This window comes from Cibotium barometz, chromosome 47, assembly GCF_041138505.1.
Source record: "Cibotium barometz isolate CiBa-2024 chromosome 47, ASM4113850v1, whole genome shotgun sequence".
In the NCBI taxonomy this organism is placed as follows: Eukaryota; Viridiplantae; Streptophyta; class Polypodiopsida; order Cyatheales; family Cibotiaceae; genus Cibotium; species Cibotium barometz.
In genome coordinates, this window is record NC_141092.1 from 35,343,867 (window position 1) to 35,488,045 (window position 144,179).

At 41.0% G+C, this 144,179-nt stretch overlaps 2 protein-coding genes and 1 pseudogene across 4 annotated transcripts; all 3 read right to left on the reverse strand.

Moving 5' to 3' along the window:
• Positions 1-23,204: 23,204 nt before the first annotated feature.
• Positions 23,205-85,505, reverse strand: LOC147611626 (uncharacterized). 2 transcript variants are annotated; one of them, XM_086784697.1, is made up of 8 exons: positions 85,353-85,505; positions 77,817-77,894; positions 38,200-38,409; positions 24,946-25,077; positions 24,722-24,779; positions 23,793-23,866; positions 23,600-23,691; positions 23,205-23,498 (listed from the first exon to the last, which is right to left on the reverse strand). In XM_086784697.1, the coding sequence occupies exons 1-8, from the start codon at positions 85,413-85,415 to the stop codon at positions 23,423-23,425; spliced, it is 783 nt and encodes a 260-aa protein (XP_086640823.1). In that variant the 5' UTR covers positions 85,416-85,505; the 3' UTR covers positions 23,205-23,422. The 2 variants fall into 2 exon arrangements, with proteins under 2 accessions (XP_086640823.1, XP_086640824.1); XM_086784698.1 differs by lacking the exon at positions 38,200-38,409.
• Positions 85,506-117,531: 32,026 nt separating this feature from the next.
• LOC147611627 (wall-associated receptor kinase 3-like) lies at positions 117,532-120,578 on the reverse strand (annotated as a pseudogene). Its single transcript, XR_015263809.1, has 3 exons — positions 119,558-120,578; positions 119,083-119,265; positions 117,532-118,801 (listed from the first exon to the last, which is right to left on the reverse strand). The product of XR_015263809.1 is annotated as a wall-associated receptor kinase 3-like (transcript).
• Positions 120,579-122,609: 2,031 nt separating this feature from the next.
• On the reverse strand, positions 122,610-125,695 carry LOC147611628 (wall-associated receptor kinase-like 8). The gene is made up of 3 exons (XM_086784699.1): positions 124,686-125,695; positions 124,220-124,402; positions 122,610-123,936 (listed from the first exon to the last, which is right to left on the reverse strand). Exons 1-3 carry the CDS (start codon positions 125,653-125,655, stop codon positions 122,699-122,701), a joined length of 2,391 nt encoding a protein of 796 aa, XP_086640825.1. The 5' UTR covers positions 125,656-125,695; the 3' UTR covers positions 122,610-122,698.
• Positions 125,696-144,179: the final 18,484 nt, after the last annotated feature.

Below are 144,179 nucleotides of genomic sequence, written 5' to 3' on the forward strand. Positions count from 1 at the left end.
TTGCAGATACAAACACTTGCAACCTAGGCACGAGCAGTGACCAATTGGATTGACCAATTGGATTGTGCCTCGGGGACAATTGGAATGCAATCCCATCAGCACAAACCCCTTTTCTTGCTGGTCATTTGCACATAAGAAAATGGTTGATGCTACAAATGATGCACAAGATTTTAACGCTACAGCAGATGTTGATGTGCAAGCTTTTGATGCGAGGGCAGATGCTGCCACAGCAAGGAAGATGGCTGATGATATTTTCCTTGATCAAGTGGATGATGCGCAAAATTGTGGGGCAGATGCTGATAACGCAAGGAACTGCCATGTTGGGGATGCTACTAATGCTCATGCAACTGCCAATGTTGAGGCTCCCACTTGTGGAGCTATGAATGATAAAATTATCAGTGAGGTTGCTACAATGGCTGATACAAATGCTGAGGTTAAAGATGATGCAGCTGAAATAGTACACCATGTGATGCCTTTTTAGGTTATTGCGTCGCCTGTATCCTCACAAAGGATAATTTTTTTATTCTTGACCTCAATGGGATTTTGCTAAAAAGATCTAAAATTACCTATGTTCCAGTAATGGGAAAGAATCCAGTAAAAAACTTAAAATCATAGCTATAAAAGACACAAACAAAATCATTAAAAATACCACACAAATTTACTCACAGGTATGAATTGTAGAAAGATAACTATCCATGTATATAAAGCATAAGAAGACACATATAACTATATACCACAGACTGTGCTTTTTATAGCGGCGATAGAGTAAGCTAGACATATTTAAATTTTTATACACTAATTATATAGCACAGATAGAGTAAGATTAAAATATTAATAGCTAGCTATATAGCATAGCAAATACATATGCATGCGATATTTTTAATGTGCACTAATTATATAGCACAGACAGAGTAAGATAAAAATATTAATAGCTATATAGCATAGCAAATACATATGCATGCTATATTTTTTTATGTGTAGTTCATAGCACACATAACTATAAGTAAATGTGCTATTTTGTTTATTCATATGCTATATAGCAAAGGGACATGTAAGTCTTTATGGACTAGCTATATAGCATACACATAGGTATGTAGAAGAGACAAAGCTATATAGCATAGATAAGGTATTATTAAATATTAATAGCAGAGAGAAATGTAAGTCCTTGTGGAATAGCTATATAACATACACATAGCTATATAGCAGAGACCGAGATATATAGCATTGACGAGGTATTATTAAATATTAATAGCTATATATCACATACATATGCATGCTATATTTTTGAGGTGTATAATTTCATAGCACATATAATTATCTATGGTTGTCTTATTAATATATACAGTTGTGCACTATAGCACAAATAATTCCGTAAAACGCAGACTAAGTTATTGTGCTATTAATATATACAGTTGTGCAATATAGCATAGACTGAGTTACTGTGCTATTAATATATACAGTTGTTCTATATAGCACAAATAATGCCATATAGCACAGACTAAGTTATTAGCTCATTGGAAGTAATTATAACACCTATATATTCAAATTCAATATGCTATATATCTAGTTTGTTACTGTATAGCCCAGAGAGCTTCAACAACATACTTATATATAGGAGAGTGTCTCTACTATATATCACAAGGACATATACACTGTAAACGTTGTGTAATGAAGCAAATATGTATGATATATGTATTCATAGCACATATTAGCAAACGTTTGTGTGCTATATATAGCACAAAGACATGCACAATAGAGCTATTCCTCAATGTTTGTGCACTAGCTATGTAGGACCGACAATGCTATGTATGAAAGATAGATCTAGATAGCATAAGAAGAGCTTGATAGCTCACAGGCAATACCATGTGGTATGTACAGTATTGTGTGTGCAATGAATAACACTGAACATATGGTATGAGATATGTTTATACCTGAGATTCATTAAGTGCACCAAATGTTTGATGTATTGTTTGTAGCCAAGTTGTTGCCTATAGATGTCTTTCTTATTTGGAGACACCCTGGTGTGCTCTATCTAGAATCTAATAACTATCTCCTTCACTTCATGAGATAAACCACCATAAAAGGACTTTCTTTTACATAAGTCCCCAATGCCAACATGCTTGAAGATGTAGCATCACTCTAAGCTCTATGCAAAGTAGAATAAAAATTCCTTGGATGAATATTAAGAAGTCTTGTAGCTTGAGAAAGACTAAGTTCTCTCCCAGGGGTCTCATTACCATGCATTAACCTATTGACAAGTATGCTTGTGCGCTGCATTTCAAGAAAATCTCATCATCATTAGATTTTGGATTCTTCAACACCTGTAAGGACCTTCTAAATGCAGAAATAAGGCCCATACACTAGAAAAGTATATCGTCTGTGCATTGCAAAATGCGCTCTATCATTTAGAATTTCTTGCATTATTTCATTCTTATCATCTTTCCCATAATGACTCAACTTTGTCAAAATGTGCTCAATAGTATGCCTCTTCCTTTCTTCAATGTCTTCTCCTTCAATGTGTTTATCTTAAGTGCTTTTGATTTCTACTTGCTTCCATCTGCCACATCGCTACTATCGATACTCTCGCTTGACATGTGATTCATACTTCCTCATTGAGCTAACTTCGTCCTCGTTAAGATATTTCTTTATTTCGAAATTCACATGTGACTGCACAAGGGTTGCCTCAAAGACCTATGTTCCATGTAGCTCAATAGAACATCCTTCCCTGACCAATGGGTGGCTAATCTGGAAAGTCTCCAAGAAGGTGTCCTTGTTGTGAAGAATTGTCTAATTCTTGTTCCAATAATGAAGTCGCTTCACTAGCATGGATATGTTGTGAATAATAAACTTCCATAATGTGCGTACCTTGTTGTGAGTTTCTATCTTCCATTGAATGTAGTCCTTAAATAGATGAAACTCAATGTGTGTGTGTGTGTGAGAGAGAGAGAGAGAGAGAGAGAGAGAGAGAGAGAGAGAGAGAGAGAGGCCCGTAATCACTTCTCAGAGTGGTGGAATCATGAGACCGTATTAGTTTGTTTGTTTTTTCCATTTTCCTTTACTTTTTCAAGTCCTTTTTGACACACTAATATTTTAACTATGTTTCGAGGGATAGCCCAATAGTTGGTGTCCATGGACACCAACTATTGAGCCACCATTCCATGCTTTCACCCTAAAAGAGACACATTTAATATAGCTATTTGTCTCTACTATTTTAGCTAAATCACTTTGATTAAGAAAGTTGATTTAATCCTCACACGACCCTTTTTTTCATTTTTGGCCTTAATGGTATGGTTTTCTCTAGCACAAGGTTTTTATCCAATGTGCACCTGCAAGATGTCAGAGCTACATACGATGTGCACAACATTACTATAAGAACAATGGTATGGTTTTCTCTAGCACTAGGTTTTTATCCAATGTGCACATGTAAGATGTCAAAGCTACATACGATGTGCACAATATTACTATAAGAACAATGGATTTGGGAAAAATAGATGTTTGTGGAGTTTGTTTGCTTCCTAGAGAGGCATCTTGTTTTTGGACATGCCTCCTCATGCACATTGTGGACAAGGGTGTCAAGATGATCATGTATGTCTATTTGGGGATGACATTGCAAAGGCGGACCAATATATATTGCCATGGATTCTCTTGCCCTGCATATTGTGATGAATAATGTTTGCTACTAGCATAATGGATTTGGGCAGAATAGATGTTTATGGAGTTTGTTTGCTTCCTAGAGAGGCACCTTGCATTCAGACATAAGTTTAAATTGTAATTCAAGGATTGAATTCTTTAGCTATATTTCAAGTTCAAAATTTTGGTTTCTTGATTTCCTCTGAGTGGGCAATATGAGATTACGCTAGTATGTTTTAAGAGCTTTATTTTATTTTATGTTGCATGTATGAGTGTGTGTGAGATAGATGGATAGATTAATTTATTGGTTGACTTTAATGTCGAGGGAGGCCAAATAAATAAAAAGATAAAGGAAGAGAGGAAGTTAGCGATACTTCTTCCTAGATTGGGTCATTTTTACTTTTATTGTGAAAGTTCTTTTAAATGGAAACATGTTCTATACTAGGAATATCTTAGTGTCATCTTTGATTTAAGTTCCTAATCACTCATGGTGATTAGATAATGAATTGTTGTGCATAAGCTTATCTTGACACACAAACACAAAATTATCATACTCGGACACCTTATGGTGGTGTTTCACTAGCTATATTATATGTTTCAACCTTGTGTTTCTCATAACTCCCTACCATAATAACTTTAAGTTTTTAGTTCCATTTTATAGATTGAGTGATCTTGTGGATATTTGGTATCTTTCATTGCATGTGAAGTGTCTGCATAAGCATCATCACACCTGTCATACATGTCCAATTTGTAAAAACCATGGTTTAGAGTTCCATAAGCACAATTTGCATGTCTTGTTCTACAACATTAAGACCCTCCCTTGCTAGAGTGCACAATGAAAGAAGATTCTTCTTTATACTTGGAATAAAAAGTACATTTTGAAGACAATTCTCACTAATAACTTTCACTGGATAGGAGCCATTGTTGACACACATAACAATGTGGCTATCTTGCATAATTCTATATTCTTGACTAAACTTATTTAAGAAGTACTGTGCTTGGAAGCATCACTTCAAGAAGATACCAACTGTTTGTAATGTGCAACTCCAATTTGGCTCTAGCTTCAGCTCTCCAACTCCAACTCTATGTCCATATACAACCTCCTTCTCAATGTCCTCTCTAAGCCACAGTAATTATCACTCTACTAGATAGCCACAAGTTCTATTTTTTTCAAATAGCATCATACAATTTATATCTCACTAAATAAAAGTGGGATAACAAATATATATATATATATATATATATATATATATATATATATATATACTATGATTGATTATTTTATATAAATATCTTCTCACCATGAAATCCTTTCTTTAGAATGGGCATGTTATTTTTCTAGAAGGTTGATCATGCACGATGCCAATACTCAAAAGTATAAAGAAAAACCAACTTACCATTATGATTTAAGCCTTTTTTGCTCCCATTGAGCATGCACTTTTGCTTCTAAAAGAGCAATTACCCAATAGGGTCACTGAAAAATGCATAAGACAACATGTGAGTTCCGAACTGGTTCAAAATAATAGGTTCTAGTCTTATGTGTAATTACAGAAATAAGGGATTTTCCAATTTAAAATGTGGAAATTTTGATACTAGAGGTTCTTTTATCATCATAAAATTTACAGAAGGGGGTTATCTAGATTTTAAAAATATGTAAATATTTCAAAAATATTTACACATTTATAGAAGGGGTGTATCTAGGTTTTAAAAATATGTAAATATGGGGTTTTCTAATTACAACTTGAACTCACGTGCTACATGGGTTTTTACATAGTGGCCACCCCAAGATCCATTATTATCACACTACTACTATTGAACGTTTTTCTAAACACAAAAGATTGCTAATAGATTGTATGGTTTTCTCTAGCACTATTTTTGTATCTAATGTGAATGTTGTAAGACATCAGAGCTAGATACGATGTGCATATAACATTACTAATAACAATGGATCCAGGAAAACTAGATGTTTATGAAGTTTGTTTTCTTCCTAGAGAGGCTCCTTAGGTTTGCTTCCTAGAGAGGCACCTTAGGTTTGGACATGCCTCCTCGTGCACATTACGGTGAGGGTATCAAGACAATCATGCATGTCTATTTGGGGCCATGGATTCTCTTGCCACATATTTATGACGAATAATGTTTGCTACTAGCGTAATGGATTTGGACAACCTAGATGTTTATAAAGTTTGTTAGCTTCCTAGAGATGCACATTGGGTTTTGACATAATTTTAAATTGTCACTCAAGCATTTAACTCTTTTGGCTACATTTAAAGTTCAAAGTTTTGGTTTCTTGATTTCATCTTTGAGTGGGCAATCTGAGATTATGCTAGTATTCTTCATGAAGGTTTATGAGTTTTATTTTATTTTATTATTTTGCATCTATGTGAGCGTGTGAGAGATAGATATTTTATTTTATTTTATTTATTTTGCATCTATGTGAGTGTGTGAGAGATAGATAGATTAATTTATTGGTTGATTTTAAAGTCTATAGGAGGCCAAATAAATAAAAAGATAAACACAGAGAGGAAGTAAGCAATACTTTTTCCTAGATTGGGGCATTTTTACTTTTGTTGTTGTAAAAGTTCTTGTGTAAATGGAAACATGTTCTATACTAGGAATACCTCAATGTCATCTTTGATTTAAGTTCCTAATAACTCAGGGTGGTGATTATATTATGAATTGTTGTGCATAGGCTTATCTTCACACACAAACACAAAATTATCATATACTTGAGCACCTTATGGTGGTGTTTCACTAGCTATATTATTTGTTTCGACCTAGTGTTTCTCATAACCCCCTACCATGATAACTTGAAATTTTTGGAACCATTTTATAGATTGAGTGATCTTCTGGATATTGTTGTCCATGCTTGGCGTGACTCTTGGTATACTTTAGGAACATTTTGAGGACTCAACATATTCATAATAACTTTAAGTAAAGGGTTCTTATTACTTAAGACAATGTTTTGTAGAGTTTCATCTACCACCTACAACCCTTGTTTAGTAAGGAAACTACTTCCATGATTTCCCTTTAACATTGACCATTCATGAACGGATATTTGTTGGCAATTCACACAAAAGCCAATGTTGGCATGAAGTTAGAGCTAGCAATAGTTAAAGTGCATTGATACATTGTGGCCATTATGGTATTCGCCCTTCTTACAAATTCATTGCCTCCTCAAGATTGTGTGAAAGGAGGTTTTGTTGTTAGCTGATGCCACCATTATGATCTATTAGCTAGCCATTTGTTGTCTTAGTTATGAGCCTAGTTATTTTGTAGAGATTCAGTTACCCACCCTCAAACCCCCTTGCTTAGCTAAAGGACACAACTTCCATGTTGTCCCTTTAAAGTTGATGATTCGAGGGATACGGGTTGGTGCTCCATGCAAAAGCCAATGATAACATAAAGTTAGAGTAATAGTTACTAGTGTAACAATTAAATTTTGATAGTACATTATTAGGAAGATACTTCGTTGTTGCCTACTCCATTGCTTATTTAATGGCATGTGAAGGAGGTTTTATTGTTAGCCAATACCACCATTGTGATTTATTGGCTAGATATTTGTTGTGTCCATTTATGAACATGGACTAATCAGCTGCATGCACTAAGCTTACAAAGTGTTTTCATACCACCACCTAGCAGGTGAGTTCCCTTCAAGACTTAGAGGCCTAAAATATATCTACCCATATGCTCCTCCTTTTACACTTTCTAGTAACTTTGGTTTATCACGTGCGACAATAATATGACAATATAAGGCCTACTTATGCCATGCTTATGACACACATAACCTCTCTAATATGTTCCTCCTTTGTTGTGGCCTTTCACTCAAAAAAGCCCTTATTGGATGCCCACAATGAAGACAACAAACTCAACAATGCTACCCACTTGCATAAAATATTATTCTTGTTGGTCCTTACCCTCTACTGTGGCAAGGTTTCCATCAGTAGGGACCTTGATCAAGCACCCTTTAAAGAAGAAATATTATGCATTATCTCTCATCCCAAGTATCGAGAGCCCTATGAGTTGGTCAACCCTCCAACCTTCCTCTAACTTATTTAGGTGTTCCTTTCTTTTTGCATTTTGGCAATCCCTTGAGCTATGGTTTTCAATGCCTTTTATTATTTGTTTAGAAATTGACGTTGCATTTAAAAGACTATATTAACATTTTTTTTGGTATTCCAATATGGCTAGGAAGTTATTAGAGGTATTATATGTTTTTTCTCTTATGCTTATGCTTTAATTCCATGTGCTTGACATAATCAAGTTGAGGCAAGAGATAATATTGGGTCTTTTGTTTGACATATTCGACTCGGGGGAAAGAGATGATATTGGATATTTTGCATACATATACATACTTTATGTCATGTGCATGCAGTTAAACATGATTAATTATTGTCCTTTCCATTTGAGTATCTCTAGATAGCAAGGGTTTAACCTTAAATTGTATTCCAACACCATATTAGTGAATTTGGAAATTTTTCAATTCCCATTTTTGAATACTTAAAAAAGGGGACATGGATAACATGTTTGTAAGTTTCTCAAAACCCTGTCATATGACCTATCGTTGGAAAGCGCTTGAAAAATGGAATCTAAAGAGCTATAAAGCGCTCATTTTGGATTAGTGGTGTTCAAGTTATGGTAAATCCAAACTTTTGACCATGTGTCCCAAACTTGTGGAAAATTCCCATATTTCCCAATATGGTATTTTTCTTACTTTTGGATTACTTTATCTATTAACATGCTAAACTCTACTATTGACTTAATGTCTTCTTTCTTGTACAAAGCTTACTTTTGTAGTAGGTTATATTGAGACCTTTAATGTAAAGAAATTAATAAGATTTTGGTATGTCTCCACGACATAAGTTCCTTTTCTTTTTTAGGCATGGAAAACATAAAAAGATTTCAAATGGCTTCTAAACTATACTTGGTTTTTTAAAGCTAAGTTGTTGATGTATATTGAACTCTTTTCCCTTTATTTAGTTACTTAAAAGACTAAAATTAAAACGACATTTTTTTCTTGTTCATTAAGACACAACATCTACAGACTCAAAACTGCATTCCTCTAGCTTTTGGACCTTCAAAAAATGTTAATTTTAATGATGTTATATCATGCGAAATATATAACATTCTTTTGGGGACATAAGGACACTACCACTATAAAAACTTCATGAGGCAATACTTACAACCTTCCTTATCACTCCTAGTTGGAATTATGACTTCCTGGTGTTAAGATATTGACGACCATGTGATAGGATATTAACCATTGCAACCCTATGTTGGAATAGCTATAATATGACTAACATTGATTAGAGACTGAGAGTCAAGTTGGGGGTAAAAATTTCTTGCATGATCACTCTTCCATTTCAAAGCACTTCTCTGCCTTGCAAGCATTCTAACCTTGGCTAACTTCTCTGAATCCTTGGATGCTAACTAAACATGACTTCATAGTAGCGAGGGAGTTCCAAATAAGTACAAACCGAAGAATTTAGGATCATGATACCACACATACATACATACATATATACATATATATATATATGTATGTATGTTTACATGGTTGTATATATATATGTATGTATGTATGTATAACATATAGAGAGAAATATGTACATACATACATATCTCTCTCTATATGTTATATATATATATGTGTGTGTACATATACATATATATATGTATGTGTATATACATATACATACATATGTATATGTATATACATATACATATATATGTATATGTATATGTGTGTGTACACATACATATATATATGTATGTGTATATACATATACATACATATGCATACATACATATAGATATATATATGTATGTATGTATATACATATGCATACATACATATAGATATGTGTGTGTGTGTGTATGTACATGTACATGTACATGTGTATATATATATGTGTGTGTGTGTGTGTATATATATACATATACATGTACATGTACATGTACATATATGTATATATATGTATGTATATGCATATACATATACATGTATATGTATATACATACATATATATGTGTGTTATGTATATGTATATGTATATACATATACATGTACATGTACATACATACATACATATATATATATTATGTATATGTATATGTATATACATATACATAACACATATATATATGTATGTATATACATATACATAACATATACATAACATATACATAATATATATATATATATATTATGTATATACATATACATATACATAATATATATATATATATATATATGTATGTATGTATGTATATACATGTACATATACACATGTATATGTATATGTATGTATGTATATGTACATATATACATATATATACATACATACATATATATATATATATATATATATATATATATCTATATATATATAGAGAGAGAGAGAGAGAGTGTATGTTAATGTAACATACCTCTAAGTTTAACCAAGTTATGATTTTAGATAATCCTAAGTTTTAGATGTTATAGATTTCAGTAATAAATTTCAACATATTTTTAGCAGTTTTTCAGAGCATGCAAAAATTTTAAGTGTTGAAATTAAGTGAAAATTCAAGATTGAGTTTTCAATTAGTTAGTGTGCGCAAAGGAAGCCTTTAAGTGTATAGATGGACATGCAAACTGAAATTTGATAAAAAAGTAAAACGTGACCTAGTTTTGAAGTCGACTTTTACATAAAGCTGATTTTGGCGATTCCACGCGATGGATTGTAGACCGCATGTGTTTTGGTAACTTTAAGTACCCATATGACTTTTACATAAAGCTGATTTTGGCGATTCCGTGCGATGGATTGTAGCATGTGTTTTGGTAACTTTAAGTACCCATATGACTAGTTTCTGATAACTGTGCGCGAAGTTATACATGTTGTAGGTTGCAACCTTGACAGCAAATCTGAGAGGCTTACCAAATCTACAAACAGCTCTTCCATAACTTCTGGAAAGTAGACATGGATTCTCAATCAATCAAGACATTAGCAAATATATCGAGAAAGTACACACTTTCTATTTTTTACTTTAAATTCTTTTGAGATTAAATAAATATATCGATAAGCGTGTATATGAGAGAATCTGAGTTAATGTACGGCATGCTTAACCATGGCAACGATAAGAGAACACCGCAAGAAGAGAAGAGAGAGGGTTTCCCGCCAAGAGTTGTTGTTGTTGATTGCCTTAGTCCAACTCATAGAATAAACACTTTTGGAGTTAAAGAATTAGACGATAGAATATTTGACTAATTTGTGACTAGATTTTAGGTATAACCTTCATTAGGGACTGTTTTGCGAAGCATTTATCTTTCCATATGTTTAGAATCAGATTTTGACATAAAGAAAGAATTTTTAGACAACAAAAAACTCTACAAGAGTGTATGAGACATTAGAAAGTCAAATCCCTTTCGTTTTTTTAGTTATTCGAGTACAAAGGACACTTGACTGTTTTTGATAATTTTATGCTGAAAACACAACTTTGACTGTTTTGAATGCTCTTAAAGAGACTTCAGAACTCATTTTTAGAGAATCATCACTAAGACATGATTTATAAAGCATTAGAAGTCCTAAACTTTACAGTTTTGATCTTTCTATAATTCTACATAAATTGAAAGATATTACTCTCCCAAAGAGACCAGTTGTTAGACTTTGCCTTAGAAATTGCTATCAAGATTGACTACCTTGTCTATATAGACCAGATGGACTAATGCACAAGCATAGTTAAGACTTAGCTATAGTGACTAAGATGACCTCTCTCGTTAGAACATGAAAATTGATTATGTTAAAAATAAGGATTCCCATGTGACTTAAAAGATAAAGAGAAGTTAAAGATAGTTTAAATTAAAAGCTTATTTTATACTTGAAACTGATTGTGATTGATTTGAATACGCATGCCTTGAAAGATTATGGACTAAAGATGAGTGTGAGATGATATGTATTAGTTATGATTACTTTGTTTTGAGATGAATGATTGATATGTACACGTATGACGGATTGATATACTGAGACGGTCCGGGGCGGGCAACAAGAAGAGCGGCCTCTAAGCACTCCTCAAGGCTCCCGTGTTGCTCAATGGGCTTGGGGCACAACGCCACACAAACATAAGAACCCCAAAACCACACACCCAACAAGAAAAGGGGCACCACCTAGTTATGTGTGTGAACTAGGACACCAAAAATCTTTCCTTGTAGCAAATCAATACAAGCTAACCATATACATCAATCAAAAAGGCACACACACTCTCAACAACACTCATAACATATGATATTGTGTGTGGAGGAGACTAGCATAATACAAATGGATGCACACCAAACTTGGAGAAGAACTTGGAGAGACAATATAAGCTTGATTTTGTTGTCGCTATGCACTTGATCTTAAGGTTACGGGAGCCCTCTCACCATATAACCCTCTTACCATGAATTGAAAAGCAACAAATCAAAAACAAGCCCTCAAGCCTCCAAGCATAAAATCACACCACAAAATACAAGGATCGAGTTTACCTTAAATCAAACATCGTACCGCTTTGGTAAAATAACTTTGGAGTTGGAGGAGTCCAAGATTTTGTACACAATTGCACCCAAACTACTAATCTTATTTATGCACAAAGGCAAGATACAATTATGATAGGGAGTATGGCATCACTCAAGCTCTCACAATGACATAACTAGCTTCAAGCTTCAAGCTTCACTATCTCCTTACACACTAGAGTTAGGAGTGGTATACAATGTGTGTAATCTCCCTCTTTTACAAGGAATGGAGGGGGCTCTATTTATAGGTTTGAGAAGCCCCAATTAGGATTAAGCCTAATCAATCTTATTATGGAAAATCATAGATTATGGATTTTTTATTTTGAAATGAGAGTGGGTCTCTTCTTATCCCTTGAGTCACATGGATGTGGGCTCAAGGTGAGAGAATTATTGAAGATGAGAGGAGAGTGTGATGTAGAGGTTTGAGCAAATAACTTGTAGTAATGCCTACTCTAAAAGTAGTAGAGTGGGTGCTTATTTACAAATGTTAGTGGTTAGTAGTTAGTAATCACTATAAAAGGTTAGTAATACAATATACAAAATGGGTGAGAGGAGTAAATATTTGGAAAGATCCTTTGTGTGGTTGAAAGCTCGAAGAAGCTTGGATTCTCCCATGTGTAGATCTTTAAGTTAACCGCCGATCTTCTTCTTGCATTTGACGCCACAAAAGTTGATTGAGGTGAAGAACATGGGGATTTTTGTAGATGGAAACCCCATATTTGCAGAGGTTAATATGGTACATTCATGCTGAATTTTTATGTATTTTTTGAGATTGGGAAAATAATTTAGTAATATGGGAGTAGTAGGGAGAGAAATGGAGATGAGGTATGGGTGTAGAGTAGATATGAGAGCAAATGGAGAGGAAAGGAGAGGGCAAAGGTGGAGAGGGTGAGAGAGGACATGAAGTTTGCAGGTTTGATGGAGTGAGAAAGGTATGTAGGTGATGAATGTGTAAGGGAGGTGAGAAGAGACTAGGTGTACCTTGCCAAAAAGTGGGCAGACTGGGGTCCAATAAAAAATTCATATCTCACCGCCATTAGCTTTAAAAATTCTCAAAAAAATTGAGCATATTCCTGAGCTCCCGAGCTAACTTTTGTCTTTTGATGACCAGTCCAAATTCGGAGTGGAGGAGGGCGCAAAAAACTCAGCAGAATCATGCATTTTCTGCATTTTTAAAATCTTTGTGTGGATCCCCATTGGTGGAATTTCTTGATAGCTCCAAGAGTGAGCCCCCCAATACATCATACCCTGACCTTAGAGACTCAAGTGTATGTGGACACTTGCATGGAGGAGATTTTTTCCATTTTATAAAGGATTTACATAATAAGAAAAAACAAACTAGTATTTAACTAGTCAACATATCATGACAATATGGTTATTATGATAGGAAAATAAATAAAGAGATCTAATTGTGAATAAAATATACAAAAATAATTGATATATAAAAAAGTATTTAATAAAAATATATAAAATATTTAATAGTAAAAAATATATACAAAAATACTAAACTATGGAAGTTAAAAGGGAGGGAGACCCTCATTATTTTAGGGTAGATGAGAGAATAAAAGATGAAATAGTCTAAGGGAAAAAGTGATTTGGGTAGTAGGCTTTCTACATGGTGTGGATAGAGATGTGAGGACATAGGATTTACTTATGTATGGTGAAGTTGAAGCATATGTACAATGATGGTCCAAAAGTATTATGAAGAAATAATAATAATAATAATAATAATAATAATAATAATAAATAAATAAATAAATTAAATATACTTAAGTTTTGTAATACACACACCTAATGAAGTATTTACATATTTGAGAAAATAGAGACCCCCATATTTAGGCCCTTATATGAAATGAAATATTTACACAAAATGGGCCGTAATAATTTTATTTATTTTTGATGAGTAGCTAGCGAATTTTTTTTATATAATAAAAAAATATATAGAAGATATGGGTAAAGTCCCTAACGCACACACGCCTATTTACAGAGTGAAAAGGTATTTATGACAAAGAGTTTATGTGATTTTCCTTGGCCGAGGTAGCTCCTTATGGTAATGTGGATAGCCGAAAAAATGGCTATCATTTAGCCCTCCCCCTAGATGATGGTATATTCATGTACCATCATAATGTAGGCCTTCTAAAGCAAGTGGTGTAATGTGGTTTTCTTGTCCATCTTTCTTCTGTTCCTTGTGTTTTGCACCACATCCATTACTCAAACCACATAACTTACATGCCCTTTTATCTCCTTTTTGTGATTGCTTTTGTAAGTCTGTCGGTAGAATGCGACTCAAGTATGGCTTGAGTCTGTAGCCATTAACCTTCTTAGAATGTTCTTTGCCATCCAAATCCATGAGCTGATAATAGCTAGAGTTGAAAACCTTCTTGACAATGTATGGTCCCTGCCATCTAGTTTCAAACTTGGCATCAAATCGATTATCAAGTCGATTGTCATACCTTAGCACAAGATCTCCTTCTTTGATGCCCTTGTCTTTCAAAGTTGCATTGAACTTCTCCGCTGCTTGCATGGCTTTTCTTCTATAACACTCATATGCAGCTTCTCTTTTCCACTCTAGCTCAACTAAAGTGAGAAGTTGATCTACCCATGCATCTTGATCTCCTAGTCCACCTTTTCCATGTAGCCGCATTGTTGGAATGTTGAGCTCAATAGGCTGCAATGCTTCTTGACCATAAACCAAGTGAAAGGGCGTAAACCCCGTTGCTTCTCGGTAGGTGATCCGGTATGCCCATAGTGCTCCATCAAGGAACTCATCCCAAAGCTTCGTCTTGTTCTCCACCATCTTCCTTATGATTCCTGCAATAACACCATTAGCCTTCTCTACTAACCCATTTGATTGGGGATAGTAGGGTGTGCTATGATGATGTGAAATATGAAGCTCTTCACAAACTTCAGTGAGCAAACCTTTTCTAAAACCTGGACCATTGTCAGAAACAATCTCCAAGGGGGTGCCAAATCTGCAACATATATGAGTGTAAACAAATCTGCTTACAATCTTTTCATTCACCCTTGCTACACTTTGAGCCTCCACCCACCTAGTCATGTAGTCTATGGCCACTAAGATGTACAATTTTCCATTTTTAGTTCTAGGTAGTGGACCCATAGCATCAATGCCCCATCTTTCAAATGGACCACTTGCAATGACTAATTGGCGTGGACCATGTAGCAACCTCTTATTACCATTGACTTGGCAGTTATGACAGCTCCTACACCAATGTTGGACATCCACATGTAAGCTTGGCCAAACATACCCAGCAAGCAAAATCTTTTTCACAGTTAATTCTTGAGCAAAATGGCCACCACATGCTTCTTCATGCAAACCCTCTAAAATGGCTGGAATCTCCTTGGTTGTTGGTACTCTTCTGCACACTTGATCTTTTCCTTTTTGGTAGAGGGCACCTTCTAAGAACAAGAAAGACTTACCCTCTTCATGAGCCTCCTCTTTTGTGCCTTCGTGAAGTCTTGTGGGAATTCACCTTCCAAGATGTAGCTCACTATGGGAGCCAGTGCCTCCATTCCTTGGTACTGTGGTTGCTTAATAGCCGCTGCAGCCAAGACTACTATTTGCATTTCCTTCTTAACACATGCAACAGCTTGTTGTGCAAGTAAATCAGCATCCTCATTTTGTTTCCTAGGAATATGATACAATTGCACCTCCTCAAATTGATTAAATAGCCTACGGATAGCATGAACCTTTTGCCTTAATCTTTCATTCTTGCATGCCCAAATGCCTAAAATTTGCCTTACAATAAGAAGTGCATCCCCTTTTACCAGGAGACGTTGTATCCCTTGATTGATGCACACCTTCAAGCCACGAAGTAGTATGTCGTACTCTGCTTCATTGTTGCTAGTAGAACTTGGCAAGTTGACCTTCTCCTTCATAACCACCTCTCCATTTGGGTTGAGCAGCACCAGCCTCCCCCTTCTTTACCTGTGGCTTTTCTAAAAGCTCCATCAAAGAACAAGGTGAATGCATTAGGTATAGTTTTAGGTGGTGGCAATGGTGGGGTCTTTACTTCAGGCACCTTAATCTCCTTTTCATGCACTCTATAAGTGAGAATCCCTGCCAATTGTGCATGCACACTATCTTCTACCTTGAAAGAGTATTGGAATTCTTGTAATTCCATAACCCACTTTGTGATTCTAGCACTGATAGTCATTTGAGAAGACACCCAAGGAAACAAATTTTGTGTAGTGAGAATTACAAAAGGTTTTGGTAACAAGTAGGATCTAAATTTTCTCACCGCAAAGATGAGAGCAAGCATCATGAGTTCTGCTTCCGTGTAGCCTTTCTCCAAGACATTCATGACCCTACTAACAAAGTAGATGGGCCGCATCCTAGTACTATGGGGATCTTGCTGTAACAAAACTGCACCCACTGTTTCCTTTCCAACACTAGAGCTAACAAAGAAAGTGTACTCCCAACAAGGAGGCATGAGTGTTGGTAGCTCTGACAAAATGACTTTAATGTTACAAAAGTACTCCTCAAGCTCATCAGACCATGCAAACTCTACTTGTTGAGTCAATTTTTGCAAGGGGTGAAGTAACTCTGAGGCTAAGTGAATGAAGCGTGACATGTACTTCACCTTTTGAATGAATGAGATGGCCTCCTTGAGACTCTTTGGAGATGGTAGGTCGATAAGAGCCTTTGCCTTTGTAGGATCCACCTCAATGCCTTTGGAAGAAACCTTATGACCCAGCAAGATTACTTTATTCTCACCAATATGACATTTGTCGGGATTGAGTTGGTCCCCCATGTCGTAGAGTTTCTTCAAGCCTTCTTCCACCCTCTGCACATGCAATGACTTAGAGCTATAGATGCAAAAATCATCTATGAACACTCTAATGGATTTCCCAAAGAATGCCTGAAACACCATGTTCATGAAACGTTGAAATGTCGCTGGAGCATTGGTTAAACCAAACGGCATGACTCTGAAAGCATAACAACCCCAAGGAGTGATGAAGGTTGTTTTCAATTGATCCTCCAATGCAATCCCAATTTGAAAGTAACCCGAGTAGCCATCACATATTGTATATTTCTCATGACCTGCTACCTCATTTAGGATCTCATCTTGAAATGGGAGAGGAAAGTGGTCCCTTTTTGTTGCCTCGTTGAGTGGACGATAGTCCACACACACCCTCCATTTGCCGTTCTTCTTGGGAGTGATCACGACGGGAGAGACCCACTCTGAATTTTCTACAGGATATATGAACCCTGCTGCTAGAAGCTTCCTCACCTCTTTGAGTAGTGCTTGCTCCTTGATGACTCCTAGTCTTCGTAGCTTTTGTGCCTTAGGTTTGGCTTCTGGCTTTAGCTCGATCTTGTGTTGAATGGCCTCTACGCCACGCACATCTGTGTAATCTTTAGTAAAAAACCTGGGAAATTTCCTTAGTACACATTTAAACTCCTCTCCTTCCTCCGATGTAAGCGTTTTTGAGAGCATAGCATCAAACATTTCTTCATCATGCACAATTTGGTCTTCTTGAGAGCCTACCTCCTCCAAACCTTGACAGGGTGTCTCTTTGTCTTTTGCTCTGAATCTTACCCCCATGACTTCAATGGAAGACTCCTCGTCCATAGTGCTACTGCTGCTTTCTTCCTCTGAGGCGTCATCGGTCCAATCCTCCTCTGTTTCGCCTTGAGAAGATTCTTCATTTATCTCCTCTTGTCGTTGCTCCTTCATGTCAAAGATAATCTTCTTACGATTTTCATTCCTGCAAATTAACTTTCCATTTTTCCAATCCTGCAAAGCTCGCATTCTCATTAGCCATGGTCTACCTAGGATAAATGGATAACCACTTCCCTTGGTAGACATAACATAAAAATCAACAACCTTCTTAATGCCAAAAACTTCCACAGAAACATTCTTACAAATCCCAAGACACTTTGCTTTGCTATTGTTTGCCATTTTCACCTTAATTTCAGGTGTTTCATGAATATGCATGCCTAGTTTTTGCATAAGGTCCTCTGTCATGATGCAAATTTGTGCACCCCCATCTACTAGACCCTTCTTAACTAGCCTTCCCTTGATGTAGCAATCTAATATAGGTGTAATGTCCTCATCCATCTCGGCTTGTGAAGTTTTTACAACAGGCACATTCTCTTTTGTTTTTCTCCTAGTGCTCACGACCTTTGTTAATTCCCTGGCTCCCCACGAGGCCAAGGACAATTATACATCCCATGCCCTGACTCTTCGCAATTCCAACATTGCAAGAGTCGCCTAGGTCGTTGCTCTCGTTCTTCAACCCTTTTAGCTTGGCCCTTTTGTTCCACAGCTTGTGCAAAGTGGATAGACAAGTTATTTAAAGACTCATTTAACTTTCCTATCACCTCGACTGTGACCTCAGGTAATTCTCTACGAGTGCAAGACTGTACCTCTTCCCTAGGCTTTGAGTCATCAAAGATAAAGCCCCCCCCAAGCATACACCTCATCTTTCGGAGTTTCTTGGTAGCCCTAGCCTCAGCAGCATCAAATGTTGTGGGCTCTCCTAACTCTACTTGCAGTTTTAGTGATGGGTACATCCCTGCAATAAATCTCTCCTTCTTCAAGAATTCAGCACCATCTCCAGGGTTAGGAAGACTATGCAACCAAAGAGTCCAAAGACGTAAGAATTCTTGCTTATAACTCAAGTAGTCCTCTAGATCCTTTTGCTTATGAGCAACTATTTCTTGCCATAGCTTTTGTGTGTTCAAAGGAGTGAAGTAATTGTCTCTAAAAAGTTGCATGACCCCCTTGTAATCTACTCGTGCAAGTGCAGGTAGAGATTGAAACCAAGTGGAAGCATCTCTTCGTAGGACCAACTCAAACATGTCTAAGCATTCTTGGTCTCCTACCACTCTCTTTATGTGGAGTGCCATTCTAAAGTTTGATAAGAATAACTCGGCATCCTCACCGAGCTCTCCAAAGAATAAGGGATAGCCACTCATTTGCCTAGTGGTATCCATGCTTGAGAAGAAGGAAGCACAAATATGATTGCACAAAGGTCTTCCTTCACTCTCTTTCTCTCTCACTCGTTTTTTCTTTTTTTTTTTTTTCTTTTTTTTTCTTTTTCAAAGTAGAATGAAAATGTAGACGTCAAAGCTTATATCATAACGAATCAAAGGCAAAATAAATGGATTAACTGAGGCATTAATGGCTGCTACTTGCCTAGGTCCAAACATACGACGAATGACACGCTGAAATTGTAACTTACTACCAACAACTATGTGTATTTCTTGCCTAGCATAAGAGATTGGCCTACGGTATAAGTCTTCTTGATTCATAAAACTAAGCTAAAACAAGATGAAAATATGCACATCAAAGGAAATGGTGTAATCTAAAATGGGAAGTATGATAGGATTAGGTGATGCTAAAATCTCACTTAGTCTTTCCGAACCAAAAAGAAGAACCATGCGTTGTTGGTAGAAAATCTTTCTATCAATGCAAACATTCACTCTAATGGAGTGCACCCAATGAAACTGGTTGAATTGAATCCCAAGAGGATTAGGAGGAGGTGGATTGTTCATGAAAGATCACACAAAAGTATCACTTTCCTTCTTAAAATATGATACCCAACAAGCAAACAAGGAAATTTATGTGTTAGAGAGATCGATGTACCTCAAATACCCATTCAAAAACTGCTCGTTCCTCAGTGGGGGCACCAAAATTGAGGCGGTCCGGGGCGGGCAACAAGAAGAGCGGCCTCTAAGCACTCCTCAAGGCTCCCGTGTTGCTCAATGGGCTTGGGGCACAACGCCACACAAACATAAGAACCCCAAAACCACACACCCAACAAGAAAAGGGGCACCACCTAATTATGTGTGTGAACTAGGACACCAAAAATCTTTCCTTGTAGCAAATCAATACAAGCTAACCATATATATCAATCAAAAAGGCACACACACTCTCAACAACACTCATAACATATGATATTGTGTGTGGAGGAGACTAGCATAACACAAATGGATGCACACCAAACTTGGAGAAGAACTTGGAGAGACAATATAAGCTTGATTTTGTTGTCGCTATGCACTTGGTCTTAAGGTTACGGGAGCCCTCTCACCATATAACCCTCTTACCATGAATTAAAAAGCAACAAATCAAAAACAAGCCCTCAAGCCTCCAAGCATAAAATCACACCACAAAATACAAGGATCGAGTTTACCTTAAATCAAACATCGTACCGCTTTGGTAAAATAACTTTGGAGTTGGAGGAGTCCAAGATTTTGTACACAATTGCACCCAAACTACTAATCTTATTTATGCACAAAGGCAAGATACAATTATGATAGGGAGTATGGCATCACTCAAGCTCTCACAATGACATAACTAGCTTCAAGCTTCAAGCTTCACTATCTCCTTACACACTAGAGTTAGGAGTGGTATACAATGTGTGTAATCTCCCTCTTTTACAAGGAATGGAGGGGGCTCTATTTATAGGTTTGAGAAGCCCCAATTAGGATTAAGCCTAATCAATCTTATTATGGAAAATCATAGATTATGGATTTTTTATTTTGAAATGAGAGTGGGTCTCTTCTTATCCCTTGAGTCACATGGATGTGGGCTCAAGGTGAGAGAATTATTGAAGATGAGAGGAGAGTGTGATGTAGAGGTTTGAGCAAATAACTTGTAGTAATGCCTACTCTAAAAGTAGTAGAGTGGGTGCTTATTTACAAATGTTAGTGGTTAGTAGTTAGTAATCACTATAAAAGGTTAGTAATACAATATACAAAATGGGTGAGAGGAGTAAATATTTGGAAAGATCCTTTGTGTGGTTGAAAGCTCGAAGAAGCTTGGATTCTCCCATGTGTAGATCTTTAAGTTAACCGCCGATCTCCTTCTTGCATTTGACGCCACAAAAGTTGATTGAGGTGAAGAACATGGGAATTTTTGTAGATGAAAACCCCATATTTGCAGAGGTTAATATGGTACATTCATGCTGAATTTTTATGTATTTTTTGAGATTGGAAAAATAATTTAGTAATATGAGAGTAGTAGGGAGAGAAATGGAGATGAGGTATGGGTGTAGAGTAGATATGAGAGCAAATGGAGAGGAAAGGAGAGGGCAAAGGTGGAGAGGGTGAGAGAGGACATGAAGTTTGCAGGTTTGATGGAGTGAGAAAGGTATGTAGGTGATGAATGTGTAAGGGAGGTGAGAAGAGACTAGGTGTACCTTGCCAAAAAGTGGGCAGACTGGGGTCCAATAAAAAATTCATATCTCACCGCCATTAGCTCCAAAAATTCTCAAAAAAATTGAGCATATTCCTGAGCTCCCGAGCTAACTTTTGTCTTTTGATGACCAGTCCAAATTCGGAGTGGAGGAGGGCGCAAAAAATTCAGCAGAATCATGTATTTTCTGAGTTTTTAAAGTCTTTGTGTAGGTCCCCATTGGTGGAATTTCTTGATAGCTCCAAGAGTGAGCCCCCCAATACATCATACCCTGACCGTAGAGACTCAAGTGTATGTGGACACTTGCATGGAGGAGATTTTTTCCATTTTATAAAAGATTTACATAATAAGAAAAAACAAACTAGTATTTAACTAGTCAACATATCATGACAATATGGTTATTATGATAGGTAAATAAATAAAGAGATCTAATTGTGAATAAAATATACAAAAATAATTGATATATAAAAAAGTATTTAATAAAAATATATAAAATATTTAATAGTAAAAAATATATACAAAAATACTAAACTATGGAAGTTAAAAGAGAGGGAGACCCTCATTATTTTAGGATAGATGAGAGAATAAAAGATGAAATAGTCTAAGAGAAAAAGTGATTTGAGTAGTAGGCTTTCTACATGGTGTGGATAGAGATGTGAGGGCATAGGATTTACTTATGTATGGTGAAGTTGAAGCATATGTACAATGATGGTCCAAAAGTATTATGAAGAAATAATAATAATAATAATAATAAATAAAATATACTTAAGTTTTGTAATACACACACCTAATGAAGTATTTACATATTTGAGAAAATAGAGACCCCCATATTTAGGCCCTTATATGAAATGAAATATTTACACAAAATGGACCGTAATAATTTTATTTATTTTTGATGAGTAGCTAGCGAATTTTTTTTATATAATAAAAAAATATATAGAAGATATGGATAAAGTCCCTAACGCACACACGCCTATTTACAGAGTGAAAAGGTATTTATGACAAAGAGTTTATGTGATTTTCCTTGGCCGAGGTAGCTCCTTATGGTAATGTGGATAGCCGAAAAAATGGCTATCAATACATGTGCATGATGAGACTCAACATGAGATTTTGAGATTCGGACCAACCGTCCTTAGCCAAGGAACGCCGGATAGAGAACGAGATTTATACCCTCTGGGAGCCATGTGGTAGAACCAAGAGAGGACGAGATTCAAAAAGAGACATATCCGAGATAGCCGCGATGTCCAATATAGAGGTTGGATAGACGGACATTAAAAAAAACCCTAGATTGATTAGATTTTGATCATTATGACTAACCATGTTGTCGAGCATGGTGATGATGATAGAATCTTGAGATACACATACATTGTGATTGACTGAAATGTTATGACATAATTGATAGAGATTTATATATATAAATGTTTGTTTGAGATTACATGATTCTTTGCTTATGTGTGAAGAATTTTGGATACGATATTGTATACTATTTGAGAAGATTGATCTGATTGTATTACTATATAAAAATAGTAAAATTAAGTGAGTTCAATGTTTTCTTAGATTAAGTTGTACGATTAAGATATGGTTAGATTCACGACCGTCACAATTAAGATGAAGATAGGAGACTAATTTAGGTTTGCTTGAAAGACCTAGACAAGTTGTAGAATATAAATGGTCATTAAATCTTTCACAATCATTACCAAGCCCATTATAAGACTTCCACACACACACACACACAAACCAAAGAAGTTTTAAGATTCTACCTCACTTTAGGAGGGTAAAAGCATCATTTTAAAACAAAAAAAAAAACTTTTGGATAGGATGAAAGATAATCTAACTACTCAAGCAATAGCAACAAGACAAGCCATCATTCACAATTTAAAAATAAATAATTTTGAATAATTTATTAATTATATTTTTTCCTTATCATATATTTGTAATAGCACTTAAAAAGGCATGGCAAATGCTATAAACTAATCCTTTGGACTCTGAAAATTGAGGCCACTTAGTATATACAACCCCTCTCACCCACAAAGATTTCAGTTTTTTTTACTTGTGCAGAAGCCACCTACACTGCAACTCTGTAGTCCTGTGCTTTTTGCGAGAAAAATTATTCTGTGTTTAACTTCTGACGTGCTTTTGATTTCTGAATCCTCTTCATTTTCATGTGGTTCTTGCTCAAATCTCTGCATCCACATAAAAAAGAGCATTACCATGCAGGCACAGTATATTATACCCCCTAATTGATCAAAGAATAAGCAAAGGATTTTTGCTATGGCCATTTTACCTTCTGTGGGCATAAAATCCTCCATAGAACAGCAACAATAGCAGGCACACAAAAACAAACAAGGCAATGTATAAAGCCTCTTCTCCATATCTCTGCAAATAAAATAAAGATGGCACCAGTGAGGTATAGTTGGTGGTCTGCTGTTTGACATAGCCTTCTTACTATAGATTTTTTATGGACATAACCAACTTACCCCATTTCCACGTCCGAATGGCTTGACTCCTTTCTTACATTTGTGAGCGTCACAAAATTGTCGAAGAAAGAAATCTATGTAAAACAGAAAACTAACATTGTTTAGAGATCAAACATCCTCCCAAAGGTAATAGGAGTAATAGGATCATAAGACATTACGAGAACCGACGATCGTTCTCTATTAAAATCATTCTCAACTACTATCCACAGTCTTAACACATCTAAGACATGCATGAACTCACCAGTTGTAAGATTTTTCCCCTCCTGGGATGCAATTAGGGGGGTTCACATTATAGAAACCCCTTACCGCATCTACCTCTAAGGCATATTTGAACCCCTTTCTATGGATCTTGAGATTCTTAAGACATCCTAGTAAAAGGGGGTGGGGAAGGACCCACTCATGGGTGTGTGCATAAGTAAGGGTTGAAATACCTAGGGTCGACGCACTGAGTCTGGGTTTCCTAATAGAAACCCCATATAGCACCTGCATTCAAGTAGTTCAACTTTTTCTATGGGTTTCAGATTTTAAAGACACCCCTACTAGGTTATAAAAGTACCCCTTTGTACAAATTAGTTGTAAACCCCGTTACGTATGTATGTTATTGAATACATGAAAAAATAAAAACCTTCTATGCTGAATTCTCATGATATCTTACATAATTAAAAGTGGCTCCTCAGACTATCCCACAAGATTTCCTCGATTGAACAATTTGGTCTTCGCAACATAGCAAACCATTGTGTGATGACATGTCGCAATGCAATGGTTTCCTCCCACAAAAAGCGAATTGATCTTAATGTTACCACACACACACATGCACACGTGTGCACCTACGTGTGCACGCACACAAAACACATGTAGCAAGTATGCTTGCTACTGTTGTGAAAGGTATGTAGCAGCCATTCAACACCAGGCTAGTGTGATGCACATACCGTTTAGCCGTCTTGATGCAGCACTCTCTTGAGGAGGGAAGCAACTCTTTGCTAAACTCTGCCAAGACAAATCTTCTCCTCAGCATTTTTTCACATCATCAAAACATAAATGCAGCATGTTCAAGCTCTTCAAATCTGACTAAAATCTAGGAAATAACCCTAAACTTTTATAGTTCATAAATTCAACTCACAGTTTGGCAAGAATATGTTCAAATGGTTCAGACCTCACATAGGTGCAGGTTTCTGTCAGATGCAAGAGCGTTGCATTTTCTTTTCTTGTTCTTTGATTGGATTAAGGCATCATAATAATCACAGTGAAGAGCTCCACACATGTCAGCCAAACAATGCTCTCGTGTCTGCAAAACAACAAGAAGGCTGATAAGTAACTAACCACCTCTCTCTTTTTTTTTCGTAATGATTGGTTGATTAGATTACGAAAATGCAATACAAAGCAAAGGTCACATGACCAGCTATACAAACATGTACATAGAGGCCGTCAGACCGCACACACTAAAAGGCCACATAAGGCATGCCCACCGTACGAAGAGCAGGGGTCAGGTTGCGCCCTTGTGATAACATGTGCATCCACTCTCTCTCTCTCTCTCTTTCTCTCTCTCTCTTTCATACAGGAGGACACCATACAGTGGATCTTGTGGACCCACCTCAGGCTGCTCCAGACCCACCTCGCCCGAGAGGCCGGGCCTCTGCATTCCAGTGTGCCTGACACCCCCGGCCCCTTGGACGTCGGCCACAATTCCCTCATCCACTCCAGATCAAGGACATGCTCCATCACCATCGAGCTACCTTCCCACGTGACGTAGCTCAGGGAGACCTCTCGGCCACTCATTAGCCCCATGCTTGATATTTGGAGAGTGGTATACCATCTAATGGGGGCTGATCATAGTTGCCAAGCGTTTCATGAAACGTGTTTCATAAACGTTTCAGAAACATTTCATTCATTTTCCAGAAGTTTCAAAAACGTTTCATACAAAAAGGGGGGGTACAAGCCTCAAAATTTATATACAGGTTTATAATATGCTAAAAATATGTTGCCTTCCTTGCAAAACAATATTAAACATGCATCATTTACACATTAAAACGTGTTTACGAGCTAAAACTAAAGAATATGGGTGACCCAGTTACAGTAGGCACCCAACTGAGTCACTGACAAATTGGCATAAATAAACTGGCAACATCAAGAATCAAGATCTGGATTTCATCATCAATAATGGCACTCAAAGTGATCACAAAAAGTTTGAATCTTGAGTTGATACAAAAAAAGTAAACTGAAGTCTGAAATACACAAAGTAAATCGTGCTAAAACCTGATAGATGCAATCATGCATGAATGATGACAAATAGTAAACTAGAGCTGATTTGTGCAAGGCAGGAGCTCCTTCAATCAGTTTCCCAGTTGCCTGTAGACGTTTTTGAAAAACATAGGTTTTCCCAGGCAGCATGAAAGAAACGCGTTTAATTCCAATGAAACATTTCGTTTCATTCAGATGGAATGAAACACGTTTCATTGCAACTATGGGGCTGATGCTCCTCTCATGTTTCCATGATGTGATTTCCATGGACATTTTTGTATCACTCCAATGAGATAGTTTTGTTTAGTTTCTATTTTATTTTCCGTTCCATGATGAGATATGCCATGGACATTATTGTATCACTTTGGTCTCATAGGCCCATTGTTGAGTCTTTAGTAGACATTTAATACATCTTTCTTTCTTTCTCCCTCCCCGCTAACTAGAAGGTCATGGCATCGTACGAGTCCCTGAATGGTTGGGTATGAGCAGCAATGGGCTTCTACAGAGAGATTGGCAGCACTATGGGGGTCAAACATGTCGTCCTCTCTCTCCAAATAATTTCATGCTATACATTGATGAGATTTCAGATTTTGTTGAAAGGATGGGAGGAAGCAAGGCCGGCAGAAGCAAGGCTGGTTGCCTGTGAAGACTTAGGAAGCTTTGGATGGAACCATGACGGGCTGTCATGGCTACCTGAGTATGCATACCGTGTGATCAGCTGCACACATACATGAATACTCTTAGAATTCGTGACGAACTGCCGTCGGAATTCCTTGGACTACTCTGCTTTTGTATCTTGGATTTACTTGGAAATCTGGTGTGCAAGGGTTGAGGATTCTCCTAGGCACCCGCATCTTGTACGAGTACATTCTCCTTTTGGTAATACAAATACCTTAAACGTTGTTGTTGTTGTTGTTGTTTTTTTTTAAGGGGTGGGGGGTCGACTCATCTTGAACCCCTAGTGTGGTATGTCATACAAGGGGGAAACAACCACACAGGTGGTCTATAGTGCCAAGTAGGGGCTCACCACCACTGTCAGTGAGAAAGGGACCAGGCCGCCAGATCCTCAGGAAGGCCTCACGACACTTCTGCATGTGGTCTGAACCATGCTAAAGCTTCCCCACTGTCCACGGAGAGTACAATGATATCGAGCCAAATGCTCTGGATGGACTCTGCTGGTGGAGTGAGGGTGCATTCGATGGCTTCGCTGCATCGAGCTCACCAAATATCCCATGTGGTAATACTGCTACGAATCTCCCATCTCTAACAAGAACTTGGAGTCCAATGACCAGTAGATGGAGCTGGGACTGGCACTGCAGAAATATGAAGGTGAGAGACGTGAAGGGCTAGTCCCCAACCCTCCTCCTCATATGACATGATGGCCTCGGCCTCAGTGGCCCAAGCAACAATGTCTCCACATAACGGGTCCATAGTAAAGATGCAGAGGATCTACTGCTAAACTTGCTCAGCCTTCGGGCGATCCCAAAGACAATGACACTGGGACTCCTGGGGATGGCCACACCTTGGACAAACTGATGGCCTACCTCCAGTGGCCAGCCAAGTGCCAACTACCAAGCTTCTTTGTGCCAATTGCCACAAAAAAGAGAGTGATCTTCTGTGGCCGAAAACTATCCCACAACTGCTTCAAGAAATTTGAGAGGACCTGTGGCAAGAGGCCTTGGGACTCTCGGTGTCTTGCTGCTACTGAAGTGCCCTCAACCTCTGGCATATGGCTCCTACAGCTCAACGGTGAGGTGTATGCAAAAAAGGGGTACCAAGAGTCTCCCCCATCATCTGGATCATGCCATGTCCACTCTCCCGGGTCCCACTAGAGGCCTATGAGAGGGAGGCCCTCCCAAATCCACAAACGCTAGAGTCTCTCTTTGGTCACCTTGGCTAGTGGAGGGTCAATGTGCCACTCATGCACATGGAAACCAATCACCCTCATCCTCTGCAAGGTGCATCCCTTGAAATCCTCCATGGGGGAACTTGCTCTCTCAAATTTGCCATGAGGTCCAATAGAGAAGGCGAGTAAGGTGGAGAACTCATCCGTGCCATGGACTACCAAGGGTATATCATGCCTGGTGACACTCCTTGCCATTGCCCGGGGTCGGGAGGGTCTACGATCGGGGGCAGCCACTCCGAAGGGATGGAAGAGTCGATGTCGAGGCTGAGTCTGTCCCTACCCCAGATCCCAATGAGGTTCCTCTACAGGGCCTCTAGGGGTAGCTATTTGAACGTAAGCCAATCTCCAAGTGACCTAAGGACCCATGCTTGGAGCCTCCCGGGCCACCATCCCCTTTTGAAGCTGACCATGCCTACCTCTCTTTCACTCTTACCTGCACACCACCCTTCCCTCCACCACCATCCCCCATCTCACATAACACTTAGGTCCTTTTTTATCACGAGCTTGACCTTGTTTACTCCAACCACATCTACCGCCAACTCCAGGATGTGGAACCTATTGTCCCCCTATCCACCCTCACATCACAACTCACCACCATACTCCACACATCCACCACTTCTTTCATCTGCACGCGGCGGTCTACCGCCAAGCCACCTTGCGGTTCCATGCCCTAGAACTGTTGGTATGATGACCAATGCCGGGCCACACGCTCCCGTCTTAAGCATGAGGTACGGATTGGGCAAATCACGAAGTACGGATTGGGCAAATCACGAAGCGCCAAGCGCAAGGCTGCACAACGGACTTCTCAACGGCTCACCCAACGCAAGAAACAAGAGTTCTATGCTTGGAAAGAGGATGAGTTATGCCGACTTTTCTTAGGGCCGAACTACAAAGAGGCCTGGAGGAAACTCCGAGAACATCAACCTCCCACACCTATCACCTACCCGGACACATGGCACTCCTATGCACGCTCCCTCTATCATATCCCCCATCAGCCACCCCTACCCCCACCACCAGATCCCCGTCCCACCACCTCCACCTTCTTCACAAAGGGCATGGTCCTCAAGGCCATTCGTAGACTACGCAATGGGCGAGCCCAAGATCATGAGGGACTCACTGCTCAGTACATCTCGTATGCCGATGATACCCTGGCGCCCCTACTAGCCTACATGTTCAATAGAGCCCTTTGTGAAGGATTTCCACCCACTTAGTCCACCAACACCATCACCCCCATCCTCAAAGCCGGAGATCCACTTGATCCTAATAATTACATGATGATCATGATTGGCCACACATTGGCCAAACTCTATGGATTAGTGCTAGAGGCGGAGCTCAATTCATTTGTAGAGAGCTAGGGATGCACAGCCTCGGGCTTTCGGAGGAGCTATTCTACACTTGACCACATCTTCACTCTCCGTGCCATCATCGAGGAGGGTAGAGCACGACATCAGAGGATTTACTACTACTTTGTAGATTTCCGCAAAGCTTTTGATATTGTACCCCGAGCTCGCCTCCTACACCGTCTACAGGAGATTGGAGTCCCATCTGACATGGTTTGGAGCATCATCGCCCTCTATGAGTCCGTCACCGGGGACGAGTGGGAGCCCCAGGAGGTACATCACAGGAGATTTCCAGCACTATTGGGGTGAAACAGGGCTGCCCTCTATCACCCACTCTTTTCAGCCTCTACATTGATGAGATCTCGAGCTTCACCATGGTTCCTGCAGCACATGCCAGAGTGACACGGGGATATGCAGCCTTGAGCTTACTTGAGCAGCAGTGCTTCCAGACACATTTCCAGGAGCCCAGGACAAAGGGCTGGCTTTTTGACACCCTCGTCACACCAGCCTTGATGTATGAAGCAACCTTCTAGGGCCAGATTTATCCGATGAGGATTGGCAGCGAGTTGAGAGGCCTCAAGTCATGATGTTCTTCCGTATGATCCGCAGCAAACCATCAATCCCACACCAGATTATCCAGGTGGAGTTTGCTGCAGCCCCAATGGTAGTGGATGCACTCTTCCAGACAGTCACATACCTCCATCGCATCAGTCACATGGATCCCCACAGGTACCCGAGGCTTGCCCTGGAGTCCTCAAGACAACTAGCACTTGAGGGCCACTCTAGAGTATGGTATGCACTAGTTTCCACTTGGTTCTCAGTATATGGGCTCCGCATGGACCGCCTACCCCCCCCTTCAGTATAGTTTTGAAGGCAATGAAGTGTTAGGGTTAGGGTTTACAGAAGCCTCAAGCAGGCGTGGAAACCAAGAGAGAGAGAGAACACGATTTTGTATAATGCTTGATGATAGAAGTGAAGTACAATAGCCACATAATAGTGACCCTAAAGATAAGTGTTCACATGTCCGGCCATAAAATGTGCCGGGTGAACCAAAACACCTATAAACTGAATATAAGTGAAACTAGGCTAAACTGGGAGAAAAACCTCCACTAACTGAAGTAAAAAGTGCCCCAGTAATCTACTGATGATCACTAGCACTCCTCTGGATGCATACACAGCGTAAAACCCAACAAACTCCCCTGGAATGATATGTGATCACTGTACATCATCCACCAAAAGGAAACAAATTGAAAGCACTGCGGAATGCTTCAAATTTCGGACGTGGTAATGCTTTCGTGAAGATGTCTGCCACATTCTGATCTGTAGGACAGTAGATCAGACTGATATCTCCTGCCTGGAGTCTCTCCCGAACAAAATGATAGTGAATCTCAATGTGTTTCGTGTGAGTATGAAACACAGGATTCCTGGCCACAGCAATGGCACTCTGACTATCAGTATAGATAGGTGTAGGCTCCTCCACTGAAATATCCATATCAGTGATGAGACGACGCAGCCAAACACACTCAACAGTAGTAGTGTAGGCTGCTCTGTACTCTGCCTCACAAGACGAAGTGGCCACTGTGGTCTGTTTCTTGCTTAGCCAAGAAATGCATGAAGAGCCAAGAAAGAAACAATTTCCACTAGTGGAATGTCTGGTATCAAAATCACCAGCCCAATCTAAATCACTGTAAGCGTATAACTGCATGTCACCCCCCTCATGATAAAGCAATCCAAGAGACAAGGTACCCTGCAAATAACGGAATACACGCTTCACAGCTTGCCAATGTGACAACCGCGGGCTGTGCATAAATCTGCTCAACTGAGAGACTGCATACTGAATATCTGGCCTTGTATTACACAAGTAAATAAGGCACCCAACAGCCTGAGCATATGTAGTGGCATCAAAGGAAACACTGTCATCTTGTAGTGACAGTTTCATCCCAGGCTCCATAGGAGTACTAATAGGCTTGCAATCCTGAAATTTAAACTTCTCCAGAAGTTTAGCAACATAACGTGATTGCAACAACCCAATGCCTCTGTTATCCTGCACAAACTGTATGCCCAAATAGTAATGTACAAGCCCCAAGTCAAACATGTCAAATGTCTGTTACAGTATCTCCTTAAAAGCTGCAATTTTGTCATCATTTGATCCCATGAGCAAGAGATCATCCACATAAAGACTGATGACCAGCAGATCTGTCTCTTCTTTCTTTACATACAGAGTGGCTTCTGATGGACTGTTCACAAATCCCTGAGTGAGTAGAAAAGCATCTATTTTTGCATACCAAGCTCGTGGAGCTTGTTTCAAACCATACAAGGCCTTTTTCAGCCTGCAAACTTTCCCCTCATGACCATGTTCTGCAAGTCCCATGGGCTGAAATACATAAACTTCCTCCTCGAGGTCCCCATGTAAGAATGCAGTCTTTATGTCCAACTGGTGAACAACCCAACCACAATGTGCAGCCAATGCAATGATACACCTAAGTGTCGACATACGCGATGTAGGAGCAAATGTCTCCTCATAATCAATGCCCTTCTTCTGTGCATAGCCCTTTGCAACTAGACGGGCTTTGTACCTGTCAATGGATCCATCTGCATGTCTTTTCAACTTATAGACCCATTTAGTACCAATTGCTTTCTTGCCTTTGGGCAGATCAACCAAATCCCATGTTTGATTCCTTTTAATAGAATCAAGCTCATCCTGCATGGCTTTGTTCCAATGCACATTATCTCGTGCATCCACAAATGAATCAGGCTCTTCATCATCCTGTAAACTGGCTGCCATAACCAGATTCAAATCCATGATGTGTGCATGCTCATTGGTCCTTGTTTCCCTACGAGTACGACCAGCAAGAGGACCCTCTAAATGGCTGTCCTGTAATGTCCTCAAATACCATCTAGGTATGTGTCTGACCTGTGGTGCCTGCTGCCCCATATGTGGTTCAGCTTCTGGCTCATTTTGCTGCTGAATTTCTGCACCACCTACATCATTTGCTGGCTGTCCTGTACCCTCATTAGTTGGATCACCAACTGTGGAATGAGATTCCATAGGTAGTAGACCTTCAAACACATCATTTTCAGCCTGATTTGCCTCATAACCAGCCATGGATATTTCTGATTTTTCATCAAAAATCACATCCCGACTAGTGAATATCTTCTTGGATAGTGGGTCATATAACCTGTAGCCCTTGCTCTCACGGCTATACCCAACAAAAATGCATTTTGTGGCTTTATCATCCAGCTTCCTCCTCAACTCTTTGGGTATGTGTGCATATGCAAGACACCCAAAGATACGAAAATGCGATACAGAAGGCTTGCGGCCATGCCAAGCCTCAAAAGGAGTAATAGAAACCAATGCCTTTGTGGGACATCGATTCAAATATGACAAGCACACATGACTGCTTCCACCCAAAAGATATGTGGTAGCCTTTTTGCCTTTAGCATACATCTGGCCATCTCCATGAGTGACCGATTCTTCCTTTCTGCAACCCCATTCTGCTGTGGAGTGTAAGGAGTAGTATACTGATGTTTTATACCTCTACTCCCAAGAAAGGAATTCAGCATATGTGACATATATTCCCCCCCTCGGTCAGAACGGAGAGTCTTGACCTTGCATCCTGACTCTGTCTCAGCAAGTGCTACAAAGGCCAAAAATGCATCATATACCTGTGATTTCTGTGTCAAAGGATAGACCCAGCATATACGAGAGAAGTCATCAATAAATGTTGCAAAATAGAAGCAACCACCTAATGACTTCGTTTGCATGGGACCACAAAGATCACTGTGTATAAGTTGCAACTTTGCAGTTGCTCTTAGAGCCTGATCACGTGGGAAGGAAAACCTGTGCATTTTTCCCAAAATACATCCTTCACAAATGTGATCAGGAGGCTTCTCCATGAGAGGTAGATCTGTAAACATGTTATGTCGCTGCATAAGCATAAGACTACCAAAATTTACATGCCCCATGCGAGCATGCCATAACTCCGCATCAACCATAGCTGGAGTAAGAGTGAATGCATGATAAGCAGACTGATCCACTGGCTGAAATGCATCCAACTGATAAAGTCCATGACATAATGTACCAGTAAGCATCAAGGTCAAGGCATTAGCTTTGTCTCTGACCATGCATTTATCATCATCAAAGTGGACTTGCATACCACAATGTGCTAAAGAAGAAATGGACAACAAATTCTTCTTTATCCCTGGTACATATAAGGCATCTGTAAGGCGGAGAATGGAGCCATCAATGGCTGTGAGCTAAATCTCCCCAATGCCACGAACTGGATATGAAGCATTGTTGGCACACTGAACAGTTTTGCCAACAGGGGCAGGGCCAACATGACTAAACAAATCCCTGCGAGATGTGATATGCTTTGAGGCACCACTATCAAAATACCAAGTACATGCATGCTCTGTCAAACTGAGTGCCTGTGAAGACCAAGAGGCATCATAGCGGCATGTATAAAAACAGTAATCCCTGTCCTCAACAAAAGAAGCAGTCTCTGGAGGAGCTTTAGAAGCATCATTAACAAACATCCCAGCTTCCTTTGCCTTTTCTTTGGCAATCCTCTTCCTACATTCCGTGATGTAGTGACCTGGCTTCTTACAGTAATGACATTTGCCCTTCTTCTTGGGCTGTCCATCACCTTTCTTGGTATCCTGTGAAGAACCACCATCACCTGAATTTTGATTTGAACTCTTTGGCTGAGTTTTTCCTTTCCCCTTTTGACCTGTAGTAAATGCTTGTTCAGCATTTGTGTTCATATTCATATTCTTCCTCATTTGCTCCTCTTGTAGTAAGAGAGCAACAAGTTCCTGATACTTGAGGGGTTCAACAGCATTCCTCATGCTGAGGTTCAAAGAGGTATGAAAAGCCAAGTAAGATCTTGGCAAAGAGTGCAAGATGGTGGACACAAGCTGTGTCTCAGGAATAATCTCATCCACATTGATGAGTTGCTCTCTCAAATCCTACAGCTTGTTTAAGTGGCTAGACATATCATCTCCTTCATTCATTTTCTGATTTTCCAGCTCTCTTTTCAAAAATGAGATCCTAGCCTCATTACGAGCAGCATACATCTGCTCCAAAGTCACCCATGCATTCTGTGAAGAGCCAGCTGAACGAATATGAGGTATAATGGACCTCTGTACTGACAATGCAATGAGTGACAAAGCTTGTGCATCCCTGGCATCCCATGTCTTTTGAGCATTTGTTCTTTGAACAGGCAATGGCTGTCCTGGAGCTTGTACCTGTTGTCCTCGTCCACGAGCACCCCCTTGGGGAGGAGTCTCTGGAGCCAATGGACCTGGACGTGGTTCATCACCACTAACAAAATCCCAAAGACCTTTTGCCACAAGCACATTTTTCAGCATAAAACTCCACAAGGAGTAGTTCGTGCCATCCAATTTGTCTTCCTTAGACAAATATGTGAATACATCACTTTGCTGTTGATTTGCCATTATGCTTACGCACAATGTTGTACCTGTTTATCAAAAAACCCAATAGCAGAAACCCTGAAAATAACTGTACTCCACTGAATACAGTTCACCCAAATATGCCTGCACTCTCAATCCTCTGAATGTGCAGCTCAATGCACCAATGACTGAGTAGAGCAGCAAATGGCGTACACAATGCCAAAATGCCCCAAAAATGCCCAAATTTACTGCACCCAAACTGTGCAAGAAAACCTGTATAGTTCTTTGCTAGAAAATCTGCCTGTTGTGCCTGTAAAATTTCACAGAGAGAATAAAAATGCCCAATATTCAAAACTTGCAATGCTTACCACAGTGTGATGTTAGCAGGTACAAGTTGACTTCAATGCGAATGATTGTTGTACTTTGCAGGTACAGTTTACTGTACTGAGCAGACTGCAGGTACAGTTGAAGTACAGTGGATGTACTCTCACGAAGCACTGTATTGAACAATGCGAACAGGTACTCTGCAGGTCTGGAAGTCATATTGGGCACAGCAAGTACAGTCGAAGCAGGTACAGTACTGAAAACTGGTACTGAACAGGTACAGAACACCAAATACTGCAGGTCGCCTGTACTGACAGCTGTACGGCTTGTCTGCGCAGGTGTAAACAGAAGCGCTGTCTGTGTACGGAGCAGGCAGTGCTGTACGGCTGCTGGGCGAGCAGGTACACGTCAGCTGCTGTCGACTGTATGCAGGTACAGTACGGGTACTGAAGGCAGCGCTGACTTGTACTGAAACAGCAGTAAGGTGCACAGATGTACGAGCAGCAACAGTAATGTACGGCGCACAGGTGTACGGGCTGTGATGTACGGGTGCTGTACGGGCAGCAGAAACAAAAACTTGGTTGTGTACGGGCAGGGCAATGCAAGCCTTCAATGCTCTGATACCAAATGAAGGCAATGAAGTGTTAGGGTTAGGGTTTACAGAAGCCTCAAGCAGGCGTGGAAACCAAGAGAGAGAGAGAACACGATTTTGTATAATGCTTGATGATAGAAGTGAAGTACAATAGCCACATAATAGTGACCCTAAAGATAAGTGTTCACATGTCCGGCCATAAAATGTGCCGGGTAGACCAAAACACCTATAAACTGAATATAAGTGAAACTAGGCTAAACTGGGGGAAAAAACCTCCACTAACTGAAGTAAAAAGTGCCCCAATAATCTACTGATGATCACTAGCACTCCTCTGGGTGCATACACAGCGTAAAACCCAACAAGTTTGAACTCCCTTTTTCTCCGGCTATCTCACGAGGATACCAACTGGGTTATCCGGTTAGATCTTCTCAGCCTCTACACCCATTGCACATGGATCACACCTCCGGAGCTCTCCACGAAGATGCACTTCTACAAAGATCACTTCCTCACACTCACTAAGGATGGATTCATCGGATCATTGACTTCCAGGGCCAGTGTTGCCTAGGCCTCTTCCTGCTTGAGCTCCGCAGGCACACGGACACCTTCTTGAGAGAGCTTTGGCCCCAGCCACCCCTCCCTCGCCAACTAACCATCACCAATTTCTTCCAGACACAAGAGGTGGAGGACACCGACATAGTGGATCTTGTGGACCCTCCACAAGCTGCTCTGGACCTACCTCGCCCGAGAGGAGTTACCTCGGATTGAGCCTCTGCACTCCAGTGTGCCCGATGCCCCCCCCCCCCCCTTTCTCTGGGTCGGCCACGATCACCTCATCAGCTTCAGATCTAGGACATGCTCCACCGCTATCGAGCTAAGGGAGACCTCTCGACCATACTCATTAGCCCCATGCTTGATATTTTGGAGAGTGGTATACCATCTACTCAGAGCTGATGTTGCTCTCATGTTTCTATATTCTTAGTATTCCATGATGAGTTTCCATGGACAGTTTTGTATCACCCCAGTGAGATAGCTATGTTTATGTTTTCTTTCTGTTTTATTTTCCATTCCATGATGAGATATGCCATGGACATTATTGTATCACTTTGGTCTCATAGTCCCATTGGGTCTTTAGTAGACGCTTAATCTCTCTCTCTCTCTCTCTCTCTCTCTCTCTCTCTCTCTCTCTCTCTCTCTCTCTCTCTCCCCACAACAGTTCCTCTACTACGACATCAAAGCCCACCACCCGTACCCACGCTCCAGCTCCACGCCCTAGAGGAGTTCTTAGTGAGAGAGCTCGATCCATTCTGCGAGCCAATCGTCCCTGACCCATCAGTACCCTCCACCACACACAGATGGATTCGTGAGGTTCTCCGCCGACATGTCACGCTCCCATCACAAAGGCCTGACATTCACTCCACCATCAGATCGGTTCTGGCCAAGGCGGGTATCGACGTTAGCTGATCACAGCATATCTCACTCTACACAGGATCATCTGTTGATCACATGTATTGTCAGATGTTTTCATTTTACTTTTTCTTTCAGTTTTCCATGGCTTAGTATATCCATGGTACCATTGTATTACTTTTGGTCTCATATGCCCTTGGGGTCTTCCGTAGACGTTAATATAACTTTCTTTCTTCTTTCTTTCTCTCTTGATGCCCCAGACTCCCTGGACCTCGCTAGCAACACAGACATCAGCCCCAGCTTGAGGAGATCTTGAAGAGGCACAGAGCCACCTTCTCACACCCGGCAGATCTGGAGAGCCTTCTACAGGCTAACCCCATACTCGATATCCTTGACGGCCCCCGTCCTCCTACCAGGGGGTCCATAGGTTGTATGATGATGGTGGTCCCACTTTGTATCATATGGCTCGGATTTGACATTCTCAGCTCATAGCTCCATCAGCCCCAGCTTGAGGAGATCTTGGAGAGGCACAGAGCCACCTTCCCACGCCCAGCGATATCCTTGACGGTCCCCTGCTCCTACCGGGGGGTTAGCTCCATAGGTTGTATGATGATGATGGCCCCACTTTTTATCATATGGCTCGGATTTGACATTCTCAGCTCATAGCTCTAGTCTTTGTTTTCTTTTGTACCATGATGAGATTACATGGACACTATTGTATCAATTTTGGTCTCATAGACCCACTAGGTCGTTTGAAGACATTTAATATAACTTTCTTTCTTTCTCTCTCTCCCCTTTTTGTTATGTTGTCCTTTTTTTCCATGCTGACATTCCATGGACACATAGAGCCATTGGGTCTTTTGCAAGATGTTAATATATCTTCTTCTTCTTCTCCTCTCTCTCCAGCCACCTTGTTTCGGGATTCTCAGTACATGTACATGGGAGGCCCACATAGTACACCGGTCTTCTTTTCATTTCATTTTCAGCACTTTTTGTTTCCATGTTCAAAGTGTACACATGGAACTTTTGTAACACATGTTGGTCTAATAGACCCATTGGATCTTTTGTAGACGTTAATAAAAACTCTCTCTCTCTCTCTCTCTCTCTCTCTCTCTCTCTCTCTCTCTACAATCCACCATAAAAGAATTATATCTCACACATGCGTGATATGCATCATTACTACATACGCACATAATTGATCAGATCAACATGCCGATTGTCAAAGTGTTGATCCAAAAACTTCTCTGATCGAAACATTTTCTTGCAATAAATGCACTGCCATTGATTTGCTGTAATATGCTCTTTCTTTGACTCTTGCTCCCTGAACATATCATTGTTTGGATGAAGTCTGCAAGCTTCAGAAAGATTGTATCGCTCTTGTTCAACAAATGGAAGCAGGTACTGCACACATTTCAGAAATTTGTAAGAGCATGGGTTCTAGAACTAAATCAAAACCAGTTGATGGTGATCATTTTCATTAAAGAAGCTATCTTATGGTCCCACAGATTTTACAGTAAAGCATGCACTTGCAGCATAAGACATGGCACGCCTATAAAAACTCATCCACATGTCCATTCTACAAAGATAATCGCTCCATCTTATTATAACTATTAGAAATAAACCATTCTCAATAGCAATGCAAATGTTTCATAAGACCTAGAACAAAAGTTTGGCATGGAGAGGAGGGATGCGGAGGGGGGGGGGGGGGGGGGGGGTGGTGGGGGAGGGTTGGTATATGTGCATAGAAAGAAAGAAAGAAAGTTCAATAACGTCTTCAAAAGACCCAAAGGGTCTATGACACCAAAATGATGTGTACATAGTGTCCATGAAATCTTGTCATGGATGAAATAAGAGTAAACAACAATAAACTAAAACTGAAAACTGAAAGCTAAGATCTCAGACTCTGAGATTATACAAGATGAAAAATCTAGATCCTACTATGCCAAGTATAGGGTACAATAACTGATGGGATATGGAAGAGGTGAATAAAAACAATCAATCAACCCTGTATGTCAAGCAAGGGCCATTTTTTACCATTTTTTACGCATTTTATAGCATTTCATGCTACTCAACAGCTGTCAGCCCACCCACTCTCTAGAGGGATATATAAGGGTTCTCACCATTCCCCTCATTTTTCATCTCATTCTTGCATATCTGCTGGAGGTCATTGGCTGTTGCAACAGTCTCTTATGCTTGTAAGCACCTACGGGCTTCCCTCGTGCTCATTTTCAACAATAATCAACTGTTTCCAGCCTTCTACAGTTTGTGCTTTGGGCCTACAACCTGTGATGCTCTTTCTTTCATGGTATCAGCGCCAAACGCTGATCTACAGGTTTAAAAATGTTGCGTTTTTTTTATTCGAGAAGATGCTTCATCATTGTGCTGCGTTTTCTGCATCTGTATTGCTGAACTGCTGCGTTTTTGCTGTTGGAGGCTGAAGCTCTCTTCTAGGTGTTGAGGACAGGCCATGAAGCTTACAGCAACCAACTATCATACATGGTCTTTCTACACTCAGTTATTGCTGGAAGAAGCCGGTGTGTAGATGGCTATCTCCACACCTCGCTTGGTGGACCCTGCTTTGAGAAGCATATTGGATGCTCGGGCTCGTCTTATCATCATCCATTGCATGACTCCATCTATACAGGCACAGTTTGTCTCTACCCGGAGTAATGCTCATCAAATGTGGACAAAGATTCAGAGGACGTATGGGAGAGTTTCGACCATAGTAACAGGGAATGGGCATTTTTAGACTCCGCAAAGTTGGGGATGGCAGCATCTTCCCGTTCCCATTCCCATCCCACGTCACTCTATAGTCACAAGGAATGGCCATTCTCAATCTTTTCCATCCCCGTTCCCCGTCCCCATTTCGCGTCCCATGTGACTATGGTTTCGACAATGAAGATTGCCAAATTGGAGTCAGATTTGGAGAAGCTTACAATCAATGAGTCAGATAACTTGATTGAGAAGACTGGAGAGTTCACCCATATCAAGTGCAACTTGAGGAGTACGGGAGCACCATCAACAATCCCATCCATAAACTTCTTGGTAGATTGCCTGCTGCCTTTGATTCTTTTAGGGATAATATTTATTTCCATGATCCTCTCCCCCCTTTTGAGGAAGTCGTGAGTTATCTCCACGACAAGTGCATGCTTCGCGGAAAAGGCAAGTCAGAGTTTGCTTTTGTTGCCTCTGACAAGGACAAAGGCAAAGGCAGAAAAGGGACCTCCAACAACAACAACAACAAAAGCAAAGGCAAAGGCAAAGGCAAGGGTAAACAGGATTCAAAGGAGTCCAAGGACAAAAGCAATTAATGTGCTTACTGTGGCAAGGCAGGTCATACTGAGACTTGCTGCTTTGCTCGTCGTGATGACTCTTGAGCATCCAAAGCCAAGTATAAAGTCCAAGATGCTTCCAAAGCATCTGACAAGGACAACACCAAAGACAAGCGCAAGTACAAATTTTCAGAGGAGGGATCTGCCGAAGTTGCATACATGGCAGTCACAAATTCATCCACTTCTTCACAAGATTCACTCCTTGTGATCACAGCAATGACATCTCCAAAGAGGTCAGTGACACACCTGAAGCGGTGGAATGGGTTGGTGATAGTGGTGCTTTTGGGGGGGTTGGGAGGGGGGGGGGGTGTTGTATATGTGCATAGAAAGAAAGAAAGAAAGTTCATTAACGTCTTCAAAAGACCCAAAGGGTCTATGACACCAAAATGATGTGTACATAGTGTCCATGAAATCTCGTCATGGATGAAATAAGAGTAAACAACAATAAACTAAAACTGAAAACTGAAAGCTAAGATCTCAGACTCTCAGATTATACAAGATGAAAAATCTAGATCCTACTATGACAAGTATAGGGTACAATAACTGATGGGATATGGAAGAAGTGAATAAAAACAATCAATCAACCCTCCATGTCAAGCAAGGGCCATTTTTAACCATTTTTTACGCATTTTATAGCATTTCATGCTACTCAACAGCTGTCGGCCAACCTACTCTCTAGAGGGATATATAAGGGTTCTCACCCTTCCCCTCATTTTTCATCTCATTCTTGCATATCTGCTGGAGGTCATTGGCTGTTGCAACAGTCTCTTATGCTTGTAAGCACCTACGGGCTTCCCTCGTGCTCATTTTCAACAATAATGAACTGTTTCCAGCCTTCTACAGTTTGTGCTTTGGGCCTACAACCTGTGATGCTCTTTCTTTCCTGGTATCAGCGCCAAACGCTGATCTACAGGTTTAAAAATGTTGCGTTTTTTTTATTCGAGAAGATGCTTCATCATTGTGCTGCGTTTTCTGCATCTGTATTGCTGAACTGCTGCGTTTTTGCTGTTGGAGGCTGAAGCTCTCTTCTAGGTGTTGAGGACAGGCCATGAAGCTTACAGCAACCAACTATCATACATGGTCTTTCTACACTCAGTTATTGCTGGAAGAAGCCGGTGTGTAGATGGCTATCTCCACACCTCGCTTGGTGGACCCTGCTTTGAGAAGCATATTGGATGCTTGGGCTCGTCTTATCATCATCCATTGCATGACTCCATCTATACAGGCACAGTTTGTCTCTACCCGGAGTAATGCTCATCACATGTGGACAAAGATTCAGAGGACGTATGGGAGAGTTTCGACCATAGTAACAGGGAATGGGCATTTTTAGACTCCGCAAAGTTGGGGATGGCAGCATCTTCCCGTTCCCATTCCCATCCCACGTCACTCTATAGTCACAAGGAATGGCCATTCTCAATCTTTTCCATCCCCGTTCCCCGTCCCCATTTCGCGTCCCATGTGACTATGGTTTCGACAATGAAGATTGCCAAATTGGAGTCAGATTTGGAGAAGCTTACAATCAATGAGTCAGATAACTTGATTGAGAAGACTGGAGAGTTCACCCATATCAAGTGCAACTTGAGGAGTACGGGAGCACCATCAACAATCCCATCCATAAACTTCTTGGTAGATTGCCTGCTGCCTTTGATTCTTTTAGGGATAATATTTATTTCCATGATCCTCTCCCCCCTTTTGAGGAAGTCGTGAGTTATCTCCACGACAAGTGCATGCTTCGCGGAAAAGGCAAGTCAGAGTTTGCTTTTGTTGCCTCTGACAAGGACAAAGGCAAAGGCAGAAAAGGGACCTCCAACAACAACAACAACAAAAGCAAAGGCAAAGGCAAAGGCAAGGGTAAACAGGATTCAAAGGAGTCCAAGGACAAAAGCAATTAATGTGCTTACTGTGGCAAGGCAGGTCATACTGAGACTTGCTGCTTTGCTCGTCGTGATGACTCTTGAGCATCCAAAGCCAAGTATAAAGTCCAAGATGCTTCCAAAGCATCTGACAAGGACAACACCAAAGACAAGCGCAAGTACAAATTTTCAGAGGAGGGATCTGCCGAAGTTGCATACATGGCAGTCACAAATTCATCCACTTCTTCACAAGATTCACTCCTTGTGATCACAGCAATGACATCTCCAAAGAGGTCAGTGACACACCTGAAGCGGTGGAATGGGTTGGTGATAGTGGTGCTTTTGGGGGGGTTGGGAGGGGGGGGGTGTTGTATATGTGCATAGAAAGAAAGAAAGAAAGTTCATTAACGTCTTCAAAAGACCCAAAGGGTCTATGACACCAAAATGATGTGTACATAGTGTCCATGAAATCTCGTCATGGATGAAATAAGAGTAAACAACAATAAACTAAAACTGAAAACTGAAAGCTAAGATCTCAGACTCTCAGATTATACAAGATGAAAAATCTAGATCCTACTATGACAAGTATAGGGTACAATAACTGATGGGATATGGAAGAAGTGAATAAAAACAATCAATCAACCCTCCATGTCAAGCAAGGGCCATTTTTAACCATTTTTTACGCATTTTATAGCATTTCATGCTACTCAACAGCTGTCGGCCAACCTACTCTCTAGAGGGATATATAAGGGTTCTCACCCTTCCCCTCATTTTTCATCTCATTCTTGCATATCTGCTGGAGGTCATTGGCTGTTGCAACAGTCTCTTATGCTTGTAAGCACCTACGGGCTTCCCTCGTGCTCATTTTCAACAATAATGAACTGTTTCCAGCCTTCTACAGTTCGTGCTTTGGGCCTACAACCTATGATGCTCTTTCTTTCATGGTATCAGAGCCAAACGCTGATCTACAGGTTTAAAAATGCTGCGTTTTTTTTATTCGAGAAGATGCTTCATCATTGTGCTGCGTTTTCTGCATCTGTATTGCTGAACTGCTGTGTTTTTGCTATTGGAGGCTGAAGCTCTCTTCTAGGTGTTGAGGACAGGCCATGAAGCTTACAGCAACCAACTATCATACATGGTCTTTCTACACTCAGTTATTGCTGGAAGAAGCCGGTGTGCAGATGGCTATCTCCACACCTCGCTTGGTGGACCCTGCTTTGAGAAGCATATTGGATGCTCGGGCTCGTCTTATCATCATCCATTGCATGACTCCATCTATACAGGCACAGTTTGTCTCTACCCGGAGTAATGCTCATCAGATGTGGACAAAGATTCAGAGGACGTATGGGAGAGTTTCGACCATAGCAACAGGGAATGGGCATTTTTAGACTCCGCAAAGTTGGGGATGGCAGCATCTTCCCGTTCCCATTCCCATCCCACGTCACTCTATAGTCACAAGGAATGGCCATTCTCAATCTTTTCCATCCCCGTTCCCCGTCCCCATTTCGCGTCCCATGTGACTATGGTTTCGACAATGAAGATTGCCAAATTGGAGTCAGATTTGGAGAAGCTTACAATCAATGAGTCAGATAACTTGATTGAGAAGACTGGAGAGTTCACCCATATCAAGTGCAACTTGAGGAGTACGGGAGCACCATCAACAATCCCATCCATAAACTTCTTGGTAGATTGCCTGCTGCCTTTGATTCTTTTAGGGATAATATTTATTTCCATGATCCTCTCCCCCCTTTTGAGGAAGTCGTGAGTTATCTCCACGACAAGTGCATGCTTCGCGGAAAAGGCAAGTCAGAGTTTGCTTTTGTTGCCTCTGACAAGGACAAAGGCAAAGGCAGAAAAGGGACCTCCAACAACAACAACAACAAAAGCAAAGGCAAAGGCAAAGGCAAGGGTAAACAGGATTCAAAGGAGTCCAAGGACAAAAGCAATTAATGTGCTTACTGTGGCAAGGCAGGTCATACTGAGACTTGCTGCTTTGCTCGTCGTGATGACTCTTGAGCATCCAAAGCCAAGTATAAAGTCCAAGATGCTTCCAAAGCATCTGACAAGGACAACACCAAAGACAAGCGCAAGTACAAATTTTCAGAGGAGGGATCTGCCGAAGTTGCATACATGGCAGTCACAAATTCATCCACTTCTTCACAAGATTCACTCCTTGTGATCACAGCAATGACATCTCCAAAGAGGTCAGTGACACACCTGAAGCGGTGGAATGGGTTGGTGATAGTGGTGCTTTTGGGGGGGTTGGGAGGGGGGGGGGTGTTGTATATGTGCATAGAAAGAAAGAAAGAAAGTTCATTAACGTCTTCAAAAGACCCGAAGGGTCTATGACACCAAAATGATGTGTACATAGTGTCCATGAAATCTCGTCATGGATGAAATAAGAGTAAACAACAATAAACTAAAACTGAAAACTGAAAGCTAAGATCTCAGACTCTCAGATTATACAAGATGAAAAATCTAGATCCTACTATGACAAGTATAGGGTACAATAACTGATGGGATATGGAAGAAGTGAATAAAAACAATCAATCAACCCTCCATGTCAAGCAAGGGCCATTTTTAACCATTTTTTACGCATTTTATAGCATTTCATGCTACTCAACAGCTGTCGGCCAACCTACTCTCTAGAGGGATATATAAGGGTTCTCACCCTTCCCCTCATTTTTCATCTCATTCTTGCATATCTGCTGGAGGTCATTGGCTGTTGCAACAGTCTCTTATGCTTGTAAGCACCTACGGGCTTCCCTCGTGCTCATTTTCAACAATAATGAACTGTTTCCAGCCTTCTACAGTTCGTGCTTTGGGCCTACAACCTATGATGCTCTTTCTTTCATGGTATCAGAGCCAAACGCTGATCTACAGGTTTAAAAATGCTGCGTTTTTTTTATTCGAGAAGATGCTTCATCATTGTGCTGCGTTTTCTGCATCTGTATTGCTGAACTGCTGTGTTTTTGCTATTGGAGGCTGAAGCTCTCTTCTAGGTGTTGAGGACAGGCCATGAAGCTTACAGCAACCAACTATCATACATGGTCTTTCTACACTCAGTTATTGCTGGAAGAAGCCGGTGTGCAGATGGCTATCTCCACACCTCGCTTGGTGGACCCTGCTTTGAGAAGCATATTGGATGCTCGGGCTCGTCTTATCATCATCCATTGCATGACTCCATCTATACAGGCACAGTTTGTCTCTACCCGGAGTAATGCTCATCAGATGTGGACAAAGATTCAAAGGACGTATGGGAGAGTTTCGACCATAGTAACAGGGAATGGGCATTTTTAGACTCCGCAAAGTTGGGGATGGCAGCATCTTCCCGTTCCCATTCCCGTCCCATGTCACTCTATAGTCACAGGGAATGGCCATTCTCAATCTTTTCCGTCCCCATTTCGCGTCCCATGTGACTATGGTTTCGACAATGAAGATTGCCAAATTGGAGTCAGATTTGGAGAAGCTTACAATCAATGAGTCAGATAACTTGATTGAGAAGACTGGAGAGTTCACCCATATCAAGTGCAACTTGAGGAGTACGGGAGCACCATCGACAATCCCATCCATAAACTTCTTGGTAGATTGCCTGCTTCCTTTGATTCTTTTAGGGATAATATTTATTTCCGTGATCCTCTCCCCCCTTTTGAGGAAGTCGTGAGTTATCTCCACGACAAGTGCATGCTTCGCAGAAAAGGCAAGTCAGAGTTTGCTTTTGTTGCCTCTGACAAGGACAAAGGCAAAGGCAGAAAAGGGACCTCCAACAACAACAACAACAAAAGCAAAGGCAAAGGCAAAGGCAAAGGCAAGGGTAAACAGGATTCAAAGGAGTCCAAGGACAAAAGCAATTAATGTGCTTATTGTGGCACGGCAGGTCATACTCAGACTTGCTGCTTTGCTCGTCGTGATGACTCTTGAGCATCCAAAGCCAAGTATAAAGTCCAAGATGCTTCCAAAGCATCTGACAAGGACAACACCAAAGACAAGGGCAAGTACAAATTTTCAGAGGAGGGATCTCCCAAAGTTGCATACATGGCAGTCACAAATTCATCCACTTCTTCACAGGATTCACTCCTTGTGATCACAGTGATGACATCTCCAGAAGAGGTCAATGACACACCTGAAGCGGTGGAATGGGTTGGTGATAATGGTGCTTCTGCTCACATGACCAATCAAGCCCATATCTTGGAGGACTACCAAACTCTCTCTTCTTCAATTCGTATTGGCGACAACTCTTCGCTTCCTATCACCCGTGTTGGTAATGTTTCTTTGGGTTCCTCTGCCACCTTACATGATGTTTTACATGTTCCACGGATTTCCAAAAATCTATTTTCTGTATACAAAGCATCTCATAAGGGACTTGGTGTGTACTTTGATGATGAGATCATTGAAGTGATCGACAGGAAGACTCTCTCGATTGTTGCCAATGGAGTCTCTACAAGATCACCAACTTTTCTTCCTAGATCCCTCGCACTGACTCACATATTCATCGGCTTTTCTCCCCATGATGTAACTTTTGGTCTCATAGGTCATTATGGCCTTTTGAAGATGTTAATATAACATTTCATTTCATTTCATTTCCCCCTTGATGGATTTGGTTTCTAAGGCAGATACTTCTCTGTGGCATTCTCGCTTCAGTCCCATTGCTGCCTTACAGAAGTTCCATTCTCAGCAGGTTGTCAACGGACTACCTCAGCTCAAGTCTCTTTCACACATTTGCTCACCTTGCATGATGGGCAAGCATCATCGAGATGCGCTTCCAAAGGAGGCCACTCATCGAGCAACCCGAAGACTGGAGCTTATACATGCAGATTTTGTGGACCCATGGAGGTTGAGTCTCTTGGAGGGGCTCGGTATTTTCTTCTTCTTGTGGATAATTTCACTCATAAAGTCTGGGTATGTTTTTTGGCTCACAAGTCAGATGCTTTTGCCAGCTTCAGGACTTGGATCGCGATGGTGGAAAATCAGTCTGGCGGTACAGTTTCTTTTCTCTGGATCGATAATGGTGGCGAGTTTATACCGTTTGATAACTTCCTTGCATCAAAGGGCATTCACCAACAATCCTCAGTTCCTTACACTCTTGAGTAGAATGGAGTTGTGGAATGGAAGAACCGGACCGTAAAAGAGATGGCTCGCTCTTTGTTGCATCATGCATGTCTCCCTCCTACTTTCTAGGGTGAAGCTATGGCTACCTCAGTTTATCTCATTAACCGCTCTCTCACAAAAGCAGTTGAGGGGATGACTCCAGAGGAGGCTTTTACAGGACACAAGCCTTCTGTTTCTCATATACGTGTTTTCGGTTGTGTTGCTTATGTGCATGTCCCAAATCAGAAGAGGACCACTCTTGCACCAAAGTCAAAGAGGATGATCTTCACAGGCTACAGTCTCAGATCCAAAGGGTACCGCTTCTGGGATCCGGAGATTGATGACATTATCATTTTCCGTGATGCTCGGTTTGATGAGAGCTTGTTTGGTATCGACTCCTCTCCACCTGATGCATCTTCCGACTTTCTAGATGACCCATTCCCGGCCGATGTTAGTGATCTTATACCTCTTCCACATCCCGCTCCTACTCCTCCTACTGCTACTGCAACTCTGGTGCCAGCGACTACTTTACAGCCACCAGTTCCTATTGCACCAGCTTCTGCAGCTCCCAGTCCCTCTACGAGTCTTGCTTTGACTCCGGGATTACCCCCACCAATGCTGTCACCAATTGGCCGACCATTTGGTCCATCTCCAGTTTTTGCCCGCTTCCACCATCTTCGTGAAGATCAAGAACCGGCGACCATCTCTTACGCTTCTGCTCCCAGGCGCCTGAAGCTGGTTGCGCATGCTCTTCCAGTAGACTGTGCGCTCCATCTGCAGCAAGACTACTACGTATGCTGCCTCTCCCACTGTGCATGCTACCTCTCCCATTCAGACGGCGCATGCTTTACCTCTACAACAGGCGACTGCATCTAAGGCTGTTGGCTGCCCTATCCTCTGCACTACAGGCTGCAGCCAAAGCCATAGTGACAGGGGGATGGCGGGACGCCCACGTGGGACGTGGGAACGCCGTCCCGAACAACGGCATTTGCGTAATGGCGGCAGGACGGCCTGGGGGACGGAACGGACGGGACGTGACCAGGGGACGGGCGTCCCCGCCCGGGAGAACAAGCTTTCCTCTCCACTATCTCCCTCTCCTACTCCACCACCTTCCTCTCCACCCTCTCCTACTCCACCACCTTCCTCTCCACCCTCTCCTACTAGACTACTTCAATCTTCCCTCTACTTCTTCTCCTACTCTACCCTCTAAGCTCTCTCCACCCTCTTCTACTAGACTACTACTAAGTTACTAACTATTCATGGCATCCTCTTCTCGTGCGGGCGGTAGGAGTAGAACGGATGGGTGATCATGGTGGGATGAGGTCAACTTTGAGCCTCCTACACATGCGGGGGGTGCACGTCCATGGACATGCAAGCTTTGCCCATATAAGCGTGTGGGTGGGGCCAATAGGGTGAGGGCCCATTTGTTGCATGAGCCCGGTCATGAGGTGAAATTTTGTGAGCGGGTCACACCGGAGATAAGAAAGGAGCTTCTTGCAAAGCTTGCCGCCCATCAAGCTTTGAGTGCAAGCCAAAGGGTGCGTGGAGTGGATCCCAACACTTATGTCACTCCAACCCAAACATCAGGTTCTACATCGGGTGGTGGTGCATCTTCATCTACCCCTCTATCACGTCCTCCTCGTGGCACTATTCGAGGCTTCACACAAGCCGCCTTCTCAATGCTGCAACCTAGTCCACCCTCTCTCTCTCGTCGGCAAAGTACTCTTGAGGGGAGTTGGGATCCCAAAAAGAAGGAGGAGGTTGATGCCGCAGTGGCCCGCTTCTTTTTTCATGACCACATTGCTTTTCGTGTGGCACGGTACGTATTTCACTCACATGATTTCATCATCATGTCTCACGAGTCACGATTCACGGGTCACCATTTTGCCATTCTAATTGCTTACCCTCTTTTTTTTTGAAATGATAAATAGGTCCGACTACTTCAAAACGATGGTGAAGAAGATTGGCGAGTACGGTCCTCACTACACACCTCCATCCTCCGAAACCTTGCGGACCACTATGCTTGACAAGGAGAAACGCCTTGTTAAGCAAGCGGTGGCAAACAAAAAGAGACAATGGGCTCGCAATGGAGTCTCTTTGATTGCAGACGGATGGAGTGACACGCGGAAAAAGGTCTATCCATGGCCTTGTGGCATACTCACGGGGGGAGATGTACTTTGTCTCCTCACATGATGCTTCAGGGACGGGAAAGAGTGCGGATGTACTTGCTGCTGAGTGGAGTAGTGCTGTCGAGATTATCGGCCCCGAATGTGTGATCGGTTTCGTCATGGATGGTGAGGCGACAAATAGGGCAGCGGGATCTATTCTTGAGAGTATGTATCCTCAAATCATTTTCAGCAATAATCAATTGTTTCCAGCCTTCTACAGTTTGTGCTTTGGGCCTACAACAACCTGTGATGCTCTTTCTTTCAAAGCCCGTCTTCACCCAATTATCTCCGTTCTCGGGTGAGGAAAGACTTGGTCAGCCCTTGATTTAAAACCCCCTCTTCAGGGTGCCCACCCCTCCTCGGCACTCACTCTCACATTGCTTGGGGGCCCCTCACCACAAGTCCCACTTGGTCACTCAGAGAGAGGCAGCTAACAGAGGCTCTGGACAAACGCCTCACAGGAATCTTGGGCTGCGATCAAATTACCCTCGTCAACCCCTTCCCCCCCCCCACCCCCCCCCCCCCCCCCCAGAGTGGCTTGGCACTTTCACTCAATATGATCTCTCTCTAGCCTCGGTTATGGTAGGGGGCCAATGCTTATTTTCTCAGTTGGACCTTAGGACCGGCTGACCCTTTCCCCCACAAAGGACTACAATGGTGGCTCTCTTCAGCGTGTGCAAATTCTTGGCTTTCATGATCATCAATGGTGCATTGACGCCCCCCCGCGCCCCCCCCCGAGCCAAGGTGGCCAACAATAGTTCCTAGCACCTATGGCTCTAGGAGAGCCAACCTCTGACTAACGTCCAATGGGATCCTAGCGAGTATGACGCCTTCATCCCAGAGAGACTGACCACACCCTTCTTTCATTACTCGGAGACGATTGGTCGCAGGATCGAGATGCATGAGATTGATGGTACCTCGATAGTAGCAGACCATTGGGCAACCCAAGGCATCTCTTCCCGCTTCCTCAAAGATTTTTGGAGGCGGCTATGGGGTAGTTATCAGCCTAGGAAGGCCACACTCTTCCTCTGGCAATTAAGCCACCACAAACTTGCTGTCCGTGTCTGGCTCATGGTTGGCCATTGGAGGACGGCCAGCACAGTGTGTGCGTTGCAGCCACCCCACGGAGTCGCAATGGCACTACCTTTGGAACTGTCCCAAAGTGTAACAAGTTTGGCAACGGATCCTTCACCTATACACGTGATGTTGTCCACACCGTGTACAATCACTTCAGGCCCCAAGGGTAACTGCCTCAGTGACTGAGGCTAGCCCCACCCTTCCCTACAAGGAGACTGGAGGTGGGCAAGCCCTACGGCTCTCTCACTGCAGAATTGATACAGTCCCTGTTGGAGAATGCACAGGCAAAAGCATAAACAAAACCAGAGAGAGAGTAGAGAGAGCTTGTGGACAAGATCACCTTTTATAATAGCTTGAAACTTTACAATGGCAATAGCTACAAGGAAATGTTGAACTTGTGCAAGGAATGGATGAAATAGTGAATAATGGGGGAACTCCTTATATAGTCCATGTGTGAGCTATTCCACTGCCTCTAGGGCTGGCCGACTGGCACAAGACAAAAAAATAGAAGAAAATTACATAAAATACCAAATAAATGGTATAGCCCCAAAACACTGAGATGCATAAATTCTAACACCCTCTATGCGGCTCATAGTGTGCAAGGATCGAAAGAAGATGAGGCGATGAAGATGCAACCATGGACCCTCCAGCACCGCGAATACTAGAATCACCTCGGAAAGAGCACCCACCAACCTGTTTCCTCGAAACAAAATGCCACCACAAACAGCAAGGAACTTTGTTTGGCCATGAATTCCTACATAAGTGTGCAGTGAACTCCAAGAATAGATGATGAGCTGCTGGACACACCACGCCCATAATCTCCAACAGTGGATGGAACACATCATGTCCCAAAATTCCTACATGAGTGTGCAGTGAACTCCAAGAATAGATGATAAGCTGTTGGACACACCATGCCCATAATCCCCAACAATGGATGGAACACATCATGTCCAAAAAGCCTCGAACAATGAACTCGGAACAGATCCAATTCATAATCTCTGCTACACAAAAGATAACCATGTCCTGCCAGATGTCTAATGCTTGGAACTACGAATCACAGTCCCCATGCACCAGTAAGTGGAGCTATAATCAACCCCCTCTCCCGCCCACAAGCCTCTTCTGGCTAAAAGCACACGGGGGGAAACTGCATGTGTACTAGAGAAGTACACCATCTAGGTTCTCCTGAGCCCTAGAAGTGGTACTAGAATCTGTATCACTATCCTACGTCGTGTCTTTGGTTTTTCTATGAGATGAAGCCTTACCCTTGGTCTTGTCCTTCTTCTTGGAGAAACAATCCTTGGACAAATGTCCTCTCTTCCCGCAAGAGAAGCAACCACTCCGATCTTTCTCCTGAACTAAGGAAAGTGCCTAGTCAGAACTGTTGACTAACACCTTCAAAGCTACCCTATGAGACGAGAACGGACTCCTCCTCCAAAAGTTGTCATGTGCATGAAAGATGCCATGGACATTCTCAGGTGCTGGTCCAGAAGAGGCAACCAAATAGAAGAGTATGAACCAGATAGAATCAGAAATTGGAGCACAGAAGGCTATGGGCAATGTGGACTGGAGCAAGGCTTGGAGAGCAAGAGGAAAAGCCTGTCGGCTGCCCGCAGACTCATAAGCCGAAGATCAAAGCCTGTCGGCTGTACCAGAGAAGGTCGGCTGCAAGGAGACAGTCCAACACAGGGTGTGGCGTAGCACGACCAGCTAAGGAGAAGACCAAGCATCAGTCGGCTGGTCCGACTGCAGTCGGATAGCTCCTGCAATATTCCAAAAAGGCTATAAATAGCAAGCGTGGCTCTTCATTCTAGTCATTCAATCCTTTAGGGATTGGATCCCTAGGGTCCTATAGTAGGACCAGATTTTGGGTGTTTACCACCTTTTGTTTAAGGCAGCTATGGCTGTAGTAGAGGTACCTTTTTGTATCATATCAATATACTGAATTTTCCAGCACATCTCTATCTCTCTACTCTCTCTTCATATCTGCGTTTTGCATCAACATGTTTCCAGGAGTGTTTAGGACTGAAAGAAGACCCCCAAAGCTTCCGCTTGTAACATTGGTATCAGAGCATCAGGCTCAACAAAGCTAAACACTGGATCAGTCCCATATGATGGTGTATAGGTACAAGGCACAGTAAAGTACACGGATACGAAGCCCAACGCAAGGAACACAGAATCGGGAAGAGCTCACAGGAGGTTTGTTGGTGGTGTTCCACAAAGCCAGAGGGGATGGCAGTCCTGTGAGCCAGATAGGTTCTCAGGCAACGGTCCCAAGGGAGGTTTATCCTGCAAGGGGTGATGTGAGAGTGCTAGACTCATTTCTAAGGAATGAAGACCAAGACAGTGTTCAGAGTCAGGGCAGGAATGGATTGTGGACTAGATGGAACAGATGCATAGATCTTAAGCTGAGACAGAGTGGTTTTGGAGACCGGCCCGGACTTTCAGAGAAAAGGGTTGCCAGGGATGGATGGATGACAGAGGGACTTCGGGAAAAGATTGGGATGATGACAATCATCCAAGAGCAGGTTGGAATCCCGTCATCAAGTTTAGCAGAGGGGGATGTCATGTGCATGAAAGATACCATGGACATTCTTAGGTGCTAGTCCAAAAGAGGCAGCCAGATAAAAGAGTATGATCCAGATAGAATAAAAAATTGGAGCACAGAAGGCTATGGGCAGTGTGGAATGGAGCAAGGCTTGGAGAGCAAGAGAAAAAGCATGTCGGCTGCCCACAGAATCATAAGCTGAAGATCAAAGCCTGTCGGCTGTACCAGAGAAGGTCGGCTGCAAGGAGGCGGTCCAACACAGGGTGTGGCGCAGCACGACCAACAAAGGAGAAGACCAAGCATCAGCTAGCTCCTGCAATATTCCACAAAGACTATAAATAGCAAGCGTGGCTCTTCATTCTAGTAATTCAATCCTTTAGGGATTGGATCCCTAGGGTCCTATAGTAGGACCAGATTTTGGGTGTTTACCACCTTTTGTTTAAGGCAGCCTATGACTGTAGTAGAGGTACCTTTTTGTATCATATCAATATACTGAATTTTCCAGCACATCTCTCTCTCTCTACTCTCTCTTCATATCTGCGTTTTGCATCAGCATGTTTCCAAGAGTGTTTAGGGCTGAAAGAAGACCCCCAGAGCTTTCGCATGTAACATAGTAGGGAGCTAAGATCATCAAAATTCAACTAAGTGGATGTGACCTGGCACCACAAAGATCGAGAAATCACATCATAGTCTGGAGGAAGCTTGGTGAGGATAAGTGCAGCCAGCTGAGTAGAGGACAAAGCAACACCCATAGCCAGTAACTGGTCATGGATAACCTTGGCCTTCATGAGTAACGACTGCATGGAACTGCCTTCAAGGAATAACAAACCGTAGAGCTACCCTTGCAAGGTAACTGCCCTCATCGATGAATCTCAAGCAAAGAGATCCTCTACTTTAGACCATACTTGATGAGCACTGGTGAGAGTTTGCATTGCCGGTAAGACCTCCTCTCTGTGATGGTCTGCACAAGCACAGGATGCGCCTTCGAGTCCTGATTCTCCCAGTCTTGTAATTCCGCAGCAAATTCATCCTCTTGATCCTGTATCCACCTCCTAGAGTGTGTGGGAGAAACAGAAAATTAGGGTTAGGTTATGTGGGAGACATACACAGAGAAGAACAAGGGAGAGAGAGAGAGAGAGAGAGAGTTGTGGGGATAAGTCAACTCATGAGGCATGAGTGTGTGACTCCCCTATCACACATGTATATTGCACTAGTACACATAGTGCACTTAGTACATTAAAAGTACTAAGTGTACTATGTACTATAACTTATGGGCTTGTACACACTATAAGGGTGGGCATAACGCCTTTACCCCAACAACCTCCCTCTTAAAGGCAAAGTGCCCTTAAGTAAAGGAAAAGAAAAAATCAGCATGTACATGATAATATACAAGGCCATATCAAGGCTGAAACTGGCCTCATCCAATGCCCATCAAGTGTCTGCAATGAGCAAACCGCTCCGGAGGCAAACTCTTCGTCAACAGATCAGCCGGGTTGTCATCCGTATGAATCTTAACAAGCTGAATTTGCTTGTTCTCTATCACCTCTCTGATGAAGTGATACTTCACATCCACATGCTTCGTCTTTGCATGAAAGACAGGGTTCTTTGCCAACTGGATGGCACTCTGACTGTCACAATGCAACAATGGAATATCCCCTGTATAACCCAAATCAACCACTAACCGAGATAGCCATAATGCCTCCTTGCAAGCCTCTGTGGCTGCAATATACTCGGCCTCTGTAGTAGATAAGGCAGTGCACTTCTGCATCCTGGATATCCATGACACAGCACCTCCTGTGAATGTAAACACATAACCGGTAGTAGACTTCCGGTTATCTGGATGACCGGCATAATCCGAATCCGTGTAACCATGCACTAATGCATCCTGTTTGCCAAAGCAAATGCACAAATCCTGTGTGCCCTTCAGGTATCTCATGACACCTTTCATTGCTTCCCAATGCTTCTTGCTAGGGTTGGCCATGTATCTAGAAACCACTCCCACTGCAAATGCAATGTCCGGCCTAGTAGCAACCATGGCATACATGAGACTGCCACAAGCTGAAGCATACGGAATCTTGGCCATATCAGCCCTGTCTCTATCCGACTGTGGGCTGTCCATAGCACTGAGTTTCACATATGGAGGCAAAGGAGTACTAGTCTTCTTCCCCCCGTCCATATTGAACCTCTGCAAGACTTTGCCAATGTATTCCTTCTGAGACAAATACAACACATGCTGATTTTTGTCCCGAAGTATCCGCATACCCAAGATGTGATTTGCATCACCCAAATCCTTCATATCAAAGGTTTGATGCAGCCTCTGCTTCAAGGCATCCATCTCCTTACGAGATTTCCCAGCAATCAACATATCATCAACACACAAGATGAGGATCAATAGACTGCCATCCAAAGCTTTCTTGGTGTACAAGCAGTGATCTATGTCACTTCTCTTGAATTTCTGAGATTTCATGAATGTATCAAATTTATGATACCATTCTCTTGGTGCCTGTTTGAGCCCATAAAGACTCTTTTTCAGCATGCATACAAGCTTCTCCTTTCCACTTACTGCATAACCCTCTGGCTGCTGCATATATATCTCCTCATGGAGATCACCGTGAAGAAAAGCTGTCTTCACATCCATCTAAATCAAGTCCAGATCATCATGTGCAACCAAGGCTAACACAGCTCTAAGTGTGGTCATTTTGACCACTGGAGAGAAGATCTCATCAAAGTCCACACCATATTCCTGCTTGAAGCCCTTAGCCACTAACCTGGCTTTGTATCTTGGCTTTGCATCTGGTGCAACTTTGAGCCTGTAAACCCACTTGCATGGCAAAACCTTCTTGCCTGCAGGCAAATGCACCAACTTCCAAGTTTCATTTTTATGCAGAGAATCCATCTCTGACTTCATGGCACGCTCCCATAGAGCTTTGTCTGCCCTCTGTAAAGCCTCCTTATAACATGAGGGCTCCCCACAGTCAGTGAGCATCAAGTAGTCAACCCCTGGAACAAACCTGTCAGGGGCTCTGGAGGGTCTAGTGGACCTCCGTACCCAATGACCATCATTTGCAGGTTGCTGTCCAGCCTGCATATCACCTATTGGTGGCTCATGTTCCATGCCATAAGGCTGAAATATAATGCCCGGTATCTCCTCTAACTGTGGTATATCCATAGGGATATCTTCTGCCATCTCTGGCTGTCCATTTGGACCATTTTCAGCACCATTTAAGGGCTGGTTTTCCTGCTGTAATGGTTGATTTACAGCCCTTTGTTGTTGTCCATGATGTCCATCATCATCAAAGATGACTCTGCCAGGCTCCTGTTGCCTTGCAGGCTCCTTATACATGCATGTTTCATCAAAAATGACATCATTGCTGTGTATGATCTTTCTATTCACGGGATCCCAAAGTCTATACCCCATTTCACCTCTGTCACCATATCCTAGGAATATGCATTTATGAGACTTAGGATCAAGTTTGGTGCGCATTTCCCTGCGTATGTGCACGTACGCAACGCAACCAAACACTCTCAAGTGCTTGTATGACGGAGGCTTCCCTGTCCATACTTCTTCTGGCACTTTCCCACCAAGCCTCGTGTTAGGTGACCTGTTTATAAGGTGAACGGCTGTCATAACAGCTTCAGCCCAAAAACCATGAGGTAATGCAGCATGTGACAACATAGAACGGACCTTCTCCTGAATGGTCCTGTTCATCCTCTTTGCTGTCCCGTTTTGTGGAGGATCATAAGGAGTAGAGAGCTCCCTCTTGATGCCTTTAGCATCACAAAAGTCCTGAAACTGTTTGGACATATACTCTCCCCCATTGTCGGAACGCAAAGCCTTCAGTGTTTTGCCAGTTTGATTCTCAACAAGAGCAACAAACTTCTCAAACACTGAGAATGTATCACTCTTCAAACGAAGAGGATAAACCCACACCTTGCGTGTGGCATCATCAATGAAAGACACAAAATATTTTGCCCCTCCCAAAGAAAGCTGAGGCATCTCACATACATCTGTATGCACAAGCTCTAACTGAGCATCTTTCTGTCCAAGAGCTTTCTTGTGGGGGCACTGTAGTTGCCTACCATATATACAATGCTCACAAAACTGAAAACTTGAAAACTTTAGAGAAGGCAAGTAACCCAAACGAGACAATTGCTCCAATCCCTTGACACTCATGTGTCCCAACCGGCTATGCCACATAGAAATTTCCGGCAGCTCGGTTGCATTTACATTAGCATGGTGACAAACACCTGCATGCATAAAGTAAAGAGTGTCCACCTTAGAGCCTCTGGCAACAACCAGTGAGCCCTTACTAATTTTCCACTTTCCACTACCAAATGTGGTAACATAATCAGCATCATCAAGCTGTCCAGTAGAAAGCAGATTCTTCTTGATCTCAGGCACATGCCTGACATCATGGAGCATAAGCTGTGAGCCATCTGAAAACACAAGCCTCACATCACCTCTGCCAAGAATCTTGCATGCATGGTTATCACCCAAATAAACCACTCCTTCATTGCCAGCAGTATACCTGACAAACAAGTCTCTGCAACCTGTGACATGAAAGGAGGCACCTGAATCAATGATCCATGAGTGCATACCATGACCACCTGTAAGAAGTGAATGGGCATCAAGTGAAGACGTAAATAGGACCTCATCCTCACTGCCACCTGCATGTGACACATTGATTTCTTCAATCTTGACTCCACTTTTGCCCTTTGGCTTTACATCTTTGGCTTCATCTTTGTCTTTGTCTTTGCCTTTTCCCTTTTCTCTTTGATCATTTTTCCATTTGTAGCATTGCTTTTTAATGTGACCCTTCTTGCCACAATAATGGCATTCCAAATCCTTTTTAATGTGTCCCTTCTTGCCACAATAATGGCATTCCAAATCCTTTTTGGAGCGAGACTTGCTCCTTCCCCTTTCTTGGCTTTTCCCCCTTTGCTGGGATTTTTTCCTGTTCATCTCTTCTTGAAGAAGAGCACCCTCAACATCTGCATATGACAGCATAGCATGCGAATTGCTAGTGGCTGTCCTGAATGTGTCCCAACTCTCTGGCAAAGTGCATAACAGAAAAGTGGCTTTGAACTCATCGTCCATTGCCAACTTTTGATTAATGACCTGGCTGACAATACCATTAAACTCATTTAGATGGGCTGTCATAGACGCCCCTTCCTTCATCTGAAGACCTATGAGTTTTTTCAACCAATACACTTTGCTTGAGGCACTTTGTTGGGCATACAAGTCCTGCAATCTCTGCCACATTCCCCAAGCTGTCTTCTCTTCACGAATGCTGAAAAGTAATGAGTCTGACACAGACAACATGATAGTAGATCTTGCCAGCTCATCCATATCTTCCCACTCTTCAGCAGTAAGAGAAGCGGGCATTACACCCCTTTCTTTGATAGGCTTGTGCTGCTTTTTCTGAAGCAACACATTGTAGCACTAGGTTTGCCAAATATCATAATTATGTGAGCCTTCAAGCTTCTTGATGTGAAGCAATGAAGAGCTCTCACCTGTGGTTGCCATAGCAAAATGCAACCTGTCAATGCCTGACTCCCTGCAAAATGTGCAATCACTGCACCAAAAGCACACAAAGTGCTCACAGTTTTTCTCCCAAGCTTTATCTCCCACTGCGGAAGCAAGAATGCAACTTTTCTCCCACTTTATGTGATGAAAACACCAAAATCTGGTTGCTGCAGATTTTGGACAGCACCTTAAATGTGCTCTTTTGCCCTTCCAAAGTACTGTACAGCAGTACCAAGTGCTCACCAATGATGTACCAAACCTGTACCGACAAGTACAGCAACTGAAATTGAACCTTTTGGTCACTCAAAACAGTGTACAGCCATGCCAAAACTTGCACAAAGCTGTGCCAAATCTGTACCAACAGGTACAATAGCAATAAATGCTCTCCTGGCTGTCCAAATGAGTGAAAATCAGACTTTTACAGTCCTGTACACTGCATACAACACTCCCGAACAGAAATTGGGCAAAAGCCCCTTGACTGCAAGCTGATTTTTGAGGATTCAAGGCATAAATGTCTTGCCTGCTGCTTTGCCAAGCTCAACAAGCATACGAACTTGAAAAGCCCCTTGATTTAAGATCAATTTCTGATCATACATGGTACATTGACGCACATGAAGGCATCCAGAGTGTTCACGATGCTTCCCCCTGGCCACATATACATCAAATACATGAAACCCCCTTGATTTACAGGCACATTGAGTGCTTGTAAGGCATCAACACATTATCCACAGCATCAAATGCGATTGCCTGCGTGCAAATCAACCAAATCGGCACAGAAGCCCCTTGATTTGCACTGCAATTTGCTGCAATTTTGTGCAAATGTGCGATTTTTCACATCATACAGCATGTATGAGTGCTTAATTGCACAATTACATCAAAAGCCCCAAATTTCGACATCCAATTTCTTGCAAATTGATCCTGATTGTGACCAATGTCACCCAATTTTGCCAATTTTGCTCAAAATTGAGCAATTCGACACCTGTATCTGCTCAATTGTTGATTGTACTTGCTCAATTGCAAATCCCAAAAAAAATTTGAGAAAAATACCTTGTAATTTTCTGATTTTTTTTCTTCAATTTGCAGGCTGAATTTTGTTGCAGGAAAGAGGGGGGTTTGCTGATGCTGCTGCAGAATTAGATGGATGCTCCAATCAAGCTGATGCGTTTGTTGCTGTACGGATGACGGAGGGCTTCTCCATCGCTACTCGTGAGCTTCTTGAACTGCTGGCTGACGAACTCCTGGTTTCCCCTCTTTTGCAGAGCCTCAAGAGTCTCAATTAGCAGAGCTTTAAGCAACACTTTCTGCAGCCGCACGTCGTTTCCCTGGACCAATTGCTTTAGAGAAGCTTCCTCGCTAAACTGCGCAGCAGCAAGCCTTCTTGCAGGTACGGCAACCCTCTTCTTCGAACCAGTAGTAGGCAGAGACGATATGTATGGCAACGTCACCAACGCTTGTGTTTGCCTTCGCTCAAGCCTAGCGCCACTTGCTGTGTAGTGCTACGTCGCCTAGCGCCTGCGTATCTTAATCGCTCAAGCTGTGTTAGCCTAGCGCCTGCGTATCTTACTCGGTTGCTGTAGGCGAGTAGGCGCCTGGCTACGCCTGAGTATGGACAAAGGCCTACGACTGCCTAGTCTCACGCTTCACCAGCTCCACGCTGTTCGCCTGGGTTCCAGGTTGTGTCAACCCCTAGTCGACCAAAGCTGCCGCCTATTACGCCCAGCAAGTTTTTTTGCACGCCTCACCACGTACAAGTGCTCCATGCCATCGCTGAGCAACCAACGCCCTTCACAAAGCTTCAAGGGCGCCCTTCTCAACACCTACAGGCTCCGAATGAACCAGGCAAACCTCCCTCTAGCTCTGATACCAGTTGTGTGGGAGAAACAGAAAATTAGGGTTAGGTTATGTGGGAGACATACACAGAGAAGAACAAGGGAGAGAGAGAGAGAGAGAGTTGTGGGGATAAGTCAACTCATGAGGCATGAGTGTGTGACTCCCCTATCACACATGTATATTGCACTAGTACACATAGTGCACTTAGTACATTAAAAGTACTAAGTGTACTATGTACTATAACTTATGGGCTTGTACACACTATAAGGGTGGGCATAACGCCTTTACCCCAACATAGAGTTCTGAGGACGCTCGGGCTTCCTTTCAGTGCCCTGAACAATATCCCACAAACCCTTGTGGATGAACCAGATCCACAACTGAAGCTTCCAATGGGCATAGTTGAGTCTTTTCAACTTGTCATCCTTGTTCGTACAGGGAGAAGCCATATCCACAGCAACAAGAAACACAGATCTCAGCTCACAAACACTTATCTCAAGTGCTTTCCAACGAAGCGAGGCTCCAGAACCAATCAGCCCCCTCTCAAACCTGAGAGAGGAGGAGGCTGGACAGCAGCAAAACAGTCCAAGAAACCACCGGGAACCTCCTACCGGAAAGGTACGGACTCGTGGAGGAAGAAGGAAATGTACAGCCACTTGTCTGGCAACTCCACATGCAAGAGAACTCACCAACAACTGATGCCAGAGCAGAATTTGCAGCCAAAACTCCAACGCTTGCCTCTGTCGAAGAAAATGCAGCCAAGTACCTGGCCAGCTTGCCTCTCTTGGAGAAAACGCAGCCACCAAACTGACCGGCAACAAGTAAAGGGCTGGCTGGACCAGAAAACGCAGCAGTGTATGTTGGAGAATGCACAGGCAGAAGCATAAACAAAACTAGAGAGAGAGTAGAGAGAGCTTGTGGAGGACAAGATCACCTTTTATAATAGCTTGAAGCTTTACAATGGCAATAGCCAGCAAGAGAATGTTGAACTTGTGCAAGGAATGGATGAAATAGTGAATACTGAGGGAACTCCTTATATAGTCCATGTGTGAGTTGGCCGACTGCCTCTAGGGCTGGCCGACTAGCACAAGGCAAATAAATAGGAGAAATTACATAAAATACCAGCTGAATGGAGAGTTGTACTTGCTGTACCGGCTCTATTGCATGAAGACCCGTGGTTTTTGGGGAAGAATCAGTACCCACACAGAGGTATATGGATTATGTTGTTGGCTCGGCATTTCTACAGTCTATGTTCCGGCTTGGTTGTCTCGTGTTGGGCTGTGTTATGGCATTTGTATATGGATAATCCGGCATCTCCCATGGGGAGAGTAAGGCCCTCAAAGCTTGTACATGATATTATTCTCCTTGGGTAATAAAATACTCCAAGGGGGGGGGTCGGCCCATTCCGGCCTCTATGTGGTGTCACATGTGAAAGCTCCATTTTCAGCATTTGTGGATATTTTGTCCAGCTTTATGTTTAAATGTTTTAATATGCATTGATGGTATCAACAAGTGTATCAAAGACCCTAGTCCCCCGGGCACCGCCGGGAGTTACACTGGTATCAGAGCATAGGCTTTCTTGGAAGCGGAGGTGGGGACCACACTTACCATCATTGCTGTTAAGCATGGCCAGCCACTTCATAGCCTATGAAGCAAGAGCATGAGCATGAGCAGTAGACAACTTGTTGATCTAAGGATTTATGAATTCACAAAATTTATCTTGGAAGTATGGAGTTGGCTTTATGTGCACACGTTTAGCACTCTTTCCATATGGATATTGTGGATTATATTATCAAGCTTACAAGCAACCTATATGGAGATATATCTCAGGATATCTGAAGGATATGGTGACGAGATATTTCTTTTGGCTTCATGACCAACCTGGCAGAGAAAAGCTAAGTATACTTTAAGTTTGCAAAGTTGGTGCTTTTGCTATTTACTATGAAGTATTTTTTATGTTCACTAACCCTTGCATAGCCATGCAAGAAGAAAGGTGGTGTCGTTTGCCTTGGGATGGTTTCAGGGCAACATTGTTTATGGCTCCCTTTATTGGGATGGATTATATCCATGGAGATTTCTTTCTTGGACGAGATTTATATAGATATTGGGCTTCACAAACAATTTCTATGGACGAATCTGCCCGAGTTTATAGAGAAGAAATCTTTGGTTATTTCATGGATATGATGCTTTTATGGATAAAGTCTACCTCTACTCCAAGGTGTGTGGTTAGCACGGAGTATGTGGTAAGAGTTATGGTATACAAGGATTATGGTATACAGGTCTATGGATTCCTGGACTTCTTTTCTAGGGATTTGGATCCATTCTCAGATTTATGGATTATTCTTTATAGCTCCCTTTATTTGGGATGCATTGGACTTATGAAACTCATGGTTCACATACCCTGTGCAGTGTTCTCTTGTCCTACGTGCTCTCTTGAAGATTGTTTCTACCATGTGTGGGTGGAACAATAGAGAGCAAATGGAAGGGAAGATGGGCACTTGAAAGGGTATTGTCGAGCACAACATGCCGTGTGTAGTGTTCTCTTGTTCTACGTGCTCTCTTGAAGATTGTTTCTACCATGTGTGGGTGGAACAATAGAGGGCAGATGGAAGGGAACATGGGCACTTGAGAGGGTAATGTGAGTTGGTGGCCGAAATGCCTACAAACTATTAGTGGCCGAAATGCCTATAAACTATGTGTAGCAGAAATGCTTATGGAACACCAGGCTATTTATGCCTGCGAGTGATTGTTTTATCTTGTTACTTGTGCCCACCTCTCATCCGAGGTGTGTGGTCAGAGTACCAACACGGAGTGCAAGTGGTAAAGTGGACATGATACCAGGTTGGCAAGGGACTTATGTGTACGCCAAGGGTCATGTGGATTGGCACATGTTTGTGTGCTTTGAGCTTGGATTATGATATCTTGACTTATGGGACTAATTTGTCTCGCCCATTCACTTGGGACATGGATTATGATATCTGGATAAAAACTTTTAAAACGGGCAATCGAGCGAAAAGTTATGAGCATTTTACTACAAGACTATAAAACTGTAAAATTCGCCTAAAAGTTAGCAGCTTTGGGAGAAATTCTGATCATCAATGAAGTAAAGGATTAAGAACTTAGTTACATGAGTGGAAAGAGAATATAAAGAGCTTCCTAGCCATATGATCAATTTTAGAAACCAACACCCGAGTGATGAGTAATTACCAGTTGAAATTTGGGTATTGGACCACAAAAATTGCACTTCCCTCTCTTTGCATGAAACCTCAATTTTCACATAGCCTCTTGCTTCTCATCTCCTTCATGATTCAAGCTCGAGGGTAAGGGTTAACATTGCTCAGTGGACAATCGTAAAGATTTACCTATGGTCCCCAAAGTCTTTCCACATGCTCATTACCGCTAAAACCATTGGTACCTCCCTTTGTATGAAACCTCAATTTTCACATAGCCTCTTGGGACTGATTTGTCTCGCCCATTTACTTGGGACATGATGATGATATCTCCACTTATGGGACTCTTTTGTCTCGCCCATTTATTTGGGACATGGATTTATTTATCTTTATGCCATATTAGAATCACTATCTCCCCATACAGAGGCCAAGAGGTTCATTGTTCATCTCACCATGCATGTGGATTCATGTTGGGATTGTGAGAGGACAATTCAATGAACACTCCACCATACACGTGGATTCGTGTTGCGATTGTGGAGTGAGTGTTTCATTGTTTCCACACCATGCTTGTTGATCAGAAATGGGATTGTATGGGAGAACATGGGAACTGTTGGGATTGGGAGAAAGGATTGCCAAAACTATGGAGAACCAGCTTTTCTGTCATCATGATTTGTGCTCTTGAATGGCACCAGTTTGTGTGCATAGCACATGTCTCTGTGCGAGGCACTAGTTTCTTGTGCATGGCACTTATTTAAGTGTCTTAGCACTTGGTTGGTGATTTTCATTTGTTGGGTTTTATGCTGTGTATGCACCCAGGGGAGTGCTAGTGATCATCAGTAGGTTACTGGGGCACTTTTTACTTCAGTTAGTGGAGGTTTTTTCCCCCCAGTTTAGCTTAGTTTCACTTATAAAGGTTTATAAGTGATTTGGTCCACCTGGCACTATTTATGGCCGGACCATGTGAACACACTTTAGGTCACATCTTTTATATGTGGCTATTGTACTTCATTTCATTATCATCAATACATGAGAAAACGTGTTCCTCTCTTTTCTCTCTCACGCCTCCTGTTGATGTGCCTTCTAAAACCCTAACCCTAACAACCATAGCCCACATTTTGGTATCAGAGCAGGTTCGTCTCACCTGTCCGTACAGGCCCTCGCCATCAGCTGCGCCTGCCCTGTCCGTACAGATCCTCGCTATCAGCTGGCAGCCACTCCAACGCAGACAGCCGTACAGTCCTGCGCAGCCAGCCGTCGTACACTGCTCTGTACAATAGTCTGCTCCGTACAGTGCAGACAGCCATACAGTCCTGCGCAGCTAGCCGTCGTACACTACTCCGTACAACAGTCTGCTCCGTACAGGTTACAGCCGACCAGTACCTGCTGCTGTTCCGTACAGCCTTCAGCCAACTAGTACCTGCTGCTGTTCCGTACAGCCTACAGCCAACTAGTACCTGCAAAATCACTTGGGTAAAATTTAAAGCTTTACATGTTTTGAAATTTAGGCGTTTTTCTGTGAAAGCTTTTCTGACAGATACAGAGAGGTTTTCTTGCAAAGAAACCTCTACAGGCTTTTGCAAGGCTTTGGGTGCATAAATTTTTGGGCATTTTGGCACTGTGTGAGCCACTTTTGTTGCTCTACTCAGTCAGTGGTGCATTGCTTTGCACATTCAAAGGATTGAGAGTGCAAGCATATTTGGGTCAGTTGTATTCAGTGGAGTACAGTTGCTTTCAGGGTTGTTGTTTTTGGGTTTTTTGATACACAGATACAACATTGTGCACTGGCATAATGGCAAATCAACAGCAGAGTGATGTGTTCACATACTTGTCTAAGGACGACAAGCTCGATGGCATGAATTACTCCTTGTGGAGTTTCATGCTGAGAAATGTGCTCGTGGCAAAAGGTCTTTGGGATTTTGTTAGTGGTAATGAACCACGTCCAGGTCCATTGGCTCCAGAGACGACTCCTCAACGGGGTGCTCGTGGAAGAGGACAACAGGCACAGGCACCGGTTCAACCACACCCTGTTCAAAGAACAAATGCCCAGAAGACATGGGATGCCAAAGATGCACAAGCCTTATCACTTATTGCATTGTCAGTACTACAGAGGTCTATTATACCTCATATTCGTTCAGCTGGCTCTTCACGGAATGCATGGGTGACTTTGGAGCAAATGTATGCCGCTCGTAATGAGGCACGGATCTCATTTTTGAAAAGAGAGCTGGAAAACCAAAAGATGCATGAAGGAGATGATATGTCTAGCCACTTGAACAAGCTGCAGGATTTGAGAGAGCAACTCATCAATGTGGATGAGATTATTCCTGAGACACAACTTATATCCACCATCTTAAACTCTTTGCCAAGATCCTACTTGGCTTTTCATGCCTCTTTGAAAGGGTCTTGGCTTTTCATACCTCTTTGAACCTTAGCACGAGGAATGCTATTGAGCCCCTAAAGTATCAGGAACTTGTTGCTCTCTTGTTACAGGAAGAGCAAATCAGGAAGAACATGAGCATGAACACAAGTGCTGAACAAGCATTTGTGACAGGTCAAAAAGGGAAAGGCAAGTCTCAGCCACAGAGTTCAAATCAAAATTCAGGTGATGGTGGTTCATCTCAGGATACCAAGAAAGGTGATGGACAGCCCAAGAAGAAAGGCAAATGCCATTACTGTAAGAAGCCAGGTCACTACATCACAGAGTGTAGGAAGAGGATTGCCAAAGAGAAGGAGGAGTCGTCTGGGTTGTCTATAAAAGATACCTCTAAAGCTCCTCCGTAGACTGCTTCCTTTGTTGAAGACAGGGATTACTGTTTCTACACATGCAGTTATGATGCCTCTTGGTCTTCACAGGCACTCAGTGTGACTGAGCATGCATGTACTTGGTATTTTGATAGTGGTGCTTCAAAGCATATCACATCTCGCAGGGATTTGTTTTGTAATGTATGCCCTGTCCCTCTTGGCAAGACCGTTCAGTGTGCCAATAATGCTCCATATCCAGTTCGTGGCATTGGGGAGATTCAGCTCACAGCCATTGATGGCTCTATTCTTTGCCTTACAGATGCCTTATATGTACCAGGGATAAAGAAGAATCTGTTGTCCATTTCTTCTTTAGCACAGTGTGGTATGCAAGTCAACTTTGATGATGACAAATGCATGGTCAGAGACAAAGCTAATGCTTTGACCTTGATGCTTACTCGTACATTATGTCATGGACACTATCAGTTGGATGCATTTCAGCCAGTGGATCAGTCTGCTTATCATGCATTCACTCTTACTCCAGCTATGGTTGATGCAAAGTTATGGCATGCTCGCATGGGGCATGTAAATTTTGATAGTCTTATGCTTATGCAGCGACATAACATGTTGACAGACCTACCTCTTATGGAGAAGCCTCCAGATCACGTATGTATTTCGGGAAAAATGCATCGGTTTTCCTTTCCACGTGATCAGGCTCTGCGAGCAACTGCAAAGTTGCAGCTTATACACAGTGATCTTTGTGGTCCCATGCAAACGATGTCATTAGGTGGTTGCTTCTATTTTGCTACATTTATTGATGACTTCTCTCGTATATGCTGGGTCTATCCGTTGACACGGAAATCACAGGTATATGATGCATTTTTGGCCTTTGTAGCACTTGCTGAAACAGAGTCAGGATGCAAGGTTAAGACCCTCCGTTCTGACCGAGGGGGGAAATATGTATCACACATGTTGAATTCCTTTCTTGAGAGTAGAGGTATCAAGCATCAGTATACTACTCCTTATACTCCACAGCAAAATGGGGTTGCAGAAAGGAAGAATCCGTCACTCATGGAGATGGCCAGATGTATGTTAAAGGCAAAGAAGCTACCACATGTCTTTTGGGTGGAAGCTGTTATGTGTGCTTGTCATATTTTGAATCGATGTCCCACAAAGGCATTGGTTTCCATTACTCCTTTTGAGGCTTGGCATGGCCGCAAGCCTTCGGTATCACATTTTCGTACTTTTGGGTGTCTTGCATATGCACACATACCCAAAGAGTTGAGGAGGAAGTTGGATGATAAAGCCACAAAATGTATTTTTGTTGGGTACAGCCGTGAGAGCAAGGGCTACCGGTTATATGACCCACTGTCCAAGAAGATATTCACTAGCCGGGATGTGATTTTTGATGAAAAATCAGAATTATCCATGGCTAGTTATGATGCAAATCAGGCTGAAAATGATGTGTTTGAAGGCTTACTACCTATGGAGTTTCATTCCACAGTTGGTGATCCAACCCATGAGGGTGCAGGACAGCCAGCTAATCATGAAGATGGTGCAGAAATTCGGCAGGAGATTGAGCCAGAAGTTGAGCCAATTATGGGGCAACGGGCTCCACAGGTCAGACATATACCTAGATGGTATTTGAGGACGTTACAGGACAGCCATCTAGATACTCCTCTTGCTGACCGTACTCGTAGGGAGACACGGACCAATGAGCATGCACACATCATGGATTTAAATATGGTTATGGCAGCTAGTTTACAGGATGATGATGAGCCTGATTCATTTGTGGATGCACGAGACAATGTGCATTGGAACAAAGCCATGCAAGATGAACTTGATTCTATTAAAAAGAATCAAACATGGGATTTGGTTGATCTGCCCAAAGGCAAGAAAGCCATTGGTACTAAGTGGGTCTATAAGTTGAAAAGACATGCAGTTGGATCCATTGACAGGGACAAAGCCCGTCTAGTTGCAAAGGGCTATGCACAGAAGAAGGGCATTGATTATGAGGAGACATTGGCTCCTACATCCCGTATGTCGACACTTAGGAGTGTCATTGCATTGGCTGCACATCGTGGTTGGGTTGTTCATCAGTTGGACATCAAGACTGCTTTCCTACATGCGGACCTCGAGGAGGAAGTTTATGTACATCAGCCCATAGGTTTTGCAGAACATGGTCATGAAGGGAAAGTATGCAGGCTGAAAAAGGCCTTGTATGGTTTGAAACAAGCTCCACGAGCTTGGTATGCAAAGATAGATGCTTTCCTGCTCACTCAAGGTTTTGTGAACAGCCCATCAGAAGCCACTTTGTATGTAAAGAAAGAAGAGAAAGATCTGCTGGTCATCAGTCTTTATGTAGATGATCTTTTGCTCATGGGATCAAATGATGACAAAATTGCAGCTTTTAAAGAGATACTGCAACAGACATTTGCCATGTCTGATTTGGGGCTCGTACACTACTATTTGGGCATACAGTTTGTGCAGGATAACAGAGGCATTGGGTTGTTGCAATCTCGATATGTTGCTAAACTTCTGGAGAAGTTCAAATTTCAGGATTGCAAGCCTATCAGCACTCCTATGGAGCCTGGGATGAAACTGTCACTACAAGATGACAGTATTTTATTTGATGCCACTATATATGCTTAGGCAGTTGGGTGCCTTATTTACTTGTGTACTACACGGCCAGATATTCAGTATGCCGTATCTCAGGTGAATAGATTCATGCACAGCCCGCAATTGTCACATTGGCAAGCTGTGAAGCGTGTATTTCGGTATTTGCAGGGTACCTTCTCTTGGATTGCTTTATCCTGAGGGGGGTAACATGCAGCTATATGCTTACAGCGATTCAGATTGGGCTGGTGATTTTGATACCAGACATTCCACTAGTGGAAATTGTTTCTTTCTTGGCTCTTCATGTATTTCTTGGCTAAGCAAGAAACAGACCACAGTGGCTACTTCGTCTTGTGAGGCAGAGTACAGAGCAGCCTACACTACTACCGTTGAGTGTGTATGGTTGCGTCATCTTATGACTGATATGGATATTTCAGTGGAGGAGCCTACACCTATCTATACTGATAGTCAGAGTGCCATTGCTGTGGCCAGGAATCCTGTGTTTCATGCTCGTACGAAACACATTGAGATTCACTATCACTTTGTTCGAGAGAGACTCCAAGCAGGTGATATCAGTCTGATTTACTGCCCTACAGATCAGAATGTGGCAGACATCTTCACCAAGACACTACCACGTCCGAAATTCGAAGCATTCCGCACTGCTTTGAATTTGTTTCCTTTTGGTGGATGATGTACAGTGATCACATATCACTCCAGGGGAGGTTTGTTGGGTTTTATGCTGTGTATGCACCCAGGGGAGTGCTAGTGATCATCAGTAGGTGACTAGGGCACTTTTTACTTCAGTTAGTGGAGGTTTTTTCCCCCAGTTTAGCTTAGTTTCACTTATAAACGTTTATAAGTGATTTGGTCCACCTGGCACTATTTATGGCCGGACCATGTGAACACACTTTAGGTCACATCTTTTATATGTGGCTATTGTACTTCATTTCATTATCATCAATACATGAGAAAACGTGTTCCTCTCTTTTCTCTCTCACGCTTCCTGTTGATGTGCCTTCCAAAACCCTAACCCTAACAACCATAGCCCACATCATTGGCATATGATTATCTCATTGATATTGGTGATTGAGACACAATTGGCTCTTATGCCAGTGTCTAGCATATCTTCCATGGAATTCTCGCCCATTTATTTTGGGACATGATTTTGATATTGGTATTATGGAGACTTATTTAGTCTCACCCATTTCTTTGGGACATGGATTCTTCAGTTATATTGGATTTTTGAGACTGTCTCGTCTCACCCACTTGATGGGACATGATTATATCTTGAATATATGGCTTGAAGCTTAAAGTTGCGGACAACTTTTAAGAAGCTGGGGAGGATGTCACCAACCTGGACATTTCTCAGTATGAAAGGGGTCTGGTGGACTCCACGATGTCTAAATATTTGGAAAGTACAAGCTTTGGGAATGGGGGATTATCCTAGAATACAAAGGACCACACTCCTAAAATTTAGGAGAGTTGCTATTTTTGGCCCAACTCCGATGGAAATTCTGTTCGCGTCATTACATCTGGAATTGAGCAAATACAAAGAGTTGGCAAAGTGCCTATGACAGAATGTCTACTAGTTGGGATATTTTTAGAGGTAAAGATTATTTAAGGACCCATCTTTGAGATTAGGACATGTGGCAAGAAAGTGGACCAAAGTGAGACAAGTGGCCTGACACTTGTTAGAAAATGGATCAAAGTGAGACACACTTGTCACTTCAGCTATTGTGTGGCTCTCCACTTGTCATTGTAGCCTTCTCTTGCCATTTTAGCTCATGGGAGGCCCAAATCTATAAATTGGAGCCCTCTCTCTTCATTAATGGAGGCTCTCTTGCTGCACACTAGCCTCTACCACCGTTACCGGCTGCCCTAATGATGGCTACTCTCTTTCTCTCTCTCTTGAAGGCTGCCCATGAAGAATACCGGCTGTTGGGGACTGTTTTGGAGGCTTCCATCGCGAAGAAATATTTAAGGCAAGGGTATTTAATCATTTATTATGATTTCTAGCCATTGTACTTGTTGTACCAGCCCTTGTACCGACTGTACCAACTTTTGTACTTGTTGTACCAGCCCTTGTACCGGCTGTACCACCTTTTGTACTTGCTGTACCACCCATTGTATCGGCTGTACCAGCTTCTATACTTGCTATACCAACCAATGTACCTGCTGTACTAGTCACTGTACATGTTGTACCAACATTTGTACCTGCTGTACCTGCTATACCAGCCACCATACTGGCTGTACCAGCCACTATACCTATTGTACCAGCCACTATACCAGCTGTACCAGCCATTGTACCTACTGTACCGGCTGAATAGAGAGTTGTACTTGCTGTACCGGCTCTATTGCATGAAGACCCGTGGTTTTTGGGGAAGAATCAGTACCCACACAGAGGTATATGGATTATGTTGTTGGCTCAGCATTTCTACAGCCTATGTTCCGGCCTGGTTGCCTTGTGTTGGGCTGTGTTATGGCATTTGTATATGGATAATCCGGCATCTCCCGTGGGGAGAGTAAGGCCCTCAAAGCTTGTACATGATATTATTCTCCTTGGGTAATAAAATACTCCAAGGGGGGGGGGTCGGCCCATTCCGGCCTCTATGTGGTGTCACATGTGCAAGCTCCATTTTCAGCATTTGTGGATATTTTGTCCAGCTTTATGTTTGAATGTTTTAATATGCATTGATGGTATCAACAAGTGTGTCTAAGGCCCTAGTCCCCCGGGCACCGCCGCCAGTTTACAGAGCGCCATTGGGTAAAGGCTCAATCCCTCTAAGAATAGGTAAACCCTCTGCTCTCATGGTCTCCACTCTAAGGCAATGAGATGAGATTTGGATCTGCCCAATCGCAATCCACCTAGCATGTGACGTGTGTCTACATAAACAAATTTAGAAGGTAATGCTTGTTTACACCATCAAAGGCAAAGAGCCTAAAATTGGGCGTCTCATCACAGGTTACAACAAAAGTGCCATGGGCCAGCCCGGCTAGGCGGCCAGGTTTGGGTGCTGCCCAGCACCCAATTGGCCAGGCTAATTGGCTGCCCAGCACCTGATGGCTAGACTAGCTGATGAAAAGGGTATAAATACCCAGTGTCACGTGCACACCCATGCCATGGCTAATCTTCAGCATGAATTGGCTTAATCCTTGATTAGTGCAGAAATTAAGACAAGCATTTAGGTCACCATCAGTAGCAGAAGCATTAACATCAACATCAGAAGCATTTGCATCAGCATCAGATTCACCATCGTCATTAGGAGCATCAGTCCATAGTCGGTAGCATGTGGACATCTCCTAGCATCAGTCAATCGGCCAGCATTGTGGAGAATCCAGCATTTTATGCCACCATTATATGTTAGTTTAAGCATTTATGGGACTATCCAGCAGGCCAACAGCTTTACAGCTGGCCTACTGCTGTCCCATCCATATATATAAGCACAACTCATAATTCAGCAGAACACAAGTCATTAGTTGACCATTCATACATCTAGTTTCAGCAAGAAGCATGTAGACGGGGCCTAGGTCACCCCTATGGGGCTGACCATAGCCCTACATCATGTACAAGCAATCAAGTCACCTTTTTGTACCATAGTAATACAAGAAAACTTGACACCTAATCTCTCTCCTCTGTGTCTTAATCATGTGTTAATTAGCATCAATGTTCTTAATCATGCTTAGGACTGTGGATCAGTACAGCAAGGCTTCTGTGCATGCAACATTGGTATCACAGCATTTAGGCTCAACCCACTAAGCTATGCCCCAAGGAAGGTGCACAGTTCCAACAGAAAGGACGCAGTAGGGTAGTAGATGGAGTGGTCTGCAGAACAGGCGAAGCCAAAGGAAGCATTCCCTGAGGGTAGGTACACATACCCAGTACCTCATTAAGCTCTCAGATTAGTTCCAAAGGCCTAGCAATAGGCATGATCAGTTCCGGCAGGTGACCCACTGTTGTGTCAAGGTTAAGGGAAAACAGGCATGGAGACAGCAGTGAACAGATGCTCAGTTTTTCATCAAAGACTTGGAAATGGTGGCATAAAATGTTGGATTCTCCACAATGCTGGCCGACTCATTCTGATGACTATCTAATGCTGGCCAACTGATGAGATGTCCACATCTACTCCACTCCTCTGCCATTGCCAGCTTCCCTCATACCACCCATACCCCCTCTAACGCTAAAGTAGGGATAATGCCCCAAAATGGTTGGTTACGAGGACGATGAGTGTCATGAGACTCGTGCTCGCCTCAAACGACAGAAAGAACTAGGGGAGATCTCTGAGCATCATGGGAGATCTACAGATCATATAGGGATACGAGGTGAGCCCTTCTCTTATGCCTCTACCACCATAGCTCCTTACTTGCACAGCTCTTCAACAAAGCACCTTGTAGAGGGCTTCTCACACACACGGAGCATGAATATCATTACCCCCATTCACAAATCAAGTGACCCGATGGACCTCGGGAACTACAAGACTCTCATGGTTGGCCATATTATGGCCAAGATATATGGATCACTACTTGAGACAGCACTCAACTCTCTAGCCGAGAGGGAGGGTCTTCGTGCTCCAGGACAAGCTAGGTTCCGCAGTAGCTTCTGCACACTAGATCATATCTTCACCTTGAGGAGCCTGATTGGGCAGGCCAAGTCACGGGAGCAGAGACTCTATTGTTGCTTTGTGGATTTCCGCAAAGCACTCGACACAGGGCCACGGGACCGGCTCCTACAGAGATTGTAAACTCTTGGGGTTGCCTTCAGAGATGATATGGGGGATCATTGCTTTATATGAGAGGGTGACGGGACAAGCAAGATGCCCAGGTGGTCTGTCAGAGGAGAGATATTACTATGGGGGTGAAGCCCACTCTCCCCAACACTCTTTGGCATGTACATAGATGATGAGGTCATAGACTTCATAGACTAGAGGAGGGAGTGGTGCATCTCTCAAGGGTTTTGGTCACTTTATTACTCTATGCGGATGACATCATTCTGATATCTAACTCGCAGGAGGGACTGCAGTGCCACATGGACACCTTAGATGATTTTTGTACACAGAGGCTTTTCAGTGAACCTTGGGAAAACCAAGGTCATGATCTTTCACACTTCCAGATGGGTTATGAAAGATACAATGATCACATATAGAGGTAGTTAGGTGGAGGCGATAGAATCATATGTATTCTTGGGTATTACCTTCACTAGTAATGAGAGCCGTTTCTCCATGAGACAGGCACCAAAGGATGGCTATTTGACACCTTAGTCACCCTAGCTATGATGTATGCAGCACCAGTATGGGCCCCTAACCTCTCTACATATGATTGGCGTCACATGGAGAGACCGCATATCCTCATGATCTCCAGGATGATTCGCAACAAACCATCAGTACCACATAAGATCGTCAGAGCAAAGCTCGCATTGCCCCCCTTGATGGTAGAGGGTCTATTTCAGACCATGGCCTACATTAGACGCATTAGAGGCACAGGTCCAGAGAGACTACCCCACTTGGCCATGGAGTCCTCACAGAGTATTGCCACAGAGGGCCATCACCCATCATGGTATGCTGCAATAGATGGGTGGTTCTCAGCACATGGGCTCGACATGGATAGATTACCGCCCTTCTAGTATGATGATGACTCCCCATACTTTACACTCTCCCGAGAGGAGAGGAATAGTCCTGAGACAAGATTTGATCCAGATGCACACCAAGGAGACTTGGTCGGGTCCCCTTCCCACCAAGATGCAGTACTACAGAGATCATTTCCTTAGATTCACAGGGGATGGATTTGTCAGACGCCCAGGCTATATGGATGTACACATGTCTCATGCTATGAGGATGACTATTGGTCAGATCATAGTTTCCTCTCACTGTGGAGATTGAGGCAAGGAGAGGTGCACGGAGCCCTAGAGAGGACAGAGTATGCAGATTATGCCACAGAGAGGTAGAGACGGAGGAGCATTACATATGCAGATGCCCTATATATTATGAGATCAGAGGGAGATACCACTGCTTGTTCAGAGAGGGTTTTGGCCCACTTAGCCGGGTGATGGAGTATCCTGATCAGAGATGCTTAGGCCTTTTCCTCCTTGAGCTACACTGACATAGAGAGAGGCTTCTACAGGTGCAGAGCCAGAGATCCCAGTCCCAGATCACTAGCTTCTTTAGGCCTATCAGTGAGCCACATCCCCCTCCCCCTATATCATCTACCTCCCGATGAGGGCTCACACTACAAAGAGCCTTGGAGATCAGACCTGCCAGGAGACCGCGACTACAGGGACACAGACCACCACTACTCCATCAGGCCCAGTTTGCCCAAATCCAGGCACGATACTGCATAGTTATGGAGGAGAGAGTCTAGAGGCTACACCAGGGCACAACAGATGTGAGAGTCCTCCTCGTCCCATGCCCCATGTATGATGTAATACACCCCACCATCTCCACTGGGTGGAATTAGAGTATACCACCTATCATAATTGTACATCTATAGCATGCTAGACAGTGACTACATAGTGAGCTACATATGACTAGGATTAGCTTTTCATTTCAGTTTTTCTTTCCATGATACTCAGGACATGGACTTGTTGTGTACAGATTTGTCTCATAGGCCAATCTAGCCTTCCGTAGACGTTAATGTATCTTTTCAGCAGAGGCAGGGTCAGGACACAGCGCCGCATCCACACCCAAAGGGGTCACTCTTGAGCGTGCCTCTGGGACAGACGCCCTAGACCTTGGGGTATCCGTAGCAGATCCAGATGGCATGGGAGGATTAGAGAGATCATCGCAAATCACCAGCAGATACCCTCCAGGCAGTTCACCCCGGAGGAGCTTGTCTTCATGCTTCAGCGACCTATGAGGGATTTCATCCACTGAGGGCCCGTCTATACACATTCATGAGCCTCACACACCCAGAGATGTCTGTGTGGACACTTTCGTCCCCTCTTAGTAGCTTCCCATGTTCCCCATGTTTCCCATTTTTCCATGTTACTCTTGATCTCTAGATCTATAGATGTTTAGATCTTTTCTCACTTTTTTCTTTTACACACCACTGACATTTGTACTTCATCTGTCTATGTTGTGTGTTATATTCGTCGCAAACAATTGCTGAATTTTGAGCATTGAACTTACCGATTCTTCCACCGAGCTTCCGCATGTAACACAACAATGGCTTCTGTAGGTTCGGTCCCCTCAATCTCCACTCATTGTTGAGAGAAAACAGAAGTCTCTCTGCCAGTATTCTAGTGTAAGCCAATAACCTACAGGGAAACACTAGTTTTAAAGAAGACTCCAAATTCATGGATAGGAGTGTCAAATGATGACCCTTAAAAAGTGCAGAGGAATGGAGGAGTCAACATGCTGTGCTGCAATAAATCGTGTAATGAGCTCTCCTGGTCAGGCCTGAACTGGAAAGGCTCTGGAACTTGGAAGGCCTTTCAAGCACCTGTGGAGAAGGCAGAACCTCTATCCAAGCTGGACAACTGATTATAATTACTAGCTCCAAGGGTCGTCCATGCTCATCCCAAATGGTTGTTCCATATGATAGGTCCTATCTCAATGTCCACTTCAGTAGCAGAAGAAATTGACTCTTCTGTCCTGCCCTCCTTACAAAACCTTGCATGGTAACAAAACAACCCTCAACATCCTAGCACAGTGTGCTGAGTAATCGAGCTAGCATTTAATGCCCCTAACTTCCTCAAACCTTGTATCTCCCCCACACCTTTTAACATGGTAAAACTTCTTCTAAACTACTTTATAAGTAAAGCATGTGGTCTGCAGACTAGCGCAGATGTGAGGGCCCAGATGAGTCCCAGTTACACTGCCTTTCGGATTGCCCAAAAGCCGAGCAGGCTTGACAGCGTATTCTATGCCTCTTCGCTGCCGGCCCTGCCACTTCCCACACTGTTACCTGTTACCTGGGGTGTAGGCGGAGGCCGGCCCCACATTCTTTAGTAGCCACAGCCCCCGTCCAACACTAGACCCCGGAGACTGGCACATGCCAGCACTGGGAGCTCTCCGCTTGGCACATCTGCTGGCAAGTGCGTTGCAGCAAGATTATTGCAGGCTAGTCCACTCCCCCTACAGAGACCATTCGAGCTATGTGGATTGATCTCATTCACACCATGTGGGGATGCCTGGATCACCTGGCGGGGGACTCACTGCGCATGCAGAGACAGCGGGAAGCCTTCTTCCATACCTGGAGCACCGGACCACCTTCATCCGGAAGGAGGGCACCGTCATTTGGCACTACCCTCCCCCTCTGATGTAGCCTCCCTTCGAGAGGCCAGCCATGGATGGAGCCCCCCCTTCAGATTTTTCAGTTCTCTTACTGTCATGGACAAGGCTGTATCACGCCTCTTGGCAGATTTTCTTTTAGCTAATACAAGGATCTATTTCTGAAAAATAAAATATGAATTTTAAATTTGTTACAAATGTGACGTTACAAAAAAAACTCTGTTTACCACATCAAACAAGCAGCTGCTCAATGTAAACTGCAACTCATGGAACAAATGTGTCTGAGTTGGTCTAGCAGTAAGCAGCTCATGCTTGTATCCCGAGGCATGAATTCCACTCACAAATGACATGGTCTAGTAAGAAACACTCAGTCTCATCCATGAGTGTGACTGTGGCGAGCCACAGTCACACCCTGGCTTGCCAACTATGGCAACCTGGCAAGGAAGGGAAAACTCCTTGCCTACAAGAACTATGGCTCTCATAGCATGGACAAGGCCATGTGTAGGTCTCAACCAGTACTTTGATGGAATAGATAACCTTGACCAAATGGAAAGTAATGAAAAAACATTCAATAAATAGTGGTTGGTCACTATAAAAACCATTGCCTTGGATAACAAAAAAAAATGAACAAATGCTAAGGCATTCACCTCATCGACAATTGTCCAAGCTGTCCGACTCCTTTCTCTTGAGCAATAGATTCCGTGATCATGGACTTGTTGTGCTTGCTGAAGCCTCCTGACCAGAAAGGGTCAACCATTGTAAAAATTCCAAAGAAAGCAAGATTACCGTGATAATTATATACAAGCAAGATTTCCTTGACAGTGTGTGAACTAACACTTTCATATAGCTCTTTAAAGGCCAGTACCCAATCTATCGTAGCAAAAAACATTCAACACAAAGTAAAAGGATGCATTAAAAGAAAATTGCATGATCACAAGTAAAGGCCAAATCCTTGTGGTGCCCATAAGCTGGAGTCAACTCCAAGTCAGTGTCAGCCTTTTCTTAAAATTCTAAGTCCAAATTTGGAATCTGCGTGTGCGATTTCACCCTAATATAGGATCCCAATAATTATGCAATCCCATGATTAATGATTATGAGTCATCCAACCGGACTCCCAAGTAGGGTTTACTTGAAATTCACAAAGACTCAAAGTGATGAAGCACTCTACTCACACTAGAAATGAATCAAATACAATGACATTAGCACTAAGCATGCTAATCACACTCTAATGACATAAGTAACAAAATAGTGAACACAGTCACAAGAAACGTTTCATCAATTTCAACACGTTTCGTTTCGTCACTATGGACGAAATAGAGAGATTTCGTAGTGACACTTGTCAAATCAAATTGAGAAAAAGTGAATTTAAGAATCATGTAGGAAATTTCAACGATTGAGTGTGAAATTAGATGCAATTGAGGTTGAAAGTAAGAAATTGGGAAAAAGTGAGAAATTGAAGAACTTGTAGGAAGTTTCAACAATTGGGTGTGAAATTAAGTGCAATCCAGGCCAATGTATTGAAATTGGATTTTATAAATTGGAAGAAAGTAATAAATTGAAGAGCCAATGGAGCACTTCTAGCAAATTTCAACAATGGATGTGAAATTAAGTGAGAAAACGAATTTGCACACAATGGTGTTCGACCATTGAGGTTGAAAGTATGAAATTGGGATTTGTAAATTAAGGAAAATAGAAGAGCTAATGGAATACGAATTTTCATATATTTTATCATTTCATCTTTATGGGTTTTAAAGAAAATTGAGGTGAAGAGAAGGCGAAAGTGAAGGGGAAGAGAAAGAAGAGAAGAATAAGGCGTCTTTTTTTAATTAAATTTGGGCGAAATAGTGTTTCTATTGGGAGTTTTTCGCTTCATTTTGAAACATTTCGTCCGTTTCGTGTTCTATGTTCCGTAGGGACAAAATAGGTTTTCATGTCACTATGATAGTGATTAGCATAATGAAGAGCTTAACACAAGGAATTCCACAAAACATTCACTAAGCTCTCATTAATCAAAACAATAGAAAGTACATGTTTACATATGCTCACCAAGTGCTCCAAAGGGACCTAAGTGCTGATGTCAGAGTCTACTACCCTTCTAGATCTATCCTAGGTAGAAGAAATAAACTCTTCGTCCAAATTGGCTTGATATCCAAGGGATATTCTGTCACAGACTTCTTAACCAATTGGTGACTTAGGAGGTGAAACAAGCTGCTACTCCAGCAAGGTGGAAGTAAGATCACGGCGATGTTCCATGGTCGATTTCCTAAGGTGCATTAAAAAAAGAGTGACCCGCATGCAAAAGAGAGACGGGCAATAAGCAGGTGGCAAGAGAAGGGCTTATAAAGAGAGAATAGGGAAAGAGGAGCAATGGAAGAAGGGGTAATGTAGACACTCGGGGGGGGGGGGGGGGGGGGGGGGGAGAGAGAGGAGAGAGAGAGAGAGAGAGAGAAGGGAGAAGGGGAGAAGGGGAGAAGGGGGAATTTGGCACTAGCTATAGAGTGTTACAAAGATCACATAGATAAAAATATTGGGAATCACAAAGTCAAGGAAGCGTTCGCAAAGTCGATGATGAATATCGATGTAGCCAAAGGTGTTCCATATGGAACTTGCGAGCTAAAACCACTCACGTAAGTCAACAACTCGGTGCTTGGAGGCACCACCGAGATGCGGTGGTGGCAATATGCCCCAAGAAAGTCAGTGTAGAAGGGCGACGCAAAGACAATGTCAATGTGAAGACACAAAAATGCAATGCAACATGTAAGGTAAAAATGCCCCGTATTCCTCCTCCCACATGGCATTAAGGTTTTGGTTTCACTAAGGGCATTACAAAAGGTAGCACAAAAAAAACTTTGGAATCACCAAGGTTATAAAGCCTTTCACCATAATTAAGGCTTTTAATGGAAGCAAGTCCTAGATCTCGGATTCACAAGAAGCAAGCTGGAGCTACAGTCTAAGCTTGCGTGAGGCCCCTTCCGTCTAACCTTACACCCCCCCCTCCCAAAAAAAAAAAAAAAGCAGGGGCCTTCACCACTTCTTCTCTCCTGCAACCCCAACTAACCCCCGCCCATCTACAACCCCCCCTCCCCCCCCACACCTAAGCCTGCACCTCCCCGCCCACATTCTTACCTCCGGTCCACCCTCCCACCCCCCTTGTGCGCCCACCGACACCCGCACCTCCCTGCCCCCTTCTAGAATCTGTCCTAGGTAGATTCCCTTGGCAACTACATGTTTACTTCAGGGAACTAACCTTAGACTTCATGTCCATATCAAATGCTAAGGTCAAATGTCACATACAACCTGAGAAGGGGTCTCCTTGGCAGCCTATTTGATGGGTAAAGAGTGGGAAGGGCTAACCTCAACCCTTTTGATGCAGTCGGGAAGGATGGTCTAATGCCAAACAACTCATTCTTTTTGTGGGATTTTCTACAGAAATGAACTCTTGGTCCAAATTGGCTTGATGTACTAGGGATATTCGTGCCCAATTGGGAGTTAGGAGGTGAAGCAAGCTACTGCTCGGGCAAGGTGGAAAGATGATCATGGGGTTGTTCCATGGTCGATTTCCTAAGGTGCACTAAAAAAGAGTGACACAGATGCGAAGGGAGGGAGGGGCAGTAAGCAATAGAAATAGGAGGTGGCGAGAGAAGGGCTCATAAAGAGAGAATCAGGAAAGAGGAACAAAGGAAGAAGGGGTAGATGTAGACACTTAGGGGCAAAAAAAAAAATTGGCACTAGCTATAGAGTGTTACAATGATCACATAGATAAAAATATTGGGAATCACAAAGTCAAGGAAGCGTTCACAAAGTTGATGACGAATGTCGATGTAGCCAAAGATGTTCCATATGGAGCTTGCGAATCGAAACCACTCACATAAGTGAACAACTCCGTATCTAAGGGCCCCGCTGAGATGTTATGGTGATACGTCCCAATGAAAGTCAATGTAGACGGGCGATGCAAACACAATGTCGATGTGAAGACCAAAAAGCATTCCATCTCACACATGGAGTGCAACATGTGAAGGTAAAAATGCCCCATATTCTTCCTCCCACATGGAACTTGGGTTTTGTTTTCACTAAGGGATTACAAAGGTAAGCACACAAAAAAAACATTGGAATCACTAAGGTTATAAACCCTTTCACCATAATTAAGGGTTTTAATGGAAGCAAGTCTCGAATCAAGAGTTCACCAGAAGCAAAGCTAGAGCTCCAATCTAAGCTGCATGAGGCACCTTGAACCTAACCTTAGCATGTCAGCCCTCCCCCCCCCCCCTAGGGCCACGGGGGTCCCACCTGAGCCTACACCTTCCCACCCGCATTCTCGCTTCTTGCCCCAAATCGCCTCCTCCCTTTGCCCTGTGCTCCCACCTGCGCCCGCACCTCCCCACCCCCTTCTAGATCTGTCCTAGGTAGATTAACAGAAGGTTTAATTCAAGGAACTAACCTTATACTTCATGTCCATATCAAATGCTGATGTTAAAATGTCACATAAACCGCTGACAAACAGTCTCCTTCGCACCTATTTGATGGGTAGAGAGTGGGAAGGGCTAGCCTCCTGAGCCCTTTTGATGTGATAGGAAAGGATTGTTGCAAACAACTCATTCTTTTTGTGGGATTTTCTATAGAAATAAACTCTTGGTCCAAATTGGCTTGATGTCCTAGGGATATTTCATCACAATCTTCTTGCCCAATTGGGGGTTAGGAGATGAAGCAAGCTCTGCTCAAGCAAGGTGGAAGGAATAGAAATAAGAGATGGCAAGAGAAGGGCTTATAAAGAGAGAATAGGGAAAGTGGAGCAACTGAAGAAGGGGTAGATGTAGACACTTTGGGGCAAAAAAAAATGGCACTAGCTATAGCGTGTTACAATGATCACACAAATAAAAATATTGGGAGTCACAAAGTCAAGGAAGCCATTCACAGAGTCAATGATGAATGTCAATGTAGCCAAAGGTGTTCCATATGGAACTTGCCAGTCGAAACCACTCACATAAGTGGAGGACTCCGATGCCTGGAGGCACCGCCGAGATGTCATGGAGATACGCCCCAAGAAAGTCTGTGTAGACAATCGACGCAACACGATGTCGGATGAAGACACAAAATGCATGTCCATCTCACACATGGATTGCACCATGTAAGGTAAAAATGCCCCATATTCCTCCTCCCACATGGCAATTGGGTTTTTGCTTTCACTAAGGTATTACAAAAAGTTTTTAAACCCTATAAGCACAAAGGTTTAAGGAGAGGAAAAAAAACTTTCCCCAACCCCCAGGCCGTCATCCCTCACACTTCCACCCTTTGTGATCACCGCCCTTGCGTCTTCTCCAACCAGTAGGTTGCCTTCTTATTTCATTAATATTTTGAGACAAAGTAGCATGGAGGAGCTCTTAGATTTCCTCGAGTCCTCTTCCATGAGGTTACAAAGCCTTTCACCATAATTAAGACTTTTAATGGAAGCAAGTCCCGGATTTGGGATTCACCAAAAGCAACCTAGAGCTCTAGTCTGAGCTTGCATGAGGCCTCTTGCACCTAACATTAGCATGTCAACCCTTCCCCTCGTCATTCCTACCTCTCACGCCCACCAAGCACACTATCTTGCCTAAAAGAATTGTAGCCATTAGTACTGCAAGCACCATCATGAAGCACAGTACACATCCCACACTTGACCATCAGTGTCGAAATCTTAGAAACGTCGATGCAAGAAGATTACATCAAATCTTCATCGATGTTCTACCAAGCAGGAAGTTTGTTAACTTCCAAAAGTCTATCTTTTCAGTTTGGCTTGAGTATCTCATCTCTCTCTCTCTCTCTCTTACTTTCTCTCTATCGCTTCTTCTTGTACAACCACTGTCATGGCTTAAACCACCTTCTCTCTCCTTGCTTCATCTCTCTTCTACACACTACACCATGATGATGATATTTCATTCTCCATAGCTGCATATGTGTGATCTTTTGGATGCCAATAGCATGTATTTCGGGTCCCATATCTCCCACTTCAATCCCCAAGGTGGCGGCCATTTGAGTGGAGATGAAGTTGTCAATAGAGCAATCATCAAAAAATAAATAAGGTAGGCTGATCTTTGAGTTGCCACCATGCCTTGCATACCACTGTATCCTGCTTGACCCATATTGCCCTGCACATCAAGCAACATATAAACATGCACTTTGGGTGCTTCTTCTTTCTTGCCCTTTTGTTGGTACATTGAGGATATATGTGGACTTTGCTACCACATTTAAAGCATTTGCCTTCTCTCATGTACTGTGCTCTTTGTTGCTGAGACAACCCATATGTGCTCCTCATGTTCCATAGCTTCTTCTCTTGTACATTTTCAGCTTTTGAAGCACCTTTGGCATGTTTGAAGTCCCTTTCAAGTGGTGGTCCACGTTTATGTTGTTGGGTATTCAGAGCCTCATGTGAGTGTGAAACACCCCTTAGATGGCTTAGTGTGTTTATGTGTGTGAACAACCCCGCTTTTATGTGAATGTGATAAGCAATGATGTCATAGCCACTTGCCATGTGTCATTGCCCCAATGTGTGTGCTGTGTCAAAAGATAAGGCTCTAAGCCTATAAAAGCATTGTACTCTTTGTTGAAGCTTTCATCTCAATAATCAAATCATTGAGTCGTGCAGATAGTCTCTCTCTAATTAAGTTTGTCTCTAGCTTTCTCTCTCTTTATGAGAAAGCTCGCTACACCCAAGCTCAAATAGTTAAATTAGGAGTTTTCGGCATCCAAGTGTGAATACTTTCCTTATAACTAAGTCCTCTCTCCCCAATTTACACATCTTCTACAATCCTTGTGGGATCAACCAAGCAAGAGAAGATCAAGTCAAACAGAGTAGTGGATTCAGCCTGAACAACAGCAATTAATACAAATCAGTCCAAGACCTGGTTTCTTGCTCTAATCAGAGAGTTGTTCAGTTTTGAGTAGATCTAGTAAGATTCAAAGCCTTCTCCCCGGATCTCCCTCCAAGGCCCACACCTCTCCTCGGCCCCTACAGGATGCCACCATGGGCTCAATTTTTGTACAATAACACTCCTCTCTAGTAATGGCGAGCTGCCCAACTGATCACACTTTTTGACAATCATCACCCATGACGGTGTTGGATCAGCCTAACTTCTTTGCCCTGTTGTGTACACATGTGCGTCATATCCACCTTGCACAAGGAGGTACTTTTTTTGCCTGCTGCATGGATGATCAGTGCATCATCAACAAGATCACCTCATCCTAATCTCCAGCTCAGATGAATGTGTCTGGTCTGATCTAGACAGGATGGATGCCTTATTGTAGTAGCACCTGTCCTTGGATTTGACTGTCCGATAAAAGAATTCTTCCAGTGTATCTGTCTCATCAAGGTTTTGAGTTGCCTCCATTCCCGACGACAACCAATGGAAACACGCTGACTGTCTCAGGAACTGTGCAGTGAGATCCAATCAAAATCCAAGTGCCATTGGTCCAGTACCCACATGTTGCAGCTCTGATTGAACATGACATCAGGTCCTAAAGGGTGTCACGTCCCCATGTACTTTCCCCCATTCATCCACATCTTCCACCCTCTCTACTTCCGCTCAAATTCTTCTTTTTAATCACACAAGAACACTCCCTAGCTGTCTGGTGATTTGAAGCCTCTTACTTTAAGGGATTGTGGCCTCCTGGGCTATAGCTCAACGGTAGCATCCATGCCTCCCAAAGAGGGGGTACTGGGTTCGAATCTACGCAAGTGGCATCTAATTTATGTACCCACTCTCACATCCCCCCCCCCCCCAAAAAAAAGACAGGAGGCTATAGCTCAACGGTAGCATCCATGCCTCCCAAAGAGGAGGTACTGGGTTTGAATCTACGCAAGTGGCATCTAATTTCTGTACCCACTCTCACATCCCCCCCCCCCCCCCCCCCTCCCAAAAAAAAAAACTTAAGGGATTGTGGAAACAAATGTGTCTCCTTATGAATTGTTCAAAGCGAAAGTCACATGGTGGCTGTTTGCAACATATGTGGTTGTGCCATAAGCCAAGCAAACAATTCCACCTCTCAATCCTTCTTACTGGAGTTGGTGGTCAGGTCTCCTTGCAAGATTTCTCAGTGGGGGCAATTGTAATCACATAAAAAGTCGATTTGAAGGGACGTACCTGCATACATGTTGAGAGCATAGGTTGCGTGAGAAGACATGTTTTAAAAGTGCATTCAGAACTCACCGAGAGCGAGGTGCGTGCTAAGGCGCAGAGGCAGAAGAGCATCCATGCGCCCAGCTGAAGCATCCTTTGGAGATTGTAAGAGTGACTGAATTCACATCATCTCAGATCAGCTCCAAGTGTTTATTTAGTGCTTCTTAGTGTGAATATAAACCTACATCTGTACTATGCAAAGTTTTGTCTTGTTTTTTTTTCTAACTAGGCCCACACCTTCTAGTGCTCGCTAAGCGTCTACCGTTTTGTTTTTGTTTTTTGAGCCGGGGTCAGAGACGAGCGAACTCGTTTTGAGACTCGAATGGAGTAACACTTGTCATCAGTTTCGTCGTCCCTAGTCTCAAAGACGGTTTCGCTACTTCCTTAAGGAATTGCCTCAGAAGACGCATGAGATGGGCACGAAGCATCCGAAGCTGAAGCTTTACTCCCCCGCCTCTTACATTGCTTGTTGCATCTTCACTAGTGAGGTTTTTGTGTTGTTGGTTTCTGTGTTGTTGGTTTCTGTGTTGTTGGTTATCGAAGAAGAAGATATATTCTTTGAATATCTTTGGAAGTTCTTATAGGGTTATCTAGGTGATGGGTCATACCATGGACCAAGCTTTCACCCCACCATGGTGCCCCCATCCAAAGATATACCTCAATAGTTATCAATGACAAGACTTCGTGCATGTGTTAGTTATTGTGAGTGCCTATTCATGCAAGATGTGCATGTGTAGTGTGGAGAGACCTAAGTGATTATTGTAGGTATCATTACATGGGTTGTGTGGGCTAAAGGTGTGCGCATGTATGTACTCCTACATGGGATGTGTGGGCTAAAGGTGTGCATGTGTATGTATTCCTACGCTTCGAACCATAACATGAGGTAAGGAGAACCAATTTAATGTCTAATCACCTTGTTAGCTGCTTCATAACGCTCACATCCTCCTCTTCTCAATGCTAAGGGATATTGGATGGAATGAGACTAACACCAAGATCCGCCTCTAACCAATGATGTAGCTTTGGTATAATTAGCACATTTGTTATCAAGACCAATTATTGGGAAGCATGTGGCTTGGTATAAAATCTCTAAAGGAGAACATACAATTTATATCAATTAAATTTAATGAGAATAAAAATAGAACAATGAAAAGCAAAAGGAATGAGAGTTTGCAAAGTATAATCTACACAGAGCCTACAACCTTCGTTTTATTGTCATACTATAAGTTAAGGATTGAGAGTCTACACCATCTAGTTATAAGTACAATCTACACAGAGCCTACAACCTTCATTTTATTGTCGTATTATATATATAGTAAGATAATATGCACTAAAGGTCACCAAGTTTGTTATAATAACATGTAAATGGGGCTTAGCAAAAACATGATATAAAAGTGACAGTGAAATAACTCTCCCATCCACATTTTTGACCCTTCACTATTGGCACAAGGCTTTGTGTGCAAAGGCCCTTCATAGTATGCTACAATTTGAGCTTAATGTACATCTAAGAATATATACTCATCCAATAAGGGTTTGGCATATCAATTTCGAGGAGGTTGTGAATGAGATTAGTGAGCTTAATGTTGGTAGTAGGCTATGTGTCACTAACTTCAAACATTCTCAATTCAATCGAGGTGTATAACTATAGATGATAATACATTTTTGTTCACTCTTTTTCCACATTTTTTTGAATGCAGTCTTAGTTCACTACCACCTATAGACTTACTAAAACAATATTAATAAAGTCAATTTAACTAGCAAAACTTAGCTTACAAAATTATCTTACAAAACAGTACAAGTTAATAAGTAAAAATTAGCTTACAAAACAATACAAGTTATTACACCTCAAACTGTAAAAGCTCAACATATTTCAGCTAAGTCAACTAGAGTTACCAAGGGTTGAAAGTAGTAAAGTAAAGCCACACAACAAATTGTAACTTGCAATAGCATCATCATAAGCACACTAGAATTTGCACTAGCATCATATGACTAGCTAAAGATTAGCAACATAAGGGGAGTTTTAGTATTTATGACAAATAGCATAGATAGTCCCAGTATATATAAACATTAGCATAGCCATTACAATATACAACATATGAAAAGTACAAGGAAAATTATCAAGGCTAAAAAGCCTAACATTATAGATGAAAGATGAGAACTCAAATCAAATACAAGACACGTAACATAAGTAACATATCATAAGATGAGATGCTGAATATGAGTAATATAATGTTGTCATTATGCAAATGTAAGGGGGCATAGATGTTGCCTGCCACCACCCACAACACCACAAGAGAGTTAGTACTTTAATGTGAAATGTTGGGAAGGCATACATCTACCCCATGCCCTATTTGTTATCATGGTGACACATTTAAGTGTGATTCGATATAATAGTGCCAACCATTGGTTTAAACATAGTGACACAACTTCCTAAAGGTAAAGGTAAGTTATAAAAGTCATGGGATTCAACAAAGAGTACCAACAAAATCCCTCTCTTAAGTGAAACTTAAGGGTATCTAGCATACTACAAGATACACCTGGTTATAAAATATTAGATTATGTAAAAATTATATGCAGCGACCCACATTCTTGTGTGTGTGTGTGTGTGTGTGTGTGTGTGTGTGCATGCGTGCGCTCATGTCTATGTTACATTATATACCCCCTTCATAGGATAACGCTAACAAATGAAATAAGAAATTGGGTTATATAACGAAATTTAATATGCAAAGGAAATAGCTTTATAGAAATGAAGGACAGTCACAACATTTGCATTAAGAGCCCTTCCAACACAATAGATCTTCTTCAAATGAAATGGACTTAAGTACTAATAGAGTTAGCTTGTCCAAGTTGAGTTTTTTATTGAAGGGAAAGAGTTGTTACCTACTCTACCACATCCAAATAAGAGATGAATATTAGAACATTGGTTAGCTAATTTGGGAATGCAAGTGTCAATACCCACCCCCATAATTTGGGTGCAGGTGTCAATACCCACCCCCATAATTTGGGCAAGTGTCAATGCCCATCCCCATAGGTTATAGATGTCCTAATAAACAAAAAACAAAATGCTAATTCCTAGTAGTTTAAGGAGAAGCATGTGACAAAACATTAAACAATGAATCTTTGAAAGGATCTAGGTCTCATTAGTTATTAAGAGCTCAAGGTAGCAATAAATCATAAAAAGAAATTATTAAGCTAGCAAATTATTAAGCTAGCAATAAGTCATAAAAAGTGGAATTTCAAAAGGTTTTCTAAGCCATCAATGTTTCCCGAATGCCTATATGGGTCATCAATTTCTAGTGATAATACCTAAAAGTTATTCACAAAGTAATAAAAAAACACTTAATTACTTGCATAATAACCATTAACTAGGATTATGACCCCATAAGTCTTACCTAACATTGTACCGAGACCAATTATTATTGCCTTGAAGACTTGTTAAACCTTTGAAGGTTTTTATGTCATACAATCTGTGTACTAGCGATAAATTCCAAGAAAAATGATTGCCCTTCGTATTTATTGGGAAATTAAAGCATTAATTATAGTATAATTATTGCTTAATAAGTACACACCAACCCTGTCAATGGCCTAGTGTCTAAAAGTCTATGCCTTGCGTAGGCTATTTCATAAAAGAACGTATGTGAGCCTAGTTCATACAAAAAAAGTGTGAATCTATAGATGTGAGCTTGCAAACGTGAGTCTAGAGGCATGAACCACAGACGTGAGAGCTGAAAACATAACTTTAGAGGTGTGAACTTGTATACATGAGCCTGTAGACCTGAACCTAAAAACGTGAGTTTAGGGGTGTGAACCTACTTACGTGAGCCTACAGACGTGACCCTACAAACGTGAGTCTAGAGGCATGAAATTGGACCTATGAACTTGAAGACGTGAGCCTTAAAAAAAGAGAGTCTAAAACCATTTTTAGACCTATCCACTAGAAAGATCTTTGTTGATGGACGAACTCCATTTGAAAAAAAGTGTCTGAAACCAGTTTTAGACCTGCCCACTAGAAAGACCTTTGTTGATGGGAACTCCATTTTGGACTAATTGTTAGAAACCACAATACAACCAACTATAGTGTATCAAACTACAGTTTCTCAAACTTACCAAGTCTTTGATCCTAGCAAATGACCAACACTCAGTAGAGTGCTCCCCTATTAAGAAAGCTAGAATCCTTTTCATCCACCTCAAGCAAAATGAGCCAATGAAACATAGACATGAGCGGAGGAACAACGAAACACCTAGAAACCAGAGATGCCATCAACAACAATCCTCAAAGCCTTAGATTCACCAAATGGCTCTGTAAATAGTACGCAGCACCATCATAGAGTTTGAAGGCATTAAACGGTTCTATTTTTAGGTGAAGCTCTAGTGAAGGAGTGGGAGCAAGACCATGACCATCAAGTTTGCTCCCTTACAAAGCAATCAAACCATGTCAGATGCTATAATGTCTTAAACATTTGGTGATCTAGGTATCTCCCAAGCAAACCATGACCAATAAGTAACCCGTAATTTACGGTAATTGGGACATTTCTCTTTTATTATATCAATAGGGATAAGTGTTTCTCAATACACCCAACAACAAGTGCACACAGTGCAAGCACGCGTCTCACTCTCCATAGGAGTTCATTATAAAAGCGCTTTCACCTACGACACCAAGTTCTAGTTCTTGTCCATTCAAACAAGGAATAGGAAACATAGGGAAGGGACTACCTCAACATAAAGTGATCTATAAGAGAATTCTCATAACATGCTCAAGCATCATCATGCAGCCTCCTTAAAGCCAGAAGTGCCATTGGAAACTGCACAGCCCAACCCATGGAGCAAGATATTCTATACCCTGAAATAGAGGGTTCACCAGGCACCTTACAGTCCACGCCATGTGAATACGCTAAAGACATGCTAAAGATGGCATTTAAAATGAGAAGGGGGGTTACGATAGCACATAAAGGCTCAAGGTTGGAAAAACCAAGCCAATCCACATCTCAAGGATATGATGACCAAATTTGATGGAAGGGGGGTTGCACTAAACATAGCACCTAGAGGCTTAGAGTTGGGAAAAACCAAGCTAATCCACATCTTAAGGATATGATAACCAAATTTTATGGAACTTAAGTAGTTAGAGAAGCCCGATCAAATTTACGTGGCTATGGGATAGATTGATGATCCCTCCAAGATCTATTCATTATTTGGATTGATAATTCCACCAAGATCTGCTCATTATTTGGACTTTCCTTTAAAGATAAAGCACGCGAGTGGTTTAGATCACTAAAACCACTTGAAAAGGTTAGCTACAGATTATGAACAACTTTGATGTACATCCACAAGCTCTGCAACAACGTCTGCGAGTTGGGCCTCTCACAACTACACCTTCACGAGATCAATGTAGGTGACATGAGGATGTGGTCACCATTAGGAAGAGGGGTATGTTAACCACTCCAATTAACATGGCATCGACCATCCTATTTTTGTAGGGAATTTTGCCATGATGCCATCACTTTATTTTACACTAAAAAAATGTCCTTGTATTTTAAAAGATGCAACATTTTGTATGACAGTAACTGTACTTTATAAGTACGTAGCCTTACACTGGGCTTATTGTAAAATAGGGGAAGTCTTAGACTTCATATGTAACTACTTAGGCTAGTGAAAGGCTACCAGGCCAAGTGTGAACACTAGTCACATGTACATAAGTTGATTTCTCAATAAGCAAAGAAGAATCATTCCCCTTTGCAATAGATTGTATGTGAGATCTCTCTCTCTCTCTCTTGCATGTGATTTGTTGTAATCTTGCATTGCATGATGGAGCACAATTGTGATTAGGATATGATTAGTGGTTTTCTTTTATATAATCTTTTCTTTTTCAAGTAAGTGTGAGAGATTACCAAAGTAGAGATAATTACACTAGGCTTATTGTAAAATAGGGGAAGTCTTAGACTCCATATGTAACTACTTAGGCTAGTGAAAGGCTACCATGGATTATTTTTAAGTCATGGCCAGCCAAGTGTGAACACTAGTCACATCTACATAAGTTGATTTCTCAATAAGCAAAGAAGAATCATTCCCCTTTGCAATAGATTGTATGTGAGATCTCTCTCTCTCTCTCTCTCTCTCTCTCTCTCTCTCTCTCTTGCATGTGATTTGTTGTAATCTTGCATTGCATGATGGAGCACAATTGTGATTAGGGTATGATTAGTGGTTTTCTTTTGCATAATCTTTTCTTTTTCAAGTAAGTGTGAGAGATTACTAAAGTAGAGAGCCTTTTCTTACTTCCATCATAGAAAGATTGAGCACACTCTTCACATCCCATTGTCTATGGAGCTCTCTGGTGTGACAACGGAGTGAGGATGCGGACGATCAGCTAGCCACCCACAAGAGGAAGTTGCAGATTACCGCGGCTCTTCAGCAAAGTTCCCAATGACAAGTTAAGCGGTGGAAGATAAGGTGAGTGCTTCTAATTAACAATGGACGTACGATTACTGTTGCTACCATGTTTAACGACTACAAAGCACACATGCTTAAATGTGATGTTTATCAAATATTTAGACCAAAGACCATGAGCCTCAACTATAGGCTACTTCAACTTTTTCCTATATATAGGGAACTTTTAATAGGTAGGGTAGTATTGATTTTGTGGGGGCTCTCACCTAATTCCAAACCCTCTAGTTTTGAATGTGTATTAGTAATGATATATTATTCTATGTAAAGTGGGTGTGTGTAAGAGAGAGACAAAGATAGAGAGAGAAAGAGAGAGATTAGGGGATACTAAATAGATGAGTCCATATCCCATGATAATCTACTTCAAGGCTACTTCAAGGATACTTTAAAGGAAATTTTAAGTGCAAGTACACGTTGAAACATGCACACACATAAGCATATATTACAACAATAAATACCATATCAAGTTGTCCAGTTAGGTTCAAAACTAGCAAGCATTGTTAGCTCACTTGGATAGGGTACTTCAAGGATCGGGTACTCTTATCATTCATGAAAATTTATCAATGTTTAGGGCATGAAAAGCTAGTGATAAAATAGACCACACAAAAGTTATTTATTTCTTTATCTGAAAGGCATTAAGAAGAAATCGTAGAAATATCTTGGAGAATCTTATAGATTCTCATTGGATTCTAAATCAAGCTTGGAAGCATGTACTTCTATCCAGGAATAAGTCTCAAAAATATGCTATTCAATAAATATCATAAGAAGGGAGACATTAGTTGTTTAATTTACTAACTATTTTTAAACCCTCTCATATCTAAGGGGGGCAAAATTGTAATTGGTGCAATTGGACAAGAATTCTTCAAGAGGAGACTATTGCTTCATATCATGAATGTATGACCCTTTGGTGTATCTACTGTGACTCCTTAATGTAAGATAATGGCGGTAGCTCTTTTGTTAATCCTAGAATTAGATTAAAATTCCCCCCTTCCTGATGACGATCGCGTCTGCATGATCGCATCGAAGACCTTTGTGTGGGGAGAATGAACAAAATTTGTCGATGGCTTTGATGTTGAATGATGTTCAATGGTAATTGTTCCTCCGAAAGGAATAAGAAAAGCTAGTTGATGAATGAAAAGGTTAGTGGTGTATTGGGAATTCCTAACGGGGTGGGGGTTTTTTGCGAATGATTGTATTTTTATATTTGTGTGAGCCCCTTTTTTTTTTTTGGCTCACTTTGTTTTTGGCAACCATCGGCAAGGTTACATGTGATTTTTGTTAGTGGAGGCACTAAGAGATGTTAATAATGGAAGAGAAGAGAGAGAAGGATCCAGAGGAACGTAGACTTAATCATCAGAGTGAGATGATGCTTCTCAATTCCTCATTTGATTCATTGAAGCAGCATTCATCATTTGAAGTAATTGGCTTGTGATGATGTCCCTTTTTGTGGCGCAGGATATTCCATCTATAAAGGCTGATTTTAAGGTTTTGAAGTTGGTCTTGATCGCAGGCATCAATGTGATGAACCATCATGACTAGCTTTTGCTTCTAAGCATAAGTTCAATGCATGTGGTAGTTGGGATTTCCAAAGGCTTGACATCTCTGTTCAAACATTTGAATGAATTGAACAGGGTCTATTGTTCTGTCATATTTGCCCATAATTTTAAAAATTTGTACGGCCATATTTCTGTATGAGTCCTTGAGGCCGTATGTGAGTACTCTTGTTGGAAGAGACTCAGTGAGTCCTTGGGCCACTTCCCTTCCTAGACTTTTCAATATGTCCAAGGTGTGGGCATCCAGGAAAGGGTTGGTACAAAAAAATTTTAAGATTTTTTTTCCTGTTTCGCAGCACATTTTTTAGGGTGTTCCAAAAAGAATTTTGAAAAACTCTATATGAGGGAGTTATAGTATTTTTGGAGTACTACAACTTTGTTTCCCTGAGTTGCCGTGATTTTGTCGTTTTAGACCCTCAAAAAGTAGCCCAAATATGGCTCGTCGTCATTTTCGTGTTGTTTTTTATGATTTTTCATGGTTTTTGGGCTATTTTTTGTCTCGATTTTCGGATCGAATTTTAAGGCTATTGGTCGGGGAGACCAAAATGGTCGATTTTGACTTCGAACAACCGAGTCCAAAGTCGAAGAGCTCGATTTCAGCTTTTCGATGAGCCCTAGAGCACCTTCATTGGATATACAATTTAGTAGATACGGGCCTCCAAACAGGTGTGTTTTTTTTAACGGCATGCACTTTCACGGCGGTCGAACCTTTTTCATGGCTTGCACTTTCACGGCCGGACCTTTTCACGGCGTACACTTTCACAGCCGAACCTTTTCACGGTGGACCGTTTCACAGCCTGCACTTTCAGGGCCTGCACTTTCACGAGGGTGGACCGTTTCATGGTGGACACACTTTTTTTCGTTCACAGCCAGATTTCCGTTTCACGGACAGACTTTTTTCTGTTCACGGCCGGATTTTTTTTTGAAGTCTAATGGGAAATACGAATTTCCTTTTTTTGGGGGGGAGGGGGGATATTTTTTGAATTTAAAATGAAAGGGATATGGGCATTTTCCCAAAAAGGTAAGTGGGAATCAAAAAAGTCAACCTTTGAATAACACCCCTTACACCTTTCATAAATGACCCCCAAAATGGACAAATTGACAACTCATGAGCATCTACTCATTGAATGCTCATTAGCCTTAATGAGTTATGTAAAAAAGTGATTAAAGGATTAATTCTTTCATTAATCTTTTTCTCTTTTACACTAATCAAAGACTCTAATTAACCATTAATTCCTAATTAATTTACACAATTGAGCACATCATTGGATAAAGCAAGGAAAAACATCAACGATTGTGTAAATTAATCTAAATTAGGAGATTAATTAGAATCTTAATTATAGTCTCCTCTTTAAGGCAAAATTAAGCAAAGAGAGTCAAATTTCTCCAATTGATCAAAAAATTGATGTGATTAGGTATTTTGATGCATCTAGATGCTCTCAAAACACTCAAAAATCTCAATTTCAACTACTTATATGATCAATTTAGACCCCAATTAACACATTTTTTTTTTGGCCTCTTGAATAAGATTAATCACCGTTAAGACAAAAACCAGTCCATTAAGAGAAATTAGTTAAATTCAAGGGTTTTTTTTATGGTTTTAAGAAACTTTTTAAAAGATTAAGCTACTCCTAATGCTTGCTAACACTCTAATCCAAATAATTTCAACAAAAAACACACAATTAAACTCAAATTAATGATATTAGATCTATGCTTAAACTAAAGAGAGCTAACATTCACTAAGAATTGCATTCTCTTGCATTGTTTGATGATGATGCAATGGATGCAAACTAAGCCTAATACAACTATATGAAATCCATAAGAACATGAAAAACCACAAAAACAATAACAAAACAACAAATTAATCTAAAAATTAAGCAAAAAAAATATTATTAAAAAAACGCTATTCTATACCAAATCTCACATAAATCACCTCAAATCCACATCTTTTTCATGGGGATCCATTAATCAAGATAATGGGCAATGGGTTATGCGTAGATTAGAGGCAACACGATGGAAAAAGCCAAGGGATGGCTCCCCAACAGCGGCGCCAAAAATGTTATGGCTCACCCTGACCCTCCTTGAAACACATCCAAAAAGAGATTACCTGGTGAACTGCAACTGTCGTGAGGATCTTTCCAATGGCCAAGCTCGTGACCCTTGAGGTCTCCAAGCTCTACAACTCCTTGAGAAGCAATTCGACCGCGTCTCCGAGCATTGTCACACCGCTGCGTTGCACTACGGGTCCTCGTCCCTCCTCTCACCTCATTTCACTCACACACACTCACTAGCATGTAATAGGGAGAGAGATTAGCAAGAGCAATACTCAATTGCACAATGGGAGAGTATGTTGTATTATGAGAGAAATTCACTTATATACATGGTGGCCATAAGTGTTCACACTCACTTAAACTGTGGCCGACCGGGCACTTTAGACTTATAACAGGCCTAATGTTATTACAATGACTACTCTCATAATATATCCATGAAGTACATTACTTAGGACTTCATCCTAACTTGCTACCACATGCTCTTGAAGTGGGAATCGCCATAAATACTCCGTCACACTATTACGGGCGCCCGTCCAAGTTGTAGCTTTGGCACTATTGCTTCATATCATGAATGTATGACCCTTTGGTGTATCTACTGTGACTCCTAGATGTAAGATAATGGCGGTAGCTCTTGTTAATCCTAGAATTAGATTAACAAAGAAAAGGCTAGAAAAGGAGAAAAAGAAAGAATCGGGTATGACTATGGCTGATGCATCTGCATCAAGTGTAGAGAAGAAGGAATCTGTAAGTTTTTCTCAAGATGATTGGGCATGGACTGTACATTGCAGTTATGACCCTTCTGTTCATGATGTATGCATGTCAGTGGGCAAAATCAGATGCTTGGTACTTTGATAGTGGTGCTAGTAAGCACATTACTTCATAGAAAATTTGTTCTCATCTCTGGAATCTGTCCCAAGTGTAGGAACCATCACATGTGCAAATGGTTCCTCATATCCTATCAAAGGAGTTGGTAGAGTTGTGCTCACTGCTGCAAATGGGGGCGCATTTACTCTTTCTAAAGTTTTATATGTGCTAAAGCATTAAGAAGAACTTGCTACTATCAGTTCCAACCTTAGCCTTGTCAGGCTTGATGGTGAAATTTGTGGATGACAGATGTATAGTTCAGGATAGAAATGATGGTTATTCTATCATTGCCTCAGGTACCTTGTTTCATGGCCTATACAAGATGGATATATTTGAGAAGTTCCAGTATGATGCTTGCTCAATCTCTATGACTCGTGCTACGAGTGATGCAAAATTATGACATGCACGATCTAGCCATCTGAATTGTGGCAGTTTATTACACATTAGAAAGGCATGATATGATGTTTGAGTTTCCAACTCTTGAGACCCCTGCTAGATATGTATGTGAGAGGTGTATTCTTGGTAAAATGAAATGCATTGCGCATCATTTCCAAAGGATGGATCTATGAGAGCTGTTCAGAAATTACAACTTATACATAGTGATGAATGTGGTCCTTGAATGTGGTCCTATGAGGACACCATCTATTGGGAGATATCTCTACTACGTCACTTTTATTGACCAAGGCAAGGGTTTCCATCTTATGAATTCATGTGCTTAGCTGATGAGGGACTCTTTGTGGTGGAGGAGATCTTAGATGGCCTTATAAGTTTGATCGAACTTCTCTAACTACTAAAGTTCCATCAAACTTGGTCATCATATCCTTAAGATGTGGATTAACTTGTTTTTTCCCAACTCTAAGCCTATAGGTGCTATGTTTATCGTAATCCCCCTTCCATCAAATTTGGTCATAATATCCTTGAGATGTGGATTGGCTTGGTTTTTCCCAACTTTGAGCCTCTAGGTGTTATGTTTATCGTAACTCCCCTTCTATCAAATTTGGTCATCATATCCTTGAGATGTGGATTGTCTTGGTTTTTCCCACCTTTGAGCCTCTAGGTGCTATGTTTATGGTAACCCCTCTTCTCATTTAAAAAATTAATTAATTATTTAATTATTAAAAATAGATATTAATTACTTTAGTATTTTCATTGATTATCCTTTTTTTAATAGTTTAAGTTTTAGTATTAGTTTTATTCATATGTGAGTTAAAAAAGGAGAGTTAATTAGTTTATTTGATAAAATAATTCTCACATATATATAATATTTTAAAGAAATTTATATTTATGTTTATATATATATATATGTATAATATTAAAATAAAAAATAGTAAACAAAAACATTATATATATATAATTAGTATTTATAATTATCTAAAAAATAAAAAATAAAATCAAAACTTAAAAACGTAAAAAGTAAAAAAAAGGGATTTCAACCGTTTGAAGTTTATTTTTATTATTGTTAATAAAAATAAACTTCAAAGTTTATTTTTACAGGATTAGCATAGACCACGAACAGTGGACTACATAAAAAATTCAACACTTCAAGACCTACCAGGTGCATTCAAAACTAAAACTCTCAAAATTAAAAATTTCATGTTTTAGTCATTTTTTGAGTGCGTGCATTATAACATCTTATGACTAATAATATTCCTCTTGTTATATTAGTTTGATGAGCATCAAAGTATATTTCTTCCAAGAGAAAAGATCCTAGTCCAATACTTCCATAATGTATGCCAAAGGAGTAGGCTAAGTACTTCCCTCTCTTTATTGTGCCTTCTCTAGCTAGAGTAAAGATTTCTAGGTAATTTGCATAGGTGAAAATATACTAAATACATTTAAAAAAACCCAAAAAAAGAGACCAAGAAGATAACCATCGCCATGTAGATCTTAAGAAATATTCTAATTACTCCATATTCACCTATGAATATGCATGGATATCACTGATATTCTTATTAAAATTGATTTTTACGCATAGAAAGATGCATAAAGAATTTTTTTTATTATAAAAGTGTTATTCTTTTTAAATTTAATTTCTATGCATAGAAAGATGCATAATGGAAATTTTTTTATTATAAAAGTGTTATTCTCATTAAATTTGATTTTTTATGCATAGAAAGATGCATAAAGGATTGTTTTTTTAAATTACAAAAGTGTTATTCTTATTAAATTTGATTTCTATGCATAGAAATATGCATAAAGGAATTTTTCTTATTACAAAAGTGTTATTCTTATTAAAATTGATTTTTATGCATAGAAAGATGCATAAAGGAAATTTTTATTATAAAAGTGTTATTCTTATTAAATTTAATTTCTATGCATAGAAAGATGCATAATGGAATTTTTTTAATTATAAAAGTGTTATTCTCATTAAATTTGATTTCTATGCATAGAAAGATGCATAAAGGAATTTTTTTTAATTACAAAAGTGTTATTCTTATTTAAATTGATTTTTATGCATAGAAAGATGCATAAAGGAATTTTTTATTATAAAAGTGTGGTGAACCAAGTAATCAAAGATATACTTCGGTCATGATGTGGCAAGGAACCCAAGAAGTGGCTAAGCTATCTGCACCTAGTCAAATTCACCTACAATGCTTCTTATACCGAAGTATTGGGATGAGCCCTTTCAAAGCTCTGTATGGACAAGACTGCCTAACACCATCAACTTGGTCCGACCCATTGATTAGGGTTGAGGTGTCCAGACAGATGGTTGATGATATGGAGCAGCAGATGCAGTCAATCTGCAAGGATATAAAAGCTGCCCAGGATAGACAGAAGCAATATGCAGATAAGAAGAGGTCAGACAGAAAATTCGAAGAAGCAAATATGGTCTTCATTCGAGTACGCCCCAAAAGAAGTTCTCTATCTCTTGGAAAGTACAAGAAGTTATCCCCCAGATACTGAGGGCCATATCTGATTACAAAGAAAGTAGGTGACTTAGCCTATGAACTTCTTCTCAAAGTACATAATGTATTTCATGTCAGCCTACTTAAGAAGTATGTACCAAGCCCGAATCATGTGCTTAATGTGATGAACTCTTAACTTCTTCAACCCAAGGGCGGATGGAACTCCAACCTGAAGAAATCCTTGATGTTCGAGAGAAGGTTCTCAGCAGGAACAGAATTCTGAGAGAACGTCAAATGGAAGTTTTATCCTTTTGAAGATGCCACTTGGGAGAAAGAAGCCGAACTGATGCGAGATTACCCCCAAACTTCGAGATGAGGACATCTCGCGTTTTTTAAGTGGGAGAGGATGTAAGATTCCTCCTCCCGAGCCCCTCAAGATGTCCAGTTTCTTTCCTTGTAAATCAACCCCCTTTTCAGAATAATAAAAGATCTTGTTTCTACCTGTTTTGGCCTAGAGACAGGTAATTCAATTTTTAGATATCTTTGGATGAAAAAATATCCCTTCTTATTAAAATAAATTTCCCCGAAACAGAAGTTCAAAAAGAAATTCCTAAGGTGCATTAGAAATAAATAATATTGTGCACAAAAGACCTTAGCCTAAGAGTCAAGATTTTTTGAAAATTTTGGATTAAGGTTCTCATAGACCAATAAGATTAATCCAAATGTAGGGAGGAGATAAATTGAAGAATAAAAGAACCCCCCCCCAAAAAAATGAGTAAATGCTCACATAAGATGAAGAGTGGACTAAGGACCAAAGAAAAGAATTAAAAAATTAAATTTTGACACCTCAGAGGGGGGATCTCCCCTCATGACATAGGTGTCTTTCTCTAATCATTACCCCCAATTTTTAATCAATAAAATGAGATATTTTCATCTCTCCTCTCTCCTATTTCAAAACTAGATCCAAAAAGTAAGCTGAACTGATCCTAAAATGGTCAAAAATTGACCAAACTGATCTGGAAAATTTTAGAATCAGTTTGCTTGGTTAAAGGCTCACTTTTTCCTATAAATAAAAGCCTCCCCCTTTGTAGAAGCCTAATGGTGTTTATGCACTGTTTACTCCTGCCCTGAGCCATCTACATTGAATTTTTTAATAATTCAATTGTTTTTGGCCTAATCCTCTTCAAAGTGAATTGGTGGCCACTCTTGCTTCAAACAAGACTAGACCCCTCAATCCCTCAAGCCAAAGGAGAGCTTACAAGCTCCATGTAAGCTAATTTTCTTACTTGTTTAATGAAAAGTCTATGGTTTTCTTAAATTTTATGTTTTGCTAATGTTGAATTAAATTCAAATGCTATGCCTTTGATAAAAAGGCCACCCCCTTCTCTTCTTTACATTCCAACCTTTCTCAATCCTAGAAAGATTAACTAAGGGATTAATTAAACTCTTCTTATTGTTTACTCTCTTGAATTTAGAAAATTGTGTAGATTAGAGTTCTATAAATCTAATTTGGGTTAATTTAAGTTAAATAAAGAATGATAAAAATGAGAAATGGTCAGCCATACAAAGGAGGTTATGGTAAAATTTTTTAGAATTTTGTGGAAAAGAAAGTTTATTTTTATGTTATTCCAAAAGAGTATTTCCCACCATTTTTACATCTAGAAGAAATATTCTAATTACTCCAGGTACATATTCACCTATGAATATGCATGGATATCACTGATATTCTTATTAAAATTGATTTTTATGCATAGAAAGATACATAAAGGAAATTTTTTTATTATAAAAGTGTTATTCTTAATTTCTATGCATAGAAAGATGCATAATAGAATTTTTTTAATTATAAAAGTGTTATTCCCATTAAATTTGATTTTTATGCATAGAAAGATGCATAAATGATTTTTTTTAAATTACAAGTGTTATTCCTATTAAATTTGATTTCTATGCATATAAAGATGCATAAAGGAAATTTTTTTTATTACAAAAGTGTTATTCTTATTAAAATTGATTTTTATGCATAAAAAGATGCATAAATGAATTTTTGTATAATAAAAGTGTTATTCTTATCAAATTTAATTTCTATGTATAGGATGCATAATGGAAATTGTTTTTGTTATAAAAGTGTTATTCTCATTAAATTTGATTTCTATGCATAGAAAGATGCATAAAGGAATTTTTTTATTACAAAAGTGTTATTCTTATTAAAATTTATTTTTATGCATAGAGAGATGCATAAAGGAAATTTTTTATTATAAAAGTGTTATTCTTATTAAATTTAATTTCTATGCATAGAAAGATGCATAAAGGAAAATTTTTTATTACAAAAGTGTTATTCTTATTAAAATTGATTTCTATGCATAGAAAGATGCATAAAGGAATTTTTTTATTATAAAAGCGTTATTCTTATAAAAATTTATTTTTATGCATAAATAGATGTATAAAGAATTTTTTTTAATATAAAAGTGTTATTCCCATTGAAGTTGATTTTTATGCATAAACAGATGCATAAAGAATTTTTATATCAAAATTAGAATTCTCTTAAATTTTATAATTAAATTCAATGAGTAATTGATAAATAAATAATTAAATACTATAAGAGAGAAATTTCTATCGTTTTATATTCACACGGTTTGTAAAAAGAAAATTCAAGAAATCTATCGAGATCAAAATATTTAGATAAATGATTAATTTATTCCTCACTGGAATTCCTAACTAATTTAGAAATCAGTTAAGTGTATATTTAAAGAAAAAAATTTGGTAAAATAGTAATTGAATTATCAAACCTTTTCAAGAAAGATAGTTCAGGAAAAATCTTATCTAACTCGAACCTTGAATTAGACTATGACCAAGACCAAACTCTTTCATCAGTTTCGAGGAAAGAAGATATGACCAGTTGAGAAAAATACACTTAAAACTCCCGCCAAATTTGAAACTAAGTTTGAGACCCTTCGAATTGATCTGTGGGGATCAAGGTTACAGAATTCGAGGAATTTCGATATGAAATTCAAAATTCCGTTCAAGAAGTTTTGGGGATACTGATTCAAGAAATACTCATTGTATTCAAAAGAAAATAAAGCTCTTAAAGGACTATCTTACGCCAGAATGCTGTGAAGGGAGCATTTGGTATATGTTTTTCTAAGGGAAGTTTGGTTGCAACAGCTGGCGGGGAGTGTTCTAAGGAGGACAGCTCACGAGGCAAAGCCAGGTCTTGACCAGCCTCGGTATGGTTGAAAAATGGTGCTCTTTCGGTATGATAGATGAGGGCCGAGAAAGTGGTCCCTGAGTGAAGTGTCAGGACACCTAAGGAGGATCCTAGAGGGTTCTGACCAGACAATGCACGGGCTCGCGGTGCCTAGGACACCCATGCGTATGTCGTGGAAGATATGTATGATGGATGAAATGATTATTGTAATCTGTTACTGGATCTCATTGTGCTGACCAGCTGGTCTCAAAGGAGAGTCCAGAGTGATACTGTTTTTTGAGAAACAAGGGACTGGATGGAAATTTTGAGTTATGATATCTGCTGTAACCAATGACTGTTTGTCAATGGATTATTTTATGTGTTAAAGTTTTAAAGAGGAGTGTGTGCGTATCTGTATTCAAAAGCAAAATTTAAGAAAGGCATTCAATTATGGGTGGGTGAGTAATTGTCTGGTTCTACTGATTCCAGTGGTTAGGTGGTGGCTAATCCATGGGTTAGGCTAGAATCAGTGGAGTTTTAATAATTAAATTGAAGTAATAGGAATATGCTTAGAATTTGAGTAGTTAAATAAAAACCTAAAGAATTTCTCAAATGAGTAGATCAATGGTGGCTGTGCCTGACTTCAGTTAGGAAAAAAGCGTTGAATTCCTCAAATGATTAAATCAATGGTTGTGCCTGATTTCAGTTAGGAAAAAAGGTGAGTCTGGTGAGAAATCTAAGGGAGGTGGAGATATTCATGGGCCATAGGAGCCTCCTTCTCCCGAGCCTATATAAATAGGGTATACTACCCACACTTGAGATCTAAGTAGAGAGCTAAGTGGAGAGTCTAATGCCCATGCTTTGTGTACGTACTGAGTGATCAATATACTAAGTAGTCCTTTGTGGAAATACTCTTCTCTTTGGCATTTTCATTAGCATGTGTTTATGTGATGTTTTGTGGGGACCTTGAGTACACTCTATTGCTCATTGATTACGTCTCATTATTATCTAAGTGGTGGCATGTGTTTCTCTAGTGGTGTGAGTTTGTCTATGTGATGATCATTTCCATTGCTTGATTTATTCATTCATTAAGCTCACACCATGCCTTTTAACATGGTATCAGAGCTTCTCCATGGGAGTGTTTTCCTTCATGTGTTGATAGGTACATCTTAGTGATTGTGGGTGTATGTGTGATTTACTCACAATAATTCTCTATTATCATTAAGTGGTATTCTTTGTGAGAAACTTAGTGTTGCATTTTTTGTATTTTAGGTTTGATTCTTGCTTCTTAGAGTGGCACTTTGAAGCATCAAGAAGGCCAACAATAACTTTTGAGTGAAGCATTGCTTTGTGATATTGCATTCCCTCTATGCTTGTGTAAGTGGCATACATAGGAGTGAGGGAGGGAAAGCATTATGATTCATTAGCCTCTCTTATTAGCAAGTGGCACATTGAGAGATTGAGAGGGAAAGCATTCTATGTGAAGGAAGATCTCATCATCATCTTCAATTTGAGAGGCGTAAGAAGAGAGTTCTTTGTGAAGAATCCTCATATGTGAGAGAGGGTAAATTCAAGAAAATTTAAGGCAAATTTCTTGGAGCTCTTTTCAAGAATTGGAGTAAGGTTTAAGACCATATTGAAGGCTTCACAGGCATCTTCAAAGAAAGCATCTTGGAGCATCAAAAAGGCTTCAACATCAAGGCCGAATCAAGAAGGTACTGTTCACTACTTTTCTATGTGCAAAAAAATAGTGAAAAGTAGCCTTGATTGGAGGCATCAATTGGATTTATGTGGGCTTCATTTGCAACAATTTGTTGAGGAAATTTTTTAGCCAATCTCAAGATGCCCTAGCCTATCATTGTTTCTTGTAAAATATGGGTATAGGAAGACAGCTAGGACACTTGTACCAAGCGCTTGTCACAACATCTTTAGGAGCAGCAGAGAGGGGAGATTTGGAGACTTTAATTGGCTCTCTACAATACAACATTGGAGTTCATATCTTAGGGCCTTTGTAGCCCTGATCAAGGTGCTCAAGACCAGGCAAAAAATGTGCTAGAAAATGGTGCAAATCCATGCACCCAACGAGCTTTGCAGTTGGGTCTACACATGAGCCTACACATCAGCAAGGTCTAATCAAGCCCTTAATTGGATCGTAATTAGTTGGATATCTTACTAATTGGGGGTGCAGTCCTCTGACGTAGCTTAAGGCAAAACTAGAGCAACAAACCTTGCACAATTTCATGCACAATCATGGGTGAGAAATTGCAAAAAAGGTTTATAACTCTTGTGGATTATATCATTTGATTTTTTTTCGAAACCTTAGTGGTTATAAAACCTTAATCTCTTTGTTATGAGATTTGAAAAGGATCATTGTGTTCTTGGTGAATTTATGGCACTCATGTTGTATATGCTCTAGCACTATAAAGAGCACATCTCTCATCTTGCATTTCTTAGTGATTAAAGGGTGTGGTGTGTTAGTCAAATGCCAAGGTATTTACACACTAAAAATAAATCCCAAATTTCATTAGCCAAAAGTTCCAAGACCGGTTTCAAGATAAAGGCCAATTCACATTATCAGGAGTGGCCAAAGTTCATGTGTACACATATTCACTTATTTGGTGAAGGGATACTTGAGTAGAGCATTTCTAGGTGAAAGAGAAGCTCCATCGTAAAGTCCTAAAGCTATAAAGGACTTCCCTATTTGTGTAACAGTGTGTGTGTGTGTCACGTTAAGTACCATGGCAACTATGGTTGGAAAGATGTTTGATAAAACAGATAAGTTTGATGTCTCCAAGTATCATACTTGGTGCATCAAAATGCAAATGTGTCTCATAGAAAAAGACACGTGGAGAGTGGTTAATGGGACTGAGAAGAGGCCAAATAGAGATCCATATCTCATCTCAGTAAGTGGACCAATTTAGACTCCAAAGCATTATCTCTCATCATTTGTGGGCTAGTTTTGTGGGCTAGGTGATAGCCAAATCCATCAAGTGAGCTCAACAAAGACTTCCAATGAAACATGGCTTAGACTCAAGTACATCTTTGGGCAAACCAATGCAACAATTAGGTTCTTCTTAAGGAAGAAACTTTACAAGATGGAAAAGGATGATAAAGCCAATGATGCTTCTCATGTCAATGACATTAGATGTATGATTGATCAACTCAATGGTGTAAGTGTTACCATTGATGAGGAGGAGTCCATCTATGTGTTGCTCCCCAGCATGCCTCCTTATTATGAGCAGTGTGTCTCAGTGATAGCCAATCAAACCAGTCATACTCTTACGTCAGTCTGGAGGAAACCCATATGGAAGGTTCCAAAGCTTCAGTTTCTTCAACACCAGTTCCAGTGGAGCATTCCTATTCTACTACAGTTAAGGACAAGAAGACCAAGGCTCCTCGAACTTGCTATTATTGCAAAAAGAAGGAGAGTAGGGCAAGGCAAAGCAACCCGAGAAGGAGAGTAGGGAACAGCAAAGCAACCCGAGAAGGAGGAGGCAAACTTCTCTAGCTCATTATTCTAGATGTTATGTATGACATTTTATAGCCCGTGGGGAACTTTTTATCTTAGTGATGTCTTAGTGATCCTTATCTTAGTGGTAGATTTGATCCAAGCACACCCTTCATGGTATAAATACTTGATCAAGGGAGGGTGTTAGAAAATATGTGACCTAGCATCCATTCTTAGTGTGAGATCCTTAGTGATACCTTAGAGTGTCTTGTTCTAAGGTTAGAAGGCTCATTTACTAGAGTAGCTGACTAGTAGATACTTTCCTATGATTGAGACATCACCTTTTAGGTGAGCCTGGTGAGAAATCTAAGGGAGGTGGAGAGATTCATGCGCTCTAGGCGCCTCCTTCTATTGAGCCTATATAAACATGGTATACTACTTACACTTGAGGGCAGAGTAGAGAGTATAATTACCATGCTTTGTGTACTTGCCTAGTGATCAATATACTAAGTGGTACTTTGTCGAAATACTCTCCTCTTTGGCATTTTCCTTAGCATGTGTTTATGTGATGCTTTGTGGTGACCTTGAGTACACTCTATTGCTCATTGGTTACATCTTATTATTATCTAAGTGGTGGCATGTGTTGCTCTTTTGGTATGTGTTTGTCTATGTGATGATCATTCTGTTGAAATTAGAGCAATGTGATGAGCTATGGTGGATCAAACACTAGAATCAACATCATTAACAAGTGATTAGCAAATAATTAAGATGTAATTAGCAAATAGCTTAATGTAATTATTTACTAATTAAGATATAATTAGTGAGTAATTAGCTTAATGTAATTACTCATCACTAATTAAGATATAATTAGTGAGTAATTAGCAAATAGCTTAATGTAGGCATGGATAATCAAAAACCAGCAAATTCTCATTAGGGCAATGCCTCAATTTATAGAGCTTACATCTAAGCATCAAATCCCACTGATTTCTCCTTGATTCACTCCACCTCTTTTCCCTGATTCTCATTAGGGCAATGCCTCAATTTATAGAGCTTACATCTAAGCATCAAATCCCACTGATTTCTCCTTGATTCACTCCACCTCCTTTTCCCTGATTCTCTCCACCTCTTCACTTTTCCTAGAATATCTCCTAGAATATCTCCACACTACCTAAATATTCTCATGCTATCCTTTATTCTCTCCTAGCAGTAAATTCTTCTCACCTTTTCACAGGTTCTTCTTCACATTTACTCATTCTCTTTTATAGCCTCTAACCAAGGGCTTGTTCTCGCACACACCCTATTCACTTGTATTTTCAACACCTCCCCTCAAGTGAATACTCCTAGTACACCTAGACCCTATACCAAGTTTGCCTCTCCTCAAGTGAATACTCCTAGTACACCTAGACCCTATACCAAGTTTGCCTCTCCTCAAGTGAATACTCCTAGTACACCTAGACCCTATACCAAGTTTGCCTCCCCTTACTTGATAGTCCCCGCTACTACGACTAGTGTCTAGCACACCTCTCCTCAAGTTATCTTAGCACACCTGGACCCTATACCAAGTTTCTCTCTTACTTGATAGCCTGCGACTAGTGCCTCGAGTCCCTAATCTCATAGTCCTTGACACTCTCTCTCTCTATGTGTCCAAGGCTACTACAAGTGCCTGCGACCTTGACTTAAGTGCTCACACATACATCTATCTACCACGTGGCCTACATCATCGGTGGCTCAGAGGTGGTTTTACTTTGTTGGGGCAGGTTACATTGGGTTGTGGGGTCTCTCTCTCTCTCTCTCTCTCTCTGAAATTTTCACATGGCTCCTCACTCTTTGGAGCCTCACATCTTCTCTTTTCTTCAGTCTTCTGGTCGTGGGCAGCTTCTCTCCACGCGTCCATGTCTTTCTCTTCTTTCAGTCTTCTTGGGGCAGCTTCTCGTCTCGTGTCCATGTCTTCCTTCAATTCTTCCTTTAGATCTTCTTCTCGGTGTGGATTCTCTTCTTGGAAAGAGATATTCTTCTTCTTTCATGGCTGGGGCCATGAGCTTGTCTGTCAGGTCTTTTTGCTCCATGTGAGCAGCATGTTTAAATGTTTTGCTGACAGTTCCTTTGGGTTTTTGATATTTATCTTGTGTCATTATGCAATGCAAACCCAAATTTATGTGGGAGGTCTTACCTCTTGCCTTATTCTGGACAAGGGCAGTGTATGATCCCATATTTACACTGATACAATGTGCCCAATACATAATGCGTATAGCATTCATTCTTATGCACATTGCCAAATGCAACTCTGGCTGTGAGTGAATAATCTTGAATTTGAGTGAGATTTACAGGCATTAACCAAGGGTTAAATGCAAAATGATGATTATCACAAATTTATCAGCATAATTTTACTAGAAATTACATTAAATCAAGGGTAACCAATTTGTACGAAATGGTTAGAGTACCAAACCAACTCCGAATTGCAATCTGAAGTTATAGGGATCTGTATCAGATACCTAATGGTTAATTTAAACCCTCAATTATACCAAAATACAATGATTAGCATTGATTAATAATTGATTAGCAAATTAATCCACTATTTTGTGTGCAAAAAAAGAGTATGCGGGGAGTCTAGATCTGGTGCCTTAGACTTCAAATGAGCTCAAATGCTTTCAAAGACATCAATAAAAATGAGTCCACTAGAGGATTAAGCCAAGAACACAAGATTTGACCAAATATTGAAAGCTTAATCTCTGTTTTACCAAAGTCACTTGCAGATTTGATGAAGAGCTTGGATCTCGCTGTAGACTTGATAAGATTGAATTCTGTCTTCACCAGCTTGTAGAGCATGATTGAAAACCCCTGGGGCTAAGAGGAATTAGAGCAATTTGATTTGATGAAGTGAAGATCTGCATATTACTCAGGAAAAACTGTGCTGAACAAAAACGTGATTTCTTCCTCATGCGCCAGTGGTTTGCGCTTGTGACTAGCTTGGCTGGAGCTCCTATGGGTTGGCTATCTTGGGCTAGAAGGGTTTGGGCAATAGTTCAGTGTGCAAAGAGCTAGAGCTCCTCCACCAGCTGGGGGTACAGAGGCTAGTTGAAAAAAGAGGGAAAATTATAATTTTCTACTAATCCTAATCAGCAAAATAATTAGCAAGATAATGAGCTCACAAAATGATAGATTCTAGGCATGGCTCTGATACCATGTTGAAATTAGAGCAATGTGATGAGCTATGGTGGATCAAACACTAGAATCAACATCATTAACAAGTGATTAGTAAAAAATTAAGATGTAATTAGTGAGTAATTAGCAAATAGCTTAATGTAGGCATGGATAATCAAAAACCAACAAATTCTCATTAGGGCAATGCCTCAATTTATAGAGCTTACATCCAAGCATCAAATCCCACTGATTTCTCCTTGATTCACTCCACCTCTTTTCCCTGATTCTCTCCACCTCTTCACTTTTCCCAGAATATCTCCCAGAATATCTCCACACTTCTTAAATCTTCTCATGCTACCCTTTATTCTCTCCTAGTAGATTCTTCTTACCTTTTCACAGGTTCTTTCACATTTACTCATTCTCTTTTACAGCCTCTAACCAAGGGCTTATTCCCGCACACACCCTATTCTCTTGTATTTTCAACACATTCCCATTAATTGATTGATTGATTCATTAAGCTCACACCATGTCTTTTAATAGCATTCTGTCTACATCACTTGACTGGCCCAACCTCTACCACATGTCGCACTCCTCTGCAAACTTGTGTGTATCTTGCAATGCCGTCAGGCCACCATAATCTTGCTTGGAATATCTTTTACCCCATTATTTTGTCAAAAAAGTACCATCCACTTATTCCTTCACGTGCTTTAGTAGCACAGTCTGTTGTTCATGCTTGGGGATGCATCTTCTTAGGATCTGGTTAACGACCATCTTGTAAAGTTGACCTGCTCCCATAAACAACTTGCTCTGGAGAGTCAGCTGTTTTCTCTGATCTCTGGACATATACTCCAGAAAGGACAAGTTGGAGAGGAACTGCAACATCTCATCATACTAGTTGGGTCTCTCTCCATCTTGATAAAGAGTTGAGCACCCTTTTTGGATTTTCTCATGACTCCAATCTAGACAGGAAATATGTGTAGCTTAAAATTTGTCTTCTCCTACACATTATGCACCATGCACATGTCCACACACATTAGCACTCCACATGCACCCTATGTGGATTGCACACTTATTTACACATTGCGCACCTCATGCACGTGAACACACATTTACACTCTGGGCATGCACCCCATGTGTGTGCACACTCATTTACCATCATGCATGTACACAACCAACTAGCACACACATGCATGCACACTTACTTGCACACGCACGTGCATGCACACTTACTTGCACACACACGTACATAGTCACACACATATACATGCACACTCACACTTGCACGTGCACACCCACTAGCACACACACGTGCACATGCACACATACACACATGTGTGCATAGTCACACACATATACATGCACACACACGTGCACATGCACACTTACTTGCACACACACGTGCATAGTCACACACATATACATGCACACTCACACTTGCACGTGCACACCCACTAGCACACGCACGTGCACATGCACACATACACACATGTGTGTATAATCATTTACACATCATCCACCACACACACATGCACACATATTTACACTCCATACATGCAGCCCACACATGTGCATATATTAAGACTAAGAGATAGCTTTGAGGGAACCACTCACCTCTACTCACCTCTACTCACCTCAACGTGTCACGGGATCTTTTTGATGGTGGTCAAGCTTGAAACCTCTGGGGTCTCCAACACTACCATGTGTAGCTTACAATTTGTCTTCTCTTACGAGCATTATCACACCGTGGTGCACTATGGGAACTACTTCCGCTCAATTGCAAAATGGGAGAGTGTACTTGCATTATGAGAGAAATTTCTTATATAGATGGCCATAAGTGTTCACACACTTAAACTATGGTAGAACAAGTTCCCAAAGCTTCTATTTGGCCTATTTCTTGTACATTGCTTCATTTCATAATACATTGATGAATTGCAACAATAGGGAGCACATCCTAGCTCACTACTACATGCTCTTGGAGTGGGAAATGCAATTATCCATCGGAACTTCATGGGAATCCGTTCAAGTTTGAGATTTGGACACCATTACTTCATGGCTTGTTTGTACATGAGTTTGGTGTGTCCATCCTTGACATTTGATGTAGATTACTCATGCTTTGCATATAATTAGATGTGGTAACCTTATTAACCATAAAATGTGTTAACATCCCTGCCTTCCTATGTCCTCATGATTGGATTGAAGATTATGTCGAAGGGTAGATGTATACTTGTTGGTGTGGATAAGTAAAGGTTGCATGTATTTCATCCTTGAGATGGATGAAAAAGCTGGTTAATAAATGAAAATGTTAATAGCAAATGGGATCCTAATTGGGGTGGGGGACCATTCGGTAAGAGAAAGACTTGGGAAGAGAGTAGAGAAGGTTATCGCTAGTCTTTGGTGCCATTCCATGTGATTTCTCTCTTTATATATATATGTGTGTGTGTGTGTGTGTGTGTGTGTGCACATATGCAAAGTTATAATAGTTATTGAGGTCAATGGGAATTACAGGGATTCCATGGTTGTTAGCAATGGAAGGAAAGAGGTAGAGGTCAATGTGGATTCCATGGCTGTTAGCAATGGAAGGGGAGAGGTAGAGGTCTAGTGATAAGCAATCCTTATGAGCGCTTCTTTTTGGTTTAATGTGTCCCTTTGCAGATTGTCATAGGACTTTAGTGACCTAAGCTGCTTTACTTTCCATCTGCTTTTTAATCCATTAACACCAATTAGGTGCTCTTTGACCATTGATCAAGTTGATACACAATGAAGTACAAAAGGGGGTGAGTCCTTAAACTCTTGTTGGAGTTGTTGTTAGTAGAGAGGATTGAAAGGATTTAGTCTACTTGCGAGATTATGGAGCCATTTGTTGTAAAGGGTTAGAGGCTGTTTGGATGAGATCATTGGCTACTGTTATAATGAGGCTAAGCTTTAAGGATTTCTAGGTGATTGGTCATACCATGGGTCATGCATACACCCACCATGGTCCCCCATCCAGAGATGTACTTGGAAGGTGTCGAGGATGATGAGGATATGACATTGTATCCACCAAGGGGTGAGTTACAGTGGGTGCTTATTGAGTAGCTGCTTCTTAGTTGGCAAGATGAGTGACTATGTTGGCATGATTTTGAAAATAATGGTGATGACAATATATAGACGTGAGGTATGGATGGCTCTATGAGTGCAAGGGTGATAAAAAAATGCCATAATATCATGCATATATTTGTGCATTTGGAATAAGATTGGTTGATGTGATTTTTCAATCATGGTGTGTTTTTTTAAGAAAATCATGGTGATAAAGATTAATGCAACACATGAAATGATTGTAGAATATGATGTGGAGTATAATTTAAAAGTATTGGGCATGATTTCAATTCATTTGAACACACCTTTGCATCTATTGTTGCTTCATGATTAACCAATCATGGCATGATTTTTGATGTCATGGCACACAATGTGATTTTTGGTAACGTGAAAATTAATCACGATGGTGAGGAAAACCTCTCAAGAAATCACTTGATGTGTTGCTTTTTTGTTGATGTAGGAGTCATTCTTCTAAGGCACCTTGTACCCTTCATGTAAAGCACTTTGAGAAGCGACAAGATTTTGGAATCAGGGCCTTGATATTTGGGCTTCTGGTTCATGTAGTAAGTAGCCTTTCATGAGGAATATATGAGCTGCTTTTGATATTGGAAGCATTTTAGGTTGACATAATTTGGTCTATAGGTGGCATAGAAGCGATTTGAAAATACAATATTTGGCTTAGCCTTATGTTTTTCTTTATTTTGATGATGTACATACCATGTGCAACATCCTTGTGTGAAAATGATTGGGCTGGGTGATCCTTTGGTGGTGTGATAGCCACGATCCAAATCATGGCGTGAGTCTTGTGGCATGGCTGATGTTTTTGGTGATGTTGATGCTCCTTTTCACTTTTTGATGTTTACGCTTCATCATTGACACCATCCTTTGATTATTTGTTGAGCGTTGAATGGCGTGACCCACTGACTTATGCTGACATGGCACAGGCATGACTTTTGATAATGTGGCGAAAATCAAGGTGACTTGCCTTGTGGAAACGATGCTGTAGATGATCATATGTAGTTCTTATTTCTTATTTATCAATGTTGACACCATTCCTTGGCCTTTGGTTCAGTTTTGATTGGCATGCCTTCGAAATCACGACTGTAATTTTAAAATCAAGACAACTGATTTCTTGATTTTGAAATCACTCTTGATTTTTTTAGTTTAATATGTTTTAACAATCATGTAGAACATTTATGCACCTTAAATGTCCATTTTCTATGCATTTCTAAAGGCATGATTTTGAGGTTGTTGAAGAATTACAACCATGATTTAGAATCAGGTATGAAAACTACTTGATTGTACACTTTTACCCTTTATAAATGTAATGGCTTACATTTGAGAGCAAATTTATACCTCTTCATTGAAGCTATGACTGCTTTTTGGTAGAAGATGATTATCATTCATTGTAGGCATTCCAGATGCTTGGTAGGGTATTGAGCACACATGTTACTCTTGTTTTGTGGAAGGTGATTGTGGCATTTTGCCTTTTTCAAGCAATGGTTCTTATGGCTCCCTGGCGTTTGTTTAACCATCATGTGAGCAACAGGTGCTTATGTCTACCTCCATTTTGAGGAGAGTAAGTTCTTATGTCTGCCCTAGTGAGCTTCTCCAACCTCAGCTGTGCTGCTAGTTCAAAGAGTGGGTTCATGTAGATGTAGATGATCTATGGGGCCATCTTTAACTACATTCAGGTTCATTGATGAAGTTATGGGACAAGTTATCTTGGAGTAGGCAAGTGGAGTCCTCAATGGGGTGGGTTTGTGGTTGCTTTAGTCTCTAAACCATATAATCCTTTTGCACACATTGGGTAGTTAAAATTGATGATGAAGATTGTATGATAGCTTTAGGTAGCTATATGAGGTTATTACCATCATAATATCCTTGAGCATAAAGGAGATTTGTGGGTATCCACTTTTGATGAATTCGTTGATTTTGAGCATTATACCTTGATTGATGGGTTTTCCTTCTTGATGTAGACTTCTTCCTAGGTGTAGACCTTTTCTTCCTTGGGAGCATGGTTCACCTTTTTGGGATCCAAACTTGGGTTACACTTTCATAATACCCATGGGCTTGTAGTATTACCTTTGGAATCCACACTTTTTTTATTGGCATTTTCTTGTGTTATTGCTTTGAATGCCATGTTTGAGGTTGCTTTATTTTCTTCTTGTTGTTGAGCTTCTGAATTTGTCTTTGTGAATGTAGCTTAGTTTGACTAGGTATCTAAACATGATTGATACCCTTATAGAATCCTTATGCTTTGAAGTAGTTTCTTTTCCACCCACCTTTTGATGCTTTCAAAATATCTTGATGGTCTTCTTTATGGTGAAGATATTTACTTACTAGAATTGAAGCTTTTGTCCCTGTTTTGAAATGAGTTAGCAAGGCTTTAGCTATGGGTTGTGGCAGCATTGATGATGAGGGCTGGGGTCTTCAATAAAGGAGGGGCTGTCGATGTTGAGGCTATGTCTTGGATTTTACCAAATCTAATTGTGAATTTGATCTCTTTTGTTATTGTAGACTGAGAGACTTTAGCAAGAAATGTTGTTGATAAGGTCACACTAGGAAATATAGCCAAATGTGGATTGGATCCTCAAGGGGTAGCATAGATGTTTTGGTGAATGATTCCCATTCACTTCCAAATTCATTCATTTGATCTTCAGCCGTTAGCTCATATTCTTTCACGACATTTTCAAGCCTATAATTATCCGCGAAAGGTGGAGTTTGAAGGTCATTTCCATGGTCCACACCACTAAATGTGTACAAAGACACATTCAGGTGTCTACCCTTTCCCATTGGTTGTGTTGACATTTATGTCTCATTTGCATAGACACTTTTGGTTTCATTGTCTTCTAGCTTAGTATTGAAATAAGCCAGTGACATCATTTTGACTCTATACATCACATTAAGTTCCCTCCAGTTAGCTTGTCTTAGAGGTCGAGTTTCATTTGGCAAATCCGGCCCATTTTGAAAGGGAAATTGATAATCCTCGGGTTGGTCTTGTTGCTCTTGCATGAATATTTGGGAATTCAATGGGGAGGAGTCAAGGGTGACTTGCTCCACCATTCAACCATTCTCACCATGCTCTCCTATGTTTCATCCCTACTTATGGTTAAATTTTCTTCGTTTGGTTAGAAGGATACGCACATGCCTCTAATCCCTTGTGTTCCCATGTAGTGGCATAGGGAAGAGTTTTGTTTTGGGTCTTTATTTGTGTTCCTCTCTATAGCATTGGCATTCGAGTGTCTTTGTTTGCTAGCAAAAAAGAAGCTTGTTTTTTGCTATCAATATCAATAGTTTCACATGCAAGTTTTGATGGCAGCAAATATTCACCCATCAAGAGTTGACTTGAGTCCCTTTGGGTGAGACTTTTAATTTTCCTATCCTCATTTGAGCTTGTTTCAACTTTCATATTTTGCTTGTCCTTGGTTTTGTTTGGTTTCTCGGGTTCCACATCCCTTTTTTGTGGTTGAGCTTTTGGTTGGTTTGAGGCTTGTTTGTCTCTGTTTAGTTTCTATTTAGATCTTTGGGATTTATTCTTCAGCTTTGGATCCTTGTTGGTTTGATGTATCATAACATTTTCATCGATCAATTTTAAAGTTTTAGCATTGGTGGTAGATTTTGTTCTAGTTCGCACCTTGGCTTGCAACTGTGTTAACTCATTTAATGGTGTAGTGGTTAACCATCCATTGTGCACATTAACAATGCTGAGTGGTGTAGCTTCTATTGTGCATTTGGAATTTTTTGGACCCAAAAAGGGCCTCCTAAAGGATTCCTAATTTTAAGGGATTAGAGCTTAAAAAATTAGGCTTAAGGGAGACAAAGGCTATGATGACCCCTATTTTTTGCCTTGCCATATCAGCCATACCCCTAGTTTCACTTTTTAAAGGGAATATTCTCATACTCTCTCTCTCTTACTTTTTGACTTTCTCATACTTTCTCTCTTACTTTTTGAATTTTTATCTTCACTCTCTACAAATCGAATCTCTCTTGTTAGTTTGAAATCTCCTTTCTCATTAACTTCCACCATATGTCCCTTCTACATCAGCAAAACATTCTCGTATTTAGGTGGGTCCCAAAAAGTGAAATTTTTTATTTTTTTATTTTTTTACATTTTGAGGTGGAAAAAACACCACCCAACCAATATGTATGAATTTTTTATCTTCACTCTCTACATTTTTTTACATTTTGAGGTGGAAAAAACACCAGCCAACCAATATGTATGAATTTTTTATCTTCACTCTCTATAAATTGAATCTTTCTTGTCACTTTGAAATCCCTCTATTACCTAATCCATATATGAAGAAACTCTATTGAATTCCATTTCTCAATGGCCTCATTTTAAACCGGTGGACATGTTGGGGGCACGAAGTCTTTGTTTTATTGTCTCTTTTCCATATGTTTGGCAAAGAGACTTATATGAGAAGGACAAAAAACAACAATAGGTCTCTATTGTAGTCGCCTTGACGAATCAGATAGGCCTTTATTAGAGGCTATGGGATGTACCCAATCATCCATAGTGTAGTCATTACTAAACTCTTCGTTTTGTGATCCCGATTCGAACCAACATTATTCATCACAGATATGCAGTAAGCCAGTCCAACATTATTCATCATCACAGATATGCAGTAAGCTAGTCCAACATTATTCATCACAAATATATGGCAAGCCAATCCATAGCAATATATCTTGGTCCTCCTTTTGTAATGTCAACCCTAAATAGACGTGCTTGATGGTCTTGACAACCTCGCCCCCGCAATGTGCATGAGGAGGCATGTCCAAGCCCAAGGTGCCTCTCTAGGAAGTAAACAAACTCCAGAAACATCTAATTTTCCCAAATCCATTGTTCTTAGTAATGGTGTGCCCATCGTATCTAGCTCTGATGTCTTGCAAGGTGCACATTGGATAGAAAACTAGTGCTAGAGAAAACCATACAATCTATTAGCAATCTTTTGTGTTTAGAGGAATGTTCACTAGTAGTAGTGTGATAATAATTTCTCTTAGGGTGGTCACTATGTAGAAACAAAACATGTTGCACGTGCGTTCAAGTGTAATTACAAAACCCCATATTTACATATTTTTAAAACCTAGATACACCCCTTCTGTAAATACGTAAATATTTTTGAAATACTTACATATTTTTAAAACCTAGATACCCTTATGCAAATTTTATGATGATGATAAAAGAACCTATGGTATCAAATTCTCCACATTTTAAATTGGAAACTCCCTTATTTCCATAATTCCACACAAGACTAAAACCTATTATTTTGAACCAGTTCGGAACTCACATGTTGTGTTATGCATTTTTGAGTGGTCATCCTCTTGTCTTATGCATTTTTGAGTGACCCTCTTGGGTAATTTTTATTTTAGAAGCAAACGTGCATGCTCAAAGAGAGAAAAGGCGCAACATAATGGTAAGTTGGTTTTTTTGGGGGGGCCATAATGGTAAGTTGGTTTTTCTTACACTTTTGAATATTGACATCGTGTGCATGATCAACATTCTAGAAAAATAACATGTCCCTTCTAAAAAAAAGATTTCATGGTGAGAGGACATTTGAAAAAAAGATTTCATGGTGAGAGGACATTTGAAAAAAGCGATCATAATATATACATTATCCCACTTTTATTTAGTGAGATATAAAAGGGACTTGTGGCTATCCTGATAATTGATAATTACCGTGGCATAGTGAGAAGTAGATTGTCTATGGTGGAGTTAGAGTTGGAGCCGGAGCCCGATTGGACGTAGTATTGAGCATTTTCGGCCACAACAGCGCCAGCATTGTCTTTGGAAAAAGGGAGGAGCGGTAAAACCTCGTCATCGTCCTCGTCAGCATGCTGCAAGGACCGACGAGTGACACGTCGGAGCTCGTCTGCCACGTGGCTCATGGAGGGGCGTTCAGCACCACGTAAGGCGAGACAGCGGTGAGCGAGGGTGGCGACAGGAGCGAGTGCGCCAGTTAGCATCACTCGGTAGGGTGGAGGGGTGCTCGATGCGAGGGTCAATTAGCTCTTCGCCCCTGCCTTCTCGAATGCGATTGATGAAGAGGAGGGCGAGGTTGGCGAAGCGGGGCTCGCGGGTGCGGTTGTCAACGGGCTTGAGGCCAGTGACGAGCTCCACGAGCATGACGCCGAGGCTGTATACATCACTCTTGTCGGTGAGCTGGAGCGTCTGAAAATACTCGGGATCTAGGTACCCGATGGTGCCCTGCACTGCCGTCGACACGTGCTCCACACCGTCCGGCAAAAGGCGGGAAACGCCGAAGTCCGCCACCTTGGCGTCCAAGTTGTCATCTAGCAACACGTTCGCCGACTTCACGTCCCGATGCAAAATGGGGGGTGAGGCGGCTGCATGCAAATACGCCAAAGCCTCTGCCGTCTGCCTTGCCACTTTGAGCCTCTGCTCCCACCCCATTACAGTAGCTGCCGCCTCTGACTCCAAGTTTTCCGCCACATTGCCATTCGACACGTACTCATAAACCAACAGAGGCGTCGCTGTCTCCAAACAGCAGCCCAGCAGCCTCACGATATGCCTGTGATTTATCTGCATCAATATGGCCATCTCATTCAAAAATTGCTCATTATTTCCATCTCCGCTCGTATTTGCCTTCTTTATCGCCACCACCCTCCCACCTTCAAGCGTTCCTTTGAAGACCGTCCCAAAACCTCCCACCCCTAGCTTCATCTCATCTGAATAGTTGTTTGTAGCAGCTTTCAGCTCCTCTGCACTGAATAGCTTTGTTGTCTCTCTGCCCCCTGCGGCTCCTATATAAGCTTGTAGCTGTAGGCCACCATTCTGCAGGAAATACTTCCTTCTTGTCCTATGCCTCCACCATATTGCAAGGAAGATAAAACTGCCCATCAACAAGGCCAACCCCAAGATGGCTATTCAAAAACAAAAGGCAAAAGAAGGAAAAGAAATCAGATCGAGTCTGTTTCGTGGGTGTGTGTGTGAGAGAGAGATAAATATTTCATTATTTTATGGCACAAAAGGTAAATTTTTTAACTTTAATGTAAACATTCAATTATACACTAATCGTTAACCTTGGGGAAAAGTGTCAGCATTCAAGATATCAAGCTTTCTCTAGTCTTAGACCCTTGAAAAAATTCATACAATTCTAAGCTTTAAGCTTAGGAAAGAGCAAGGTGTCTCCCAAGCTACTTACCACCACTAATGGCAAAAGCATTTCTCAAGGAGGGTGAAAATCTGCAACCAGATCCATTTCTGTGTCCGTCTCCCACATAGAACCGAGAATTGCACTTGCATGTGTAGCTCCCATCTGAGTTATGACATGTTGTAGTTCTCAGAATGCAATCATTGTTTGAAGGATCTGAGCATTCATCAATATCTGAAACAGTATACAAAGCGTGCGAGTTAACACAAGCGGAAGAAACTGACGTAAAATTAATCAATGGCAATCAATATATTAGCTTGATTGATATGCAAATAGGTGATAAGGGGGTTACTTAGAAAGCCTTTCATCTGTGAACAAAGAATGTATCCATGACCTTTCAAGGAGATGAGATTCACAGATAAGCATATTTGGAAATGCCCTTATCTATATGATGCCTACGTGTGAATTAAAAAAAAACCCATAATCCCTCAAGCAAAATTGGCAACAATGAGCAAGAAATACATACCCACACAGCCGGATCCCTTTGCATAGCCATCACCCTTATATCCAGAAGCACAAGAACACAGATATCCAGGGACTCCATCCACATTAATGACATTCGAGTGGTTGGAGCAAGCATTATCAAAACTATTGGTGGTATTTTGATTTGAAGGCAATGCCCACTTAAGCTTTAAGCGGTAAGACTCATTATCAAAGTCTGTGAAATTCGGATAGAAAAGGCTGGCAAAGTATTTAGAGCAGGAGCTATCTGCAGTAATGGTGTCATTTGAGAAGAGCGAGCTAGACTGTACTGTGTAGGAAGCAATGCGGGAGGATGAGTTTGTGGGCAAGGTGGAGACACAGCACGTCCTACCGCCACATTTCGGATTGTTTTCGTCTCGCGGGCACAACACAAAGCAACCACCCACATCAACATCAGAGTAATCATGAGTTGCTTCCTCGGAAGAGTTCTGTTGCGAGCTGCTATCTGCATAATTGCCAGTAGCAAGCACGCCATACGTCGTGCAACCGAAGCTTCCGAACATGTTATCATCTGATATGAAATATGGGGCCGGGAAGGATGGAAGAGTTATACTCGATAAATTAGCTCCTGCAAGTCCACATGTTTTATTTTTTATTGCCAGAACTGCTCTCAAGCTGGTGATATCAACAATGAGGCTATCGCTGAGGATTTCTATCACTTGGAGCTGGGCGAGATTGTCATTTTCTGTTGTGTTGCGGACGATAAAGAGCTTCTCTGAACTGCAGCTGAGCTCAAAATAGGAGGAGTCGAAGGAGGGGCAGGCAAGAGAGCTTGCGCTTGTTAGCTTAAAAGGGTAGCCAACTGTGACATTGCCACATTTCTGGTTTGGGCATTGCGACTGAGAGGATGCCAAAGGACAAGATGTAAGAGAAATTACTACGATTATGATTAATATCATAGGATTAGAGAGGATGAGCAGCATTTTTGTCAAGCCAAGGGGTTGCGAAGGCAGCATATTGGCTTCCTTTCAAGCACAGAAGACTGCCCGGGGACTGGATGATTGGCTTCCTTTCAAGCACAGAAGACTAAGGGGGGCTTCACAAACGTCCGCCCGGGGACTGGATGGTACACACGTCCGCCAGGGTGACTGGATGGTAGGGTTGTCCGCCAGAGGCAATTCACACAAGCGGACGGACACATCATAGGCCAAAAGCAAGTAGGACATGTGGTAGAAAGGGTTTGATACAATGTTAGAAACAAACCGTCTTTTAGTGTAGTTTTCACAGTAACCGTCTTTTAGTGTAGTTTTCATAGTAACCGTCTTTTAGTGTAATTTTCACATTTTAAAATTGAAAAATATTGGTTAGAATTTTATTTAATGAGCTTAAATATTCAAAATTTTTTAAAATTTTAGTTATAAAACGGATTAATCTATGCAAGTTTTTTCAATGAAAATCGGTTGGGCTTAAGGTTTTTTTTAACTCGTTAGAAAAAAAGTTTATTTGTAACACTGGTTCGATACGCAGTGAAACTTTTTACACACCACTTTTGTACAAGAATCCAAACACCTCATTCTCCGAATTTCAATCAGTTCTCAAAGACTAAAAAAATCTTTAGTCAGTTTTCAAAGGCTATAAATAATTTTTGTTTGTTTTCAAAAACTACAAATATTTTTAGTCTTTAGTCAGTTTTCAAAGACTACAAAAGTCTTTGGTTGGTTTTCAAAAGACTACTAAACAGAACGTGTCCATAATTTTGCTATTATGGGTAGGACATGGAGGGTCGAAAGGGTTGATACAACGTCAAAAAAAAAATCGTCTTTTAGTGTAAATTTTACAGTTCAAATTGAAAAAACTTGTTTGTAATTTTATTTAGCATGAGTTTGAAGATTCAATTTTTTGAAGTTTTAGTTATAAAACGGATTAATCAATGCATTTTTTTCAATAAAAATCGCTTGGGCTTGAAGGTCATTTTTTTTTCATTGGTTACAAAAAAAGTTTGTTTCTGACACTGGTTCGATACCCAATAAGAATGTAAGAACGATCTTTTGGTGGGTCCTACCTTTGTATGTAGCGTGCAAAATTTTGAAAAACACATCAGTGACTTGTGTCTAGTTCCACTTTCAACGTGTGAACTTGGTCAAATGATATTAAGTTTTCTCTCTTGAAAACTTTTTACACACCACTTTTGTACAAGAATCCAAACACCTCATTCTCCAAATTTCAATCAGTTCTCAAAGACTAAAAAAATCTTTAGTCGGTTTTCAAAGGCTATAAATATTTTTTGTCTGTTTTCAAAAACTACAAATATTTTTGGTCTTTAGTCGGTTTTCAAAGACTACAAAAGTCGTTGGTTGGTTTTCAAAAGACTACTAAACAGAACGTGTCCATAATTTTGCTATTGTGGGTAGAACATGGAGGGTCGAAAGGGTTGATACAACGTCAGAAAAAAAACCGTCTTTTAGTGTAATTTTTACAGTTTAAATTGAAAAAAATTGTTTGTAATTTTATTTAGCATGAGTTTGAAGATTCAATTTTTTGAAGTTTTAGTTATAAAACGGATTAATCAATGCATTTTTTTTCAATAAAAATCGCTTGGGCTTGAAGGTCATTTTTTTTCATTGGTTAGAAAAAAAGTTTATTTCTGACACTGGTTCGATAAAAGATAAAAGAACTATGGTATCAAATTCTCCACATTTTAAATCGGAAAATCCCTTATTTCCATAATTGCACATAAGACTAAAACCTATTATTTTCAACCAGTTCCGAACTCACATGTTGTGTTATGCATTTTTGAGTGGTCATCCTCTTGTCTTATGCATTTTTGAGTGACCCTCTTGGGTAATTTCTATTTTAGAAGCAAACGTGCATGCTCAAAGAGAGAAAAGGCGCAACATAATGGTAAGTTCGTTTTTTTTTTTTGGGGGGGGGGGGGGGGGGGCCATAATGGTAAGTTGGTTTTTCTTACACTTTTGAGTATTGACATCGTGTGCATGATCAACATTCTAGAAAAATAACATGTCCCTTCTTAAAAAAAAGATTTCATGGTGAGAGGACATTTGAAAAAAAGATTTCATGGTGAGAGGACATTTGAAAAAAGCGATCATAATATGTATATATATATATATATATATATACATTATCCCACTTTTATTTAGTGAGATATAAAAGGGATAATTGATAATTACCGTGGCATAGTGGGGACATTAAGAAGTAGGTTGTCGATGGACATGGAGTTGGAGTTAGAGTTGGAGCCGGAGCCCGATTGGACGTAGTATTGAGCATTTTCGGCCACAACAGCGCCAGCATCATAGTTGTCTTTGGAAAAAGGGAGGAGCGGTAAAACCTCGTCATCGTCCTCGTCAGCATGCTGCAAGCACCGAGTGACACGTCGGAGCTCGTCTGCCACGTGGCTCATGGAGGGGCGTTCAGCACCACGTAAGGCGAGACAGCGGTGAGCGAGGGTGGCGACAGCCATGACGGAGGAGCGAGTGCGCCAGTAAGCATCACTCGGTAGGGTGGAGGGGTGCTCGATGCGAGGGTCAATTAGCTCTGCGCCCCTGCCTTCTTGCATGCGATTGATGAAGAGGAGGGCAAGGTTGGCGAAGCGGGGCTCGCGGGTGCGGTTGTCGACGGGCTTGAGGCCAGTGACGAGCTCCACGAGCATGACGCCGAGGCTGTATACATCACTCTTGTCGGTGAGCTGGAGCGTTTGGAAATACTCGGGATCTAGGTATCCGATGGTGCCCTGCACTGCCGTCGACACGTGCTCCACACCGTCCGGCAAAAGGCGGGAAACGCCGAAGTCCGCCACCTTGGCGTCCAAGTTGTCATCTAGCAACACGTTCGCCGACTTCACGTCCCGATGCAAAATGGGGGGTGAGGCGGCTGCATGCAAATACGCCAAAGCCTCTGCCGTCTGCCTTGCCACTTTGAGCCTCTGCCCCCACCCCATTCCACCAGCCGCCTCTGACTCCAAGTTTTCTGCCACATTGCCATTCGACACGTACTCATAAACCAACAGAGGCGTCGCTGTCTCCAAACAGCAGCCCAGCAGCCTCACGATATGCCTGTGATTTATCTGCATCAATATGGCCATCTCATTCAAAAATTGCTCATTATCTCCATCTCCGCCCCTATTTGCCTTCTTTATCGCCACCACCCTCCCACCTTCAAGCGTTCCTTTGAAGACCGTCCCAAAACCTCCCACCCCTAGCTTCATCTGATCTGAATAGTTGTTTGTAGCAGCTTTCAGCTCCTCTGCACTGAATAGCTTTGTTGTCTCTCTGCCCCCTGCGCCTCCTATATAAGCTTGTAGCTGTAGGCCACCATTCTGCATGAAATACTTCCTTCTTGTCCTACGCCTCCACCATATTGCGAGGAAGATAAAACTGCCCATCAACAAGGCCAACCCCAAGATGGCTATTCAAAAACAAAAGGCAAAAGAAGGAAAAGAAATCAGATCAAGTCTGTTTCGTGGGTGTGTGTGTGTGAGAGAGAGATAAATATTTCATTATTTTATGGCACAAAAGGTAAAATTTTTAACTTTAATGTAAACATTCAGCAATACACTAATCGTTAACCTTGGGGAAAAGTGTCAGCATTCAAGATATCAAGCTTTCTCTAGTCTTAGACCCTTGAAAAAATTCATACAATTCTAAGCTTTAAGCTTAGGAAAGAGCAAGGTGTCTCCCAAGCTACTTACCACCACTAATGGCAAAAGCATTTCTCAAGGAGGGTGAAAATCTGCAACCAGATCCATTTCTGTGTCCGTCTCCCACATAGAACCGAGAATTGCACTTGCATGTGTAGCTCCCATCTGAGTTATGACATGTTGTAGTTCTCAGAATGCAATCATTGTTTGAAGGATCTGAGCATTCATCAATATCTGAAACAGTATACAAAGCGTGCGAGTTAACACAAGCGGAAGAAACTGACGTAAAATTAATCAATGGCAATCAATATATTAGCTTGATTGATATGCAAATAGGTGATAAGGGGGTTACTTAGAAAGCCTTTCACCTGTGAACAAAGAACGTATCCATGACCTTTCAAGGAGATGAGATTCACAGATAAGCATATTTGGAAATGCCCTTGTCTATATGATGCCTACGTCTGAATTTAAAAAAAACTCATAATCCCTCAAGCAACAATGAGCAAGAAATACATACCCTCACAGCCGGATCCCTTTGAATAGCCATCACCCTTATATCCAGAAGCACAAGAACACAGATATCCAGGGACTCCATCCACATTAATGACATTTGAGTGGTTGGAGCAAGCATTACCAAAACTATTGGTGGTATTTTTTGAAGGCAATGCCCACTTAAGCTTTAAGCGGTAAGACTCATTATCAAAGTCTGTGAAATTCGGATAGAAAAGGGTGGCAAAGTATTTAGAGCAGGAGCTATCTGCAGTAATGGTGTCATTTGAGAAGAGCGAGCTAGAATCTACTGTGTAGGAAGCAATGCGGGAGGATGAGTCTGGGGGCAAGGTGGAGACACAGCACGTCCTACCGCCACATTTCGGATTGTTATCGTCTCGCGGGCACAACACAAAGCAACCACCCACATCAACATTAGAGTAATCAGGAGTTGCTTCCTCGGAAGAGTTCTGTTGCGAGCTGCTATCTGCATAATTGCCAGTAACAAGCACGCCATCGGTCGTGCAACCGAAGCTTCCGAACTTGTTATCATCTGATATGAAATATGGGGCCGGGAAGGATGGAAGAGTTATAATCGATGTATTAGCTCCTGCAAGTCCACATGTTTTATTTTCTATTGCCAGAACTGCTCTCAAGCTGGTGATATCAACAATGAGGCTATCCTTGAGGATTTCTATCACTTGGAGCTGGGCGAGATTGTCATTTTCTGATGTGTTGCGGACGATAAACAGCTTCTCTGAACTGCAGTTGAGCTCAAAATAGGAGGAGTCGAAGGAGGGGCATGCAAGAGAGCTTGCGCTTGTTAGCTTGAAAGGGTAGCCAACTGTGACACTGCCACATTTCTGGTTTGGGCATTGCGACTGAGAGGATGCCAAAGGACAAAATGTAAGAGAAATTACTAGGATTATGATTAATATCATAGGATTAGAGAGGATGAGCAGCATTTTTGTCAAGCCAAGGGGTTGCGAAGGCAGCATATTGGCTTCCTTTCAAGCACAGAAGACTAAGGGGGGCTTCACAACCGTCCGCCCGGGGACTGGATGGTAGGGTTGTCCGCCAGAGGCAATTCACACAAGCGGACGGACACATCATAGGCCAAAAGCAAGGAGTGCTTATAACGTGTCCATAATTTTGCTATTGGGTAGGACATGTGGTAGAAAGGGTTTGATACAATGTTAGAAACAAACCGTCTTTTAGTGTAATTTTCACAGAGTAACCGTCTTTGAGTGTAATTTTCACATTTTAAAATTGAAAAATATTGGTTAGAATTTTATTTAATGAGTTTAAATATTCAATTTTTTTTAAAATTTTAGTTATAAAACGGATTAATCTATGCAATTTTTTTTCAATAAAAATCGGTTGGACTTGAAGGTCATTTCTTTTTACTCGTTAGAAAAAAGGTTTATTTGGTCAAATGATATTAAGTTTTCTCTCTTGAGATGGATGCGCATTGCGCCAACCCTAAGACAGACATTTCTCTCCTTATTTTTTAAGTTTATTTATTAAAAAACAGGGAAAAAAACGAAACGGGAAGCGAAAAAAACAAATAATATAATAAATCAGGACAGGATAATAGTGCGAGATAAAGCACGAAAATGAGGCTCGACTCATCTTGCTTTGAAGTTATCAACGAAAGCGAAGTTGCTTGCGTCGGGTAGGAGGAGATCGTGCGGTTGTGGGTTGACGAGTGCAGCGCACGCAAAGAGCTCTAGAGAGACGATGGGAAAGGCGTTGGGAGGAGGGGGAGAGAGAGAGGGGGTCAAAGGCTATAAATATTTTTTGTCTGTTTTTAAAAACTACAAATATTTGTAGTCTTTAGTCAGTTTTCAAAGACTATAAAAGTCTTTGGTTGGTTTTCAAAAGACTACTAAACAGAACGTGTCCATAATTTTGCTATTATGGGTAGAACATGGAGGGTCGAAAGGGTTGATACAACGTCAGAAAAAAACCATCTTTTAGTGTAATTTTTACAGTTCAAATTGAAAAAAATAGTTTCTAATTTTATTTAGCATGAGTTTGAAGATTCAATTTTTTGAAGTTTTAGTTATAAAACGGATTAATCAATGCATTTTTTTCAATAAAAATCGCTTTGGCTTGAAGGTCATTTTTTTTCATTGGTTAGAAAAAAAGTTTATTTCTGACATTGGTTCGATACCCAATAAGAACGTAAGAACGATCTTTTGGTGGGTCCTACCTTTGTATGCAGCGTGCAAAATTTTAAAAAACACATCAGTGACTTGTATCTAGTTCCACTTTCAACGTGTGAACTTGGTCAAATGATATTAAGTTAAGTCTCTTGAAAACTTTTTACACACCACTTTTGTACAAGAATCCAAACACCTCATTCTCCGAATTTCAATCAGTTCTCAAAGACTAAAAAAATCTTTAGTCAGTTTTCAAAGGCTATAAATATTTTTTGTCTGTTTTCAAAAACTGCAAATATTTTTAGTCTTTAGTCAGTTTTCAAAGACTACAAAAGTCTTTGGTTGGTTTTTAAAAGACTACTAAACAGAACGTGTCCATAATTTTGCTATTATGTGTAGAACATGGAGGGTCGAAAGGGTTGATACAACGTACAAAAAAAACTGTCTTTTAGTGTAATTTTTACAGTTCAAATTGAAAAAAATTGTTTCTAATTTTATTTAGCATGAGTTTGAAGATTCAATTTTTTGAAGTTTTAGTTATAAAACGGATTAATCAATGCATTTTTTCCAATAAAAATCGCTTAGGCTTGAAGGTCATTTTTTTCATTGGTTAGAAAAAAAGTTTATTTCTGACACTGGTTCGATACCCAATAAGAACGTAAGAACGATCTTTTGGTGGGTCCTACCTTTGTATGTGGCGTGCAAAATTTTGAAAAACACATCAGTGACTTGTATCTAGTTCCACTTTCAACGTGTGAACTTGTCAAATGATATTAAGTTTTCTCTCTTGAAAACTTTTTACACACCACTTTTGTACAAGAATCCAAACACCTCATTCTCCGAATTTCAATCAGTTCTCAAAGACTACAAAAATCTTTAGTCGGTTTTCAAAGGCTATAAATATTTTTTGTTTGTTTTCAAAAACTACAAATATTTTTAGTCTTTAGTCGGTTTTCAAAGGCTACAAAAGTCTTTGGTTGGTTTTCGAAAGACTACTAAACAGAACGTGTCCATAATTTTGCTATTGTGGGTAGAACATGGAAGGTCGAAAGGGTTGATACAACGTCAGAAAAAAACCATCTTTTAGTGTAATTTTTACAGTTCAAATTGAGAAAAATTGTTTCTAATTTTATTTAGCATGAGTTTGAAGATTCAATTTTTTGAAGTTTTAGTTATAAAACGGATTAATCAATGCATTTTTTCAATAAAAATCGCTTGGGCTTGAAGGTCATTTTTTTTTTCCATTGGTTAGAAAAAAAGTTTATTTCTGACACTGGTTCGATACCCAATAAGAACGTAAGAACGATCTTTTGGTGGGTCCTACCTTTGTATGCAGCGTGCAAAATTTTGAAAAACACATAAGTGATGTGTATCTAGTTCCACTTTCAACGTGTGAACTTGGTCAAATGATTGAAGTTTTCTCTCTTTAAAGCTTTTTCCACACCACTTTTGTACAAGAATCTTGATGGATGCGCCAACCCTAAAGGCTAAGACAGACATTTCTCTTCTTATTTTTTTGAAGTTTATTTATTAAAATTTAAAAAAACAGGGGAAAAAACGAAAGGGGAAGCGAAGAAAACAAATAATATAATAAATGAGGACAGGATAATAGTGCGAGATAAAGCACGAAAATGACTCATCTTGCTTTGAAGTTATCAGCGTCGGGTGGGTGGTGGGTTGACGAGTGCAGCGCACGCAAAGAGCTCTAGAGAGAGAGAGAGAGAGAGAGAGAGACGATGGGAAAGGCGTTGTTGCGAGGAGGGGGAGAGAGAGAGAGAGCTGGGGACCGCCGGAGAGAGAAATGGACCAGCACACAAGTGCTTTTTCAAATTTTTTCTTTTTTTTTCTTTATTAAAAAAACTAAAAAATCTTTCTTTTTTCTCTTTCAACATTTAGAAAAAGCTTCCCCCCCTCAAGATTAAAAATATTTTTAGTTGGTTTTTGAAAGAAAGTAGCTAGCCTCATTAACCTAGATTAGCTTAGGAAATATGGATTAATAAGGATTGACAAAGATTAGCGAATGATTAACAACGATTTAGGAAAAGAAAGAGTGATTTAGTTGGTTTTTGAAAGAACGTAGCTAGCCTCATTGAAAGTAGCTAGCCTCATTAACCTAGATTAGCTTAGGAAATATGGATTAATAAGGATTGACAAAGATTAGCGAATGATTAACAACGGTTTAGGAAAAGAAAGAGTGATTTCTCATTATTAAGTGATTATCAAACTTAACCCCCAATTATGGTCTATGTTGGTATATATACATGACCACCCTTTTCACACTATGATTAATAATGTATATACGTATGGTCAATTAGCCTTGGGCCTATTATTACATATGAGACTGCACCACTTTGTAACAAACCATATCCACCCAAGAGGTTTTGTCCTCAAAACCATTGATATGTACAATCACAATCCACATTGATGGAGTATATGTCAATGGACTCATGTCAAACTTCAAGCTCATGCTCACATCATGTATGGGAAGCCAAAATTACATGTTTATGTAAACTACCCAAAAAGCCCTCAAAACAAGTCATAACATCTACCCCACAATAACATAAGAGCCTTGTGTAACTTCCAAACATTATGCATTCAATATCCAAGGGTATAGGGCTGTCCATAGTGAATTTACAAAAATTTTTAGCAAGCTCATTCCATGTTCTTAACCCTCGTTGGACTTCCAAAATACAACAACCCTTCAAACCCTTCTAATGTAGAGGCGAGTTGCCAAGAAGCTTCTTCTTAGAAGTCCTCGGTCGCCATTTGACCAAGTACTCCACTAGTGTACAGTTGCAAAGAACTCTTTCCCTTGTACGCAAAATTGCTTCTGGCACATACTCAATCATACCCTCCTCATTCACTAGAGGTAGCTCATCTTACACAAATACCTCCGCTTTGAGATGCGACACATGGAACACACCATGAATCTTTGAGGTTAATGGAAGTGCCAATTGATAAGCAACTTCACCAACACATCTCACCACCTTGTATGGCCCATAGTAGCGGTGAGCTGACTTGGTATTCGTGTTGGCCTTGAGAGTACCATATCTTGTCTTGGGAATTCTCAAGAACACCCAATCACACTCCATGAACTCCAATGGTCACTTATCAGCATTAGCATAGTGCCACATCGTTTCTGCTTGCTTTATATTAGATTTGCATTATTGCAAGAGTGCATCCAACTTTTCCATCTCCTCTTTTGTATTAGGATTCATCCCCTCTTGCTTTTGAACCATCATTGGCATATTCACTTTGTACCCATAAAGTGCCTCAAAAGGTGACATGCCAATGCTCTCATGATGCGTACTATTATGAGCAAACTCAGTAAGCGGCAACCACTCACCACCCCAAACACCTTGCGTGTCATGGCAATAATGCCTCAAGTAAGTCTCCACCCACTTGTTCACTCTCTCGGTTTTTCCATCAGTTTCAAGGTGATAGGCGGTGCTAGGTGTCAAAACAATCCCCATGCTCTTAAACAATGTCCTCCAAAATGTACTCATAAACTTCACATCTCGGTCACTAACAATTTATTGTGGCACTCCATGTAGCTTGAACACATGATCCAAAAACTATTTTACAACCATAGATGCTGAAATTTTGACCTTGGAAGGAATAAAATGTGCTACTTTTGTTAACACTAGTTTGGTACCAAAAAAGGACACTTAAGTGTCCTTTTTCGGACGATGCAAATAAAATGCTACTTGCGCTAGGAAAGATATATTCAAAATCCCTCTTGAGGAGTTTGAATATGTGACAAAGTGTGTCTTTAAAAAATGTAACCTTGCAATTTGGATGCTGGCACGATAAGGAATTATACCCATAAATAGGACTTGCATGAGACTACAACTCAGGTTTGAGAAAACCGCCTTATAAGCTTAGAGAAAAAAATCACTAAGCCCCGTGAAAAATTCCAAGTAATTATTTCATATTTGTATCAAAGATTTTGCCAAGTTTCACATGAAATAAAATTCAATTGAGAGTGTCTAAAATAGTAGGAAGTTGTGTGTGTTTGATACACCACTTTTTAGCATCCATTTGTATCCAAACCAATACATGGTTTTCATGTGTTTGCAAGTTTTTTAAGGTGATACAATGCTTACTCTATCCATTGAGATCTTAAAGTTATATGTAAAAGCCCCTTAGTAAGCTACAAATATTAATTATTTCAAAATGTCAAAACTGCACACAACAAAAATTCTGGATTTAGATTCTTGAGTCATACGCATTACATTCCTTACTAAACTTGCAACATTTTGTTTGTATAGAATAATTCCGCTAAGGTACATTGTACAAACATAATTTGGGCACCTAAAACCTTTGTTTCATGGTTGTTGAGAGAGAATTTAGAAATTTTAAAAAATATAGCACGATTGAAAAACTAAGATAGCGCTCAAGTAGCAAGATTTACTTGAGCTTGGGACCCCAAAAAATATGTATTAACTTGGTTTTGAACTATATAATCATTTCCGATTGCCAATTTGCACTAACATAACCCTAGTTTTATGGAAGTACCTTTGGAAGGCCAAAATTTTCCTCTTTTTCAGCATCTTAGTAAGTGAGATTTTTGTTATAGTTCACAAGTAGCTTAGGAACTAGGACCTAAAGGAGATTGTGTTGTTTTAAAACCCCAAGTTCTACCAATTGACTTTTACAAACATGAAAAACATGATTTATTCAAGAAGTTATAGACATTTTATGGGATTTTTGACAAAATAGCTTCAAATTTCAATGAAAATTTCAAGTTAGAGTTTTTTTTGTCAAATTTCTAATATAGCTTGTGTTTTGATATCATGAAAAATTCCCTTTATTTTTTTATTTTTAACCAACCTATGGTAGAAACAAGGTGTAGAAATGTTGTTTCTAGGTTCCCCAAAAAATTCCAAAGTTTTGGTGAGAAACAGGACACTAAAGTGTCCTGAGGACACTTTAGTGTCCAATTACAGAACTAGTGTTAAGCGGTCCACCACATATATGCTAGATTGTAAGCAATAGGAGTTGAGAAATCAAGATCAAGACTTGTGAGCACTGACTCTTAAGCAGCCGGCCAAATTTTAATGCCTCAGGCTTCAACTGCGTAGGTCTCTAGTGTTCGAGAATCTGATAAAAAAACCCTAAAGTTTAAACTTGAAGCCCTAACTCCTACTAAAGTCCTTAGCCTATCCCATTGATATATTTAATTAGGGTTTAACTGCTCAACCAATTTAGCATTAGTGAAAATTTGGACTCCAAATGGGCCCTTTTGGAGCCCACTAAAAAATATAAGGCTAGCTAATGAGAGCACTTGGATTCTAGATCCATGTAACATGGATCCTTTTTGTCAGGTGGGCCCCACAAATTTGAGCTCAAAAAAGAGGAATAAAATATATTAGCATGAAACTCAAAAAGTAGAAGAATGTCAGGCCTGGATACCACCTACCAAACTTTAAAAACAATATATGTCAGAAGGAATCTTAGGAAAAGAAGCCATACTGATTGAAAACTAGTCTAGACACTAAAAGAAACTTAAGTTTTAGTTGTGTTTAAGAAAAATAAAAAATATTTTCACTTTCTCCATAGTTTGAACTTTGTTCTTTTCATTTTCTTGCCTTTTCTATGCGTTACTTTTTTTTTTCCATATCTACTTCATCTCTTCTTCTTCTCTTGTAGAAATATACAGTATGTTTCTTTCTCTCAGTCTCTTTTTTCTTCCATCTTAATAGTCTGGTAAACTTCTTTAAGCTATGTTTGTGCTGATTTCTTTGTGATTTTATTTTGTTTGTTATGTTTTTTTGTTATGGAATCATACTAACCATGACGTCATTTGTGAAAAATTATAGGGTTATTTGTCAACTCAACTACAAGAAAACTGAGTGCAAGGTATGGTTCACAATTTTTTTTAAAAAGTTTTATTTTAGTTATTTAGATTCTTAATCCTGTTGAAATGGTAATAATTTGATGTTCTCCCTTTGTAGATAAGCTCTAGGAGAAAATAGATCTACAACATTGAAAGTGTGGAGATTTTCAACAACAAGGATGATGATGGTAGCTAGATCCCTCAATGATTCAAGAAGTTATACTAGATCACAAGAGACCTAGCACTCATCAAGGAGCATAGGTAAGACATTGGTGATCCTAATAATAATTGGAAAGGTAGGATCATGGAGTTCTACAAGGCAACCAAATGGTGCAATAGAGGTAGTGACTTTGTTAAGGGTGTTAGAGAAATGGCGTCATGTTATATTTTATGGAAAACTTGTGTGTGAAAATAAAGCAGAATCACTACAGGATAATTAAATGGTCACAATCTTTTTGGATGTCCCAAATCTCTTTGTAGTGAGACTAAGGTGTAAAAGAAATAGTGTCATATTACATTATGGAGAACTTATGTGTGAAAATAAAGCAGAATCACTACAAAGTGATTAGATGGTCGCGATCTTGTTGGATGTCCAAAATCGCTTTGTAGTAACTTTCTCAAGGGTGTAAAAGAAATGGTGTCATATTACATTACAGAGAACTTATGTACAAAAATAAAGAATCACTACAAGTTGATTAGATGGTCACAATATTGTTGGATGTCCCAAATTGCTTACGGTATAGTGACTTTGTCAAGGCTGTCAAAGAAATGGCGTCATGTTACATTTTATAGAAAACGTACGTGTGAAAATAAAGCAGAATCACTACAAGGCGATTAGATGGTCACAATCTTGTTGGATGTCCCAAATCTCTTTGTAGTGACTTTCTCAAAGGTGTCAAAGAAATGGCGTCATATTTCATTATGGAGAACTCATGTCTGAAAATAAAGTAGAATCACTACAAGTGAATTAGATGGTTACAATCTTGTTAAATGTCCCAAATCGCTTTGTGTTGACTTTCTCAAGAGTGTCAAAAAAATGGTGTCGTATTAAATTATGGAGAACTTCTGTGTGAAAATAAAGCAGAATCAATACAAGGTGATTAGATGGTTACAATCTTGCAGGATGTCCCAAATCTCTTTGTAGTGGGGTGAAAGCATGATTAGGTGGTACACTTTTTACCAGTTGCATTGGTTGCTACCACACTTGAAGAACCAATATTAGTGGATTTAATATCATCATAAGATGTATTTAGCAATTTACCTAGTGCCTTTTAGATATAATAAATGTGAAACAAGATTAAGCAACCATGTTTTAATTCTCAAACTCTGCATAAAAGGGTTTCACAACCAGTTGTAAACCATTGTCTACACAGGTTTTCTATCCACCTTATCATGATTTTACCCACTGAATTTTTCAAGGGTGTCACAAAGAAATGGTGACATATCACATTACAAAGAACTTATGTTGCGTAAAAACAAAGAAGAGTCACTACATATTTAGACATGGTCACAATCTTGTTGGATGTCGTCCCAGATCACTTTGTAGTGACTTTATCAAGGGTGTCAAAGAAATGGTGTTATATTATATTACAAAGAACTTATGTTGTGTGAAAATAAAGCAGAATCACTACAAGGCGATTATATGGTCACAATCTTGTTGGATGTCCCAAATTGCTTTGTAGTTACTTTCTCAAGGGAGTCATATTAAATTACAGAGGATTATGTGTGAAAGTAAAGCAGCATCACTACAATGTGATTAGGTGGGTGCAATCTTGTTGGATGCCCCAAATTGCTTTGTAGTGACTTTCTCAAGGGTGTCAAAGAAATGGTGTCATATTACATTACAGAGGACTTATGTGTGAAAATAAAGCAATATCACTATAATGTGATTAGATGGTTACAATCATGTTGGATGCCCTAAATCGCCTTGTAGTGACTTTCTCAAGGGTGTTAAAGAAATGGCACTTGTCATATTACATTATGGAGAACTTATGTGTGAAAATAAAGCAACATCACTACAAGGTGATTAGAAAGTCACAATCTTGTTGGATGTTCCAAATTGCTTTGTGGTGACTTTCTCAAGGGCTCAGGGGTTGAACTACTAAGAAACCCTATGCGTCGTGTGCGTTTAAGGGGTATTTAAAAAAACCCTTACCTGTTTTTTGTGATTAAATGACTCCTTTTTCTTTATAGACATGATTTTTTTTTGAAATTGATAAAAAACCCCTTCTATAAATGTATTTTTGTAAATTTACCTTAAAATTACAAACCCCTTCATTTGAATTCACGTGCTATACTTACATATTTTTAAGTGAATCCCCTGAGCTTAAGGGTGTCAAAGAAACGGTATTATATTACATTATGAAGAACTTATGTGTGAAAATAAATCAGTATCACTACAAGGCCGCAATCTATCTTATTGGATGTACCAAATTGCTTTGTAATGACTTTATCAAGGGTGTCAAAGAAATGGTGTCATATTACGTCACATGGAACTTGTGTCAAAATAAAGCAGCATCACTACCAGGCAATAAGATGGTCGCAATCTTGTTGGATGTCCCAAATCGCTTTGTAGTGACTTTCTCAAGGGTGTCAAAGAAATGGTGTGATATTACATTACGGAGAACTTAAGCAACATCATTACAAGGTGATTAGATGGTTGTAATCTTGTTGGATTTCTCAAATCGCTTTGTAATGAATTTCTCAAACGGTGTCAAAGAAAAGGTGTCATATTACATTATGGAGAACTTATGTGTGAAAATAAAGTAGAATCACTACAAGGCTATTAGGTAGTCGGTGATCTTGTTGGAAGTTCGAAATCGCTTTGTAGTTACTTTCTCAAGGGTGTCAAAGAAATGGTGTCATATTACATTACAGAGAACTTATGTGTGAAAATAAAGTAGAATCACTACAAGGTGATTAGATGGTCGTAATCTTGTTGGATGTCCCAAATTGCTTTGTAGTTACTTTCTCAAGGGTGTTAAATTACATTATGAACTTATGTGTGAAAATAAAGCAGCATAACTACAAGGCAATTAGATAGTCGCAATCTTGTTAGATGTCTCAAATTGATTTGTAGTGAATTTCTCAAGGGTGTCAAAGAAATGGTCATATTACATTATGGAGAACTTATGTGTGAAAATAAAGTAGAACCACTATAAGGTGATTAGATGGTCGTGATCTTGTTGGATGTCCAAAATCGCTTTGTAGTGACTTTCTCAAGGTTGTCAAAGAAATGGTGTCATATTACATTACGGAGAACTTATGTGCAAAAATAAAGAATCACTACAAGTTGATTAGATGGTCGCAATGTTGTAGGATGTCCCAAATTGCTTTGTAGTGACTTTGTCAAGGGTGTCAAAGAAATGGCGTCATGTTACATTTTATGGAAAACTTATGTGTGAAAATAAAGCAGAATCACTACAGGGTGATTAGATGGTCACAATCTTGTTGGATGTCCCAAATCTCTTTGTAGTGGCTTTCTCAAAGGTGTCAAAGAAATGGCATCATATTGCATTATGGAGAACTTATGTGTGAAAATAAAGCAAAATCACTACAAGGTGATCAGATGGTTACAATCTTGTTGGATGTCCCAAATCACTTTCTATTGACTTTCTCATGGGTGCCAAAGAAATGGTGTCTTATTACATTATGGAGAACTTCTGTGTGAAAATAATACAGAATCACTACAAGGTGATTTGATGGTCACAATCTTGTTGGATGTCCCAAATCGCTTTGTAGTGACTTTCTCAAGGTTGTCAAAGAAATGGTGGCGTATTACATTATGGAGAACGCTTGTTTGAAAATAAAATAGAATCAGTTCAAGGAGATTAGATGGTCACAATCTTGTTGGATGTCCAAAATCGCTTTGTAGTGACTTTCTTAAGGGTGTGAAAGAAATGATATCATATTACATTATGGAGAACTTTTGTGTGAAAATAAAGCAGAATCACTTCAAGGTGATTAGATGGTCACAATCTTGTTGGATGTCCCAAATCTCTTTGTAGTGACTTTCTCAAGGGTATGGTGTCATATTACATTATGGATAACTTCTATGTGAAAATAAAGTAGAATCACTACAAGGCGATTAGATGGTCACAATCTTGTTGGATGTTCCAAATCTCTTTGTAGTGACTTTATCAAGGTTATTAAAAAAGTGGTGTCATATTACAATATGGAGAACTCTGTGTGAAAATAAATAGAATCACTACAAGGCAATTAGATGGTTACAATCTTGTTGGATGTGCCAAGTCGCTTTGTAGTGATTTTCTCAAGGGTGTCAAAGAAATGGTATCATATTACATTATGGAGAACTTATGTGTGAAAATAAAGTAGCCTCACCACAAGGCGATTAGATGGTCACAATCTTGTTGGATGTCACAAATTGCTTTGTTATGCTTTGTAGTCACATTCTTAAGGGTGCTAAAGAAGGAATGATCATAACTCTTGATTCGTAGCTCGGATTGAGGAGCTATAAAAAGAAAAAGTGCATGATTTTTCATGCTCTATCCAAATATGAGTTCAAATTTAACTTAATAAGAATAAAAAGTTGAAAATCTATGTGTGTCTCAGAGGAGGCCCCAACATGTTTCTTTGACTAAGTACAAATATCTAATGCCTCAAAACCTATTAACATTGCTAGGTTCTTGTAAAAAAACCAAGGAACAAACATCATCTTGATATTCAATAATTTTCTTACATTTTTATATAGTGTGTTGTTAAGGATAACATGCTACCTTGTACACAATGAAGAAAGAAGAGAAGAAAGATGCATGCAAGAGTCAAGTTCGGAGAGTTACATTTGGCCAACCCTATGAGGGTTAAACGTCTTAATGTGAAGCCCCTAGGGGATCACCAAGAAGAGATCCAAATGCTAGGTAGAGAGTAAGAAGGAGGAGAGCTGTGGAGAGCTCTACGTCATGCAACTAACGTGCAAAAGGGACATGGTAGATAGCAAAGAGAAGGTAGAGAAGAAGAGAAAGGAGAGAATTACCATCCCTACTTACCAATAATCAAACATGTAAGCAACCAAGAACACAAGCTGACATGCAACCATAAGCTCAAATGAGAAAAGAGAGAGAAGGAAAAATCCAGTGAGACAAATGGGATTGTCCCTTTCCATATTCCATAAAATGGTTTATATACATGAGCTTATATTTACAATGTCCGGCCGCCCATTTACAATTGGGGGCCCAAAACTAGTCTTCCTAGTTTCTCTAGCTCTATGTACATCTATTCCTCATGACCGGCGTTACACAAGCCATAAGCTAGGTCATCCCATGTGTCTTTCACACTTAGTGCGGTTATAAAAAGATAAATTACATTTAGGGTGTAGCTGTGCACATCGTAATGTTAATCGGAGTGATTAACATACCCCCTCCCTAATGTAGATCCGTCCTCGGAGCTGGCCGCCGGATCTATCTGTAATAGATCGAATAGGTTTTGATGAAATCTTGGCACGAGATTGGAGCAAGGGGGGCTCAATGGAAGACTTTGTAACTAGTCCAAAAAGTGGTCTCCATCATATCTTCGAAAGTTTGTAGGCTCCAAGCACGCATCCACACAATATGCTCGTAGTGGCCGAAGATTTTCTTGAGAGTGGGCCCTTTGTTGGGTGTTAAAAGCTAGACCTTGTGCGCCTTCAACATAATGGTCCCAGTCAGGAAATGACTCTAGTAGCATGATGATCAGATTGAAGATCACGGCGGCTGGGTCATGGACTTGGTCGTAAACTGCGAATGAATTCACGTGGAAGCACCGGACCATAATTTCTTCAATGCAAGGTTGCTAGGCTGACGGGGGAGCGAACCACGGAAAGTTGAACTTGAGTTTAGGGTTCTTCTTTTGCTCTTCATGGAAGATTTTCCATGCCCACCATCGGCAAATTGGGAGGTAGTCGGGGCTGACCCTGAATGTGCGAGGCACGTTACAGTACGTCTCCCAGGCGAGGAAGGGCCGCCTCTCCGACTACTCACCCATGAGTTTGAACATTGTGGGGCGAGCAGCCAGGCGGGTGGCCGGTGGTATCCACCTTGTGTTCGTGGTGGCGGGTGGTCACGCAACCATTGATGATGCTTTGCATCAAGGTATGGTCGTAGGACGTAGATGTCCATGCAACTGGTGAGGTAGGTGACTGGCTCTTCCTAGAGTTGTCGATCGAGCAGTCAAGGCCTGCTCAAACTCTGTGCAGTCAAGGGGATCGTGCCAATCGAGTGTGTTGAGCAGAGGGTCAACCTCCTCATGATGCTTAGATGGTGGCAATGTGGCGGAAGGATCTCCCCTTCTTTGAGGTGCTGGGTGGAAGGTGGTTGAGTTGGTGTGATGACAGGGGTGGAGGGGCTGTCGAGGTTGAGGGTCCCGTGGCGAGGTTGGCGTTGAGGATTGGTGGGGGTTTAGTGGAAGTGGAGGGGATGTCTTGGAGCATTGTGCACATTCCTAAGTGAAGGGATAAAAAAGGAGGGGATGGGGGTGGGGTGGGAAAATGGATGGGGGGAGAAGAGGGTTGTGCATGGAAAAGTGGGAGTGTGGAGCTGCCCAGATAGGGGAGGAGACGGTGGGGGTTCGGCTGCTGGGAGATGCGGAAGATGAGCTGGGTGTGGTGATAGTGGAGGTGGCGGAGAACAGGCTCTGGGGGGTGGGATGGCAGGCTTCCTTGGCCATTGTTGCTTCCACCATTATCGTTCGGGGTCGGGCTAGCTTCAATGGCATCTGTGGGGTTATGGGCATGAAAGAAGGAAACTGTAGTAGCAGCTTCATCGATGGAGAAGTCGAGTGGGAAGGCGACATGTGTCTCATCAAACTAGAAGATGCCAGTTGTTAATGCCATGACTTCCAGTTGCTCAAAACATCTCTGGTATAAAAAGAGTAGGCCTTCTGCGGAATAAGGTGGAGAGCATCCGCCTAGAGAGAAAGATATACACACTGTTTACGACTCTCCAGCAGCCAACATCCTACAAGTAGTGAAGTGCCCCTAAGGAGATCTGAGAGGGGTAAGGGTAAGGGCATAAGCCATCTGGGACGGATAGATCAATGGGCTCAGCTAGGTCTGAGGGGAAGCCGAAGTGCAAAAGTTGACACTAGTCTATCACGGTTGCTTGGAGAGAATGATGGGGGAGCTCATAAAAGTCATGAGGATGGTGGAAGGAAATAAGGCCTTGGAAAAAGAAATGCGGGTTGAGGTTGATGCTTGAGATTGGGAACTTGGTGAGGGGGTAGGTGAAGCTATGGTGGGAGAGAGGCTCATCAAGATAAAGGTTATGTTGTAAGAGGTTCAGGTTGACGCTCCAGAAATGGAGGTCGATGAGCTGATAGTGTGTCCACCATGGGGGGAGGGTTAAGATGGGGAGCTTTGCGGTGGTTGTGTCCTCAGGGTGTCAACCTTGCAGTCCAGAGTGCTAGAAGAAGGAGCGAGGGAGTGGAAGGGGGTTGGGCTACCCGGCGGGCCTCAGCCTCTCTCCGAGGTGCTCTTCTAGGCTGCGGACGGTTTCTTATGAAATCTCCTAGTGCATGAGGAAATCTCTTTGGGTGTGGGCAAGGGTATCTTCTACTGTCTAGGCCACCCGATCCTGGGCATCTTGGTGCAGGCTTTCGATGATGGTCAGCTCATGATGCACCCTATGAGGAGCAGCTTCATGGGCCTGAGTGAGTTGTTGTTAGACCTAAGTGATATGAGAAAGGGCATGTCCCAACTACTGAGTGAGTTGTTGTTAGACGTAAGTGATATGAGAAAGGGCGTGTCCCAACTGCTGAGTGAGTTGTTGTTAGACCTAAGTGATATGAGAAAGGGCGTGTCCCAATTGCTGAGTCTTCTCATCAAACTTTTCTTGCGGGCTGCATGCACTGTAAGTTAGTCTGGTATAAATCCTTAGCACTTGGCATGCATGGGCCTTGGCCCCAACAACATCTCTGTTTGGGAAACTTGGGCCACCTCTTGCTGTGCGGTAAATGCAATCCATCATCTGTGTTATATGTTCCTAGACTATATGGGAGAAACCAAGCGCAAAGTTTGGCACATCTTCGTGGGCCGCATGAACACTTTCTATAAATGCTTGGCTGGAATGGAAGCTTCCACAACAGAGAGTGTTCACTGTGTTTTGTGTGGCACGAGGGGAAGAAGGGCTTGCCTCAATAAATGATGGCATGTCGGCGAAGCGGTCAAGAGGCAGCATCTCAAACAAATTCCTATTAAAAAAGGCATGTTTCTAGTGCTCTTCCTCCTCTTTAGCTGTCTTCGTTTGTTGCTTCAATAGGCAACTGCTAGCTCTTCTTGTGTTGGTAAGTTGGGTGGCTGAGGAGGAGCTTGTTCAGCGAGAGATGGCTCGTGGTGTGGCCTCTTTGTTGGTGAGGGTTGGAAGATGGTGATGGAGAGCGCAGTGAAGTGACTACAACATCATCAAGGCCGCTAAGCTGGATTGCCCAAGTAACTCCTTCTATCTACCTACTTAATAAAGCACTCGAGTTAGCAATGTAGTAGCCGCCAGCTTCCCTTGGGGGTTAGAGCAGACTACATGAAGTTCCCTAAAAAGATAATCCACCCAATTAACCGTTATACCTTGGTGAACCCAAGCCAAGGTGGTCAAGCTGCATCTGCTAAAGCGGTCTGTCCACCTGGTGGTGAGAAGAAATTGCTAAAGCGGTCTGTCCACCTGGTGGTGAAGAAATTGCAATGCTTGAGCTGGCATGATGAGATCTTCCTGTGTAATATTAGCCCATTCAACGTCACCTTTGTTAGGGATTCCCTCGAATAAACCTCTGGTGAGCTCAGGTGCATTGGGGTAAGCTTGACATATGACTGTTCCACGTGGGGGAGTGACAAAACATCTATGATCAATTCTATACTGAGCTACACTTGGTGCCTATGGCTCTCGTTCTCAATGACCTCGCCAGTATGTTGATTGGCCTTATAAGATTTTGCGAAGTGTAGGGCATTGTATAACTCTAGCCCCCATGGCTCTAAGGTTGGAAATCTACCCAAGCCAAGTTGCTCCAGCTTCTGCACCACAGCGGGGTCTGAGGCTATGGCTCTATAAGATGGCCTAGTGTAATACAGGAGCTTGTGCTCCACCTTATGATTGTTTTTCATTAGGGAATGCACTGTGTGCCCATTAACCTGCCTCATGAGAGAATCCCCCAAGTGAGAGAGTGAGTGGGGTGCTTGGCATAATCCTTAAACTGGCCACCTCTGCAGGTCACTTTCTCCTGATAGAGGTGTGATAGAGAACCTCTCTGGAGGAGTCTGATGTGTCTGACATTGTGATGGCTGGTGGGTGAGTGTGAAAGCTTGATAATAAAAAAAATGGCAATAGCTTGGCTAGGAGAAGAATTGAAAGTGAGGAAATGAGGGAGTGGGGCTCTTATTTATAGATTTGGTAGAAGGGTACGGCAAACCCAAGGAACGGTCATGGCACTTGCAAGGAATGACCGGGGCAGTTGGACAGTGGAAGCGAATGGCTGTGGTGGCAACTCCAGCAAACAGCCCGTGGGCTTTAGAAAATGAAAGAGAACAAGCGTTTGCTCATGCCATCAGAAAGGAACGACCGCGGTAAGGCGATCAAATGGCCACAGCATTAGTAAACCAATAGAGAGCGCGGGCTTTTGAATTGAAGAAGGGAACGGGCGTTTGCTCTTGAAATTGGAAAGGAACAGCTGGGGGCTTTAAGTCAGATTTGGAACGGCCATGAATAAACTTCGAACGGTCATGGCAAATCCTAGGTAGGTTGGAATAGATAGGGCAGTTCTAGAACGGGTTCGGCAAGTCAAAACTTGTAATTTAATGGTCATGGTAAATGTGGAACACATGTGGTATTTTTTTTTTGGGCACCTTGAAGCAGGTTTTGTACCCAAAGGCTATGCTGCCAGAACCCCATTACGGGTTTTGTACTGACCACGTGTCCAATTTGCCAAAATAAGGAGTCGATTCCAATTAGGTGATGGTGAGGTAGTGGCTATCACTTCCTTGAGGGATTCTAATGTAGGTGGTAAGGAAGTACCTAAGACTGAAGGAATTGATGATGGCATTGTTGTACTCTGCTGTTGTAGCCTCACAAAATGATTGGTGGGGGGGTTGCTGACGTTGAAGGTATATCATTAATTAGCTCTATCGGTCGGGTGGCAGCATGGGGGTTGTAGTGTCACTATGAAGCTTTTGCTTTCCTTTTTCATGGTGGGTAGTCTTTACAGTGGGTGTCGCCTTGGGTTTCCACTGAAGGGTAGGGGACTGTTGAGTGACATGGGGTGGAAGTTGAGGTTGGGGAGATTTGGGGATCCAAATATGATGATTGCCCTCGTAGAAGTGTTGGGATCCTAGGAGAGGTTTGGGGATCCACTTGGGAGTTGGTTTTGGGTACAATTGAGGGTTTGATTGAGGGTTGGAACTCTATGGAGAGTGCTTGGGCTTGCATTTGTCTTGTACCCTATAGGCTTGTGCCTATAGGCTTGTGGTTAGCGAATTTGTTGCCAATATGGGAGATGAGGAGGTTTGGGTGCCTATGGACGAAGGGGATGGTTGGATCTCTTAGGGATCCATAATTTAGATTCACCCTCATAATAGCCTTGTACTGCGAGAAGCTTTCAAGGTACCCAAAGGCGACATGGTAATCCTTGTGGAATTTTGTTAGTAGTGTTAGCAGTGTTAGTTGGGTTCAGTGGGTTTTGCTGGGGCTATGGAATGGTATAGTGGACCAAAAGAGAGCTATTGGCAAACTTCTTTTTCCACATTTCATTGAAGTGGTCATGCGCTTCCACCGCCCCCACATACTTTAACTAATGGGTGTCTGAATCGTCAGGGAAGATGTATCATTATGGTGCATGGAATCCCTTAGGCCTGTGTGTTTTATGGGAGCATGTACCCCCTGATGGCTTAGCTCTAATAGCTTGTTCAAGTACTTGGGTGTGGTGGCAACATTGGGCAGGTATGCTGAACTGAGCATGTATAGGGATGTAATCTCTTACCCTTCTGCCATAGAAAACGTTGTACCAGTGTGTCTAGGCAAAATGTCCAGGGTAGCAAGGATATGCATCCAGTTCTCACATTGTTCAGGCTCTGGAAGCGGTGCACACCCTTCACTCTCCTTTTCATATTCAAGTGTCTTATGGCATTTTTGATACAAATGGACTACAGTGGATTGCATCATTTTGTGACAGAGTCCTCTGCGAATGGTCTGCTGCTCATGGGGTGGACTTCCACATGCGTAGATGGATCTTGAATGTTAGATCTTTTTGCCGAATGTATATGTGATCGGTATCCCAATCATGAATCATTTTTTACTCTCTCATGAATGGTCTGCCAAGGATGCAGTCGTAAGAGATTGAATGATGTCTAAAATTCATCACCACAAAGGTGTGGTGGTAAGTAGTTCCTAGGATCTTAATCTTAAGATCCCTCAGCAGACCAATGGGTCTCCATTAGCAAGTTTAACCAGCAAAGTGGTGTCATCCAAGGTGGGTGCTCCCCATTTTTCCTAGAACTGTTTTGTAACAATGCTCACTCCTTCCCCACCATCCAAGATTGCTATAACTT

Bases quoted from the DNA above. Each gene is read 5' to 3' on its own strand.
- LOC147611626 (XM_086784697.1), bottom strand. From the start codon at position 85,415: ATGCTTCAGCTGGGCGCATGGATGCTCTTCTGCCTCTGCGCCTTAGCA. The intron at 24,780-24,945 runs GTCTGAACCATT...TTGTCTTGGCAG, and splicing joins GAAACCTGCACCTATGTGAG to AGTTTAGCAAAGAGTTGCTT. The intron at 23,692-23,792 runs GTAAGTTGGTTA...TTTTATTTGCAG, and splicing joins CATTCGGACGTGGAAATGGG to AGATATGGAGAAGAGGCTTT.
- LOC147611628 (XM_086784699.1), bottom strand. From the start codon at position 125,655: ATGCTGCCTTCGCAACCCCTTGGCTTGACAAAAATGCTGCTCATCCTC. The intron at 124,403-124,685 runs GTATGTATTTCT...ATACTGTTTCAG, and splicing joins AAAGGGATCCGGCTGTGAGG to ATATTGATGAATGCTCAGAT. The intron at 123,937-124,219 runs GTAAGTAGCTTG...GTTTTTGAATAG, and splicing joins TGCTTTTGCCATTAGTGGTG to CCATCTTGGGGTTGGCCTTG.